At 40.9% G+C, this 144,179-nt stretch overlaps 2 protein-coding genes and 2 pseudogenes across 11 annotated transcripts; 1 reads left to right on the top strand and 3 right to left on the bottom strand.

The window, feature by feature from the left end:
• Positions 1-20,321: 20,321 nt before the first annotated feature.
• Positions 20,322-39,421, bottom strand: Idh1 (isocitrate dehydrogenase (NADP(+)) 1). 2 transcript variants are annotated; one of them, XM_051154200.1, is made up of 10 exons: positions 39,294-39,421; positions 38,087-38,165; positions 36,694-36,833; positions 33,327-33,618; positions 30,991-31,096; positions 28,948-29,125; positions 27,405-27,556; positions 23,820-23,960; positions 22,519-22,681; positions 20,322-20,486 (listed from the first exon to the last, which is right to left on the bottom strand). In XM_051154200.1, exons 3-10 carry the CDS (start codon positions 36,813-36,815, stop codon positions 20,396-20,398), a joined length of 1,245 nt encoding a protein of 414 aa, XP_051010157.1. In that variant the 5' UTR covers positions 36,816-36,833; positions 38,087-38,165; positions 39,294-39,421; the 3' UTR covers positions 20,322-20,395. The 2 variants fall into 2 exon arrangements, with proteins under 2 accessions (XP_051010157.1, XP_051010158.1); XM_051154201.1 differs by lacking the exon at positions 38,087-38,165 and having other exon boundaries at positions 39,294-39,363.
• Positions 39,422-54,658: 15,237 nt separating this feature from the next.
• On the top strand, positions 54,659-142,906 carry Pikfyve (phosphoinositide kinase, FYVE-type zinc finger containing). Of its 9 annotated transcripts, none has more exons than XM_051154191.1 (42): positions 54,659-54,830; positions 57,189-57,338; positions 57,580-57,612; positions 60,945-61,063; positions 61,825-61,996; positions 68,289-68,496; positions 71,195-71,284; positions 77,520-77,658; positions 83,224-83,381; positions 86,664-86,775; positions 87,701-87,848; positions 88,360-88,527; positions 97,015-97,074; positions 99,165-99,294; positions 99,649-99,829; positions 100,410-100,484; positions 104,498-104,605; positions 108,071-108,211; positions 109,210-109,336; positions 109,572-110,725; positions 113,638-113,738; positions 114,846-114,917; positions 115,675-115,846; positions 118,541-118,719; positions 120,451-120,564; positions 120,952-121,060; positions 121,164-121,318; positions 121,766-121,856; positions 124,894-124,954; positions 125,871-126,008; positions 127,090-127,210; positions 129,709-129,804; positions 131,400-131,483; positions 132,304-132,401; positions 134,915-135,079; positions 136,878-136,937; positions 137,554-137,730; positions 138,781-138,884; positions 139,457-139,585; positions 140,840-141,101; positions 141,635-141,709; positions 142,437-142,906. In XM_051154191.1, the coding sequence occupies exons 1-42, from the start codon at positions 54,659-54,661 to the stop codon at positions 142,550-142,552; spliced, it is 6,324 nt and encodes a 2,107-aa protein (XP_051010148.1). In that variant the 3' UTR covers positions 142,553-142,906. The 9 variants fall into 9 exon arrangements, with proteins under 9 accessions (XP_051010148.1, XP_051010149.1, XP_051010147.1 ...); XM_051154192.1 differs by having other exon boundaries at positions 57,577-57,612; positions 87,701-87,830; XM_051154190.1 differs by having other exon boundaries at positions 57,577-57,612.
• Positions 66,774-67,740, bottom strand: LOC127196469 (small ubiquitin-related modifier 2-like; annotated as a pseudogene).
• Positions 101,775-102,190, bottom strand: LOC127196468 (ubiquitin-conjugating enzyme E2 variant 2-like; annotated as a pseudogene).
• Positions 142,907-144,179: the final 1,273 nt, after the last annotated feature.

The raw sequence follows: 144,179 nt of genomic DNA, 5'->3' as shown, positions 1-144,179 counted from the left end.
GACTTAACACTCAATTGCCAGGAGATAACCAAGGGCAACAGCAGTCACTTAGGTTGTTTGGGGAGCCTTTTGGACAACCCTGACCAACAAATTGAAACCATGTTCGGTACTGGGGTTTCTGTTAGCTAGTCTTGTTGCAGGATATTTGATCCCATTGTGAACACTGAGATTGTGAGCTGTAAAAAACCTGTCTTTTGTTTTCTTCGGTTCAACCCTAACACACATCTTTAATGCAAGACCTTTCTCTTTATTGTAAACAGGTGATGGTGGTGTGGCTCAGTCCTAGCACACATCTTTAATCCAAGAGCTTTCTGTACATTGGATTTAATAAAGTTAACCCTGGGTCAGGAGGCAGAGCAAGAAACCAGCTGACAGGGATTAAAGAGTAGGAGGGACTTTGAGTTGAAGGGTATTTAAGACAGTGTGGATAAGAAGAGGATTTTGAGCTTTGAGGTAGCAAGCTCTTTGGCATTTAGGTTTTTGGCTTTTCTTCCTGGGCTAGTGAGCTTTTGGGGCTTTTCTGAGATGTGTGTGAGCTGAGTAGGAAGGTCAGCTGGGTGCTTTCTCTGCATCTCTGAGCTAGCAACTTTTCACCCCAACATCTGGCTCCTGAGTCTTTATTGGTAAAACTGAACATTTGGGATTTTCATTCTTTAAAACAACAACGTTGTAAAATAATAATAAAAAAATAATAATAATAACAACAACAACAGCAGCAATAATAATAATAATAATAATGATAATAATAATAATAATGTTGACTTAATCTGGTTACTAAGTTTTTAAGGTACTTCTTAAGTTCAATGGCTCTGGCAAATGCTTCCCCATTTGTGTCCTTCAATTCTTCAGGGCGCCCACCAGAACTGCGTGAGAGAGTCTGGGCACTGTCTGGCCTACTTGTGACAGAAAACAGAGGGATAAGCACATCCTCGGATGTGTTCTTGACTCTTGTCTTGATATTTCCAAACCATTGATATAAAGACCCAAATCCCAGTCTGGTCCAGAGAACAGAACCACCCTTTGTCCCGAGGATCCCATCATCACCCTTGCTGAAGAAGAATCAGGACTCAGGACAAGTATGACGACCACATCTGACACTACAAATCTAGACTTTGCCACCGGATTTCAAGAAATCACCCACACGCTATCTTACCATTCTCCACTGAAAAAGAAAAGGAAAATGTATGATAGCTAACTAAAAGATGACAAGATTTTTTTTTTTAATTAAAGCTTAAGAGAAACAGTGTGAAGTAAATATGGGTTAGAATCTCTGCTGAGGATTCTTCTGTGTCAAGTCCATTCTGGGGAAAAATGTACCTAACTGGTATATCTGTGTGTGTGTGTGTGTGTGTGTGTGTGTGTGTGTGTGTGTGTGTGTGTATTTGACACAGGGTTTCTCTGTGTAGCCCTGGCTGTCCTGGAGTCACTTTGTAGACCAGGCTGGCCTTGAACTCATAGAGTGTACCTGCCTCTTTCTATAGTTCATTACTAACTGGTGTATTCTTAGTGACAATTCTCTGAAAAAATTTTTTTAATATTTATTTATTTATTTATTGAATGAATGGATGTATGAGTCCTCCATCTGTATGTGCACCTGCAGGTCAGATGAAGGCACCAGATCACATTCTAGACGGTTGTGAGGCACCATGTGGTATGGGAATTGAACTGAGGACTTTTGGAAGAGCAGCCAATGCTCTCAACTGCTGAGCCATCTCTCTAGCCCCTGCGGGGAGAAATTAAGCACTTAGATCAACTCATGCTTTATTATGTATACAATTTTGTGTCTGCATGTCCACCTGCACGCCAGAAGAGGGCACTAGATCTCACCATGTGGTTGCTGGGAATTGAACTCAGGACCTCTGGAAGAGCAGCCAGTGCTCTTAACCGCTGAGCCGTCTCTCCAGCCCCCATCAACCACTCATGCTTCGGTTAAGGTCATTTTGTTCTTCGAAAGTAATTTTCTCAGAAAACACTGTGCTGAATCCTGCACTTAATTTTTTTCCCCCAGCAGTCTCCTTTTCAAACCTGTATGTGAGTGCTGGAAAACACACCTTCCTGTTATAACTGACAGGCACATTAAAATGTGCCTTCTCCTAGCTCCTCCATGGCAGGCTCAGTGCCCACCAGGGAGGCAGGCCTGTAGCACATAGCAATGTCGTGTTTTGATGGTTTGCTGGCTTCTACAAGAACACTGCACAGTAGCGTGATATATTTTGACTAAAATACATATTACAGTCAGCATTTAATGAGCACTGTTAGGGTGCTGGGTACTTACCTTTTTTTAATTTTTTTTGAGACAGGGTTTCTCTGTATAACAGCTCTTCCTGGAACTCGCTCCGTAGTCCAGGCTGGCCTCAAATGAACAGATATCCACCTGCCTCTGCCTCCCAAGTGCTGAGATTAAAGGCATGTGCCGCCACCACCACCCAGCCGCTGAGTGCTACTTTAAGTGGCATCCACAAATGAACCTGCTCACAGAGCAGCCCCATGAGGTTGGCCTCACTGAGGTTCATGTCATCTCTTCAATATCAGCTTTCTTGGTCATCAAATTTTTTTTTTTCTGCAGTGCGGGGTGGGCAGATTCTGTCTTTTGTCCCTCGATGATTCCAAATTTGGGCAGAAAGAAAGTAGATTTTATTTTTGAGTGCTTCACTCTAGACAAAAGAAAATAACCAGCCTTAACACACCATTTCAAAAAAAAAAAAAAGGCTTTCAATCGCCTTGAGAAATTAAATAAGTAAGATTGACCTTTGTTCTAGCATTTTAGCTCATCCCACACTCCAGTAAATTAAAACTTCTTCCTCAAGCTTTTATATTCTGCAAACAAGCAAGGAAGGCCTCACAGTGCTGCCTAACCTAAACCCTCCACACGACTAGCATGTGCTTTTACAATTTCACCCCTCCTTCTCGGCTGCCACCCTCTCCTTCCTTTTGCCTAAATTTAAAAACCACAAGCCTATTTACTAGCGTAGATCAGACCCTACAAAGAGAAGACACGTACCCTCCAGCGTCAGGAAACGTCAGCGAAACTAATCGGGAAAAGAGAAAGAATTTATGTTTTCTTCCTCCTGTTAGCTAGAGCACCACTGGCCTCCTTCCTTCCTGGTCAAGAGCTAGTTTAATCATTACCAGATCTGGCTGGTATCATTTTTTATTGTAACCTAGGTGTCACTGCCATAGGAGGCTGGCGCGGAGTTGATACGGATGTTTCAACAATGACAGCAGGCAATGACACACTGTGGTCCTTTTTTTGTTTATTTGAGACACTAATAAGATGACTCCCACCACAACAATTCTGCTTCTGCATTCTTTGGACCTGTGGCTTCATTCAAACACTGATGGTCCCTCTAGGTGTGATCTACAATGTTCATTACTCATGCTGGTGTCAGAACTGTTGTGTGTTACTTATTATCTGCATGTTTCTGTATAATGTTTTACAAATCTGAACATAAAATTTGTATCCTTTCCAAAATGTATAGACGTAGGGAGATGTACTGTCTCTGAAATCAAATGAGGGTGCTACCACTCCTGGCCCATACCTTTTGACCAAGACGTCTTGGTTTCCCCCACCCCCAGGCTCTGGTGTCCACTGTTCCCCCGTCTCTTTCTATGAATTAATCATCAGAAGGGTTAATGTTTATGGGAGATAATGTAGTATTTTCCTGTCTGTGTCCAACTTATTATTTATGTATTCATTATGGATTTATAGTTATCTATGTTGTGACAAATGACAGAATTCCTTTCTCTTTGAAGGCTGAATAAATTATATATGTGTGTGTGTGTGTATTATACATTTCATTTATGTACAGAATCACATTTTATCTATCTAGTCACTGATGCACATTTTGTTTGCTTCTGTACCTTGGCTATTGTGACTAGGGCAGAAGTGAACACTGGATACTTCTCCAATGTGCTGAGCCCGCCGGAAGTCAGAAAACTGTACGTGTGGGGGTCCTACTTACCCCTACCATTAATCCAGGAGGTAGTCAAAGATTGAACCAAGTTCTGCATTAAGTTGGTTTTCACTCTGAAAATGTAGAAGAGACACATCTGCAGGGTCCAAAGGAGGTCATCCAAGAATTTGCATCACTACATGTGTGGCAGTGAGCACAGTAAGGCTCACAGCCTCTTGAGCTGACTAGTCCACTGAACTGTGCTCCTCCAATATTGTGGCATTCATCATTATGTCAGTCGGCTTTGCACCATGATCAGCTGACATGAGGTACTTCAGAGAAAACGAGACTTATTCAATTCACAGTTTTGGAGGCTTTAAGTCTAAGATTGGACAAGGAGGGAGCATTGGTTTAGCCCCTGGTGTGTGTGGAAGGAAACAGCACAATAATGTGTGCCCTGTGTGTATGTGTGTGTGTGCGTGTGTGTGTGTGTCTGCACATGTGCCTGTGTAAAAGTTTATATCTCCAGAGAATCAGAATGAGAGAGAGAGAGAGAGAGAGAGAGAGAGAGAGAGAGAGAGAGAGAGCTTTCCATCTCATTAAGCCTTACCTCTATTCTTTTCTACTTGGGAATGTATATTTTAAATATAAATTCTGGTTGAAATATATGTTCCTTCTTAGGACAAGCGATAGAACCATTTTCTTTTTTCTTTTCTTGTTTTTTTTTTTGTTTGTTTGTTTGTTTTTGTATTTGTATTTGTTTTCCAAGACAGAGTTTCTCTGTGTAACAGCTCTAGCTGTCCTGGAACTCACTCTGTAGACCAGGATGGTCTTGAACTCACAAAGATCTGCCCGCCTCTGCCTCCCAAGTGCGGGAATTAAAGGCCCATGCCACCACTGCCCGGCCTTTTTCTTTGTTTGTTTGTTTTTGTTTTTTGAGACAGAGTTTCTCTGTGTAGCCTTGGCTTTCCTAGACTCAGTTTGTAGACCAGGCTGGCCTCGACCTCATAGCAATCCTCCTGCCTCTGCTTCCTTAAGTGCTAGGATTAAAAGCTGGCACCACAATGGCCGGACTCCTATTTTCTTCTTCATGCCTAAAATCCTTCACAGACAAAGGTATTTGTGGGTGGGCACTAACCAGCTTCTTGCTGTCAAATGCTAAATAAACATATTCTAAGATTCCCTATTTACTATTTCATTTATATGATGTGCATAATATGCACATTTAATGTATAATTACTTTATAATTCCTACCACATCTTTCCTCTTGAAAACATCATCAGCATTTGAAGTTCCTGTGGGTCAAGCCAGCTGATAACCTTTGCAAGAATAGCAGACAAATAGAACTGATTAGAATGTGCTCGGGCACTGGAGAATGCCCTCAGGGGTCTGAATGTCCCTTAAGGCCTGCTTAGGCCTTGCCATTTCACCCACAGATGCTGGCAGAAACCCTCTGGCATGGCAGGGACACTCTGTTGCAATAGAAACCCTCAGGCAGCATTTGGAATATTATCTAGAACTTCAGACTTTGGAAGATGCCAAATCAATGGCCCTCAGGGTCTGGCCCTTGACCCTGATCTGTTATCTTTTATGGGGTTACCTTGAAGTCTGGGTTGACCCTGCCTGACTCAGCCAAGTCAATCCTGTAGGTAATACTTAATCCATAGACAGGAAGAAACAAGAGAAAAATTGGTTTTGTGCGTGCGCGCGCGCGCGTGTGTGTGTGTGTGTACATGTTTGAGCATGTGTGTGTGTGTGTGTGTGTGTGTGTGTGCCCACATGCATGCAGGATTGGAGAAATGTTCTTGGGAAAGCAGTGTTCTCCACACACCGTAGAACATCAGTTTGAGGTGTTTATGGAAGTGAAGAGAGCAGCACTAAGTGGTAACTTGGGCTCACAGGTCTTTTCACTGCAGCTCTGATGTGGTGACTGACGGTTCCTGATGCGTTTGTGGTTATTGACCTTGTAATTAAGATTTTTGTGTGTGATGAGGCTTTTGATTCCAATGTACATTTTACCTGAGATCCTGGGAGAAATACTGTAGATTTGCTTGCAACCAGGCACATACTCCTGGCAGCTGCAGAATTGAGAACTCCCGACTTAGCGAGTGGTCCTGCTAAACAGCACCACACCAGCTCTAGCACCCTCCTGGCCCCACTCGTGGGGATCCTAACGAACACCCCACAGTGAACCCAGCTTAATCACTTAAGGTCCAGAGGTGGGAAAGGGAACTTGAAATTAACAGCTTGGAACACTGGACCTTAGAGGATGTCATCAAGAAACCCAAAATTGCTGAATCCACAGGTCAAATGGGTGAGAGAAATTACCAGCCTGCTTTAAATTGTGTGCATCGGAAGCAGTAATCAGGCCACTGTGGGCCATCTGATGTGGGTGCAAGGATCCAAACCCAGGTCCTCTGACAGAGCAGCAAATGCTCCAGATGCTCAGCCATCTCTCCAGGGCCAAGGATTTATTTTTAAAACAAATTTATTTAAAGTGTAAAAGATATTGGTCAGAGAATCAGGGAATAAAAAGTGAGTACAAAAGCTGGGCGGTGGTGGTGCACCCCTTTAGTCCCAGCACTTGGGAGACAAAGGCATGCAGAGCTCTGTGAGTTTGAGGCCAGCCTGGTCTACGGAAGGAGTTTCAGAACAGCTAGACCAGAGCTACACAGAGAAACCCTGTTTTGAAGAAGAAGAAGAAGAAGAAGAAGAAGAAGAAGAAGAAGAAGAAGAAGAAGAAGAAGAAAAAGAAGAAGAAGAAGAAGAAGAAGAAGAAGAAGAAGAAGAAGAAGAAGAAGAAGAAGAAGAAGAAGAAAAGAAAGGAAAGTGAGTACAAATGTCCAGCACACTAGTTCCTCTTATTCACATATTCATTTCAGTCACCTATGGACAATTTCTTTTACATACATTTGGTTTTTCAAGACAGGGTTTCTCTTTGTAGCCTTGGCTATCCTAGACTCACTTTGTGGATCAGGCTGACCTCAGACTTACAGAGATCTGCCTGCCTCTGCCTCCAAGAAAGCTGGGATTACAGGGGTGTGCCACCACCACACCTGGCAACCTGAGGTCAGTTTCAATCTGAAAATATTAAATGGAAAATTCCAGAAATGAATAACTTGGAAGGTTTTACTTTTTTAACTTAATTTTTTGCTTGCTTGTTTTTGTTTTTTGAGACAAGGGTTTCTCTGTGTTAGCCTTGACTGTCCTGGACTCGTTTTGTAGACCAACCTCGGCTCGAACTCACATCGGTCCACCTGCCTCTGCCTCCCGAGTGCTGGGATTAAAGGTATGTGCCACTACATCTGGCTTTTAACTTAACATTTTAAATGAAAATTTTTTATAGTGTGCTATTATGATTTTCCCATTTTGTTATTAGTTACTGTTAACATTTTTTAAAAGATTTATTTATTTATTATGTATACAATATTCTGCCTGTGTGTATGCCATACACCAGAAGAGGGCACCAGATCTCACTATAGATGGTGTCTGCCACTATGTAGTTGCTGGGAATTGAACTCAGGACCTTTGGAAGAGCAGCCAGTGCTCTTAACCTCTGACCCATCTCTCCAGCCCTATTCTTAACATCTTTATGCATCTAATATATATATTAGGAATAGGATAACTCATATGAGGCTTACTGCACATGTGCTTTTAAACATTTCAGACTATCTCGGATGAACTTTATGTAGTCCAGGTGAGGGAAAAACCTCTGCAAACTGTCTGGCTAATATTTTATAGCCACAACAAACTAGTACAGAGAAATCCTTGTGTTCTAGTTAGGGTTTTGTCTTGTCTTGTTTGTTTTTGTTTTTGTCAACTTGACGTAAGTTAGAGTTTTCTGGAAGAGGCTAAATTGAGAAAATGCCCCGGATTGCCCTGTGGGCAGGTTAGGCTGCAGTGTCTAGATTTATGATGACCTAAGAAACTGGTAAGCAACACTCCTCCACAGTTTCTTATCAGCTCCTACCTCCAGGCTCCTAACCTGTTTCAGTTCCTGACCTGACTTCCTTCAGCGATGGATTGAGATAAAGGCTGAGTAAACCCTTTCCTCCCCAAACTGCTTTTCTTTCTTTCTTTCTTTTTTCTTCTTTCCATTCTTTCTTTCTTTCTTCCTTTCTTTTCCAAGACAGGATTTCTCTGTCTGGCCTTAGTTGTCCTGGACTTGTTTTGTAGACCAGGCCGGCCTCACACTCACAGTGATCCTCCTGCCTCTGCCTCCCAGAGCACTGGGATTACAGGCATGTGCCACCATGCCCAGCGCCCCAGGTTGCTTTTGATCTTGGTGCTTTATCCAGCGAAAGAGACCCTAACTAAGACGCTTTGTGTGAAACATGCTGAAATTCCAAAGACCGATGGGCTTCTTTGGTGTTGCTGAAGATCCTTCTCTGGCATTAGAAACTTAGGCTGTAGCCCCCATTTCTGGCAGATTCCTCGATGTACAGCTTTTAACCAGATTTGAGAGGAATGCCCCTTGAGCCCAGGTAGATTTAGACAGAGTGTTCTGTTTCGTGTGTTGTATCACTTCTGGACGACCACTTGAGGATGCAGTGCCAGGGGGGCTGTTCTGCTTGTCCAACCTCTTGATGTGACATGGATGGTTTTGCTATGTTGTATGTCTCCAGCACTACACTAGGCCCTGATGCGTCTCTTCCAAGATGTTTACATTTTTGCTCACTGGCCATAAAGGCTGGTTCACTGTACTGGTGATGTGGGGTAGAATGTTTTCTTCTTTTTATTATAAACAAGAAAATATGATTGATGAGTAGACTATGTGACCAAAATCCAGCTTGATGGTGCTTATCTCGACATAGCTTTAGGACATTAAACAATGTGTTCTTTAAAAAAAAAAAAAAAAAAAAAAAAAATGAGGCCCAAGTAACTCCAAATAAATTTTGAAAAGCATTCCTGTCACAATAAGCTGTAAAAAAATAAAACAAAAGAAAAAACAAAACAAGCCAGGCGGTGGGGGCGCATGCCTTTAATCCCAGCACTCGGAAGGCAGAGGCAGGTGGATTGCTGTGAGTTCAAAGCCAGCATGGTCTACAAAGTGAGTCCAGGACAGCCAAGGATACACAGAGAAACTCTGTCTCGAAAAACAAAAAAACAAAACAAAAACCCTGGAACAAACAGAGTGACTCAAAACCCAGCTGTGCAAATGAAGCTGTTGGAATCTTCTGACCTAGAAGAATTCTTTCTAGAAGGTTGTGGGTTCTGAGTGACACTGCTTTTCCAAGAGTGTATCAGGGGTAAAGGTCACACTCAAATCTGCTGCGTGGGTTGGGTTCAAAGCAAGGGAAAGAAAGACTGCTCTCCTCCAAAGATGGAAAAACCAGGCTCACGGTTCTGGCTGAGAGCCAAGCTGTAAATCTTCATGGAATAGTACAGGGTGTAGTACAGGGTGTGGCAGCTTTTGCACAAATAAACAAGTGACCAGCATCCAGGTTCATCTCAAAACTTAAAGCTAAGAGCAAGATCTGAGCAGGTGGAAACTCACTGAGCAATTCCAGCGAAAACAGTAACTGCAAATAGAGACTCTGTGAGCCTTTAACTAGGCTCACACACAGAGTCAAAGTTAGGGTTCCATAGAGCTACTTAAAGATTTTGGAGTTTCAGGTAATTAAGTTTTATTCCTTCTCAAGTCTCTGATGGGATTGAAGACCAGATAGTTTAGTTTTACAATTGAGCTTAGTTGTTTAGGGATTAAGGTCTAGATAGATGTTTTAAGTTAATAGAGATGAGATATGATAAATATTGATTTACATTCAGAATTTTAGACCCATCAAGATAGGAAAGATGTTTTCTTCTAGTTTGCCAAATCACTATGAATGTAACATTTATATAATTCCTGATTGTTTCATGGTTCTTCCTGCTGTATGTAGTTTATTTTATTTACATGTAATAATATAAATATATATGTAAAAAAAGAAATATAATTTTAAAAGATTTGGAGTTTATCTGGAAAATTCATAGTTTCCTATTATTATTATTATTATTTATTTTATTTATTATTATTATTTTTTTTTTTTTTTTTTTTTGGTTTTTCGAGACAGTGTCTCTCTGTATAGCCTTGGCTGTCCTGGACTTGCTTTGTAGACCAGGCTGGCCTCGAACTCACAGCAATCCACCTGCCTCTGCCTCCCGAGTGCTGGGATTAAAGGCATGTACCACCACGCCCAGCTCCAATTATTATTCTTATTATTGGTTTTTTGAGACAGCATTTCTCTGTGTAGTGTTGGCTATCCTTGGCCCTCTTTGTAGACCAGGCTGGCCTCGAACTGATAGGTATTTGCCAGCCTCTGCCTCCCAAGTGCTGGGATTACAGGCATGTGCCACTGCACTCAGACTTTAAGCAATGGAAAAGTCTTGAAATAGGGAATACATGGGAGAAAAATTGGAATTGGCACAATTTTAGTGATCCTCAAAATAGGAAAATGTGATTCAGTTACAAATGTGTCTTGAAGCTTAAGTTCCTGAAGAACTAAACAATATACAAGACATTATTTTTCAGACAAAAGTTCTCAACAGAACTCAAACCAAAGCTTTAACCCCAAATATTACCAACAGGAAGGTATCATGGTTTCATCAAGGGAAGGGACTGCAACTCCAAAAAGCCAGCTAAGGACTCCAGTGTCTCTCATAGACACTTACTGTCCAGTCTTGCTGAAGTTACTGGGATATTTCAGATGAAGGCTGGGGCTTCTTCTTCTTCTTCTTCTTCTTCTTCTTCTTCTTCTTCTTCTTCTTCTTCTTCTTCTTCCTCCTCCTCCTCCTCCTCCTCCTCCTCCTCCTCCTCCTCCTCCTTCTGCTTTTGTTTTTCCAACAGGGTTTCTCTGTATAACAGCCCTGGCTGTCCTGGACTCACTCTGTAGACCAGGCTGGCCTCCAACTCATGTTGATCTGCCTGATCTGCCTGCCTCTAACTCCCAAGTGCTGGCTGGCCTTCAAGGCGTGTGCCACCATGCCCAGTCAAGGAGCCTTTTCTTAAAAGAAAGTTTCTAGCATATGTTTGAAAAGGTAAAAGATGCCATGACCAGAATTGTGTCATCCTATCAGGCAAAGGACAGGAAAGTAAAGCCTATGCTGCGGAGAAAGTTCTTGGCCCGGGAGAATGTGTGTCTGTACTGTCCACCCAGAGGGACAGGGGATGGGTTTCCCATTGTGCTGTTTTTTTTGTGGAGAGATGTGGGCAGTGGTCCATTCACTCTAGATAGGGCGCCGAGGGCAGACCAAAGAAAGGTGTCCATCCAAATGCAGCTTGGTGAGCCAATATGAATTTATTGGGCTTAGTTATAGAAGTATGGGGGAGGGGCTCTTACAGGAGTATGGATGACCCCAAAAGATATGCAACACTAAGGGATCTCACTGCAGCATGGATGATGACCTCCCAAAGGCTGCATAGATGGAATCTCCCTTCAGTCGACGGTCCACAAACTACCTACATATCATAGCGTCTTCCCGAGAGCACATGCAGCTTCCGGAGACAGGTAGGCAGTACGCGGGAGGCTGGAGCCTTAGGTGAGGGATCCTCCTAAGGTTACTCCTTCCATGAGGATGTATCGGTAGCCCTGATCCTGTGAAGGGGTCATGCAGGGTATCGTAGATGCTCTGATTTCAAACATGGCAATAGTCTTGCCGTGGGACATTTAGGAACTTTTTATTGTTAAAAAATAGACATGGTGGTGCATGCCTGTAATCCCAGCACTTGGGAGACAGAGGCTGGCAGACTGCTGTGAGTTCAAACCCAGCCTGGTCTACAAAGTGAGTCCAGGACAGCCAAAGCCATACAGAGAAACCCCGTCTCGTAAAAACCAAACAACAACAACAAAATAGATATAGCAAACCACACATAATAACTATTATTGTTGTTAATGAACTTAATAAAGCACTCCAGTCAGGACCCTTCCCAAGAGCCAAAGCGCTAAGCCCTCCACTGCCTGTCCCAATGATACTCACCCCCACTGATAACCTTTCTGAGAAGAGACCCCATTGACTATATAATTTAAAATTTAAAAATATCTGTATCTACTTGTCTCCAAAGGATCAGGAACTCTGTGATCCCCTTTTCTTCTAGACCATGTCTGTGTTTCTGTGGTGGCATTCAGGTTTTAAGTTACTCTGTGGATTTTAGAGGTCCTGTCTTGAAAAACACAGTCTTCAATGAATACTTTCTGTTGAGCTAGTGGGAGCAAGGGGATGGGGTGGAGTGAGGTCTAGAAGGTGGATAAAGATGAAATGTTTATTGGTAGAAAAGGTAGCCCACATCGAAAGGGATTCCTTTCCAGCTGATCTCAGAAGAAGCCTCACTTAGGTAAGAAGTGGTGTCAGGTGGCCTAATGTAACAAATAATTTTGTTCTACTTATTTATTTATTGGTTTTTCGAGACAGGATTTCTCTGTATAGCCTTGACTGTCCTGGACTCATTTTGTAGACCAGGCTGGCCTTGAACGCACAGCGATCCACCTACCTCTGCCTCCCAAGTGCTGGGATTAAAGGCGTGTGCCACCACCTCCCGGCTAATAATTTTGTTCTTTATCCAAATAACTGCTTATTTGCCTTGTTTCCTAATGTGGTAAGGCATAATTTGGTAAGACCCACAATGAGTAAGTCTGAGGCAATTTAAGCATCAACATACATAATAATTGTGGTGTATCATAACCTACAGAATAAAGCAAGAATCTCAGAGTCTATATTGGTGTAAATTAATCAGTAAGTAGACGGATGGAGGGAAGTGTTCATTACAGTAGGATATGAGCACATAAATATTCCTATGTATAATCATTTAGATGGTGTGATGGGCACAAAGGCACTAACGGATGCTAACACAATGGGTGAAGAACAATAGGCAGGCACAGCATCACTCTCCTTATCACCCAAGTTTACAAAGGGGAAAATGATGACAATGGTGGAGAAACAAGGCAGTTACTACATGACTCAGCTGAGTAACTCTAAGTTCACTAATACCAGAACAGAGCAATTTCATTCATACACACCCTCTCCCACCACACACACTGAGAGGAATACTATGTTGCTTCCTTTTTTTTTTTTTTTTTTTTTTAATGTACTTCCCTTGCCAAAAGTGCTTAATTTGAATCAGATTGCAAGGTAACATCAGGCAAACCCTAATTAGGGACTTCCTATAAAATAACTGCTTTCCTGCTGTGTTACTGTTTTACTGGTGAGGGCTCACAGGACAGACCAGGATGAAGTCTCTTTGGTCTCCTCTTGCTCCTCCCCCTCCCAGAGTAAAGAGAAAGACTAAAAAGTCCTTTATCGACCTGACCTGATCCTCTAAGAAAGGTCCACAATAAAATTACCTATAGTGTGCCCACACCCTGTTCCTAATCTTTGATCCCATTGTGCTCCCTGAGATTGTAAATTTAAAAACCTGTCTTTGACCTCATTGTGGTCTCTGAGGTTACTGTAAAAATCTGTCACTGATCCCTTTGTGATCCCTGAGTTTGAACTGTAAATGCTTATTTCTTGTGGTTGAGGCCTAACACACCTTTAATCCAAGAACTTTGTTTATTGTAAACAGGTGATTAAGATTCACCAGCCTTACACACACCTTTAATCCAAGAGCTTCCTGTACACAGGATTTACTAAAGTTAACCCTAGGTCAAGAGGCAGGGCAAGAAACCAGCTGACAGGGATTAAAGAGTAGGGGGCACTTTGAGTTGAGGGGTATTTAAGACACCATGTAGAAGTAGAAGGGGGTTTTGGATCTCTGGTCTTGTTTAGCTTGGCATTTTAGCTCTTTGGCTCTTAGCTCTCTAGCTCTTGAGCTCCTCAGCTCCTTGGCCTTTGGCTTTTCCAGCTTTGAGCTAGCAAGCCTTTGGCCTTGGGTTTTTTTTGTTTTGTTTTGTTTTGTTTTGTTTTGTTTGTTTGTTTGTTTTGCCTTTTCCCCCTGGGTTGCCAGCTGAGCTAGTGAGCCTTTTTGGGCCTTCTCCATTGAAACTTGAGCTGAATAGGAAGTTCAGCTGGGTGCTTTTTCTGCCTCTCTGAGTTAGAAGGTTTTTCACCACAGGATCTGGCTCCTGAGTCTTTGTTGGTAAAACAGAAGACCAGGGATTTTCAGTTAAAACAATATACCCCCAAAATTTCTGTAATTAGAGGAATCCAAACTCAGAATAAAAGTTGGTGGTCTGCCCCACACTACTGTCCTCTACATTGTCTATTGGGCTCTATGAACTTTGTCTGGGCCCTGTGTTTGTTTTGCAAACCCATGAAGGTCTCCTAAATCGTCCACTTTCCCTCCTGTGCTGCAGGAAAGGGACAATTGTTTCCGAATCACATTTTGCTATGATTTTTCCCTTTTACATATTAATAAATTTCCATGCTTTTTGTCTAATTAATCAATCTTTGTCAAGTTTATTCCTGTGACCGTTCAAAGAATATAGGAGAAATGATCCTTTGCACACTGGCAATTTGGGAATTTGAATGTTAGCCACTTCTATCCTTGGAATCCAGGGATGTGGAAAGTCCAGAGATTTAAGATGTATATCAAAGCTGGGAAGTGGTGGTGTATACCTTTAATACCAGCACTTGGGAGGCAGAGGCAGGTGGGTCTCTGTGAGTTTGTGGCCAGCCTGGTCTACAGAGTGAGTTCCAGGTCAGCCAAGGCTACACAGAGAAATCCTGTCTTGAAAAACAAACAAATAAAAACAAAAAGATGTACATCTTGCTTGAACGTTTTCCCTTTGTTTTCTGTCACTCATGCTGCACCAATAGTCAAAAGAAATTTCCTATGTAAGAATTTTAATAGCTTTTAATCCCAGTACTACAGAGGCAGAGCAGGCGGATCTCCGATTTTAAGGCCAGCTTGATCTATACAGTAAGTATACACAGGAAGACCCTGCCTCAAAAACAAAAACAACTTGCTGAGCGTGATGGAGCACACCTTTAATGCCAGCACTTGGGAGGCAGAAACAGGCAGATCTCTGTGAATTGGAGGCCATTCTGGTCTGCAAAGAGAGTTTCAAGACAGCCAGGGTTATTACACAAAGAAACCCAGTCTCAAAAAAACAAAAACAAACAAACAAACAAAAAAACCCAAAACCAAACAAAACAAAAAACAAACAAAGAAGATTTCTGACCATTTTTCAATAAAACATCATTGCTTGGCCATAGAAGCTCCCCCCCTTTTCTGTTTTCTTTGCACCCCTGAATTACAGCTTTGAAGATTAACAGATTAAAAACTTCATGCTCCCTGAAGTAAAATAAGAGACCATAGAAGAGATTGCTTATATTAATCAGTAAAAAGTAGACTACTTTTGTCAATGTTGACACAGTGCTGCAAGCCTTCATTGCTGATTTTTGTTATATTCGGTTTTGAGGTCATCTTCGGAATCAGCAGAAAGAGCAAGAGCTTCATTTGGGAGGGGAAATTTGTGTTACAAAAGTGTTTCTTAAATGGATTCTATATATTAAGAATACAGGGGCTGGAGAGATGGCTCAGCCGTTAAAGGCTAGGCTCTCAATCAAAAATATAAGAATACAGGACAGCCAGGGCTACACAGAGAAACCCTGTTTCAAAAAACAAAAACCAAAAACAGGAATAGAAAGAGCTATGCTTCTCATGGTCAAGACTAAAGCTTGAATAACTTCAGTTTAAAATTCTGCTAGGAAGGAGTATCTGTGAAATGTAAGGATGCCAAAGTTTGGAATTCTCCTCCTATGTCCCGAATCCTGCTGCTGTCGGTGTTTCACTGAAGACTCATTTTCGAGGTCAGTAGTGTTGACCCTCTAGCGGTTACAACATCAACCATTACCCTGTGAGCACATTAGTCAGCAGCTGCCCCCTGATAGTTGTTTTAGACATTAACTGGTTCTTGGCCAGATCCCAGGCCTGGGCTTCGCAGTGGTACTCATTTGAGCAACTCCCAGAATCCCTGAGATGGGAAGGGGATGAAGGATCACCCAGTCCGATACCACTGCTCTGTTCCACACTGTGCTTTCTAACTCCCTAACTCTTTTTTGTTTGTTTTTGTTTTTCAAGACAGAGTTTCTCTCTGTAATAGCCCTGGCTGTCCTAGAAAGCTCTTTGTAGACCAGGTGGCCTTGAACTCACTGAGATCCTCCTGCCTCTGCCTCCTGAGTGCGTCACCACTGATGGGCTCTCCTCCTAAACTCTTTTTTTTTTTTTTTTTTTAAGACTTATTTATTTATTTATGTATAAAATGCTCTGCCTGCATTAGGCCTGCATGCCAGAAGAGGGCACCAGATCTCATTACAGATGGCTGTGAGCCACCATGTGGTTGCTGGCAATTGAACTCGGAACCTCTGGGAAGAGCAGACAGTTCCCTTAACCACTGAGCCATCTTTCCAGCCTCCTCTCAAACTCTTAAGCCTGAAGCAAACAGAGTGTGACAAGGCCTTGAAGGGTCTATGAAATAAGGGATAGTGGAAACAGGATCTTTCCCACAGGTTTTGTTTGTTTTGTTTTGAACAAGTCTTCCTGTAGCACCTAGACCTAGCCTTGAACTTGCTCTGTTGCAAAGGATAACTTTACACTTCGGATGCTCCTGCTCTCCTGCCTTCACCTGCCGAGGGTTGGGAGTATGGGCCTGACTACTGTGTTTGCTTTTATGCAGTGCTGGCACTGAGCGGAGGGCTTAGTGCCTATCAGGCAAATACTCTACTGCGCGAGTTCCGCCCTAGACACCATGCTTCATAAATCAATTATGATCTTTTTATAATAATTATTGAAGTACTACCAGTCAAAAGTCTAACCAGAACTTAGTAAGTTTAGATAAAGCAAGGTGAGTACAAACACTTTGACAGACAATTGTATGTTAAGAGTCAGGCTTGTTAAAAAAAAAAAAAAAAAAAAAAAAGTCTGGCTTGTTACATTACCTAGGCTCGTCTTTAAACTATGGGTTTCAAGCCAACCTCCAATCTTCAGCCTGTCAAGTAGCTGAGACCATGGGCCCTCACTGTCACCCATGACGACACATATTTTGTAATTGCACATTTTAAGTCTAAAAGTGTTTTTGTTTTTTGTTTTTTAGTAAGAGTTTCTTTGTGTAGCCAGGTCTATCCTGAACTCACTATACAGACCAGGCTAGCCTTGAACTCAGAGATTCATCTTAATTCTAAAACACTTGGGATATGGTGATCCCTACCTGTAATCTCAGCTATATGGGAGATGGAGGCAGGAGGATAACAGGTTTGAGTCAGCCTCAAGCAGGTTTTGAGTTATATGATCTTTGGCAAAGGTATCTTAAATTTTCACATAGGAAATAAAAGTATTGCTTTTTTCTTCATGGTTTTCCTAATACTTATTGCTAGAAACAGTTTGGGGTTTTTTGTTGTTTTTGTTTTTCCTATTGCCCTAGGGACCAGACTGACGTCCAGGAAAACTGATAAACACTAGAACCTTCCCACCCTTCAGAAAAGTTCCTGTGCTTGTTTATAACTTGTTTTGTCCGGGATGAGATGCCCATGTCACACGGGCCTCCTCTACTTGGTGAGATTTTCCTGGTAAGAGAGATGATCAGTGACTACGGGTCTAGATTGGGGCTCACCATGAGGGTAGCACTGAGGAAGTGGGTCACATGTGCATGCTGCATCACTGCCTGCCTGGATTCTGGAAGGACTAATGTATAGACAAGTGTCTACAGCCTGAACTCAAGCTTGCCAGGAGGGCAGACTGGAAGGTAAGTGAGGGCCGCTCTACTCATGGACTTCCTTGGTTTTACGTTTTTAACCCTTTTGGGGGGGGTGGGTAGGTGGGGGCACGTGCATGTGTTAAGAGTCAGAGGATGGCTTTCCTGAGTTTGGTTTCTCCTTCTACCACGTGGGTACCAGAGAACCGTCTCAAGCTGTCAAGCTCGGTGGCAGGTACTTTAATTGGCTGAGCCATCTCACCAGCCCTCATGGAGGTAGGAGAGTCCAGACTCATGGAGGCTCTTGAACCAAAGATAGTGGGATGTAGACATCTTTCTCTTGGTATTAATAATGAAGCCAGAGAGGCTTCCTTGACTTCTCCGTCAAGCCTCAGAAACATACTCATCCAATTTCTTTGTGTTTATGTATACATGTGTATGTGTGCATACATGTGTTGTTATAAAGAAAGAAAATCCCAAATGTTCGATTTTACCAGTGAAGACCCAAGAGCCACATGCTGGGGTGAAAACCTGCTAGCTCAAAGAGGCAGAGAAAGCACCCAGCTGACCTTCCTACTCCACTGACCTCCCAGAAGGAAAAAAGCTATTTCTCCTTCTCTATACTGCTTTAATTATCCTCAACTCAACATCCTTCCTTTCTGTTTACTCCATGTCAGCTTGTTGCTTGCTCCGCCTCTCAACCTATGGTTGACTTCATTCAGCCCTTGCTTACAGAAAGCTCATAGGTATGTCCTAAGGCTGAGCCACACCACAACCAGAAACCGGTTTTTCCAGTGCACAGTCTTAGGGTTCACAGTGTGATCAAATATCCCGCAACATGCCTTTGTGAATGGGGAGGCTGGCATAACCTTGGGTGATTGTGGGGGGAGGCGGGGTTTGAGACAGGGTTTCTCTGTGTAGCCCTGGCTGTCCTGGAACTCTCTTTGTAGACCAGGCTGGCCTCAAACTCACAGAGATCCGCTTGCCTCTGCCTTCCAAGTGCTGGAATTTCAGGTGTGCACCACTACGAACGGCCACTTTATTATCTGAACCATGTCTCCAGCCCTGCCTATCCCCTTCAGCAGTCTCAGAATTCCATCCCATTTTCTCCTCAGTGCCACCTGCCAGTTGGGTCTTTAATGTTTTTTAATTAATGTATTACAGTTGCCTCTAAAGTGGTCTTCCTCCCTCAGTGGCATCTGCTATCTTACCCTCCATCAAGCATTCTTTACAAGAGGGGCTATTTTTAAGATTGAAAATATGATCATGCCTTTTCCTTCTTTGGAATCTTCACTGTCTCCATATTAACTTACAGGGTAATCTTCAGCTTATGCAGTGTCTGCCGTCTTCCACTGTAGACTCCCCTCTGTCTGGTAACTTACAGACCCCCACCCACCTCTACAATAAACTTTTTGTTTGTTTTTTTGAGACAAGGTTTCTCTGTGTAGCCCTGGCTATCTTGGAACTCTCTCTGTGGACCAGGCTGGCCTCGAACTCAGAGATCTGCCTCTGCCTCCCTAGTGCTGGGATTAAAGGCATGTGCCACTACTGCTCCACACACAGTAGATTTCTTGAGAAAAGAAATGAAATGAAACTCCTATGGCTGGGGTTATAATCTAGTGTTTGTGAAGGTTAGTGTTGACAGAGCCTACAACCACCTGGGACACGGCCTCTGCGCGTGCGTGGACAGGATAATCTTGATTTCTGTTAGATGCTAGGGGAAGGACCCATCTTAGTTGTGGACGGCTGCATTCCTGGGCAGGGGCCCTGGGCTATGTGACATAGAGGAAGCATGCTGAACACTAGCATACACTCACTGCTGTCTGCCTGGTACCCAGCGGCTTCAAGAACTTGCTCCCTTGACTTTCCTGCCGCAACGGGACTGACTGTACCTTCAACTGTAAGCCCAAACCAACCCTTTCTCCTTTATATTGATTTTGTCAAGGTATTTTATCACAGTAATAGGAAAAGGGATGGACTACAAATAATAAGAACATGTAATAAATAAACACTTTGAAGAAGATTATTAGTATTTAATTTTAATTAAAATGAACAGTTTAGAAGGACTGGACTGGAATAGTGTTTAAATTCAACTTCTGAAAACCCACATTTATATAAAGGAAATGCAACAGGCTAGCACGGATGCAACAGGCTAGCACAGATGCAAGAAAGGTGCAGCTTCCCTTGTTTCACATGGATGAAGTGTGTTATTCGGGGTAGGACAGTTCTTAGGGGAGGGCACAGGAGAAGAGAAATCAGAGAGGATAAACCTCCAGGATGTATGTAGTTTAGATGTGGAATTCTCCAGTGGCCTTAAAATACATTTAGCATATTGGACACGCAGATGCCCTTTACAAAATGGCTGCCACACACTGTAACCACACATTTTATTTGTTCCAGTCTTGTAAGTGCTCACCATGTAGCTCCCTGCTCGCATGGTGCAACATCTGCACACAAAAGGTCCTAGTGCTTACACTCACCCACAACAGTGAAAGCGAGTGAGCTTCTTTTTCACCCTTATATGGAAACCATACTGTAGCTACTGTTTACCCTTGGAGAACTTCTGATTTTGGTCGGTTATATTAGAGCAAGAGAAAAAGTGACAGTTGTGTGAACAGGTACTAATGTAATGTCTAGACTGTTATACACAATAAAATACGATTAGAAAACAAAAACAAAAACAAAAAAACTTCCCTGCCACATTCATTAAGGTGGCGATTGATAACGGTATGAAAAAGAAAAAGGCTGTAAACGTATAGAAAAGTTCAACTTTGTCTTCTAAACAAATTACAAAATAATTTTTGTTTTTAATCCTTGAGTGTTATTTTGAAAAAAAAAAATGTAAACCTATGGACCTAGTTACCACAAAGACTTGTCCTAAGCCCAGGTTTGACCTTAAAGTTTGGCCTGAGCCAGTTTGGTCTTCAAGTTTTCTCCAAGTTTGTCCATGAACTCGAATGTATTCAAGTAGTCAGAACGTTGTACACTGGTGGGGAAGGGAAAGAAGGGAAATTTAGTTTCTTCTCTGATATGGTAGGAGGTAATGAAAAACACATCCCAGCAATGCTACTCACACTCTTAGAATAAAATTCATGAATGTTAAGAATCTACAAATTGTTGGGCATGGTGGTGCATGCCTTTAATCCCAGCACTCAGGAGGCAGAGGCAGGCGGATCGCGTGAGTTCGAGGCCAGCCTGGTCTACAAAGTGAGTCCAGGACAGCCAAGGCTACACAGAGAGACCCTGTCTTGAACCTCTCCCCTCCCCCTATTGTGGGCAATGACTGAGGTTCCTGAGGCTGACTGCACTCAGGGCAGCCGGCAGTGGCTCTGTGCATACATTCACAGAAGGCTACAAGCTGTGTAACTTTGAACTAGTAGGAGCTTCAGCTCAGGCTAATGCTAATGTGACTGAAACCATCCACTTTTTATTTTTTATTCTTAGAAACAACAAAACCCATTCAGGGTACACCCATCCCATATTCCTGTACACTGTTCAGCATTCTTCTTTTTTTTTTTTTTTTTTTGGTGTTTCGAGACAGGGTTTCTCTGTGTAGCCTTTGCTGTCCTGGACTCGCTTTGTAGACCAGGCTGGCCTCGAAGTTACAGAGATCCGCCTGTTTCTATATATTTCTAATTGAAATATAATTATATCACTTTGCTCCCTTCCTTCAGTCCTCTCATCCCAGCTCTTCCATGCCCCTTCACTCTCTAATTGATGGCTTTATTTTATTCCCCAATTATGGTTGCTGCATGTATATGCATGCACAAATATACAAATACAACCTGATGAATTGGTGTGTATATGGTTTCAGGGATGACTTTTTTCCCCCCAAGACAGGGTTTTTCTGTGTAGCCTTGGTTGTCCTGGAACCCCCTCTGTAGCCCAGGCTGGCCTGTCTCTGCCTCACAAGTGCTGGAATTAAAAGCATGTGCCACCACGCCCAGCGCGGGGCTGACTTAAGAACTTCTTGGGATGAGATGTCTGATTGACAGCTCATCTAGAGAAGACACTGGCTCCCAGGTCCTCAGAGAAACCCCGTAACCACAGGGACAGTAGACTAGTGGTTGCAGTTACTTCAGGAAGGGACTGCCATGCGGCTTACTTATATTTATACTCAGGCTGTTTACTTCTTGGGAAGGTAAAGAAAACAAAGGGTAGAATGATCTGGTCTCCAAGTTCCCCTCGTTGTCTATTCTCTTCCTAAAGATTTATTTTTATTATTTTTAAGGTGTGTGTGTGTGTGTGTGTGTGTGTGTGTGTGTGTGGTGTGGTGTGGTGTATGTGTGTGCTCGTGCGCATACGTGCACATTAATGTAGGTCCTGTGTTGGAACCCCTGGAGCTGTACTTATAGGCACTTGTAAACAACCCAACTTGGGTGCTGGGAACCCCACTCTTGTTCTCTGCAGGAACAGTAGGTATGGTTTTTTTCTTTCTTTCTTTCTTTCTTTCTTTCTTTCTTTCTTTCTTTCTTATTATATATACAGTATTCTGTCTGCATGTACACCTGTAGGCCAGAAGAAGGCATCAGATCACATTATAGATGGCTGTGAGCCACCATGTGGTTGCTGGGAATTGAACTCAGGACCTTTGGAGGGGCAGTCAGTGCTCTTAACCTCTGAGCCATCTCTCCAGCAGTAGGTATTCTTAAGCACTGAGCCTTTTCATTTATTTTAGTCAATTGGGACCCTTTTATTTTAACAACTGTCTATTAGATCAGACACCAGCAAATTATAGCCCAACCTACAGAACCAAATCTACCAGAGTTTGACTGGCATGCCACCATACCCATGCATTTCTGTATGTACATTCTATGACCACCAGTCTCCTGCTACAGTGACTAATGTGAAAAAGCAAGTGGCTATGGAAAGACTATACATTGCAGAGCTGAGTAGGGGCTCTGCCTGCTACCAGACAACACATAGGTATTGTGTGCCAACCCTAGAGGTGAGGAACAGCTCACATAATTCCAGACCAGGGCGATGTGACTGCAGAGAGCAGGGCAGCTCACACTTACTTGGGTAAGCCTTTAATGCAGGCAGCTAAGTCTTTAGTCATAAAGCCAGCCTCAATGGTCTCAACGCAGACGTCTTCCAAAGCCTTTGCAAAGAAGCTGAGCTCAGTGTTGTTATCAAGCTTTGCCCTGTGGGCCAAGCCTCGGGACCAGGCAAAAATGGAAGCTAAGGAAAGGAAACACATGGTCACCATTTTTATCACTCCAGGTATGGGGGTTCCAAGCACTTCACTCTTTCTAGAGATAGGGGGAGGTCTTTGTTTAGGTGGTGGGCATCGTTCCATGCTGTGAATTAGGGATGAGTTTTAGGATGGTTGAAAATATTTTATCTGAAGCCCTGTTAAGAAAGATTTACCAATAGCAATTGAGTTGTGATCTGAATAAATTAATAAAATTAAAATTTAATTTAAAAAAAAAAAGAAAGATTTACCAGTCAGGTGTGGTGGCGTATGCCTCTAATCCCAGCACTCGGGAGGCAGAGGCAGGCAGATCTCAGTGAGTTAGAGGCCAGCCTGGTCTACAAAGTAAATCTAGTACAGCAAAGGCTATATAGAGAAACCCTGTCTCAGAGGGGGGAGGGGGAGGGAGAGAGGGAGAGAGAGAGAAAGAGAGAGAGAGAGAGAGAGAGAGAGAGAGAGAGAGAGAGATTGATTGATTGATTGATTTACCCATTTGGCATGACACTTCATTGTTCCAGGTGTAAAGAAAATGCTTTTGAAAACACTCCTCTCTATACCACTTATTCTCCAAAAAAAAAAAATTAGAAGTTTCATCTTGTACCAAGCGTGGTGACACATGCCTTTAATCCCAGCCCTTGGGAAGCAGAGGCAGGTGGATCTCTGTGAGTTTGAGACCAGCCTGATCTACAAAGTCCAAGACAGTCAAGGCTACACAGAGAAACCCTGTCTTGAAAAACCAAAAAGATACATCTTGTGCATTTTAAGGACATTAAAATAGCTCCTAAGAGCTGAGAATGGTGACACACACTCATGACCCCAGCACTTGGGAAGGAGAGACAGGTGAATTGATTGTTACAAGTTCAAGGGTAGCCTACACTACATATAAAAGTTCTAAGCTAGCCTGAGGTACATAGTGATACCTTGTGTCACTACCCACCTTCCAAATAAAACACAGTAAAACAAATGAAAAATGAACCACCACTCCTAGCACTAATGAGCCAGCAGCAACTTGGCGATGACTCTGCATGGGAGTCCGTGAGTAGCAAAGGCAGGTGTCTCAGTTCGTCTGAGATCGCCTTTGACTAGCTCCCGGGCTGGAAGTCAGTGAAGCAGATACCATCTTACCAATGGGGTTGGTGGACGTCTCCTGTCCTTTCTGGTACATGCGGTAGTGGCGTGTGACGGTGCCATGGGCAGCCTCTGCTTCTACCGTCTTTCCATCTGGACAAATGAGCACACTGGTCATCATGCCAAGGGAGCCATAACCTGTAAGTGGTAGAGCGTGAGTGTTGGGTCCAACTGCATGGACAGCACTGATCTAGAGATGATAGTAAGGGACGTGATGCAGACAGAGTAGGGTGGACTAGGTAAACACGAGTGCATACAGCTATCACTAACTCTTCTGCCCTTCAGAAAGCAGGATTCCCAGATTCCAGTCTGAGGCCAACTGCCTGGAAAGGCTACTTTGTTCTCTCAGAAGCCTCTGTTCCGTGATGGGGCTTATGTGACATCCTGTTTCCGCGGCTCCGTGGTTCCCATGACTCAGTTTTCCTGCCTATGAAATTGGATTAATAAAGCACCTACTTCACTGAGTTGCTGTGGGATTAGAGGGACACAAGTGATCATAGATGCATGGTTACATACTTACATCCCTACGAAAAGAACTTCCTAATTGTTCTCAGGCGCACAGCATGTTCTTTTCTTCTGGAGAACGGGAGTTGTCTACTGCCCTCACGTGGCTCATCCTCAGCAGGATGGCAAGAAAAGGCAGACTAAAAGCAGGCTGGCTGGAGGCAGGGGCAGCCCTCTGCTTTCCTTTGCTCTCAACACCCTGACCAAACACCTCTTTTCTGCAGTTCCCTATTGAGAGATCCTTACTCCAACTTTTAAGCCCATGCAACTGCCTTTTCTTTTCACGTATTTCCTACTGGATTACAAAGCACCTCCATTTCCTTTATTCTCCCATGACCACCTAACGAAGCTGATAATAGAAACTTAGAATAAAAGATTATAGAGTTGGGCGTGGTGGCGCAAGCCTTTAATCCCAGAACTCAGGAGGCAGAGGCAGGTGGATCTCTGTGAGTTCGAGGCTAGCCTAGTCTACAGAGCCAGCCTAGGATAGCCAGGGCTATTACACAGAAAAACCTTGTTTCAAAAAACCAAAACCAAAACCAAACAACAACAACAACAAAAAGGTTATAAGCAAGCTACATTTAAAAAAAAAATTTGGTCGGACTTCAAGAAGATTTTTTTATTTTACTTTTTGGTCCTATTCAACTTTTAAAAATTATTTATTTGGGTGTGTGTGTCTATGTGTGCGCATACACAAATATATACGTGTGGCTGCCAGAGGACAGCTTTTGAGAGTCACGTTTCTCCTTCCACTATGTGAATACTGGGAACTGAACTCTAATCACCAGGCTTGGTGGTAGATGCCATTTCCTGTTGAGCTATTTTACCAGCCTATGTTGTGTAGGTCATCCTTGGCTTGAGCGAAACCAATCTATCCCCTCTTTACGTTGTTATCTCATGTATTTGGTAGGTATTTAAAAGAAAACAAAACAAAAAAATTCACATCAAATTTGAAAATCCCTCAATTTCCCTACCGTCGTATCTCATGGTGAGAATGTAAAAAGAGAACCAAGGTTCCATTAAGGAATAAAGCGAAGGACCCCCAAACACCGAGGACATGATCCCAAGAGCAACAGGTACTGCGCATGCTCCTGAGGAATTGAGACGCCTCCTCCTCCTGCCTATCTGCATCAATCTAAATCTCTTCACACTGATCTAAGAGCAACTTCTATGTTGAAATTGGTAAGCAGAGGTAAAGAATTTAAAAAGGAAAGATGCCTCTATGTGGGAGCAGTGGGTCTCTCCGGTCCATTCGTAGCCCCAAGGCTTCAGATGCAGCGGCTGGTGAGATGCACCCATCTCACTGTGGGTGAGACCTGCGCTCCACCAACTCGGTGGCTTCAGGCTCTTCCCAACATCTCTACTAAGACACCAACTGATACCACTGTCGAGCTGAGTACATAAAGAAAAGGCTGAGAGCACACTGCAGCTTGTACCTCTTCAAGGAGTGGGAAGCCAGCTTCGGTGCACTGTAATCTGATTGGTTCTCTGGGATCACGTGACTTACGAGCGCTAGGCAAACAAGGGGCCCAGGGCAGTTCTGCCATCAGGGCTTATCGCGCTTCAGAAATTGAAATACTGCTCTAGATACTTTCTTCCGATGATGACAGGACAGTTAAAAACAATGCATGTGGAGATTTAGCTCCTACTACAGGACTTGCCAGCACATACAAGCTCGTAGGATGGCTTTGTGCATCTTTCACAAGAACTCTGATGACAAGAAAGGGTTTTCCTTATCTACAGTAAAGACACTGCAAAGGCCTATTCCTTCCTCTGTCCACTCCGCATAAGTGTTTGAGATTTTAGAGAGACAGGACAGGACAGAAAGTTGTGTAACCCGTATGTCTGATGCTAACATTATCTTCCGTTGGGCTGCTCTACTGATTTTCTTTCTTTTTTTTTATTTTTTATTAATTTATTCTTGTTACATCTCAATGGTTATCCCATCCCTTGTATCCTCCCATTCACTCTATTGATTTTCAAACGGATTGGAGATACTCAGCTTTCACAAGAGCATAAGCAGCACCTCCGGTGGTGGTGAGGGGGAGGGGAGGAAGTAAACATGACTGAAGCTAACACAAACATTCATGTGGGGGAGAGTCAGGCTCACAGAGTTGCCTTGTGCAAACTTGAAACCGACAAGCAGTCTAGTGCCTAGGACGTCAGGAATGGCTGTGGATTTATGCGACCCTAACACAGGGCACAGCCACCCTGCTTCCTGGAATCTCTGAACAGCATTGGGCTATGCTCACTTCCTTTGTGTTAGAAGCTAAACGTAGAAGAACATTTGTTTTATAGGGCACTAGGTCAGCCTTCCAGGCTGGTACAGCACCGTAGTTAGGACTCCTTGCCAGATGAATGGCCCTTGGATATGCCACCCTGGGTGCTAGAGTCCCTCGCTTTACTTCTTTTTCTAGATTTTCTCTCTACATTTTTGTTTGTTTGTTTGTTTGAGACAGAGCATCTCTACGTAGTCCCAGCTGTCCTTGAACTCATTATGTAGACCACTCTGACCTTGGAACTCTAAGAAATTCAGCTGCTCTGCCTCCTGGGATTAAGGATGTTTACCACACCTGGCTCCTTTTCACATTCTCATTATGAGATATGAGGATAGGGAAATTGAGTGTTTAGACATGGCTTTAGCTACCCACCGGAAGCTTTGAAACTTCAAGTGGGGGAGGCAGAGGCAGGCAGATCTCTGTGAGTTAGAGGCCAGGCTGGTCTACAAAGGGAGTCCAGGACAGCCAGGGCTACGCACATAGAAACCCTGTCTTGAAAAACAGAAAAGAAAAGAAAAGAAACTTCAAGTGGGGTAAAAGTCTGAGATGTGTTTCCATCCTAAGGCTGGAGCCAGGGCTGTCAGATCACTTAGAGACTTCCTGTGTGACCTCAAATAAAGCCACATTCCCAGGAGAAGCCTGTTTCACCTAAGTGTGCCTCAGGCTTCTTGTGCTGCTAACCTTTCATCATTCGACACTGAAGGATTAAGACATTCCCTTCTCACACCTGAGAACCCTGTGGAATGACCTCACTGCCAGCAGTCATGTGCCTCCTCTACATGGTCCTCCAACTGTTTACCTTGGGCAACGGAGTCTGACTGCACATCGCCATCATAGTTTTTACAGGCCCAGATGAAGCCTCCTTCTGACTTCATGGCCTGGGCCACCATGTCATCAATGAGCCTGTGCTCGTACCAGATCTTCTGCGCTTCAAACTGGGGTTTGTATTGCCTAAAACAAACAAACAAAACAAAACAAACAAACAAACAAAGAGAAAGCAAGAATTAAACAGAATTAGTTTTATTTAGGGATACCTTTTGCAACTCCCCAAAGGAACAGGAAACATTTTTTGTAGATACAGCACAAACTTGGGACCGACACACGTGTGCTTAAAATTCCTACCCAATCATATTCGGATGCTAAACCCTCAAACTGGCCATCCCTAAGAACAACATTCTCTCTTATGAAGGTCTAAGAATGAAGTGAGAAAAAGATTCTCCCGTGTACTTCTTTACTTCCTACCAATTTCAATATAATGATCAGATTCTGCACTTCAACTTATTTAAAGAATATAATAGTGCCCAGATGGGCTATATGAAGAGGAATCTCACTCCTTCAAAGATCTGTCATCTACTTTTTTTCTTTCTTTTTCTTTTGGTTTTTTTTTTTTAAACAAGGTTTCTCTGTGTAATAGCCCTAGCTGTCCTGAAACTCTCTTTGTAGACTAGGATGGTCTCGAACTCACAGAGATCCGCCTAGCTCTGCCTCCCCAGTGCTGGGATTAACGCCCGGCTCTGTCATCTAATTTCTAAGCCCCTGCCTGAACACTTGCCCTAACAGGGAGGTCACCTTACGAACTGACACACGAAGGCCTCATGTGTGGCTGAGATGAACACTGTTACACACTAAGGCAAATGGCAGGTTAAAGCAGACCTTTCAATCCTAGCAAAGGCCTTTAGAAAGAAATAAACTGGGCCTGCCTCAGAAACTCACACTTTTGAAACACCATTACACTATAACATAAACTGTTTACTTTATTCAAACACTAAACAATCCTGCCCCTACCAAAAAAAAAAAAATATGTGGCCCTTATTTAAAAACACATTTACCAGGCTGGGCATGGTGGCACACGCCTTTAATCCCAGCACTCAGGAGGCAGAGGTAGGTGGATCGCTGTGAGTTTGAGGCCAGCCTGGTCTACAAAGTGAGTTCAGAATGGCCAAGGCTACACAGAGAAATCCTGTCTCAAAAAAAACAAAAAACAAAAAACCACATTTACCAGGCTGGGCGTGGTGGTACATGCCTTTAATCCCAGCACATGGGGAGGCAAAGGCAGGAGGATCGCTATGAAGCCAGCCTAGTCTACAAAGCAGGAGAGCCAAGGCTATACAGAGAAACCCTGTCTCGAAAAACTAAAACAAAACAAAACAAAAAACCCGAAACACACATTTACCTTCTAAGTGCATTTAAAAGTACTCTCCTCTCACTCCTAATAAACCTCAGATCTGCCGTTAACCTAAAGTAAGGGTTGGCGATGTCACACACTCAGTTTGTCCCAGGGGTTATGCCCCAGATGCCAGCTTACTTGGAAACAGAAAAGGGAACAAAGGCGCTGTATTTACTTGTCATAGATCTCCTGAAAGATGTCTTTGAAGCGTCCATCATACTTCTTCAGGATAGTGTTCTTCGTGCTTAGGTACAAAGGCCAGCCCTTGGACAGAGCCATTTGGAAGGAACTGTGCGCAAAATCTTCAATTGACTTGTCCTGGTTGTACATGCCCATGGCGACACCACCGCCTTCTGTGCAGGGGAAGCCATCAAGGACGAAGACGAAAGAGGTAAGAATGCTGCTGTTTGTAGCAAAGGTAAAAACTATGTACAAGGAACTTCAAACCTAGCCAGGCATGGTGGCACAGGCCTTTAATCCCGGCACTCGGGAGGCAGAGGCACATGGATCTTTGTGAGGTCGAGGCCAGCCTGGTCTACAAAGTGAGTCCAGGGCAGGGAAGGCTACACAGAGAAACCCTGTATCTATACTCCTCAGTAAGGAGGAAAGGCTTGCATTTTAACTACTGGGTAAAATTTTTCTAATTTCCTGGGGGATACTAAGCACAACTATGGTAATTGGTGTATATAATTACAGTCCGTGTAATCACTGGTGTTTCACAACTCCTATTAACTGACCTTTGTTATTACTAAAAGTCAGAACCTGATTCCATGCCAAGGCCCCAGGGTAACTTGGCATAGAACGTGAATAACACCAGAACCCGAAGAACTAGATTTCTATTAAACCAATACTGCTTGGAGGAGGCAAGGAAACCAAAAGCTATAGAGGCCTGGGTTCCCTGTTTGTGTGAGTGCTTTGATTTTGGGGCAGAGTTTCCCCTAATGAACCTTTAAGGTAAATGTGTATATGTGTGCATGATGTGTACATATATGTGACCGTATGCACATGCACATTCATGTCATGGGGTGTGGAGGTCAGGACAACCTCAGGTGTTGGTTGGTTTTCCACCTTGTTGACAGCACGGTCTCCAGTTGCTAATGGCTGTGTGGGCCAGGGTAGACAGCTTGTAACTGCCAGGGGCTCTCTTGTTCTAGAGCACCAGAATTATAGCCCTACAACAGCGCTGAGCTTTTACCTAAGCTCTGGTGATGCAAACTCGGGACCTAAAATTTGTGTGGCAAGCACTTTACCCACAAAACCATTTCTATCCCTGAATGCAATTTTTTTTTTTTTTTCCCTTACTTTCACCTCACAATTCTGAAAGAGACTTGAAAATGTTTTTTGTTTTGTTTTGTTTTGTTTTTTGAGACAGGGTTTCTCTGTGTAGCCTTGGCTGTCCTGGATTCGCTCTGTATTCCAGGTTGGCCTCAAACTCACAGTGATCCACCTGCCTCTGCCTCCCAAGTCCCAAGTGCTGGGATTAAAGGTGTGCACCACCACACCTGGCTTGAAAATGTTTAGAAGGCTGTTTTTTGATGTTTTTGTTTTGTGATGAGACCCAAGACCCCACAAGTTAGGCAAGTGTTCTACCAATGAGCCATACCTCCAGCCCTACTAAGCCAGGGCAGGGTGTGTGTGTGTGTGTGTGTGTGTGTGTGTGTGGTGTGTGTGTGTGTGTGTGGTGTGTGTGTGTGTGTGTGTGTGTAAATGTTTTGCTCTCCCAGCAGATTCCCAAAAAGACAAAATGAAAATTTTAGCAAATAATGAAATGAATTCTAAATAGCCTAACAGAACAAGGACAGAGGACAGGAGATCTGCCTTCTGAACACTTCTATACAATTCACAAACAACAGATTGCTGACACCCGTCCCTAAGACAAATGTATGCTTACATCCTTGTCTTTGTCTCTATGCATTTTGCATTTTCACCTAAGCCGCTAGGTGACTCTATTGGTGCCATGGGAAAACATGGAACCAATCTCTTTCTTTCTTTTTTCTTTTTTCCAGACAAGGTTTCTCTGTGTAGCCTTGGCTTTCCTGGACTAGCATTGTAGACCAAGCTGGCCTAGAACTCACAGAGATCCGCCTGCTTCTGCCTCCCAGTGCTGGGATTAAAGGTGTGCGCCACACCTGGCCATAACTAGGTTTTTAAAAAATGGTAACAGGGGTGCCTAATGCATCTGCTAAAATGAAATGCAGCTGAGATGGACCGCACATACCTTCAAAGTTATGCACCATGTATGTCACCTTTTGACTTCCATCTTTTGGTGTGTAGGTTATCTCTACTTTTCCAGGCCCAGGAACAACAAAATCAGTTGCTCTGTACTGTGGAGAGGGGAAGGAAGACCCATTAGGAAACGTACTCCGAGCTGGGCATGGTGGCACACGCCTTTAATCCCCAGCACTTGGGAGGCAGAGGCAGGCGGATCACTTTGAGTTCCAGGCTAGCCTTGTCTATACAAAGCAAGTCCAGGACAGCCAAGACTGCACAGAGAGACCGTGTTTCGAAAAACCAAAAAAAAGAAAAGAAAAAAAAAAAAAGGAAACATACTCCGCCAGAAATTTTAAGGAAAAATATAAAAAAGATTATCAAGCCAAACATCAGTAGTGTAACTTGAGGCTCTTTGGTTTTAAAAGATGGGGTTGGGAGGGGCCCACTGCTAGGGAGCTCTCCGCGTTGGTAAGAGCACATGCTGAAGATGAGTACTTCCTCATCAGGAGCCCACCGTCTATGTAGCCATCTTGTGAGTATCAATTCAGAAATGATCGAGAGTAACATGAAGTTCTGCCTTTAGCTTTGTTGCTGCCACTGGGAAGCAGTTTAGTGGGGGAAAAGGTTCATTTCAGCTCAGTTCCAAGTGACAGTCACCACAGCGAGGAAATCACAGCTGAAGAAGCAGAGGACGCTGGCCACATCACAGCCATAGCCAGGAACGGAGAGCAGCGAATGCGTGCACGCTTCTGCTCAGCTTTCTGAGCAGCTTCTGCTCTGCTCTCTTTCATTCAACCCAAGGCCCAGCGTGGGAAATAGTGCCTCCTACCCCCCCACGTGCAGGAAGGACCTTCCCATGTAAACTAACTGGATTAAAAAGAAAAATCCCTCATGTGGCCTGAAACACTTTGTACAGATCTATGAACTGTAAACAGTGAGTCAACATGCTGCTTCCAAAAATAAATAAATAAATAAAGATTAAAAAAAGATAACCTATTCTTCAAATGACCGATACCACAAAAATTAAGCAACAAAAAGGACAAACAAACAAACAAACAAACAGAAAATACTGAACAGGCAGTATGCTGAGTAGGGCAGGGTTAATGAGTTGGGAATCTGTACTTCTGTCATTTAGATTCCCTTACTCAGGGATCTGGGAGACATCTCTGAGGGGCTGGCCAGGATGAAGAGCACTCCTGAGCCACAGTGTGAAACAAAAGCCACGTGACCATGTCTCAGGGACCCAGACATCTGCTGTGGCCACAGTTTTCAGGGTTGACTCCATAGAAGCCTTTAGGTGTTACAGGGCTCTGGCTCTGTTTAAGGTTTGTGTTGATACGTAAACTACTTTCAATTAAAACTTGAAACTTCAGTTTCAACAGACTTTGGAGTTTGTGTCATTGACAGCTTTTCTGCTCAATTTACCAATGAGATTATCCGTGCAAGTACAGAAGGGACATTTGTTTTCAAATCAACATAGAATGCATTCATCAGACTGATTTCAACTACTTCACAAAAATCAAGTCTCAATTGCTCTAGGATGGGATTCAAATATTAGAAGTGAAACAAAGAAACAAAAACAAAGAAGCAAAAACTTAAAACAAACCAAAGCAGCAATGCAATAAAACCATCACCATTACCGCTAACAGCAAATCTCATGAAAGGGTCCCTCTGTGAGCATTGAAAACTACTGATATAGCTGGGCATGATGGTGCACGCTTTTAACCCCAGCACTTGGGAGGCAGAGGCAGGTGGATCTCTGTGGGTTTGAGGGCAGCCTGGTTTACATAGTGAGTTCCAAGACAGCCAAGGCTACACAGAGGAACCTTGTCTCAAAAAACAAAAAACAACAACAAAAAAGAAAACTACTGATTTGAGTCTATAGTTTTACCAGTGCAAAAACTGGCAGCATCATATAGAATAACTTTTTTAAAAGATTTATTATGTATACAGTGTTCTGCCTGCATGTACACCTGCACACCAGAAAAGGGCATCAGATCACATTACAGATGATTTTGTGAGCCACCATGCGGTTGCTGGGAATTGAACACAGGACCTCTGGAAGAGCAGCCAGTGCTCTTAACCTCTGAGCCATCTCTTCAGCCCCCATATGGAATAACTTAACAAAAAGATAAGATATGTTTGGGGAAAATGTGTTACGCTGGGAGCTTATTTGAAAGTTTATCTGTATCTTTGCCCTTTGCTAAATACATGTAAATGTACAGTTTATGCATAATCTGTGTTGGACCTTTCTTAAGGGCATAAACACCTAAAGAACAAAACATAGAAAGTGGACTAAAGATCCATGAAAAATAAGCATGAAAATATGGTCAAGTGACTTACTTGGTCCCCATAAGCATGACGGCCAATGATAATGGGTTTTACCCAGCCTGTCACCAGCCTGGGGATATTTTTGCAGATAATAGCTTCTCTGAAGACAGTGCCACCCAGAATGTTTCGGATGGTGCCGTTTGGAGATTTCCACATTTGTTTCAACTTGAACTCCTCAACCCTCTTCTCATCGGGGGTGATGGTGGCACACTTGACGCCAACGTTGTATTTCTTTATAGCCTCTGCAGCATCCTTGGTGACCTGGTCGTTGGTGGCATCACGGTTCTCAATGCCTAAGTCATAGCTTGGAGAGGGAGGGAGAGATTGTCAGCGCAACAGTGTAGACAAACTGACAGGCTGCAACGTGTATGCAGAGCTCACAGGACCAAAGTGAAGACTCCAAACATATCTAAGTGTGTCAAGTTTTAGCATCAATATACCCCATAAAAAGATGGGTACCTGCCTATAAAAAAAAAAAAAAAAAAAGGAAGCGGAGACACAGTAGGCGGCTGTGTCTGAACTGCAGTGCGAAGTTATCTATCAGGAAACTGCTCCACTCTGACAAACTGCCTTCTGCAGAAGGCAGCAATAGCACACGGACAACCCTTTGGCCTGGTTTCCCTCCATATAACTAGCATATAAATTAAAGCCAAGTACAACTTTGTTTTCCCAGAGTAAGTTTTATACTTTATAAATAAAGAGGTGGAGAGGCAAAAGGATGAAAGGCCTGTTTTGTGTTTCTGGCACTCAAGTGGTGGGAAGGGCTAGTAGCTCTACATGACCAGTGCCAAAGGAGCTAAGGACGCCTTTGTGTAAGCCAGTTAGTCACACGGTGAACCTTCCCCTGCTTCTTGGGTAAGTCTCTTTGTCCTGGAAACAAGCCTGCAGTTTATTGGATAAGCAATGGGATCTACCAGCCATCTTGTACGCACTGTATTTAGCACCAGCTCCCACAGTGCAGACCATACACAGAGCAATGAATGCTGGCTGTCCACGGAGCATAGAAAATAACCATGATGCTTAAGTGTGTAGTGGTTTATTGAAAGTGATACAAGCTGGGGCGTGATGGCACAAGCCTTTAACTCAGCACTTGGGCGGTAGAGAGGCAGGGGAATCTCTAAGTTTGGGGCCAACCCGATCTACAGACCAAGTTCCAGAACAGCCAGGGATACACAGAAAAACTCCGTCCTGAAAAAGCCAAAACCAGGCAGAGGCAGGCAGACTGTTGTGAGTTTGAGGCCAGCCTGGTCTACAAGGTGAGTCCAGGACAGACAAGGCTACACAGAGAAACCCTGTCTCAAAAAAACAAAAACAAAACCAAACAGACAAACAAAAAAACCAAAGCCAAATCCAAAAGCAAAACAAAAAAACAAAACAAAACAAATCAACAACTTCTCCCCTCCCCTGCCCACCCCACAAAAAAAGAAACCATACAAATTAAGTGATTTGTGTTGTTTTTCATGGTCTTAGAGAAAAGTTTCAGCTCTGAAAACCAGTTTAAGTGGTTTCAGTGTTTGTATCTTCCTTTCCCGAGTTATTCTAACCACTGGTGCAAACAGATAGTCACTCTTTGTGTTTTGAAACAAAAATATTATCTCCTTTGGCTTTAGATGACTCACACACACTTAACACACCCATCCACTTTCTTATTGTAGATATCCAATCCTGACTCCTCAGGAAATATGGACAATATTTTCACATTGTAGCTCCCCTGACCTCACCCCGCCTTGTTTTAATGTTTCCAGGAGAAAGAAAGGAAAAAAAAAAAAAAAAATGGCTTAGACCACTGTGTAGCCTCTATTAAAAAGAAAAGAGAAAAAGAAAAACTGAGCCTGGTGGTAGTGGTGCACATCTTTAATCCCAGCACTTGGGAGGCAGAGGCAGGTAGATCCCAGTTAAGGCCATCCTGGTTTACAGAGTGAGCTCTCAGACAGCTAATGTTATACAGAGAAACCCTGTCTCAATAAACAAAACCACACAAAAATGAGAAAAAAAAAACCACACGAAACAAAACAAAAAACAAAACTTACTACCCCATATCCCTTCCCCACCATAATAACCAGGTGAGCATAATACCTGGGGAACTATTTAAAAATCTGCTTGAGTTTTAAATCGCCTACAGTCATGTATACCTTTTCTTCCTAGGCACAGGGCCTCACACTGTCCTCCAGGCTAGCTTGGAACTCACAGCAACCCCTTTGCCTCAACCTTTCAAGGGCTGGGATTACCAGCATGAGCCACAAGGATTCTTCTTCACCATGCCTTATGCCTGCCGGGGAGAGTTCAGTCACTAAAGTGCCTGTCCTGCAAGCACGAGGACCTGAGTTCAATCCCCAGAACCCACGTTCAAAGACAAAAAAAAAAAAAAAAAAAAGGACTGGTCATAAAAAAAAAAATCCAGGTATGATTATGCATTTGTAATCTCTGAGCAAGGAGGATCCCTGGGACTTGCTGGCCGGTCAGCTCAGTTTATTAGGTGGGTTCCAAGCCAGTGAGGGGGTGGGGGGAAAGATATCCAGGGTGGTTCTACAGCCTACATGTACAATCATGTAGACAGACAGACAGACAGACAGACAGACACACACACACACCCGCGCGCGCGGGGGTAAGGGGGACAGAGGGAGGAAGGGAGGGAGGTGAGGGAGGCCGAGACTCCAGACTAAGAGTCTCTGGTTATTCAGCTGGTGCTGAATCCTAAGTCCCAGGCTGACTAAGGCTACCAGGTGAGGCCTTGTCTCAAAAACCACAAAACAAAACAATAACCAAACCAAAACCCGAAAGAAGGCCTAGGGAAGTGGCTTAGCAGTTAGGAGCGCTCGCTCCTCTTGCAGAGGACCTGGGCTGGTTTGGTGCCAGCACCCATGTGCTGGCTCACAACCACCTGTAGCTGCACGTCAGGCAGTCTGATGCTGGCCCCAGGTACGCATGCTGCGCATATGCATACACCCATATAGCCAAAAACTCATACACATAACATAAAGAAAATCTGAAAACAAAACATGGACCCCCCTACCGCACGGGGTAGAAGGGGGGGGGGTAGACTCACTTAGGCTTACACAATCAAAAGGTAGCTAATGACATAACTTAACTAAATATCTGCATCCAACTAAGCAACAGGCTGTGCACAGAGTGGTTCTGGGTCAAAGCAAAGACAGACATTAACACTTTGCCTTAAACACAGTGCTCAACATTATACCATGCCGACCTTTGACCACTTTAACCCATTACCAAAACAAACAAAAACAAACAAACAAACAAAAGCCTTAAAGCTCTAATCACAAAAAGACAAGTATTATGTATGTTAAAAAAAAAAAAAGTCAGGTACATTTTGAAATAATTATGTGTCTGAGTTAGCTACATGGAAGAGCAATCCGTTTACCTATGCAGATCCAGTTCCACATAGGGAAGAATGAGTTTTTCTTTAATCAATTCCCAAATGATTCGTGTCATTTCATCGCCTTGCATCTCCACCACAGAACCGCCATGGATTTTTCTGGACATTTTTTTACTTCAAAAACCCTAAAGTAAATAAATAAATAAATAAATAAATAAATAAATAAATAAATTGCCTTGTCATGTTATAAAGTAGAAATGAAGTATCAATAATTTGGTGACTATTAAAAAAAGAGAGAGAGTTTATATTGTCACAGTTACATTTACCAGCAGAACTGAGAACTTCTCTGTGTAAGACACTTAGCAGAGAAGTTTCTGGAACTCAGTTAGAAGAAATCAACAAAGCAGAGTGGGTGAACCAATACTACCCATCAGATACAAGTTAAAGATTAACTTATAGCAGGACATAAAGCCCATAATTAATTCCAGTTCACCATGACCATGCTTTCAGGGCAAACAAGAAAAGAGACAGCAGCAAACTTATCTCAGTTCCGATACCACACTTTCATGGCCACGTTCCTACACGGTATTACACAACAGTTATGACTAGGCTATTTTTCTGCAGTGGCAAATGCAGCTAATAAAAGATCACAATGACTGGAATGTCTGTAATTTTTGTTTTGGTTTGTTATGTCCTTCTTGGTGAATATGAACTCTGCCATAATCTTCCTATAGCTCAGAAGGCACCAATGATATATGTCAGATTCCTCTACCTGTATCTATTGATTTTTAAAGCATCTGTTAACTAAAGAAGTAGAGCTGCGTGATGGCTACTATTCCCTTTCTCTTGGATTTGATTTCCGTGGGATGGGTGGGCTTGAGGCACCCCTAGATTTCCTGCATCCTTGGGTCTCACATTTTCCTTTTTTCTTTTTTCTTTTTGGTTTTTCCGAGACAGAGTTTCTGTCTGGAATAGCCCTGGCTGTCCTGGACTCACTTCGTAGACCAGGCTGGCCTCAAACTCACAGGGATCCAACTGCCTCTGTCCTCTGAGTGCGCTACTGTGCCCGGCGGGTGCATATTTTCTGACTTTCCCCAACTTCAACAGTTACCAGCTCCTTTACATAGCTAGATTCCAATCTGACAAATCTGTGCAAGTCCAGAAAACAAACAGAATAGACTAGTTTAAGCAATAGAGGCCCTTTGCTGAACTTCTTCCCGTAAGTCTCAAGCTTCTAGCTTGAGCCTTTTTTTTTTTCCCCTGGCTTAGTCCAAGCTGCAAAACATTCAGGGTCACTCAGGAAGCAGTTGCAGAATATGGTTGGAAAGTTCCTGCTTCCTTCTCTTGCAGTATCTACATCTGCACGCACACCCAATTAACTGTACAGTGTGAACACACTAATAAAATCAGGTTGGAGAGCAAAATTGCGAATTCTCACCTTGACGGTGAATGGACTTCCAGTTACAACAAAGCCTCTCAATTTTGCTGACTCAAACAACTGTAGTTTCAATTTACTCCTAAATTAAATAAAACTCTCCTAAATCAAAACAAAACCAGGAATAGAAAGTCTTAACATACAAATACCCTGGTCAGGAGGATTTACTTGGTTTTAATACTAGCCTGACAGCCCAGTTTATCTGGTTTAAAGTACAGTGGTGCGTGTATCTGGAGGGGCAAAGGGCAGTTTATTTATTTGCACAGGAACCTTCTAAATGAAAGTCAGAAGGGTAGGATGAGTGCCTGGCTCCTGTCTTTTTGCGGGTCTCTGGTTTGCTCGACCTCGGCTGACACTGTGAACCAGCAGATATCCCTGTGGGCGTTGTGCAAGGTCTGCAACTGAAACTGACTCGGTTCCTCCTTCCAGAGGCTCATGCCTGCCCCTTTTCTCAGTGGTGCCAGGCAGGACCTTTAATACCAGGTCCACCCAGCTGCCTGCAGAACTCCTCCTCCAGGACTCAGCTGGGAGCAGCAGGAGCTGGCAAAGAGGAAGGTGGAAGAAGGCCTTCCTCCCAAACCCCGGGGCGCCCCCAAGTGGCTAAACGAACACTCCAGATTGAAGCTGGAGGCCCGCCTACCTTCACCCCTTCCCTCACTTACACCCTCATAAGCACTTCAACGGCCTCAAGGCAGGACCCACCCCTGAACCCTGAAGGAGTGCTCGGTACACGCCTAAATTCCCGGCTTACACCCGTTCTACAACCAGTTCCCCGCGGTCGCATATTTCCTTTCTCTTACACACCCAACACTCAAAAGAGTTCTGTGCGTCCTCCCCACAGCTAAATTCTCCTCCGCGGGTGCAGATCTGCCACTTGTCATTGCTTGCAACGCCCTCACCGCCCAAATCTTACGATCCCACCCTCGGGAGCGCCCTTCTATCCCGAAAGGCAAAGGCAAGCTGCACTCCTCCGCTACCCCCAGTTCCCTTCCCTAAGCCCAAACTCTGGCTGCACCAGGGCCTTGCCACTCAATTCATCTCTGCACAGCCAAGACCGGAGTTTTCTTCCTTTTCTCTACACTCCAGCCTTCTTTGGAATTGTCTAACAGTGAGGGGCGGCGGCGGCCCGCTCCGAGCCCGGGGGCACCTGTAGGGGTGGGGAGGGAGTGGGGAGCGCCAGCTTGCAGCCCGAGGCGCCCCGGCTACTCACCGGTTCACACCCTTGAGCACACAAGCTGTCCCAACCCGGCCCCAGCTGGTTCAGCATCCACCACAACCTTTGCACAGACGCACAGAGGGAGGGTCAAGGCTTTTTAACTTCCCGGCTTTGTCTCCTCCCATGCCCCACCCCCTCAGCCCACCTCCTGTAGCCCCGCCCCCTCGGAGACGCCATTCGCCCGGCACGGACTCTCTGGGGTGGGCGGGGCCGTAGATGGAGATCAAATCTAGGCTGCAGCGTCCCTGGGTGTTCCTGGTGGGGGAGTGGGGGGTGGGGCTGCCACGCCGCCGGGATTCCTCGGGAACACCCTGCGGCCGAGGAGCGAGACTGCCATCTACTGGCAGGCTACCGGACGCGCTGAGGCCGAGGGTTCTGGGCTTCTTAGCCATCGAAGAATCCGGCCTGAGTGTCTTGGTTCTCAGCTAAGGCACAAGAGACTAGATTGGATCTTCGGCAGATTCCCTTCCTGGTGTTTCCAAGGATACTTCTAGGGCTGGAATGTGCCTTTTGAAGAGTGTGCATTTGTGGGTTTCAAAGGTGGGTGGTGGGTGGTGGCCATGGGGAATATAGACGCTGCTAGAATGCAAAGGCTGGCCGAGCCTCCATACCACCTCAATACTTCTCTCCCTAACCAAAGATTTGTGTTCCCAAGTGTTATTACGTTTAAATAAGCCCCGCTCAGCATGTGCCATGGAAGACAATGAAGTTTATTTTCTAGGTTCCGACGAAGCTGCAGGTGCACCAGAGATACGCGATACAGGATCTTAGAATGCTAAGTAAGAGTGGGTTAAAAATATTCCTCTCTTTCTAGAGATTTTTCTGCCTGCATTCCTTAGTCGTGAAACGAAGAATATTATGATTTGTAGGACAATAGATCCTTGGTTGTTAAAGGTTCAGTGCTCCAAAATTCGTTTTTTAAAGGATTCAGCCAGGCGCAATGGTGCCTGCCTCTGATCCCAGCACTTGGGAGGCAGAGGCAGGCGGATCTCTGTGAGTTCGAGGCCAGCCTGGTCTACAAAGCGAGTCCAGGACAGCCAAGGCTACACAGAGAGACCCTGTCTCTAAAAACCATAACAAAACAAGCCATCCAGCATTGTATTGTAAAGTTATGAATACAGAGCAGTTAGCAAGATGCATTTTGGACACTAGAAGGTGATAGTATTTTTTCCAGATGGAAAAGGAATAACATACATGGTGTCACCTGTTAGTGTGATTTTATAACTTCATCTCTAATTTCATACCCTAAATCACGTGAGATTGTAAATGTTACTTCCTACCACTTATTACCTCTTGTTTATTACTAAAAGTAACCATGCATAGCCATTCTTCTTCTAGAAAGTAGTCCAGAATGAATCCAAGAAACAGAATATAACACAATAAGAAGTATCGATTGTAGATGATGGAAAAGATTAAAAGGATGCATAGGACACCACACAGGACCAAAGTGAATGTAAGCATAAACTGACTTCTAAATACGTGCGAGGCATGGGCTGAACATCTGTCTCTAAGACACGGAGGAAATGTGGCACTTACCGGCATGTCACCATCTGAAACCACGTGCCTGAGGGCTGCAGTGCATGAATGGGCATGTCAGGGAAAGACCATATGTGTTGATGCTCCGAACTGAATTACATTAAAATATTACAAAATAAGCCGGGTGCAGCAGGGTGTATTTGTGTTCCCTACACTCAGAGGACAGAAGCATGAGAAGCGCCACAAGATCCAGGCTAGCTTCGTCTACACCATGAGCTCCAGGTCGGTCAGGCCTCATTTCAAAATCAAGAACAAATAACACCCTATACACAAATAAATATATGGGTAAATCCACACATACTCTCCTGCTGAAGTGCTTATAGAATCATAAAATAATGAACTTATAGACAAAATGACCAGAAAAAAAATTACAGAACATTTTAAAGATCATTATTTGTGTCTAATATGTGAGTGTGGGAGTGTGCGTGCCGCAGCAGGATGTGGAAGCCAGAGTTTTTAAGAGTTGTATGTTCTGGAGATCGAACAGGTCAGAAGGGTAACAAAGCAAGTGCTTCGATCCCACTGAGCCAGCCCTCCAGCCTCACAAACCAGTACATCACCATTATCAGTAACAGTTAGATTTGGCAACTGATGTTCTGCTGAAATCACATTACCACTAAAACTGTGAATATGAACGCCATTGCTCATGTTCGATCAGCTCGCTGCATTTCCACTCTTGTGACTTGCTATCATTTGCTCTCATTTACTCAATAAAATAATCTAAGTATTGGGCTGGAGAGATGGCTCAGAGGTGAAGAGCACTTGTTGCTCTTCTGGAGGTTGTTGAGTTCAATTCTCAGCAACCATGTGATGGTCCACAACCATCTATAGTGAGATCTGGTGCCCTCTTCTGGCCTGCAGGTGTAATGCAGGCAGAGCACTGTATACATAATAAACACATCTTAAAAAAAAAAAAGACTCTAAATATTTGAATAAGGTCTGGTGCCACACACTGCAGTAATCACCAATGGAAACCTGGGTCAGAAAATGCCTCTCAGCATCTGTTGGGCTATAGGACACTCATTTGGATGGTGGTATTTTCATAAGATTCAAACGCTACTTACTATATTTTCATTTTGGGGATCTGAAAAATAAAAACAGACAGACGAAAAGGCAAATGAGGTAGTGGGCTGGCAAGATGGTTCAGTAAGTCAATGGATTTTCCTCCAAAGTGGATATTCTGAGTTCAACCGCCAGTACCCACATGGCAGAAGGAGAGAACTGACTCCTGCGAGTTGTCCTCTGACCTCCGCACATGTGCTGTGGCATTCATATGTATATAGGTGCATGCATGCATGCATACACACACAGACAAAAGGAAGTACAAATAGTGCTCGGGAGGCAGAGGCAGGTGGATGGCTGTGAGTCTGAGGCCAGCCTGGTGTACAAAGCAAGCCCAGGACAGCCAAAGCAACACACACACACACACACACACACACACACACACACACACATACACACACACACATACACACACACACACACACACACAATAAGAAGAAGGTACAAATCAACAAAATGAAGGGAAACAAAAGGACTTGATCATTACTTATCCATGAAGGTTATGGGCAAGAGAACCACCAAGATACTTGCTGCACTTGGGGTCTAGGTGACAGACACCGTTTGACAAGGAAGAGTTATGGTTATGGGTTGGAGGACCAAGATAATTAATTGAGCTCCAGAATCATTTAATGTGAATGCTTGTGAGACAGGACAGTGGGGATGTCCAGGAGGCAGCTAGCCAGGTGCAGACTGGGCGGGGGATACAGACATGGTTTCTCTACTGTGTGTTGATAGACTTGAAGAGAGTATATGCACATATGCGGAAGTAGTCAGAATAGCCTACCAGCAAGAACCTTGGGGCACATTTAAATCTGTAAGATCAGGTGGGAGCTAAGAGCCTCCCCCCCCCACCCCCCAGATAGAATGAAGGCTAGGGTAGGAGGTTTTCAGAGTCTGATATGATAAGCCAACAGCCCAGAAAAGTTTCTTTTGTTGTTGCTTTTTGTTTTGTTTCTTCAAGACAGAGTTTCTCTGTGTAGCCTTGGCTGTCTTGGACTGACTTTGTAGACCAGGCTGGCCTCGAACTCAGAACTCACAGAGATCCACCTGTCTCTACCTCCTGAGTGCTGGGATTAAAGGCGTGCGCCACCATCACCTGGCCAGAAAAGTTTTTAAAAAGGAAGAGGTACTACAGAAAGAAAAAGAAAAAGCATGGAAATAAGAGCAAGAAGACCTCAGGGCTGCACTCTTAGTCGAATGCAAAATTGATTCTGCTAGGAGTCGTGCGCAAAACACTGAAGTGTCAGCGAGGGATATTGGAAGGGAGACAAGAAAGCTGTGAGGAAAACACCTTTTTAATAAAGATTGTCTCATGTAGTCCAGGCTAACCTTGAACTTGCTATGTAATGGAGGCTGGCCTAGAACTGCTGGTCTTCTTGCCATCACATCTCAATTGATGGGGTCAGAGACATAAACTGCTCTACCTAACTAGAAAACATAATCTTGATGACTCCACACTTTAGCCATCATTTGGCATACTTGCAGGCCATTTGTCCTGAGTAGAGTGGATCTGACTGTTACTTTGGAGTCATTTGTTGCTGTGGTTGTTGTTGTGATTGTTTTTCCTTATTGTGTCAATAACAATGTAAACCTTGTTAAAAATGCTTTTCATCAATTGTTTATGCCAGATTAATGGAACTAGTGGAACTAGAAGTCTTGGATCAAGGAATATAAACATTTTAAAGATGCTTGTTAGATCTACCAAATCATTTTGCTGAAATAATATACCCATTTATATGTTCACATGAAATGTGAAAGAGTGATAATTTCATTATTTTCTAATGAGGAGTCTTACAAAAAAAGAAATAGTCTTTTGTTGTTGTGTTTTTTGGTTTTGGTTTTGGTTTTTTGAGCAGAGTTTCTCTGCGTTACAGCCCTGGCTGTCCTGGAACTCTCTTTGTAGACCAGGCTGGCCTCAAACTCACAGAGATCTGCCTGCTTCTGCCTCCAGAGTGCTGGTATTAAATGCATGTGCCACCACTGCGAGACCAAAACAGTCTTTTGCATTATATACCAAAGGAAACCAGAACTTTATAGACAATCAATTGATTATATGAACCAGACAGGTCACGTTGGAAATGAGTTCACTGGGCCAGAAAATAAATATGTTCCTTCAATATGTTAGGTCAAGAAGGAATGTACCCTATAGGTCAGTTGCTAACATCACAATTAATTATGAAAATAGAAAGCCTCTTGTGTATGATCAGGCAAAGAAGCCCACTCTTGCTGTTATACCCAGATCACAAGATTCCCCAAAGACCACTCAGGAGCCACTTCCGATGCAAACACACAAGAGTCTTTATTACAAACTCTGAGCTAGGGCCCACACATGATGCAGCAGACCTTCTATGTGGTTTTTATAGATTGCAGCAAGCAAGTAAGGAGGTTTTCAGCCTGGCAAGCATCTCATTGGTTGACATCTGTGGGGAAATATTGTCCTTTAAACTGATTGGTTAGAGTCTGGTGCAAAACCACAAACGACTAACTTTTTAGAAGATCCGAGGAATCATCTGGACTTTTGGTCTTTTCCTGTTTTCCAGCTGTTTGGTTACTCTACGTTTGTGCCAAGTGTACATTCTGTGGGTTTTTTTTTTTTTTTTTTCTGGATCCGGAGAGCAGGACTAGATCACCCTAGTACAGAATGTGTTAGGATTCTGCTTCAGCCTGTCTTCCTGTGATGTCACTGCCTACCTGCCACAGGGGGCGTGGCCCTGCCCAGGGCTATATAAAGGACAATCCTACCTCGCCCCTCCTTCTTCTCTTTTCTTACTCTTCTTCTTCTTACCCCCTTTCTCTCTGTCTCTGTCTCTGTCTCTGTCCCTCTACCCCACCCCCGTGGTGAACCCCTCCCTCTTTTCTTCTCTCTCCATGCTCACTTGATCAACCTCATATACTCTAATATCTGGTGTAGTCTTATCATTCTCTTATTATTAACCATGAAACTTTGGACTGCCATTAGCACTTCTCAACACACTACAACACGACAATCAGGCAAGACAGAGACATAATAAGGCATTCAGATTAGAGAAGGAGTTAAAATGCCCTGTCCATGGGTGCTACGGTCTTAGATCTGGAAAACCCCAAAGATGTGACCCCAAACCTGTTAGAAGCAGTGAAATTAGTAGCATTTGTATTCACTAGCAACAGACTCCTCAAAAGAGATCAAGAAAACTATCCTCCTTGTAATACTACAAGATTAAAATGCCTGGAAAGAAGTTTAACTTTACAAAGGTGGCAAAGCAATGACCGGCCCAACTTGAGACCCAGCCCACGGGGGAGAGCCAGCTCCTGACACTATTAATAATACTCTGCTATGCTTGCAGAGAGGAGCTTACCGTAACTATCCTCTAAGAGGCTTCATGCAGAGATCCACAGCCAAATAGGTGGAGCTCAGAGTTAGGGAAACCTCAGGGCCTTAGGGAAAGAATGGGAGGAAGGATTGAAGGAGCTGGAGGGGTCAGGGAGAGCATAAGATGACCTACAGAGAGAGCAGGCCTGGGCCCATGGTGCCTCACAGAGACTGAACCACCAGCCCAAGAGCGTGCATGGGCTGGACATAGGCCCCTACACATGTGTAGCAGATGAGAAGCTTTGTCATCATGTAGGTCCCCTAAAAAGGGGAGTAGGGCCTGTCTCTGACTCTGTTGCTGGCCTCTGTACCCCTATCCCCTAGCTGGGCTGCTTTGTCTGGCCTCAGTGGGAGAGGATGTGCGTAGCCCTTCTGCAGCTTGGTGTGCTAGGGTGGGTTGGTACCCATGAGAGTTTCCCCTTCTCTGATAAGAGGGGGGAGGGCGAAAGCAGGGGCAGGGTGGGAGGGTGGAACTGGGAGGAGATGAGGGAGGGGCTTCAATTAGGCTGTAAAGTGATTAAACAAACAAACAAATAAATGGGGAGGGGGGGAAGCCAGGCAGGGAAGCATATTGCTAGAATTCCAGTGTTGGGAGGCAGAAACACAGAGATCTTACAAGTTTCCTAAGCAGTCTGGCAAGCTTTGCTAGCTTAGCTGACTCAGTGAAAGACCCTGCCTTAGAATATAAACTTGAAGAATATTATAGGTGTTTCTCAACTTGACACCAACCTGGACACACTTGGGAAGAGGAAGGTGGAGTGGGAGAATTGCTCTCACTGCTTTAACCTGTGGCCATGGCTGTGGGTAGTTTTCTTGATTGCTAATTGATGTGGGAGTGCCCAATCCACTTCGAGTGCTACCATAGTCCCCAGGCAGGTGCTCCTGGGTTGCATCCTAAAGCTAGCTGAGCCATTCATGAAGAGCGAGCCAGCACACAGCATTCCCCGTGGCTTCTGCTTCCATTCTTGCCTTGAGTGTTCATGATGGTAGACTGTTCCCTGTGAGCCAAACAAATCCTTTCCTCCCCAAGATGCTTTGGGTCAGCGTTATTTTATTATTATTAATTTTTTGCTTGCTTGCTTGTTTGTTTTCTGAGAAAGGGTTTCCTCTGTGTAGCCCTGGCTGTCCTGGACTCTCTTTGTGGACCAGGCTGGCCTTGAACTCACATCAATCTGCCTGCCTCTGACTCCCAAATGCGGGGATTAAAGGAGTGCACCACCATGCCCTGTCCTATTATTAATTATTATTGTTATTATTTTTTGACAGGGCCTCACTGTGTTTGGCTTCATCTAGAAGGGTAATTCCATGTATGAGCATTGGAAGTTTTCCTTTAAATGTGTATTATGCAAAACAACCAACAGATCCAAAGCTATCTCTTGGGAAAATTCTCGCCATATGGTGGTGGTGAGGCCAGCCTGGTCTACAAAGCTAGTTCCAGGATAGCCAACGCTACACAAAGTAATCCTGTCTTGAGAAACCAAAAAATGAGCTGAGTACGGTGTTTCAGTCCTACAAACCCAGCACTCAAGAGATGAGGCAGGGGAATCTCGAAGGTCACCTTTGGCTACATAGACACTGTCTCAACTTACCCAACCCCCTATTGCTTCTCACTTAAAAAAAAAAAAAAGGTTTTTGAGACAAGGTTTCTCTGTTCAGGCTGTCCTAGACTTGATTTGTAGACCAGGATGGCCTTGAACTCACAGAGATCCACCTGCCTCTGCCTCCCGACTGTCTCACTTTTAAAAATCAGAAATCTTAAAAAAAAAAAAAAAAATCTACTGAAAAAGTAGGCCTAAAAACAAAAGATCCCAAATAGTACAAAGCTATGGTAATCAAAACAGCATGATTTTGGCATAAAAACAGACTTATAGACCTACAAAAGGTATATGGACCAAAACGAAAGCAGAAATAAATCCACTTATGATAAACTTATTATTCAGAAAAACCCCAGAGGAAAGAATAGTCTGTTCCATGAATGTTACAGGAAAACTGAATAACCACTTATACAAGAATAAAATTAGATCCATGTCTCACACTGTATTAAAATCAACTGAAAATGGATTAAATATCGTGTGTGTGTGTGTGTGTGTGTGTGTGTGTCTGTGTGTGTGTGTGTGTCTGTCTGTTTTGACACAGGGTTCCTCTGTGTAATCTTGGCTCTACTGGACTCGCTTTGTAGACCAGGCTGGCCTCGAACTCACAGAGATCCGCCTGCCTCTGCCTCCCTAGTCCTGGGATTACAGGTGTGCGCCACCACACCCTGCTTAGATGAAATATGTAAATGTAAGACCTGAAAATACAAATTATTGGAAGGAAACAATAGCAAAAAAATGCCATGACATTGGCTGGGCCGTGCTTTTTATTTTTATTTTGCGTAAGTCTAAAGCTTAGGTGAGAAAAGCAAAACAGGCAAATCGGATTGCATCAAAATATAATGCTCTGGAAAGCTAGAAAAACTACACTGCAGAGACAATTTACGGAATGGTAGAGAATATTTTCAAACCATACATCTGATAAGGTGCCATTATCCAATGAATATGAGGAACTCAGTAGTGCAAAACAATAGCCAAGTTGTAAAGTGTAAAAACAAACACACACACACACACTATTAGAAAAATGTTATTATAAACGAGTGTTGATAAGGGAATAGAGAAAAGGACCTAATGCACACTGTCAGTGGGAGAATACATTGCTGAATCCATTATGGAGAACAATATTCAAGGAGAGAGAGAGAGAGAGAGAGAGAGAGAGAGAGAGAGAGAGAGAGAGAGAGAGAGAGAGAGGGGAAAGGAAGAAAAGAAAAGAAAAGAAAAAATTCCACGTTTCACTGATTCTGCTTTTAGTGCATATATACAAAAGAAATGAGTGTGTTGAAAAGATAGATACATTCACTGTAGAATGACCCAGGGCAGTCAAGATGCACAATTAACCCGAGTACCCATGCCTGAAGGGATGGGCAAAGAAAAATGTGGTCTATCTGCATAGCAGAATACTATTCATCTTCAAAAAGAAAATAACAGGTTGGAGTGACCATCCAGCCCCTCCCCCCTGGTTTTTTGAGACAGGGTTTCTCTGTATAACTTTGGCTATCCTGGACTCTCTTTGTAGACTAGGCTGGCCCCCAAATCACAGAGATCTGCCTGCCTCAGCCTCCCTGAGTGCTGGGATTAATGGTGTGTACCACCACATGAGGCCATTTCTGAAACTCTCTAGGCAGCTAGTATAGTCTATCTGGTGAGCTCCAGGCCAATGGGAGACCATGTCTCAAAAACAAGGCCTATGGCAAATTGAGGAACAACATGGAAGGCTGACCTGTGGCGTTCATGAGTACTAGGACACATATGTGCGTCCTCCACACATGACTTTGAAATACAATAAATACAAATTAAAAAGAAGAAGGAGCCAGGCGGTGGTGGCGTATGCCTTTAATCCCAGCACTCAGGAGGCAGAAGCAGGTGGATCTCATGAGTTTGAGGCCAACCTGGTTTCCAGGACAGCCAGGACCACAGAGAAACCCTGTCTCAAAAAATGAGAGGGGGGCGGGGAATGTTGTTTGAGGCAATGTGCTGAACCTATTAAGAACACTATATTGAAACATGCTGGAAAGAAATCCTGCAAGATCTCATGTGTTGAGTTTTTAAAAGGTTAATCTTAGAAAGAAAAAGAAAAAGAGAGTAGAACAGTGGTTGTTAGGGCGTAGGGAGCAGAGGTAAGAGGAAAACAAACAAAACAAAACAAAACAAAACAAAATGGAAACTGAATACTCAAAATTTCATGGAGGACTGGCAAACACACCCAGGAGTTTTGATGAGGGGCTCCCATTGGTCAAATCAGGGGCAATTTCATTAAACTGAAGTGTTCATTAGGGCACTGCTGTGAGAAAAAAAGAAAGGTAGATATTGATATTAACCAATATAAAGAGAGGGGAAGGCTATGGATTTTTAGTAAAATGTTCTTCCAAGTACAGAAGCGTGTGGGTATAGTGCCATGAGACAGTCCAGTGCAACAAGAGCCATATTAAGTGCTTGGATGGAAGTTCTGGGAGAGACTAGTCACAGACATGTACAAAATGCCTCTATAGGTAACACCCACCTGGCATTATTATTTATTTTCAGACACAGGGTTTCTCTGTTTCTCTGTGTAACAAAGCCTTTGTAGATCAGCTTGGCCTCTCCACGACACCCGACATGGAATTGATTTTTGATGTCTAACATGAGGTAAGAACCCAAACTGTTTAGGCATGGTGGCATACGCCTGGGAGGCAGCACTCAGGAGTCAGAGGCAGGTGGATCTCTGTGAGTTCGAGGGCAGCCTGGTCTGCAAAGGGAGTCCCGGACAGCCAGGACTATTATACAGAGAAACCCTGTCTTGAAAAACAAAACAACAAACAAAACCCAAACTGCTTTCTTTCCCAAAAGAGAAATCAAAATTTCCACACAAATTCAACTGCATGCTAATGTAGATATGGGAGTGCAAACTTCTGGGGAACACGGACTGTGGTTGCAGCTTTATCCTTCGCAGCGTACCTACTCAACACATGAATTGATTTAACTGTTGTGTTCTCTTGGATTATTTTATAATTTATTGTATATTTATGGAATATTGGCATCTGTTAGACTAATTTAAGAAAGTTTATTTTATTTTATTTTTTTGTTTTTATGGTTTTTCGAGACAGGGTTTCTTTGTGTAGCCTTGGCTGTCCTGGACTCACTTTGTAGACGAGGCTGGCCTCGAATTTACAGCAATACGCCTGCCTCTGCCTCCCGAGTGCTGGGATTAAAGGCGTGCTCCACCACGCCCAGGTTTTTTTTTTTTTTTAATTTTTAATTTTAAAAGGAAGATGCTTGTGCATGTTTATGGGCCGAGGAAGAAGTTATCGGGAAAGGTTTGGTTTAAGAGACATGCAAGCCCTCAGCGGTATGAGTGAACGAAGCCGGCCCATGTGGTTGCAGGTAGATGTGTGGTAGAGGTGGTTAGATTAAGGATTGCACCCACAGTGTCCCGGCTGCTTTTTGACAATCAAGGTAGTGGGAGTGGAGAGAGGCCAAAGGAACTGAGGGTGAGGCCCAACGGTCATTTAAGGATGGTGACTAGGAGTTGCAGCGTCCCCTCGCTTCAGGTTTGGGTGGTGCTTTCCAGGGTTGAAAGACCAAAGCTGGGTTGGAAAATGCCAAAATCCATAGAATTGATGTCAAGTAACACCACCTTTCAGATTCCATTCGGTGCTTCCCTGCAAAGCCCTACGGCTTCAGCGAGCAGGTTTTAGCTTGTTTTCCACTTTCAATTGCACAGACCTTTTAGCGACAAAAATAACGGGCCGTGTTAATACCAAGCTGAGCAAGTCGGGGCTTGATAAGTTTTATCTGTAACATAAAACTCGTTACATGGCCCGTTTTGGCGGAGTCCTGAAAATATCCTGAAAGCTATCCACCTATTCGCTCTGGGTTACACAGGTGAATGAATAAGGGTCCAAGAGAACTCCGAGAACAGTCCCATATTGTGAGTGCTCACACTGTTGAACACATACGGTAACGGCAGTCCAGATGGTGTCCGGTGCCCAGCTCATCACCCAGTGACCCGGCCGCGTGATGCTCACGCGCACCGTGGTTCCTCCACTACCTCCGCCCCCCTCACCCTCCGCCCCCCTCACCCTCCGCCCCCCTCACCCTCCGCCCCCCTCACCCTCCGCCCCCCTCACCCTCCGCCCCCCTCACCCTCCGCCCCCCTCACCCTCCGCCCCTTTCCTTCGGGAAGGCAGAGGCTGTCTTAGGACGATACTCTCTGGGTTGGATTCTTTTTGCCTGAACATCTGATCGGAAGGGCGGGAGGGCGGGGAGTAGTGGGCGGAGCCGTACCTAGGCTCCGCTTGATGATTGGTTGGTAGGGGGATTGGGCGGAGCCTTGGCGTGGTGGGCGGAAGTGAGAAGCCGCAGCTACCGCGTTAGCTTCTCGGCGCAACCGCGGGCAGCCTGAGCTGGCCGGCGCTGCTGCGTTCGGCGTCGGCCTCTGGGCCGAGTCGGGTGAAGCGGAGGCCTGGGTGGCGGGAGGCGAAGGTAATGGAGGCGGCGTGGTGTGGGCCGGCGGGGCGCGCAGTGGGAGAAAGGCTGGCGTGGGTCGCGGAGCGCGGCGGGAGGGATGCCGAGGGCCTGAGGCTTTGCGGCCGAGGCTTGACCGAGGGAGCGGGGAAGACCTGCAGGAGAACCGGCTGGCTCTTGAGTTCCCCACGGTCCTGTGTGGCGAGACGAGACGGGAGCCGGCTGGGCCACCCCCTGCAGAGGCTTCCTCGACGCCCTGGAAGTTCTGTCGCCCCTCTGTTTTCCTAATGCCTAACTTGTTTCGGAAGTGGACCATGCCCCTCTCTGAGGGGGTGGGCTCAGCCTCAGGTGCAGCCCTCGGTTGGAAAAGAAAGTTCCGACCCACAGAAACCATTCCAAGCTTGCGTGTGTCCATCCGCTTAAACGCTTGTTAGTCTTTTTTTTTTTTTTTTTTTTTTTTTTTTTAAATCCTTTGGAGGAGGAGGAGGAGGAGACTTGATTTCCCCTTACCCCAGAAGTTCCCAAGAAAGGATGGAAACAAAACGGGTGGATGCATTTAGGAATTTATGGTCTTCCCCATTTAGGCTCTTAAAGCATTCAGGGAGGGTGCAGATTCCCTATAAAGCAGGTTATGGCTGTGTATATACCGTACGTGTGTGATGTGTTAAATGGTCAAGGCGAATCTTGTATTGGGAATGGTGTTGGCAGCTCTGAAGAGGTACGCACCCAGCAGGTTGCACCATCTTGTTTCCCATATATTTGGATCTCTGTCTCTCCAGGACTCTTAACTCTGAGAGATATTGTTAGTTTCTTTTTCTTAGGTTCAGGCATGGGACAAAGGTCAGCCTTCTCTGAGAAGCAAGACTATAATCCTGAGTCCACTGCTGCGCCCCCTCCCCCCTCTTTCAGGAAAAGTTACAGGGATAATCGCACAGTTCTCCTTTAGTGTTTCTGTTGTGCATGGGTTAAAAAACAAAACAAAGCAAAACAAAAAACCCAAAAACCCTTTCTTGATGGAAGCTAACATTACTTGAATTCAGGTGCCCTGCATTAATAGATAAAAGTTCGAAAGTTGTATTTAAGAAAAAAACTGACCCTAGAAAATGACTAGGCTTACATTTGGATTTTCATCTGAAGTTTTCATATGAGCTGATAAATCAAGTTATTTTCTACATTTTAATATCGGATTCGTTTTCTGATTTGCTTCGCCAAGATACTTATTGCAAGTCTGCATATACCATGCCAGGCAGCCTTTGGATAAAAAGAGACAAACAGTTGGTGACACTGTAGAAGTCTTTGCATAAGCAAGTGATTATTTCTAGTTATGTATGCAGAAAGAACCATGCTTTACAGCATAAAGTTATTATGCTGCTAAAAATCAGAGTTGTAATTTTTTTGCATGCCGATGGCATGTAATTATTAAGTTTAATTCTGTATAGTTATAGTTTGTTTTGGAGATTGCACTTGCTGTATGTTTTCATGGCAATTTTTTTTTTTTTTTTTTTTTTTACCTTCACATGTCCAAAGCTTAATGAATGTTCTGGATATAGAAGACCTTTAGAAGTAATTCTAAGATTCCTTAGGCAGCTTGGTTGCTGTGCCTTTGTTGTCACTTGATGAGTCACTGTCTTAATCCTTTATGCTGGGGCATCAGTTAGGATAGTTGCATGCCAGCTTGACACAAGGTAGAGTCTTGAGAGAGGAGAGAGGCTCAACTGAGAAAATGCCTTCATAAGATGGGCTATAAGCGAGCCTGGAGGGCATTTTCTTAATTAGTGATTGATGGGGAAGGTGCATCCCATTGAAGGCGGTGACATTCCTAGGCTGGTGGTCCTGGGTTCTATAAGAAAGCAGGCTGAGCAAGCCATGAGGAACAAGCCAGTGAGCAGCACCCCTCCATGGCCTCTGCATCAGCGCCTGCCTCCAGGCTCCTGCCCAGTTTAAGTTCTTGTCCTGGCCATCTTCGATGATAAACAATGATTTGTAAGTGTAAGCCAAATAAACCCTTTTTGTTCCTGAAGTTACTTTGGTTGTGGCATTTCCTCCCAGCAGTAGTGACCCTAAGACAGTACTTCACGTGGTACTGGAGGCCCTCCTTCCCTGTCTTAATCTTTTCCCCTACTCCACTGCCTTTCTCTTCTCCTTCCTCATCCCTTCCAGTAAGCACTTGTTGCCAAAGTCCCATCCAAGTCAGTAGTTTCATTTCTGTTTTAATGTACTCTTCAGTGATGTCACTATTCTGAGAAAACCCTGAGCATTAAGAGAATACAGTTGGCTGGAGTTGAAAGTCTGTTAAGAGCTACCTTTTCTTTCTTTCTTTCTTTCTTCTTTTCCATAGAAGACTGTCAGAGAATTTTGGGGCAAGACTTGGAGAATACTCACAAAGTCTATTACTGTCTCTGTGATCCACCCAAAGGAAATTGTTTTAGGTTCAGTGTACCTTAGTTGACTAACCCCTAAACATAGTAATAAGGCTTACTTATGTGACTTCCAGGAGTATTGGGAAAGTAAAATGAATGGATAGGTGTGATTTTGAAGGAGAAAACCTTTATAGAAGATGTAATTCTCTTCTTTGTCAAGTATATATAGATACAAACCATAGCAACAGAATGACTGACTCAGCTAAGGACACATCTCTTTAAGCTTTCAATATAAGGGGGAAGAGCCTCAGTGCCTTTCTGTAGCTTTGATTGGGTGACTAGACTTATTGCTTTGACCAGTTATGCTTTCTTGGTTACTTGTAAACAAAAATACCTTTTAAGAAGGTCATTACCTTAATGTCTTATGAGTTTAGGCTTAAAGGGCGGTTGTGGAAATCCCAAATTCATATGCGTAAGAGGAAACAGTGGACAGTTTATTGATTTGAATACTTGCCGCAGCATTACCAAAGCTACTTGCTCAGATTACATAGACATGCCATAAAATGTGACTAATTTTCTTTTCTTGAGATACATAAGTAAAATAAGGGTGAATAGTTTGTATTATATAAAGCCAGTTTCCTCTATAGCTTTAAAATGTTACAATTTTGTTTCTAAAGGGACCGTGGACACACATATAAATAATGGGAAAGTTTTTTGTCTGTTCACGTTTATGCCTTACATGCAAGTTTTTAATTAACTATAATTGTAAAGGTAATAAAAACTGTAATGTTTAAAATTAGCTTGGCCATGTAACCATGGTTTTAAGTGTTGAGGCTCTTTTCATCTAGACAGCAGTGTTTTTTTAAAGCCTGAATTAGATTATTTGAAGGTAGGTTTCCTTACTCTTTATTGATAAGAATTGTCACACAGTTTGGCTGTCAGGATATTTGTCTGTTTTTCAGATGTTTCCAAGGACCCTCTCTTATCCCTGTCCCCCTTTTCTTGCAGACTCATGAGATGGCCACAGATGATAAGAGCTCCCCGACGCTGCACTCCACTGACGGTCCGCCGCGCTCGCCTACGAGCCCTTCTCATCTCACTCACTTTAAGCCGCTGACTCCTGACCAGGATGAGCCCCCCTTCAAGTCAGCATATAGTTCTTTTGTAAACCTTTTTCGTTTTAACAAAGGTAAGATTGAGTTTTAAAAATCAGAAAGTGCAGTTTTGATTCTCTGTTCCTTTCTGTGGTGTCATGCTGTGTGATTGCAAGGAAGTGAAACATTAACAAGGTGCTAGCTTTAATCTTAGGTCACCAAGTCTTTCTGTCTAAGATGGAAAAGATAAGGTAGCATTTCACTATATTCTGATTAATTATTTGTGTGAATTGAATTTAAAGTAGTTAAGGAGGTCCTTTTAAAAGAGAACGCATACACTGAGTGTGGTGGCGCACACCTTTAATTCCAGCACTCAGGAGGCAGAGAGAGGCAGGCAGATCTCTGTGAGTTCGAGGTCAGCCTGGTCTACATAGTTGAGTCCAGGACAGCCAAGGTTACACAGAGAAACCCTGACTCAAAAAACCAAAGAGAGGGGGAGGGGGAAGGCATTTTTTCCCTCACATATTTTCTGTTAATGTGCTTCAAGTTAGTCAAGCTTACAGAATGAATTCATTTTGAGGAGGGTGTTAGTAACAAGAAGATTTTAATTAAAGCAATAAAGTAAACAGAACAATGCCTGGTTTATATATTTAAAAACGTAGAAGGTTTCAGCAGGCATGTTGAGGCTTACAATCATTAGATTGAGTTGTAAATGATATCAAATGAATGATCAGATAATTTAAAAATAAGTTACTGAATACTATGTTGTTTGTTTTTTTTTTTAAACCTGATTTTAAAAAGCCAGGATCCCTTAATTTGCTGCCCCCTCTGCCTTCCCCCCCCTGCCCCCCCACCCCCGCTTTTCTTTTGAGACATGGCTCAAAAATACGGCTTATTTTTTAGCCTAGGCTGACTTGCAAAATACTGTGGTAGCCTTGGACATGAGGCCATCTTTATGCATTAGTCTCCTGAGAGCTAGGATTGCAGGCATGAGTTACCATGCCTCAATCATTCGTCTTTATTGTTTGAAATGTGTTAGAAGATATTTCTCGTTTTTAGGACCTTGATGGGATTTGGCAGTTTCACTCAGTAGATCGATCTATCTTTCTTTCTTTCTTTCTTTCTTTTGAGACAGGGTTTCTCTGTGTAGCCTTGACTGTCCTAGACTCACTTTGTAGACCAGGCTAGCCTCGAACTCACAGGGATCCGCCTGCCTCTGCCTCCCAAGTGCTGGGATTAAAGATGTGCCTGGCTTTCTTTCTTTCTTTCTTTCTTTCTTTCTTTCTTTCTTTCTTTCTTTCTCTTTTTTCTTTTCTTTTCTTATCTTTTTTTGGAAATAGGGTCTTAATTTATAGCTCTGGAACTTCCTATGTAAACTTCCTATGTAAGCTGGCTTCAAACTCAAAGAGACCTGCCTTCCTCTACCTTTTAGTCCTGGGATTAATGGTATATGCCACCACATGTGGCCTTAAGTAGAAATTTTAATAGAACTAGCTCAATTTTACTAACAGTTTTGTTATCCAAGATAATATTTTACATTTAGTGTCATAACACAGTAAATAATCTTTATATACTTAGGAAGGCTTTTAGCACCTGCTGTGCTGGGCACTGTTTGAATAACAAAGAGAGAACTCTCCCATTAAACTGATTAAAAAGGTCAAGATTTTGTGTAAGGTTGACATTGTGTTTCCTTTAGCGTGCTTAAAAAATTTCAAATGAAAAGCAAACCACAGGGCTGAAGAGATGGCTCAGTGGTTAAGAGCACTCACTGCTCTTCCAAAGGTCCTGGGTTCAATTCTCAGCACCCACATGGCAGCTAGCACCTGTCTGATACTGTCTTCTTGTGTGCATATGTACATGCAGACAAAATACCTATATGCATAAAAAAATGTATAAATAAATAAATATTAAAATAACTTAAAAAAAAAGAAAAGAAAACCAAACAGTATATGTATATCATTGGAATATAATTTCATCTTGGTTTTTTACTTTTTCTTTTTTTCCTTTTTTTTTTTCCGAGACATGGTTTTACTGTGTAGCCTGGGCTGTCCTGGACTCACTTTATAGATCAGGCTGGCCTCGAACTCACAGCGATCCACCTGCCTCTGCCTCCCGAGTGCTGGGATTAAAGGCATGTACCACTACGCCTGGCTACTTTTTCTTTAAAATATTTTAAAATTAAAAAAGGTTTCTTTTCATTTTCAGTTATGTGTATGCATATGTTTTATGTGTGAGCACCTGAGCCGGTGAGAAGAGGATTAGAGCTACAGGTGGTTAGGAGCTGCCTGGCTGGGTGAACTAGGGTCCTTTGCAGGAGCAGTACACACTCAGTCATGAATATAATACATGAACATAGTGTCTGAAGTATCTTATCTGTCACCTTCTCCTCATGGAACTCCAAGCCTTAGGTTTTCAAGTAATACCAAGTTTCCTTTGTGACACCTTTGTGACAGAGAGAGGAGAAGGAAGCCAAGGAGAGCAGCAGTCTCCAAGTGCTGGTTGGTCCAGCCCGCAGCTCCCTTCAAGGACACAGTCTGTGAGGTCTCCTGTACCTTATAAAAAGCAGCTCAATGAGGAACTCCAGCGGCGCTCTTCAGTGTTAGGTAAAACACCACTTACTCCTCTTTGTGTGTGAATTTTCATCATTATGTGTTCTAGGTTATATACTGACTGTTCCTGTTACTTGGAGCAGTCAAGTACTCTTTAGAATAAATAAAACTTACTTAGGTGATAAAAGTATTTTTCAACACCTGGAACATTCTTCATCATGTCATTAAACTTCTATTATGTAAGCACTGATGCTTTGACTGAATTTTGATTAATTGCTTGCTTGGGTTTCAGCAGAGAACACTTTGCCACATCCCCAGGAGAGCACAGGTTAGTCCCAGCTTTACAGATGGGATTTTGCACCTATTCTTGGAATGCTAATGAAGGGTGATGTGCATGCCGCTGGCTGCAGGACACTGTCAGACTCCATTGCTCATTGCTCTTGGCTTCTGTCTTTGTTGGGGTGCACACTGTCAGTGTGGCTGGGTACCCTGTTCCAGCTTGTTTTTCATCTTGTTCTTCTACATAGTCACCTCATTCATTTTCATGCTCTTCTGATGGCTGTAGCCTGGGAATCTGAGGGACTAGAGGCGGTTTATGTTTTACTTCTGTTAGATTGTTAAGCTCAGGGAAGTGGTTTGCTCAACTCGAGGTGATGGAAGGGCCGTGGTAGTGATTCCATGGGGAAGAGAGATTGTAGCGTTGGGACTCAAGTGTCCCTAAAGCCCATATCTGTCCTGTCTGTTAACTCACTTCCATGAGATACTTGAGTGGCCAGTAGTTGTGGTGGTTGGCAGAAGGAAATTCTGTTGGTTGTTGAGGCATTTCTTACTAGAAGGAGGTGGAAGAAGAATAAAAGAGGAGGTTTTGCTGAAGGCCCAGAACAGCTGGCTGTGTCACCCCCACATCTTAGCCACCTTAGCAGCCGCCTCAGCCCAGGTCGTATCATTTTGAAAGGAAGAGCTGGGAGATGGGGGAGAGCTTTCTTCATCCCAGATTATCCAAGTTCATCCTTAATCGTATTAAGCTTCCCTTAGTTCTTAAACCTGACCCCTGGCTTAGGAGGATGAGGCAGGAGGATTGCAGGCTTAGTCAGCCAGGAAACATTAGCAGGTTCCAGACCAGTGCAGGCTACACAGTGAGACCCTATCTTAGAGGAAGTAGCAAAAACACATTAGAGCAGTGAAACCTGCCCCCATGGCAACACTGTTAATGTTTGAGGGTGATAATCTGACTAAATCCTATGCTGAATTAAAACGTTATTACCTGGAAGCTTTTATTTATTTCCTTTTCCTTGTTGAACTCAGCATTTAGTTTTTCACCTAATACTAAGCTATCCTTTGCTGCAGAGGGTGGAGAAATGGGTCAAAGAGCAGCCTGATTTCTTCACTTGTAAAATTGAGGACTTGGACTGGACTGCAGTCTGCTAGGGGTTGCAGAGATGTAACTAGCCAAAGTTTGCTTTTGTTGTTAGGATAACTTTGAACTACTTCTCCGCTGGCAGAGCTTGGATTTTCTCCATTCACTGTGGTTCCTGCTTTCCTTTCTGTCCACCAGGCCCACTCCTTGGGTTTTACCTGGGAGGCCTTTGAACCTCAGAAATTTGGGACTGTTTAGTCAGATACCTATCTTAGGGAGGTTGTTTGATTTCTAGCATCCGTTTTGCATAAGCAGTAGCTAGTGTTATGTGTGTAGGGGCAGTGATCTCTCACCGAGGTCAAGCAGGTCTCACTGCTCTGACTTTCCCAATGGAGGAGGATTTGATACTCTTCTTTTCCAAGCAGCTGCGTACAAAAGACTTCACAGGTGTTTCGAGACAGGGTCTCTCTGTGTAGTCCTGGCTGTCCTGGACTCACTTTGTAAACCAGGCTGGCCTCAAACTCACAGAGATCCACCTGCCTCTGCCTCCCGAGTGCTGAGATTACCAGGCATGGACCACTCCCTGCTGTGGAGTCTATTTTTTAATAATTTTTGAGACTCCCCCACAAAATTTAGTTGTTGTAATATATGTTAGTAACAGTATATCTGAGGTATTTGCTGCAATTAAGATAGTTGCAGTTTAGATGAGGTGTTATTTTAGGGGTTAAACTGCCTTAAGAACGTTTGATGCAGCTGGATGTGGTGGCGCACGCCTTTAATCCCAGCACTCGGGAGGCAGAGGCAGGTGGATCTCTTGTGAGTTTGAGGTCAGCCTGGTCTACAAAGCAAGGCCAGGACTACAAGAGAAATCCTACTTTGAAAAACCAAAAAAGAAAAAAAGAAAAAAAAAAAAAAAAAAAGAAAGAAAGAAGTTTTGATGCATTTATCAATTGCTCATTCTTTGCAAGCCCTATTGTCTCCCCACTCAACCAAAACAAAGTACTTATTAGAAAAACCAGCAAATAGTGAGAGAGATGCAAAGTGGGATATTTTCCATTTTATAGTAATTTACCTCCTCTATAGGACATATCTTCTAGATCTCCAAGTAGATGACTAATGCGCTAGGCAGTTTCAAAGTGTACATTGAAACCTATGATGAAGTTTACTTTATAAATTATACCAAGAGATTAATAACAGCAATGCTAAACTAGCCCAGTTGCAACAGTATAATTAAGTCATGTGAATGTAATCTGCTTCCCTTGAGCTAAGACAGATGTTAATATTTTCACACTAAGTGACTGAGGATAACTGAAACCTTGGAATGTAAAAATGAGATGGGGAGGAATTATATAAATTAAGGGGACCTCATAGGTTGTTAGAATAAATGGTTAATGTGCTTAAACTAATAAGGATGCTCGTCTTTTTTTGTCAAGCCACCTTCATTTTCCCCAGAGATTTTTGAAGCTGCTGTATCCAAGAATAACTAGAAACTTCACTTGTGATTTTGGTCTTAAATAAGAAAAGAATAGGTGGTAACTATGGTAGTCCTGCTCCATTCTGACTACAAAGCTAGAATTTGGGCTTGTTTTATTATTAGTAGATTTGGCTTATATTGTTATTTCAAATGTAAGTGATCTCTTCCAGTGTGCAATTGCAGGCTTGAGGAGGTGGTGAGTGTGGGTGTGGGTGCAGGGGAGAGTTAGAACTTTGATAGTTTAATCTGCTTGGATATTGGTCATTTTTTGCCATCCTGGATCTCCTGCAAAGCTTGCTGGCATCTTTGGAGGGCTGGTCTATCCAGTTTCTTTCTGTGGAAATGAACAGTTTGGTCCTATTGCTTACCTATTTGACTTTTGAATCCATCTTAAACTAACTCTGGGATTGTTTTTCTTCTGTTCAGTGTCTGTCAGGTGTCTGTTATTTATTTGGCTGGAATAAAGTGTGCAAGAAATCATTAATGAATTCTGGGCATGCAAGTGATGCTTCCATTTCAACCCTCAAAACCACCAGCTATTTCAGAGAGTTTTTATGTAGCACTTAAGTGCATGTAAAATAGTGGTTCATATGTAATAAGATGTATTTTCAACTTCTTACTCTTGATAAAGACCAGTTTTAATTCTCAATCAGAATTAATGGCTTGGAGAACATATGCATGCTGACAATAGGGATGATTTGTATTCTATATAGCGCGCGTACACATGCACGCACGCATATACACACACATACACACCACACAGAATGCTTGATTTGATATGGTTACTAGAAACTATTAACGTTCAGTTCTTTTTTAAAATCTGACTCAGACTCCAGAAGGAAAGCAGAACCAGCCTTTGGAGGTCATGACCCACGAACAGCTGTTCAGCTTCGGAGCCTCAGCACAGTATTGAAACGGCTCAAGGAAATCATGGAAGGGAAAAGCCAGGTACTATTGAGGGCCTGTGGGAGATGTTTTATTAAGCACTCAAGGAAGTCACGCCATCCCCACTGACAATGGCATGTGTCACTTAAATGGAAGTTTACTACTTCCTCTGATTCTGGACAGATTTCACACACAAATTCTTAATTGTTTTTTGTCCTTTTTATTCAGTATTGGTTTCCTAGGCCACGGTTAGTACATACTCTCATCTGCCGTTGCTTCACCAAGTTTTATTGTTCTTGTTCATAAATAGAGCTCAGGTTTTGTTTTTTGTTTTTGTTTTCAAGACAGGGTTTCTCTGTGTAACCTTGACTGTCCTGAACTTGCTTTGTAGATCAGGCTGGCCTCGAACTCACAAAGATCCACCTGCCTCTGCCTCCCCGAATGTTTGGATTGCAGGCGTGCGCCACTACGCCCAGCCTCAGGTTTCCTTTTGTCCCCATAGATGTCAGTGGCTGTATTATAACTCATCATAAGGCCATGTAGTTTTGTGAGCACGCCACTCTTTCTTATACTATAGCTCCGTGTTGTGTGTCCTTGTACTGATACCCTGTCTGGAGTTATTATGGGTTAGCATAGTGCTGTTATCAAGGGATTGCAAGGCCAGTTTTTCTCTTCAGTATTATCTTGGTCATTTTAACCTTTTGCATTCCATCTGAGTTTTAGAACTAGCTTATCATCTGCAAAAGACAGCATCTAGGATTTCATTTGTCATTGCAACTGACTACTCATTTTTAAGACCCCATCACTTATTTTTGTTGTTGTAGGACAGTGACCTGAAGCAATATTGGATGCCAGATAGCCAATGTAAGGAGTGCTATGACTGCAGTGAAAAATTTACAACCTTTAGGCGCAGACACCACTGCAGGCTGTGTGGGCAGATTTTCTGCAGTCGTTGTTGTAATCAAGAAATCCCTGGAAAATTTATGGGTTATACAGGTAAATGCATTTCCTTGATAGTTATCATATTTAAAAGTCAAATTATGAAATAGTTAAATAGAAGGCCAACATTATGCCATTTTTAAAAATTAGGCTTTATTTCTAAGGTAGTGGGGTATAATAGCAAGAAAGAGTGGGACACAGCTTTGATTTTAAGAACTTCTGTTTGAATAGTAAAAGAGGTGAGAATATTCATAAATAACTAGAGTTAAAAATATAGATTTAAAAGTCTATAGCAACATAGTTTTAAATTTATGCTTCTATAGGGCTTTTATTCACAAAGTAAAGGTTGCCCTGAGAGTTGCCATGAGAGTTGGCAAATTGTATTTTATTCATATTCTTTCAATGGGAATGTAGTGAAATTGTATTAATGGGGAAGTTCAAGGATGTTGAACAATGGTGAGTGGATTTATGCAGTGATTTGGGAGTGGAAGGTAGGGACTGTTTTTGTTTTTGTTTAACTAGTCTTGACCTTACACTCTTCCTGGCTTAGTTGTACAAGTGCTGGTGTCCAGAGATGCATCACCACCCTGGCAGCTTAAAATTTTATTTATGTATTTGTTTGTTTGTTTATGGTACTGGGTGTCAAACCCAGAACCTTTTGCATTTAGGCACTGTTACATCCTCAGCTCAAGAGAAGGTGCTTAACATGTTTCTCATGTTATTTTAATTACTGTAGGATGATCTTTATTTTTTTCTCTCCTGTGGTAGCCTTGGCTGTCCTGGACTCCCTTTGTAGACCAGGCTGGCCTTCAACTCACAGCGATCCACCTGCCTCTGCCTCCTGAGTGCTGGGGTTAAAGGTGTGCTATCATGCCTGGCTGTATTCTATTTTATGTGTTTCACTTGCAAGTATGTCTGTGCACCAGCTATGTGTTTAGTGTTCACAGAAGTCAGAAGAGGGGATTGGATCCCCTGGGACTGGAGTCATGGATGGTTCTGGGAATAGAACCTATGACCTGTTCAAGAGCAACAAGTGCTCTTAACCACTGAGACATCTCTCTAGTCCTTTCATTAATGTGTTTAAATGGAATCTAATTAGAGAACCAGTTTCAGAGCCAATTCAGGAAACTTATCCCTAAGATATTGTGTCTATAAAAGTGTTCTTGCACTGGATCTGTATCTGTTCAGGGTCTCTGGAGGAATGGAACCAGTGGGTGGGGCGACAGGTTTACCTGTAGTCAAGGAACCGACTCAAATGCTTGTGCAGCCGGGAAGTCTGAAGTTAGCAGGGCTGGTCAGCAGGGCAGAAACTAGGGTTTCCATCTGGCAGTGCTGGGACAGAAGTTTTTTGCTTTTGGAAACTAATCTTTGTGCTTGACTCCTCAGCTGATTGGCTGAGAGTCACACTATGGATGGTAGTCTGCTGTACTTAAAGTTAGCCATAAGTGCTAGTAACACTGGAAAAACAGGGAAGCCAAATGAGCTTCAACCCTAGTGTTGGACCAAAATTTTGTTTAGTCAAAGGAACCTTAAGAGTAGTCCTTGCAAGTGGAAAATGTGTGTTCGACACAGTTACACGCTTAGACGCTGAATACATATAAAATACCTGAATTTTGGTACATAGGTGTGGTGGCACACTCCTTTAAGCCCAGACTCAAGAGGCAGAGGTAGGTAGATCTCTCTGAATTTGAGGCCAGCCTGGTCTATGTAGTGAGATGTTGTCTCAAAAACTAGAACAAAAAATCAATGAATTTTATGTAGAAAATTAAGCTGCTATTATTGGTGGTAATTGCAGTAATATCTGCATTTATCATATAGTTTTTACTTACATACGTGTCAGTTACCTCCAGTGAACTATAAATTCTGTAATGGTGAGAACACGTCTCATCAATTTCTGCCATTACACAATTCTAGCATGTGTTCATCAGTCTTTTGCTGATGAATGAACATTCTTCACGTACTGAAAGCTTCTGTGGTGAGGCTTGCCTCTGTTTTAGTTTTAACGGTTGACTGATTAAAGGAGTTTATCCTTTATAGTCTAACTTAGACTTTGCTGTGGTAAAAATTGAAGGTCTTTCTGCAGATAGAAGTTTCACTTCCTTAATGTAGTTCATTTTGGTCAGTGGTAGTGATTATCATGGCACTTTTATTTAACCTAAACTGAAGTTCACTTTGTTTGTTACTGTTTCCTGAGTCCTGATTGAAATGGATGTATTTTTCTTTCTTCTTTTTTTCTTTTTGGTTTTTCGAGACAGTGTTTCTCTGTGTAGCCTTGGCTATCCTGGACTCCTTTTGTAGACCAGGCTGGCCTCGAACTCACAGTGATCCACCTGCTTCTGCTTCCCGAAATCTGGGATTAAAGGCGTGCGTCACCACTGACTGGCTGGATGTATTTTTCTTTATTGGGTTTTAATAGATTTCATCTGCTAAGTTGTAATGTTAGAAATTAGTGATGTTTTACACATATATATATATATTTGTATATACATATATATCTTGATAAGACAGACTTATATAATAATAATAGCAATAGTTACTATTTTTGGTTTTTTTGAGACAGTGTTTCTCTGTGTATCCTTGGCCGTCCTGGACTCACGTTGTAGACCAGGCTGGCCTCGAACTCACAGAGATCTGTTTGCTTCTGCCTCCCTAAACACTGCAATTATAAAAGGAGACAATAAAAGATAGTTTAGTATACTTGTTAGTAATTTATGGTAAAATATAGTACATTGAACTTTTAGAAATATTTTGTATCACTTCAGATTTTTAATATTAATGAGAAAGTATAAGGGAGGAAGAATTAGTAAATAATAAGCTATTTAGGGGACAGTTAAAGTCATATATAATCTTGATGCTTGGTTGGCTAAGTTCTGAGAACTGCATCCCTAGGAACTTTTGTCCTTGTGTGAATCATAGCGTATCCTTGGGAGTAACTAGGTAGTAAGTTGCCACCAGTGAACTATAAATTCTGTAATGGCAAGAAATGGTCTCCTCTTTAGTAAAACTGAGATTATCAAGTCATGAAACAGCTGGTCTGACCACAAAGCTTTCATTCATTGAAGAACGTCTATCAGACACACCTTTTCCTCCTGGTGCTTGAGCCCCAGTGTCATGCCTCCCAGCCGATTCCTGAAGGCCTCATCCTCTTGCCCCCACCTACCAGAAGGCCTTATTTTCCACCTCCATGTACCAGGTGTATGCCATGTGCAATTTGTCTCTTGTTTAAGATGGTGTTACTTACTCTGTTGCCCAGGCTGTGCTTGAGTAGTCTTCCAAGTACCAACATGGGCCCTCAAAACAGTAAGCTTTTTTTTTAGTAAGTAGAAAAAATTGATTAAAAATATAACATAGTAAAGATAGAAATTAGTGACATAGTTATTCATCATCACGTGCTATTTATATTCATGAATCAGTTTTTATGATTATGTGCCTATGGTTTTGTGACCTACAAATCAGTAAATTTATCTAAATGAGCCTCAGCAAAAATGGGAATAATATGCTACCTATAACATTATGATGGCTATTGCACCAGGCAATAAGAAATTTTTAGGCCCACTATAATCTTATAAAATCACTGGTGTATGGTGTGGCCTGTTGTTAACTAAAATGTCAGGTGGTACATGGTGTATTTTGCCTTTTAGCACATGAAATTATTATGGAGTCACACAAAACTGTTTTATAAAAATAAGGTAGAAATGGAACTTATTTTGGGACAGGACTGTGTCCTAAGAAATAGGTTTAGAAGTATTAAGGAACCCTGTTTGTTCTCCAAGGAACTATTTCTGTGGTGTTATGGGTTGAAGTCAGGGCTTCATGCACTCTAGGCAAGCACTCTGTCACTCAGCCACACTCTTTGTTAGAACATTTCATGTTCATTTCACTATGAATGTTTGTTTCTTTTAGTTTTATTCCTATATGGCATATTGTATGTAAGTCCATTAGTTTTAAACTGTGCACTAAATGGAGTAAATCTTTTATTTGTTTTTGTTTTTGTTTTGTTTTTCTTTTCGAAACAGGGTCTCTCTGTGTTATCTTGGCTGTCCTAGACTCACTTTGGAGACCAGGCTGGCCTCGAACTCAGAGCGATCTGCCTGCCTCTGCCTCCCGAATCTTATATATAGTCCCTATGCCTAGATGAAGAGCTACATGGTGGCTGAGAGAGGGGGAATTAGTCTTCCTCAGGACAGGCCCCCTCATAGGTTATCTAATTGGTCAGTCCTAAACACATGCAAACAACACTGAATACATCAGGCTGTGTTTGTGTGTGTGTGTGTATTTGTGTGTGTAACAGTAATTAAAGAAGAGTCGCGGTTTTGAGAGGGAGTTGAGGGACATGGGATGACCTGAAGTGGGGAGAGGGAGGAGCGGAAAGGATGTAAGTATAGTACTCCTCTATGAGATTCTCAAGGGTTTTTTAAATTTAAAAAATGTACACTATTCTGAGCTGGGCAGGACAGTGCACGCCTCTAATCCCAGCACTCGGGAGGCAGAGGCAGGCAGATTTCTGTGAGTTCGAGGCCAGCCTGGTCTACAAAGTGGTCCAGGACAGCCAAGGCTACACAGAGAAACTCTGTCTTGAAAACCAAACCAAACCAAACCAAACCAAACCAACCAAACAACAACAACAACAGCAACAACAACAAAACCCAAAACAAAAAACAGTGCGCTGTTCTGGAGACCATTCTTCACGAGGGAAGACCTTAATGTCTTTTCCTCCCTACTTGTTGCCTCTGGGAAACAGGTTGTTTTGTTGTGTTGGTTATTTACTATATTGAAATCTTTTTTTCACTGAAAGAAGGGATAAATGTTATAGAAACATAAGGTCTACTTTTTTTTTTTTTTTTTTTTTTAAACAAGAAGTTTATTTAAACAACAAGACGCTTGACTTGAAGGGAAAACTATCTAGGGTCATTTTGTTCAAGAGTATTTACCCCTACTTAAAGACAGATTGCCCTACATGTAACAGCTACGTACAAAAAAGTTATAAAACTGTCCTTGGTTTTACAAGGATAAATGAAAAACATTAAAATTCTCCAATCGAACAAGGTATGCAGGGATTTATGTTGTTGGGTTCTTTTGTTAAAACAATGAGAGAAAAATGACTTACTGGAATATAAAGATAAGAGCTGAATGAGCATGCCACTAGTGGGGAAAGGGGGGGTGTTTTCACAGAACCAGTACTTTCCCCAGACCGTCTCCATCTGATGTCAACCAAAGCAGAACATTGGCCATTTAGTTCAAAAAAGAAAAAGAAGAGCAATATTTTGTGCACATACACCAGTTACTTTATGTACAATAAAGAAATGGGGACAGGGAAATGAAAGAATAGAGAAAACTATACTGTAGTAGTCAGGATGGTGGAACCAAATTGCGGCTTTCTAATTGAGAATGTATTCCTGGTCTATAACAAAATTCTGGGGTAAAGTAGCAGGTTCCCTTTTTAGTAGACACCTCCTGTCTGCTGCTGGAACACATCAATCGTATCTTCGTCCTCCATTTCCAACTGTGCAGGTGTGTCTGATTGATTGGTTGCCCATCAAACCAGAATCTGATCTGCCTCATCAACAAACCATGTCGTTCACAATAGGCTTTCATTAGTTTACTAAGTGGTGTGTGCCTCTTATTCTTAAACTGCACCACAGAACCCATCCTGCCCCGTTACCTTCAAATTAATATGATAGTTGTTCTCAGTCTTGACTCCTTCCTTGGGTTTCTCGTCGGCCATGGTGAGCGCCGCCGGAGTCTCCTCAGCTGCCGCTTCACAAAAGAGGCACCAGGTCCGCACTGAAGGAACACACAAGCAGCTCCAGGAGTGGCAGAAGGAGGCAGCAGCGGTGGACCTCTACCTTATTTTTTATCTGCCTCTGTTAGATCCCTCTTTGCATGAATACATTTTTGAAAAAAATGATTTTTTTTGTTTGTTTTTCGAGACAAGATTCTCTCTGTGTAGCCTGGGCTATCCAGGACTCGCTTTGTAGACCAGACTGGCCTTGAACTCACAGAGATCCACCTGCTAATGCCTCTTGAGTGCTAGGATTAAAGGCGTGCGCCGCCATGCCCGTTGGGGGGAAAATATTCTTACAGCCATGATTTTCTGTTACTATTACTGGGTCAAAATTTCCTACCTGTTACAGATATTTGAAGTAATTGGGATGCTTGGATGAATTATTGTAATAATAAATCTACCATGACAGCAGAGCCAGCCATTATCTCATTTATTTAAAAAGTCTTTTTTTAGATCTTTACTTGAAGGCCCTTCTTTTTTATTAAAATGTGCATTAACACAAAGATTTAAAATATTTTATTAAGTGATATTACTGATACCTTTCCTTATTACTTCTCCTTTTAGGAGACCTCCGAGCATGCACGTACTGTAGAAAAATAGCCTTAAGTTACGCTCATTCCACAGACAGTAATTCCATTGGCGAGGACCTGAATGCTCTTTCTGACTCAGCGTGCTCTGTGTCTATCCTTGATCCAAGTGAACCTCGGACACCTGTTGGGAGTAGAAAAGCCAGTCGTAACATATTCTTAGAGGAGGATTTAGCCTGGCAAAGGTACTGTCACTTGAACCTAATTTGATTTAAACTTGAGAAATGCTTAGTCCTGTGGCCTGTTTTTCATTTTCATTTCTTTTTAAAAAAGATTTATTTACTTTATGTATAAGTGCCCAATCTGCATGTACACCTGCATGTCAGAAGAGGTCATCAGATCCCAGTATAGATGGTAGTGAGCCACCATCTCATTGCTGGGAATTGAACTCAGGACCTTTAGAAGAGTAGGCAGTGCTCTTAACTGCTGAGCCATCTCTCCAGCCCCCATTTATTTCTTTTTGTTACCTGCAAATTTACTATCTTTTCCAGTTAATGTACAGAAGGATAATAGATGTTTATGGATAGTGATTACATTAACATTCAAATATAAGTACATGAGGGGAGAGTTTTTATATCTTTCTTAAATTTGCTATTCTACTGGAACCAAGAACAAATGTATGGCACGTGCATGATCCTTGCAGTTGGTTGAATAGGCAACAGAAGCCATTGATGTTAGTAATTCCTAAGATCTGTATTTGTTTCCAAATACAGTTGGATTTTTTTTCCCCTTCTAAAGGAGTATTTGATGTGTTTATGTCTGCATATGCTTTGCTGGCAGATTGTAGATATATACACTTCTTTGGAAGTTACCTAGAATTCTTTACATTGGAATCCTAGGTTCATCAGTTTCTGATATTTTCTTTAGTGGAATAATCTTTTTACACATAACCCCTATTTTTCCCATGTCAATGAACTTAGAGTTTTAACTAACTTTTCCTTTGTTGTTGTTGTGTTTGTTTGCTTGTTTTGAGGCTGAGGCAGGGTGTCTGTGTGTAGCTATGGCTGTCCTGGAACTCACTATGTAGACCAACCTGGCCTCTAACTCACCGAGATCCACCTGCTTCTGCCTGCCAAATGCTGGAATTAAAGACTTGTGCCACCACCACACTCAGTTTAACTAACATTTTTCTGGTGAGTAATTTTTAGTTACTTCTTAACAAAGAGAAGAATTAGTATATTGTGTATTTAAAAAGAAAGAAATGAATGCAACTACATTCAGCATATGTTAACCCAGGCATATAGTAAAAAAGAAAGTCACAAACCATATATGCACTAAGATTCTGTTTATACAATGTTCAGAAATATATAAATGATGGCAAATACCCAGGGATCTAAATGCTGTGGTTACTAGTTATTTGTCTTGTTGCTCTAACAAAATGCCCAACAGAAGCAACTTACAGAAGAGAGGGCTTGTTTCAGTTTACAGTTGAGGGATACAGTCCCTTGTGACAGGGAAGGTATGGCAGCAAGAAGAGATGCTAGTCCACAGGCAAGAAACAAGAGAGCGGTGAGTTCTTGTGCTCAGCTCCATTACCCCCTTAATTGAGTATGGGGCCCAGTGTATGAGGTGATACTGCCCACATGGTCTTTCCACCTCAGTTAATCTAATATAGATAATCCTGCACAGACGTGCCTGGAGATTGTTCCAGTGCTGATTGACAGCCAAGATTAATCATAACAGTGATTAGCTGGGTGCATTGGTCCATGCCTGTGATCCTAGTTCTCAGGGAGGCAGAGGCAGGAGGATCTCTGTGAGTTCAAGGCCAGCCTGGTCTACAAAGTGAGTCCAGGATACCCAAGGCTACACAGAGAAACGCTGTTTCAAAAAACAAATAAAACAAAAAAAGGTGATAAACATAAAATTTATAATACTGGTTACCTTTGGTTTAGCGAAATGCATGGTACTGAGTAGGAGAACACAGGCACTTCAAAGTAGTCGTAGTTGAGTTTTTTCTTAAGTTGCTTGATGGGTCTTTTGATGATTGTAGCATCATAATTATATTATGCTTTATATTTTATGAACGTAATTGATTCTATGTTTGCCAAAATATTATGAAGATTAGATTTTCACCTTTTTAATTATTTTAATTAGCAATGCCTTGTATTTGTGTATTGTCCAGCTCTGAATTGACAAGTGTGACTTAATAAAACAAATGAGAGACATAGGATGGACCTCAGAGATAGAGTACTAGTTCAGTTTTAGGCTCTATGTTAACAGTTTCATATTCCATTAAGTCATCACATCCTTTTGGTAGGAAATACTTTTTCTTTTTTGACAGATGTAAGTGCCTAAGTTCAGAAAGCTTAAGTAATGAACCCAGTAGTAAGGGATGTAGAGCTGTGCTTGGACCTCTGCTGTCTGATTATTTGGTGCTCTTCTTGCAGGTTGTGCGACTGAGAATTTTGGAGCTCAGTTTTTGTTTTTTTTTTTTTAATCCAAATCACTTCCATTTTGTATATGTGAAATGGAAATGAGTTTTTCAAACCACCTATTCAACCAAATTTGGTGTTTTATTGACATTTAGTACACTTAAAACATTATCATTTTTTGATATTTATACTAGAGATGAAACTGTACCTTTTTTTTTTTTTTTTGAGACAAGGTTTCTCTGTGTGGCCTTAGTTGTCCTGGACTCACTTTGTAGACCAGACTGGCCTTGTTCTCACAGAGATCCACCTGCCTCTGCCTTCCAAGTGCTAGGATTTAAGGTGTGCTCCACCACTGCCCAGTGAAACTGCACTTTTTGCCTCAAATAAAGTAAGGAATAAAATGAATTGTATATAATCTTATTGTTGTAGGGAAAGATACTTAATTTGATTTTAAATGTTAAAGCATTTATTGTAGCCCCAAATGATCCCAGTATTTTAATTTCCTTTATAGTTTGATTCATCCAGACTCCTCAAATAGTGCTCTTTCAACAAGACTTGTGTCTGTTCAAGAGGATGCTGGGAAGTCTCCTGCTCGAAACAGGTAAACTGCCATTAAAAAACAAAACAAAACTACTCTGTCTGACTTTTAATTATGTCCATAGTAATGAGAACAGGCAGACAAATAGTGAGATTGCTTCAAAGCTCTGTTAGGCTATTTTTTCTTTTTTTTGGTAGTTCTTTCATTCTTCGGTAGCTCTTTCAGATATTCTCTGATGATGTCAGATGTTGGAACCTAACTTCTGTCTTCTAGTTTAGTATAATGGCCTGAAGGATGTGAGAAAGTAAGTCATGTAGGCAGTCTGTGAAAATGTGTACCAAGAAACAGAACAGCAGGTTCTTGGAGCACACCTGGCTAGGAATATAAGAAGTCCTATGTGCTGCAGTAGAGTGTCTCAGAATGAGTGAGTGGTCGTGATTTTGTTTTGTTTTTTGAGACAGGGTTTCTCTGTGTAGCCTTGGCTGTCCTGGACTCACTTTAGATTAGGCTGGCCTCCAACTCACAGTGATCTGCCTGCCTCTGCCTCCCAAGTGCTGCGATTAAAGGCGTGCACCATCATACCTGGCATGGTTAGGATGTTTTAATCTAGTCTAAGATGAGGAGCTATTGTAATAAAGTGTTTTAATTGATTTATAAAACTTGAAAATTGTAAAAACCAAAATTTTAAAAATAGGGAAATAAATGCCAATATATTCTCTATTAAGACATACTTACTTACATTTTGCCTTTTTATTTCGACACATTTTATATAATAACATACTTAAAAAACTATCCAAAAGTAATGCTATCATTTTCTTACTTTTTTCGGTTAATAGATGAAACTTACTCTGTAGTCCAGGCTAGCTTCTAATTCATATTCCTCCTGTCTCCACTTCGCAAGTGCTGGGGTTGTAGGCATGAGCTACTATACCTGGCTGAGGATTCCTGTTTGTTATTATTTTTTTAATAGCAGTTTTGGCTTCAGAGTATAATTGAGCAGAAACTTGTAATTATATAACTTGTATGTAGAAACAGTCGATTTCTTTCAGTTAGTAATATGTGCTTAAGTTTTCATAGTATCTGTTCATGGCTTACTACTTATATCTCTTTATTGCTCGGCCATATTCCATTTTCTAGATGTGCCATAGTTTATATGACTTCACTTCCTGAAAGACATCTTGGTTGATTTCCATGTTTTGGCAATTACATAGAATGCTGCGAACATCTGTGTGCAATTTTTTGTTTCTATTTTTCTGAGGGGACAGAGTCTCACTGTGTTGCTCTGTCTGTCCCGGAGCTCATAGAGATCTACCTGTTCCAGCCTCCTGAGTGCTGAGATTAGGTTCAGGTCCCTGTATTCAGCTCTGTGTAATTTTGCTGTGTATGGATGTAGTTTTAAGTTCACTTGGGTAAGGACCAAGAAGCATGACTGCAGGATCATCTTTAAAGAGCGCGTTTAATTTTGTAAGGGATTACCAAATGTCTTCCAAACTGGCAATGGCATTTTACGTTTCCACAGGCTGTGGAGTTCCTTTGTTTTCCCATCATTGCCAGCATTGGTGCTACCAGGGTTTTGTCACAGGCGAGTAGTGGTGTTTCCTCATTGTTCAATGTTGTCATTTCCTGATATGAACTGAACTTTTTGTTTGCTTACTTACCATATATCTTCTTTGCAAAAGAGTATTCTAAAGTCCACTTTGCCCATTGTGTGATCATGTTGTTCATTTTCTTTCATTGTTGAGTTGTTTTGTTTGTTTTGTTTTTTTGTCTTTGTTTTTCGAGACTGGTGTTTCTCTATGTAGCCCTGGCTGTCCTGGACTCGCTTTGTAGACCAGGCTGGCCTGGAACTCAGTAATCTTCCTGCCCCTGCCTCTTCCCAGTGCTGGGGTTAAAGGCCTGCTGACTAGAGCCTTTTTCTCCCCTTTAATGTATTTTGAATAAGAATTCTTTATCAAATGTATCATTTGCAAATATTCTTTTGTGGTGGCTTGTCTTTTCATTTTTTTTACATTGTTGTTTGCAGAACTTAAGTCCTTAATTTTACTTGGATTGTGCCTTTGGTGTTCTATCTAAAGAGGTCTCACTATATCCAAGGCTGGCTAGGTTTTCTCCTGTGTTAATCTTCTTGGTGTTTTTCAGTCTTGTGTTTTACATTTTGTTTTTTGGTTCATTTTAGGTTTTTTTTGGTGAAGGGCATGAGGTTTTTATTTATATTCTTTTTGTATGTGTCCATCCATTTGTTCTAGTATTATTTATTGAATGAATCATCCTTGCTCATCTTTGCCCTTGTTCCTTTGTCAGTGATCATGTGTCTGTATTTTAAGGTCTGTTCTTGAGCTCTGTTGTGGTTTATTGGCATGTCTGTCTGTTCTTTTATCAGTGCTTTATGATCTTGATGAATGCAGTTTGATAGTAAGTCTTGATCTTAGGTAGTGCCAATTCCTTAACTTTTGTTTTTCTTCTTTAATAGAACAGTGTGTTCACTGTTGTTTTTTTTTCTATCCTAATAATCTTTAGAATCAACATCTGTAATATAACCTGTTTTGATTTTGATCAAGATTGTACTGAAAATGTTTTACAGATGGAGATGTTTTAAACAACTCTTTAAAGAGATTTATTTTTTATTTTATGTGTATAATATTTTCCCTTAAATGTCCATGGAGACCAGAAGAGGGGTGTCAGATCCTCTGGAACTGGAGTTACAAATGGTTGTTAGCTATCATATAAGTGTGGGGTTGGCTGCCAGAAACATCTTGGATTCATTATATGTTTGATTTTAAATTAAATTTTGGTTGTTATACGTTCATAAATCTTTCATTCTTGCCAGATTTTTCAGGATCTCAGCATTAAGTTACGTGATCCTGTGTGAGATCATGACATAACTAAAGAAGACGGGAGCTAGTTTAGGTTCATTCATTACAGTTAATTGTCATGCCTTTTTGTCTGCTTTGCTATGAAATAATTCCTTTCTTTTCCTGATAGTAGATTTGTAAAGAGATAGTCAATTATTTAGTAGAATGTCCATTGGCCTGTGCTTGTCAAATGCTTCAGGGTATAACTTTCCTTCCTCCCTTCCTTCCTCCCTCCCTCCCTCCCTTTCTTCCTTCCTTCCTACCTTCCTTCCTTCCTTCCTTCCTTCCTTCCTTCCTTCCCTCCTTCCTGGTAGGAATACTATAACGTTTTGTGTACTTTTTATTCTTCCCTACTAGAATAGGTATGATTTCATTTATCTCGTTGGTCGCAACTTATCTTTTTGCTAACATTATGTCTAGTTTTTTTAAACTATGAAGTTAAGTCACCAGTTCCCCCTTTGACATTGTAAGAGGTATGTGACAATTACTTAGAGATTGCATTGCTTCAGTCAGCTTAAGCTTTTTCTGACTATTCTGGGGTTTTAAAATGGTCGTGTGTTTTCCTAATTCAGACAGTCCTTATATAACTGCTAGGTGACATTCTAGTCTATAAATTAAGTAGGAGAATTTGGAGGGTGAAATGCTCTGTTTATTACTTTTAAAAAGGAGTCTGACCTCTCTGTAAATCCTATCTGAGAAGCATTTGACAAGCACAGGCCAGAGGACACTCTACTAAATAATTGACCATCTCTTTACAAATTGAAGGACATAAGAGTAGGAGCTGGTACAGCAGTCAGCAGTCCATGCTGGAGAACAGACCTACATTAGCATTGAAGTAGGATGAGGGGACGTGAACACATGAAAAAAGGGATGGAGAGCCGAGACAGGTTTAAAAGGTGAGGTGCATCACAGTAGTCTCATCAGCATGCACACAGTTATATCTCATCAGCATGTGTAGTTACAGCTTTGCTAGTTTGTGTGTCTCCCTGTGATTTGAGTTGGTATGAGGGTTGATGAAGGTCTTCAGGACATAGAATTGAGTCAGAAAATGCTATCTTAGTAAAGTTTAGTCAGCATCCTTGCCATAGCATATTTATTAGAGCTGTTGACAGCAAAGTTAACTAATTTTCTTTTATTCTTGAATACCACTTTATTAGAGTGTATTCAGGAATTATTGTAATGTTGGAGAATCAGGCGGCATGGAGGAATGCACTTACTGTGGAGTAGACTTAAATTAGCTGAATAAGATACAGTGACAGGCTTTGACTGAAAGAAAAATGTCTAATAGTGAGTAACTGAATACTAAACCTTTGAATGATTTTTTAAATTTTAAAATGCTTTTTCTTTGTATTGCATAAAGGTTGAGCTTTCATTTGAGACCTACGGATTTGAATGGTACTCCTCCTGCTATTAGTGGACTGATTTTAGATACGTTTTCTTTTTCTTTTGAGACAGTTTCTGTGCGCAGCCCTGGCTATCCTGGACTCTTGTAGACCAGGCTAGCCTCCAACTCACAGAGAGATCCACCTGCCTCTGCCTCCAGAGTGCTTGGATTAAAGGTGTGTGCCACCATCACACCCAGTTTAGATATATTTCTTCATCCCTTTCTGTTTTGTTTAGCCTGAGCTTTCTAAAACTAGCTCTGTAGCCAGGCTGGACTTGAACTCATAGAGTTCACTTGTCTCCGATGCCCCTCTCCCCCCGCCCACCCCCCCTACCGCCCCCAACACCCAGTGATGGGCTTAAAATTTGTGTGCCACCGTGTCCACCTTTATCCCTGATTCTTCTTTACTTTTTTTTTTTTCTCGAGACAGGGTTTCCTCTGTTACACAGAGCCCTCGTTGCCCTGGACTGTCTTAGTAGACCAGGCTGGCCTTGAACTCACAGAGATCCACCTGCCTCTGCTTCCCAAGTGCTGGGAATAAAGACATGCGCTACCATGCCTGGCTTCCTGATTCTTGACTTAAAAATGGTTTTACATCTAGTTGGGTGGTGGTAGCACACACCTGTATTCCCAGCACCCAGGAAGCAGAGGCTGGCAGATCTTTGAGTTTGAAGCCAGCCTGGTCTACAAAGTGAGTCCATGACAGCCAAGGCTACACAGAGAAACCCTGTCTTAAAAAAAAAAAGGAAACAAAGGCACCCATCTTTGACCTCTGGCTTCCACATGCACAAATACCCATACATACACATGAGTGTGTGTGTGTGTGTGTGTTCACACACCACATGCACATACAAACCAAAGCAAAACCAAAAAACCTAAAACAAAACAAAAAGCAGAAGTTTTACATTTATATATTTACCTTTATATTTTATTTATGTGTATATATACACGTGCCATAGCATGCATGGAGATGAGGGGATATCTCTCATTCTGTCACGTAGCTTCCAAGGTTTGATTTTGGGTCACCAGGTTTGATGGTAAATACCCCTATCCACTGAGCCTCCCTGCTGGGTTTTCCCCAGGATTAAGGGAAGAAATGTATAAATTATTCCAGAAATGACTTCTATAGTGTTCTGTGACATTTCTTTTCATTCTTTCTATTGAAGCTGAATTTTGATTTCATTTTTGTTTTTGTTGTAGATGCTAACTAAATTTCCAATTAACTTAAGAATAAATAAATCATGTTACTGATATTCTACTTATAAGTCATTTGATACCTTTGCACGGAGGCATAGTTAAGGATACATGTGAATACTTACATGATGAGAGGAAATATATTCCCTATAACTTTTTTTACTGATGAAATAATATTTAAACATAATATATTCAATACAGGTCTGCTAATGAGAAGGCAAAAGATTCTTTTTTGAGGCATACCATTTTGCTTAGTTGGGGTTCGCAGCTGGTGTTCCTATTATCAGAATACTTGCAGGATGTTCCTGGACAGGCTAGATTACCAGTCACGACACACTTCTTTTAGCCCAGATATGCAAGGTTATCTTTGCTATTAGTTGTCATTCCTTATTTTTCTCACCTAGAAAAATGAATATTCAATATATATATATATTTTTTTTGAGACAGAGTTTCTCTGTGTAGCCTTGGCTGTCCTGGACTCCCTTTGTAGATCAGGCTGGCCTCGAACTCACAGCGAGCCGCCTGCCTCTGCCTCCTGAGTGCTGGGATTAAAGGCGTGAGCCACCACGGCCGGATCAATATCCAATATTTTTTACAAGCAGAGTTTCTGTGTGTTTCCTTTGCAGTACTACTAATATCTAAACTGTATAATTGTTTTTCTGTATTATTTAGAACTGCTCAAATATTTTTTAGTCAAACAGTAGTTTCTGCTGTCCTTCCCTATGTTTCTCCAGTGATAGTCTGTATAACCACCGTAACTGCTTTTATAGTTTCCTTAGCAATGGCACCTAAACATGTATGCATGAATCTTCACTTCGTTTGCAGATGAACTTAAAATTGTGATTTGATATTTTGTTTGTATTTCTAGATCAGCCAGCGTTACTAATCTATCACTGGATCGGTCTGGTTCTCCCATGGTTCCTTCGTATGAGACATCTGTCAGTCCCCAGGCCAACCGAACCTATGTTAGGACGGAGACCACTGAGGATGAACGCAAAATTCTTCTGGTACCAGTCTAGCATCTAACCTGTTGTTAGTTTTGAGCATAAAGAATGCTGACTCTTTAGTCCCTTAAAGAAACACATATATAAGAGAGTGTGTGTGTATGTATGTATGTGTGTATGTATGTGTGTGTGTGTGTGTATGTATGTGTGTGTATGTATGTGTGTGTATGTATGTGTGTGTATGTATGTGTGTATGTATGTATGTGTGTGTATGTATGTGTGTGTATGTATGTGTGTATGTGTGTGTATGTATGTATGTATGTGTGTGCATGTATGTATGTGCGTGTGTGTATGTGTGCGTGTATGTATGTGCGTGTGTGTATGTATGTGTATGTACGTGTGTGTATGTATGTGTGTGTATGTATGTATGTGTGTATGTGTGTATGTATGTATGTGTATGTATGTATGTATGTGTATGTATGTATGTGTATGTATGTATGTGTGTGTGTGTATGTATGTGTGTATGTATGTATGTATGTGTGTGTATGTATGTATGTAGGTATAGAACAGGGAAACAGCTTAACGTTTTATTTGCTAGCATCGCTTGAGAAATTAGGTAACTATTCTTCACATACTCACTTTATTACTATTTTCTTTTGCTCTTTCATTTGGCAAATCAGAATTTATCTAACACAAGAATTGAATTTGAAGTTAGATTGTAGTTTGCTTAAATTTCAAAGCATGATTTTTGTTTTTGTTTTTTTCAGACATGGTTTCTCTGTGTAGCCTTGGCTGTCTTGGATTCCCTTTGTAGACCAGGCTGGTTTCGAACTCACAGAGATCCATCCCCCTGTCTCTACCTCCTGAGTGCTGGGATTACAGGCTTGTGCCACAACACCCGGCATCAAAACATGATTCTTACATACATGGAAAACTCTCAGAAACTAATTCCAACTTTGTTATGTGACATAATAATTGGCTTTTTCCTCAGTGTATGTATATGGAAAACACTTGCCTAATCCTAAGAGCAAGGAAATGAAAAAATAGTCTTTTGTTCTAAAGGTTATAACTGGAAAGGCAGAAATGATATCAATGGGAAATCCTTACTAGTGAAAGAATTAATATTTTATTTTATAATTTTATTTTATTGTTTTTGAGACATGGCCTCTCTACCTAGCCCTGGCTCTCTCTATGTAGATCAGGCTGGCCTTGAACTCACAGAGATCCACTTGCCTCTGCCTCCCAAGTATTGGGATTAAAAGGCATGTACTACTATGCCTGGCTTGGAAATATTTTTAGTAATAAAAATGTGTCAAATGTATACCATAGCTATTGTTACAGAGAAATAAAGTAGGAAGATTGATAACAATGAGGGAGTCAGGAAATTCCAAAGTGCTTGAATTGGATTTCAATTGCTGAGATTGGGTTGGTTTAGGCAGAATGTGACTCTTATTTAACGATATGACAAAGGTACAGATTTAGGATCAAAGCGCTTTCTATAGTCAGATGTAGAATTTATTAGTTGGGACAGTTTAAATTGCAATCTATGGTCAGAATGGAAAGTTATTTGGGTCTCCCCCTTGGGAGGCAGTACATTCAGAGGTGGCGGGACCTGACAGAGTGCAGCCAATAAGTGACCATGTTCTGACATCTCCCCGTTTTTATTTTTCAGTGGTAGGGTATCCAGAGTGGTTTTGATTTGAGATGTCGTAGATACATCTAGTTGTCATTAACCATTGTGTGTAATACTCTGCCACCAAGAACAGGGATCCAAACTGTTCATTACTATTGCTTACATTATTATATTGATAAGAAAAATCCAGAGAGTAGCTTGAAAAGAGACCCATATTATTTGTAATTTTGGTCTCTTGTAGAGCATAAGTCCATATTATTTGCCCTTCACTAGGAACACAAATGTTATGATGTCCTAAGCAAATAGGAAGTGATTTCAATTCCAAGGAAAAATTAAATGCAGTCCCAGTTTCAGATGAAGAAGGAGTCTCTTACAGTTCCAAGGTCCAAGCATAAACACAGCAAAGATAGCAAGAAGCAGCTGGGCTTGGTGTCATAGGCCTTTAATCCCAGTACTTGGAGGACCGAGGCAGGCAGATTGCTGTGAGTTCGAAGCTAGCCTGGTCTACAAAGCAAGTCCAGGACAGCCAGGGCTACACAGAAACCCTGTCTTGAAAAAACCAGAAAAGAAAAGATAAGGAGCTGGATCCATCCAATCTATTAGTTGAAGCCAAGGAGGTTGAGAAACATATTTTGAGGCACTCGCTGCAGATGCACAGGTCAAAGCAGATAGCATCGCCAAAAAGAGACTCTCAGATGACACAGGACTGGCTCTGTTTAGAAAAACTTCCTTGGATCACAGGGTCTTTACTGCTTGTAGGTGGGCAGACTTGACTTATGATGATACAGCCAATACCTCCTTTTGCCCTTTAGCTGGAAGTTTGCTTTCTGGTGACTTTCATTGCCCCTCTGCCTTCTAGCCTGGGGCCAGGAGGAATTGTAGAGAAATCCATAATGCTTCAATGGATCCATCTGCAATGACAGATGCATACTCCTTGCTAATATTCTTCTGGAGAAGTAAAAACAGGGCAGGCTAATGCATCAGCTTGCTTATCTCCTTCTGTAATAAGACCAGGGAGGCTAGAGCCTGCATGCATGTGAGTAATAAGCAAAGGGTGCGTATATGGATTTTAAGCTGGTGTTGTAGTTCTTGCAGTGAAGACAAAATTAAAGCAGTTTTTATTGCTGGAAAGCATCCTACAACATAAGCAGACTCTGAAACAGTATAAATTAACTGAAATAGATGAACCAAAGCAGTCAGCTCTACCTGTTGGGCTGAAGAAAAAGAAGTAGTAATAGACTGATGAGTATCTAGACCACGAATCTCTCCTATACCCTTAGATGAGCCATCAATAAAGAATCTGCTCGTGGAATGGGAGAAGGTTGGGCAGTTTTTATAACTACAAATTCAGTCTGTATGAGAAAACTCTCATAGTTTACCAGTTGGATAATGATTTCCTACCCTTCCATAGTAATCTGCAAATGAAATTTGAAAATCCATAGAGCTCTGTAACACTCTTAAAAACTGATTGTTAGTTAAGGGTAATATAATACAACAGAGGTTCAAGTCCATATAACTGTTGACATTGGGCCCTCCCTTGATTTACTAATTGATCAAGAAGAGTAAGGTTAAAAGTTAGTCTTTTAGGGGCTGGAGAGATGGCTCAGAGGTTAAGAGCACTGGCTGCTCTTCCAAAGGTACTGAGTTCAATTCCCAGCAACCACATGGTGGCTCACAACCATCTATAATGAGATCTGGTACTCTTTTGTGGTGTGCAGGCATACATGTGGGCAGAACGCTGCATACCCAATAAATAAATAAACATATATTTACGCCCCCCCCCAAAAAAAAGGAAAGAAAAAAGTTAATGTTTTATGGCTCATATGGTATAAATAAACCTATTCCAAATGTTTATCCTCTTGTGCTGTAAAACCTATAGGACACAATTTAGTGGGGAACATAAGTTTAAAGGCTGTGAAGGATTCACATGATACACAAATGCCTCTTTTAGTCGGGATTCAAACAGCTATAGTTCCTTCTTTGGCTCTCGAGATAAAACGCAAGGACTGTCCAATGCCATCTTTCCTTCTAGAGTTTTAAATATATTGGTAAGTGCATATAAACCTTTTGATTTTGTTGAAATTACAGTGGAAATACCAAATGCAGTCCATGAGGCTGGGAAGAATTGGGAAGCTGATTTCTTTTCACTGACATGCCTAGCTTGCTTAAGTTGTAAAGTTAGCATTTTCTTAGGCTTTCCTAAATCTTTACCATGAAATGAGGGAAATATAAGATGGATTATCAAATTTCTCACCTCATGGAGGATATGTATCTAAAGGAGGCTTGTCATCAGCATAGTGACACGTGGTGCTGTTTTTACTTTCAGTTTTGCTTGAACTGGGGTTGGGGGTGAGGTGTCTCCTTTTTTGCCTGTTTTACCAATTTTAAGGTTTGAATCCTCCCATTTATATTCATTCAAGGAGTTAGCCATCTGTTTTTCATGATTAATATTTCTCCTTATCTTCACCATTTTCACAACAGTCTTAATTATCTTTCCCCCTGTTTGTATGCTGTCAATGTTCTTTTGGACTCTGTCCCATATTTTTTCATCTAAAGTTACTTCTGGAAACTAGGGATTCTAGTCATAATTTGTTAGCAGTCTAGTAGTTGGGATTTTAGGCGGTAGTGGTGCACATCTTTAATTCCAGTACTCGGGAGGCCAGCCTGGTCTACAGAGAGAGTCCAGGACAGCCAAGGCTACACAGAGAAACACTGTCTCGAAAAACAAAACATGAAAGACAGAGCTTTTCCTGGTTTCTGCCTATTCTCACTCACTCCCTTCTGTGAGGGTCCCTACTCTCTTACTTGGTAGCTGACTTCAGGTCCCTGTAGTAGGTGCCATGTCTGTACCACTCCAGCTGGCAGTGGGACCTGGGGTAATGGAGCTGGTAAATGAGGTGGACTCAAGTCTCATGCAATAGCTAACTGTATTCAGAGCATCAGACAGTTTATGTTCTGAGGGTTAAGAGGAGTCACATGAATAAAATGTACAGTCACAAAGGCAAACCACACATTGACGACAAGCCATGTGTGGCAAAATCATGTTTTTCTATAGAGAAATAGAAACAAATAACAATAGCCAGTTGTAATGAGTAATCAGAAGTAAGCTTACTCCTCTCCGCTACACCTGGGAGGACACAAAAACATTTTCCAAGAACAATTCCATGTTTTGAGGAAGCTGCTGTCACAAGACTTGTGTCTTGTTTTCTTGGAGTTTTCTCACAAGTACTCAGAATTCTTACGAGTCCTTTTTTGTACTGTATTCCAACCTTTATACTTACAGTTTATTTTATTTATTATTATTATTATTATTATTATTATTATTATTATTATTATTATTATTATTATTATTTTGTTTGTTTTTGTTTTTCGAGACAGGGTTTCTCTGTGCATCCTTGACTCTCTTTGTAGACCAGGCTGGCCTTGAACTCACAGAGATCCACCTGCTCTGCCTCCTGAGTGCTGGGATTAAAGGCGTGCACCACCATGTCCGACCTACAAGTTTAGTTTAAGTTCATAACTGAGGAACAATGCTGAGAGTTTTCTGGAGTAGGACGTTACTCAACAAAGACTTTTCTTTAGAAACAATTGCTAGGCAGTTGAGAATAGGAGAGGCTGCCTAGAATCTGTGGTACATAGGCTACTATAATTATCTTAGGTTAGGTAACATAATTGATTATTATCTTTGTCTGCCTTGACTTGTCTCCAAAGAAGATAGCACTTAACTAAGAGACAAATAATATGTGCCATTGGCAAAAACAAACAAAGAAAGGAGCACTTGGGATATTTGCTTTTGAAGAGAAAAAACTATGCTTGGAATTAATGAGTAAAATTCAAGCTGTTCCATGTATGTGCCATTTATATTTAATTTATCACAGTTAGCTACTGTGAAGAGATCCAAACTGAGATTCTTTTAAGATCTCAGAACCATAGGAAATCATCTAAACAGTACACAGCGTCCCTCTGGGGATAACTAGTTGTTTTTGTGATTGCAGGATAGTGTTCAGTTAAAGGATCTGTGGAAGAAAATATGCCATCATACCAGTGGGATGGAATTTCAGGATCACCGGTACTGGTTGAGAACACATCCCAACTGCATTGTAGGAAAAGAATTAGTCAACTGGCTAATCAGAAATGGACACATTGCTACAAGGTATTTTGGTTTTAAAATGTTTGGAATTATTCATTAGTTTATATTTATTGATGATTAGGATGTATATTTAAAGATGTAAGGATAGCATCTTTTTGTGAGTTGGGTGCCAGGAACCACACAGCTCTAAGGTGGGACAGTGTCCCAATGGAAGGGTATCCTGGGACTTGGAAGCACAGCTCTGAGAGGGGCTCTCCTTCTTCAGCAGGGGTATAGTAGCTTCCAAGGGAGGGCATCCCAGCTGAGCTCAGAGGCTCAGGAGCCTCAGCCTCACTCCACTTTCTTGCTTCTTTTCCTCTTCATTGCTTCTTGACTTCTTCTGATGAGAGAGTCACACCAGGCAGCAAATTTTGTAAAAAAGACTTATTGGAGGAACGAATCCAGGAGTGGCTGCCTCTGCTCCCAGGAGAAGATAGCAGGGAACTGAGCAGACTTATCCTTTAAATACAATTTCATAGGGGCCAGAGATTTTCAGAGTGAGGATTGGTGGGATTTCAAGTCTTGAGTTTGGGGAGCTCAGGGATTGGTGGGTTTTCTTGTTTAGGCTGGATTTATTCCTCCTCTTCGTGGATTCTTCCCTCTAATAAATTTTTTTAAAGAGATTTGCTGCCTGGTGTAACTCTCATCGGAAGAAGCCAAGGAACAATGAAGAGAAGAAGCAGAAAGGTGGACTGAGGCTGAGGCTCCTGAGCTCCTGAGCTCAGCTGGGATACGGCAGCTCCCAGGTGCAGCGCCTCTGCTGAGGAAGTTACTTCTCAGAGCTGTGTGGTTCCTGGGCTCCTGTGTCTTAGGATGCCCTTTATTTGGGATGCCTTGTTCTCTGAGCTGCGTGGTTCCTGGGATTCTGACTCCCTGGCTACCCTTCCATCTGAGCAGGAAGGATAACACCGTGGATAGCTCCCGCTGAACTGGTGTTACCACTCTGACAAGAGCTGCCATTTTGACTGCTCCTGTGGTGCAGCCTGGGGTCAGGGAAAAGGGGGCTCTGACAGCTCTGGGTGTGCCTCTTAAGCTTTTGCTCAGGGTCTAGAACCTCTGTATTCCATCTACTCCTTCTGCGATGTGAGCACCCATGTGCACACAAACACAATAACCAAACATGCTGAAACATGCAGTAATTCCTGAAATGGATTCCTAGAGAAGCCGGATGGGAGAATGTAGCTAGAGTCTAAGGTCAAAAAGATTTTCTTGCCACTATTCTGTATCTAGACATTGCAACCTGTACTGAGAATTGAGCCCATAACCTGTGTCTGGATGGACCTAGTCCATCTCACAGATCACATATGTATAAAACAAATCAGAGACCAAATCTTTTGATTATTGTGCTAGTGACTTTTCTGTTGCTGTGATAATGATACCATGTCCAAGGCAACTTATAGGAGAAAGAATTCGTTTTGGCATAAGGTTACAGAGGGCTAGAGTACATGTGATCGATATCTTATTTAGGGTTTCTATTGCTATGATAAAACATATATATTACAACAATTAATTAGAAAAAAAAGAGGCCATGAATTTGAAAGAGAACAAGGAAGGATAGTTATATGGGAGGGCTTAGAGGAGGAAAGAGAAGGGAGAAATGATGTAAGTATATTATAACCTCAGAAAATGAGCCGGGTGTAGTGACGCACGCTTTAAATCCCAGCACTCGGGAGGCAGAGGCAGGTGGATCACTGTGAGTTCGAGGACAGCCTGGTGTACAAAGCGAGTTCAGGACAGCCAAGGCTAACACAGAGAAACCCTGTCTTGAACCCCCACCCAAATAAATAAATAAATAAATAAACAAACAAACATACCATGACCAAAATCAACTAGGGGAAGAAAGGGTTTCTTGGCTTACAACTCTCAGGTCACACTCCATCTGAGGAAAAGTCTGTTTAGGAACTCAAGCGAGAATGTGGAGGCAGCCAGGCATGGTGGTTTACACCTTTAATCCCAGCCCTTGGGAGGCAGAGGCAGGGACAGCCAGGGCTACACAGAGAAACCTTGTCTTGAGAAACGAAGCAAAACAGAAAGGTGAGGAATGCTACTTACTAGCTTGTCCCCTAAGACTTTCTCAGCCAGCTTTATTGCACACCTACTACCACTGGGGTAGGGGTAGGACCACCTGCAGTGTTCTGGGCCTTCCCTTCCTCAACCAGTAATCAAGAAAGTGCTCTAGAGGCTTGCCTACAGGCTACTCCAGTGGGAGCCTTTTCTCAATTACGGTTCTCTCTTCTCAACTGTCTGGCCTGTGTCATGTTGACAAAACAACAGACTAAATGGGGCTACAGTAATAGCATACCAACAGGTAGCAGGCGTGGTGACAGGAACTGGATTCTCAGAAGCACATCTTTTCTTCTTTTTCTGTATGTATCCTCGGCTGTCCTGGACTCAGTTTATAGACCAGGCTGGCCTCAAACTCACATTGATCTGCCTCCCTGAGTGCTCCTGAGTGCTAGGATTAAGTGTGCCACCACGCCTGGCTATAAAATTTTTATTATTTATTTTATAAATATATAAAATTTATTTTATAAATAAATAAAATAAGTATCTGTAAACAGGGAACCTCTGGGTCCTAATTTGGCTGTATCTCTTTTTAGTTTTGTTTCTTTGAGACTTGAACTCTTTATTTCCAATGTAGGGGAACAATTTAGTATTGTACAATTAAAACAGTTTAGCTGTGGATATTGAACAAAGTAATGTTGGCTAAGTGCTTTATTAATTTGTGAAATGTCAAATACTCATGTCTTTCATTTATATATTTTTTATCCCTCTTATATTTGTGTTGTCTTTTTTTGGTTCTTGAGACAGGGTTTCTCTGTGTATCCTTGGCTGTCCTGGACTCACTTTGTAGACCAGGCTGGCCTTGAACTCACAGCAATCTGCCTGCCGCTGCCTCCTGAGTGCTGGGATTACAGGTGTTTGTTACCACACGCGGCTCTGTGTTGTCTTTTTATTGATAATTTAATCTGTTTGAGTATAGGACCCATGTCTCTATACTTTGTTAAGAACGGTGTGAATGCATTGTGTATTCAGTGCATGCTTACTGAAATTACAACTAGCTTGTTTAAACACAAAAGCTACCTAAAGGGCTGCCTTACCAGTAGGTTCTCCTTTGCTCGGGTACTTAGAAGAATTTAATTTGTTTCAAGGATTTTTTTTTTCTTTTTATCCCTTACCTAAAGACCATTTGACAGTTCCTCTGATTAGAAATGGAAAAAAAAATTGAAGAGGTGTTTTGTCATGTGCCCACACAATTACTCTGCATGATCTTTTGAAATTTAAAATTTCCTGGTCTTGATTTAGGGCACAAGCCATAGCAATTGGACAAGCAATGGTTGATGGACGTTGGCTGGATTGTGTCAGTCATCATGACCAGCTTTTCAGGGATGAGTATGCGCTGTACAGACCACTGCAGGTAATCTTGGAGTGATGCTGCTGCTGAGAACTGTAGTAGCTAATTTTGAAGTTGGGTGGGAATGAAAAGTAGCTGACTTATCTGAAGATGCTGTTTCTAAATACTCCAGATTCAGCGCCAGGGACGCCCCTGCCACCGCCTTGCCAGGGTTAGGGTCCAATAATGTTGTTAGATGTGGCTTTTCTTAGACTTAGCTTTCTGATACTATTTGTCATTTAATTTTAATGTTTTTCAGTTTTACTCTCTGTATTTTTAGAACTAAGAGGGAATGAATTATAATGATTGGAAAATTTGACATTAGTTATTGAGATAAATTTTGACTCTTGATATACACACTGTATACTAATGACCAAATGCTTAAATTTCTTTTTTCTTCATTTTATGAGAATGAAAGTTATTTATAGGTAAATTTAAAAAATATATAATTCCTTAATTTTTTGTTTTTATAAAAAATACATATATATACACATATGAACACACACACACACAAATGTCTATATGATGACACTCTAAGAAGCTTGTGGATTAAGATTTGTACACAGAAACTAGAAGCTCCATAGTTAGAGATGAGAAATAACCCCATAGAGTGGTATGGTGTAATTTGTTAAAGTTGGGTTATTTTTTAGGTGGTTCTGGAGTTGCCAGGGTTAGACTGTTTTATGCTCTCTTCACTCAGAACTAAAAGACAAAGTGAAGTCTTACAAACACAGAGAAATACTCACTGGTAAAATGCCACATAAGCTTTGTAGTTAGTGAAAAGTGGTTATCAGTATGGTACTGCTCTGCACTTCTGTTTTGTTATTTGGTTGTTTCACTGTACATTTATTGAGTTGTTAAAGTTACAGAAACATAGACCACAACCTCTTTATTGTGTGCTAGTGATGTCACCGAGAGCCAGTTGCATATTTTGTTTGGGTCCTTTCAGAGTACGGAATTTTCTGAGACACCTTCTCCAGACAGCGACTCGGTCAACTCTGTGGAAGGGCACTCTGAGCCGTCTTGGTTTAAGGACATAAAATTTGATGACAGTGACACAGAACAGATTGCTGAAGAAGGTGACGATAATTTGGCTAGTAAGTTTGGCTGTCTACTGTTTTTGTTTTATGGCATATTGCTGTGTTGGTGTGATAAAATGCTTGTCTTGTTTAGGATTTATGCCCCCACCTGATGTAAACATCTGATAGTAGTGATCCTTGTCTTAGATACAGTATTTTCTTAAGAAGCCGGCTTGTTAGTCAGCTGACATGTCTAGGTGTAGCATTAGTCTCTAGTTTTCAGCAGCTTAAAAATGACTCGAGCTAATATCTTGGCAGGCAGCTTTCTTATCTCTTCACTGTGGTATCAGACTTTCTCTGTGCAGAACCTCCAATATATTTCTTCATTTAAAATTTCATTTTAAATTTAACCTGCTTAAATTTTATTAAGTCTACCCAAAAAGAAGTACATGAAAATACTGTATCCATTTTGGTATTGCACATTGGGCTTGTGTATTAAAAAAATTTTTTTCCTTTCCTCCAATGCCCTGATAAAACCCATTTTTACTCCCCTCTCCCTATATTTCTTTCCCCTTCCCAACACTAAAAGATTCTGCCAGTCCTAGCAAGCGCACCTCAGTCAGCAGTTTCCAGTCCACAGTGGACAGTGACTCAGCCGCTTCTATCAGCCTGAACGTGGAGCTGGACAACGTGAACTTCCATATCAAGAAGCCCTCCAAGTACCCACATGTGCCCCCTCACCCTGCTGACCAAAAAGGTAGGAGGTAGTCACCACCTGGACTTCAAACAGGCTCAAGAGCTGGGCCCTAGTGTCCCGTTAAAGCCTGGCTTCTGGCTTCCTCTGTCCCATAAGGCTGAGGGATTTTGAGTAGGTTTTTTTCCACCTTTTCTCAACCTGCCCCCAGTCTCCTCTCCACACCTTTTTTGGTTGATTCTTTTTATTTCTTATTTTCTCCCTTCGCACTGCCATGCCCAGTTTAAAGTAGATAGTCTTTAAAAGGAACTTTATCTGACTGCTCTTCCCGTAATGTGCAACTTCCAAGGTGGCAATTCTTCGCATGTGTAACATGGACGTTCTGCTCTACTCTTCTGTCATTTTCATTTCACATCACACAGCCTCTGTGCCTGGGCTACTCTGCAGCAACACTTTCTTAAGGCTGTCCAGACGCTGTAACTTAGATTGGGGAAATTTCATTCATGTCCATTACTTTTTTAAAAAATTTCTTTTCTAGTGAAAAATGAATTCCTTTGTAATTTTAGTTGCTTTATTTAATGCCTTGAGTTAGTTTGCTAACTCGAAAGTACTAATGGCCACATTAAAAAAACTTCCCAAAAAATAATGTAAAAGGAAAGATAGAGCAAACCATTTCTAATAAGTAACATGGCAGCATGCATGTATTGCTCCTTTTTACAAGTGGGGGATGAAGCTGGGCATGGTGGAACATTCCTTAATCCCAGCACTCAGGGAGGCAGAGGCAGGCGGATCTCTGTGAGTTCAAGGCCAACCTGGCCTACAAAGCAAGTCCAGGACAGCCAAGGCTACACAGAGAAACCTCATCTTGAAAAACAAAAAGTAAAGTAAAATAAAGGAGGATGAGCTGTATAACTAGGTGCAATTAGAAACTAATTTAAAGTGCAACCCAAAGTACCATTCTTCTAAGGAAAATAAATAAGTAACTAGTTATAGGAGTTCACTATAATAATAACTGAAACATTTATTATAGATAAAGTTCTTAATTTTATATTTTACCTAGAGTTTGGTTTTAATACTCTAAAACTGAATGGCTTCTGAAGTGCTTGCCTAATTCTTCGCTACTCTTTACTTTAAACCTAAAAATAATATAAAGGATATTTAGAGTTTAAAGGTTTATTTTATAACTTGAAACATTTATGTTCCCTCAATAAATTTCTCATAATTGTCAATAGAAATTATTATCAAGATATGATAAAATGTCAATCAAGGTAGTCATGATAATAAAAAGTGCGTCTTATTTAAAAAAATAAGGCATTGAGAGAAAGTGAGAGAAAGGAGATTTGACCATAATGAATATAAAATCCACATGGTGATGGGGATCCTAAGCGTAGAAGTTTGAAACATGATGGAGACCATCTGGGCGAGTGTGGAGGGCAGCGGGGCAGATGTGGGAGACTCTGCTGTAACTGCAGTTACATGAGGAGATTAGGCTCTTAATAGAGATGCTGTCAGCAGTAGCATGTGTCATGACAGGACTGCTGTCCTCCCAGTATGAATGGCAGCAGTTCCATTGTGCTGAACACAGAGTATGAAGTACACTTGCTCTTAGCTGATGAGTTTGCATCTTGGGATGGTAAGGATGTTGTAAAAATTTTGAAAAAAGTAACATCTCATCGTAGACTTCATACTCCTAAAGGAGGGACTGCTGAGCTGGCCACATTTAGTGTAGGAAACCTAACTCAGAATTGAAGAAAAGAACTGAAGTTTTCAAATGTGACATTTTTTACAGCCAACCTGAGTGTAACTCCCTGGAAAATAAAAGGAGAAGCACTTGCAGTTGAAAAGCCCATCATTTGTCATGGAAACTCTTGTTTGTTTGTTTATTTAAGATTTATTTACTTACTTTTTATGTATATGAGTACTCTATTTGCAGGTACACCTGCAGGCCAGAAGAGGGCATCAGATCACATTATAGATGGTTGTGAGCCACCATGTGGATGCTGGGAATTGAACTCAGGACCCCTGGAAGAGCAGACAGTGCTCTTAACCGCTGAGCCATCTCTCCAGGCCAACTCTCTCATTCTAAATCTTTAAAAAAAGCTGTAAAAGTTGTGAGCATCAACTGTCATGGGGTGTGCCTTTCAGAAGAAGGGCTCATGCTTGACAGGACCACAACCATCTACATGGTGCTGAAGGTTGGAGGAGAGGTCAGGGATATCTGAAACTAGAGTCCAGTTGTCATAGAAAGAAAAAAATCAGCCAAGTTATTAGAGAAGCAGATGTATTTCTCTGTCAAAATTAATCCTACCAGGAAAGATACATAGATAAGGAGAGATAAAGTCTAGAAGAATAAAGAAACAGAGTTCATGGTTAATCTAAATAACTGGGCAAATGTAGACAGACTGTATGTCAGCTTGTTAAAGGAAGTATCTGTGATCATGAAGCTAGAATCTACTGTCTTTAAAAAGTCCTGCAGTCTAAATTACTGTATTGCTAGATGGTATAACATTATTTCTTTTCTTTATTTATTATATGCATTGCTGTTCTGCCTGAATGTCTGTTTATGTGTGTAGGGGTGTCAGAACCCCTGGAACTCGAGCTATATAGACAGCTATGAGCTACCATATGGATGTTGGGCAATGAATATGGGTCCTTTGGAAGAGCAGCCTGAGTTCTTAACCCTTGAGCTGTGTCTCCAGCCCCCACCCCCTATCCCCCCCCCCACCCCCACACATACTTTTTTGAATCAGGGTTTCTCAGTTTACCCTTGGCTATTCTGGAACTCATTCTCGAGAGCAGGCTGGCCTTGAACTCACAGAGATCCGACAGCCTTTGCCTCCAGAGTGCTGAGATTAATGGCATTAAACCACCACCCTGAGACATTTTTTAAAAAATGGCTTCTTGATAGGCTTTGGAAGGTAACAAAATTGTAAGAAATTTGGTGAGTAAAGTATACTATGGAATTTAGCAAATTTGTGGTGGCTGGGTACCTGTGCTGGTTAGTTAAAGTAAGTGATTTTGAAATGAACCTATCTCCACCTCAATGGTGAGAAGAAGTTGGTAGGTTAGTTTTACATGTTGTCTTTGTTGTTGATAAAGTATTTGATTGTCCTCAGTAACTTTGTTCGTAGAAATAACAATGAAATGTGTACAAGATGTAGTTGAAGTCAGTGGTTATACGTATTTATTAAAAACATAGGCTGTGCTGTGCTGGGCTGGGACATGGCTCAGCAAGGTAAAGGTGCTTGTTACCAAGCCTGAGGACCTGAGTTCTATCCCTGGGTCCCACATAGTGGAAAACAGGAACCAACTCATGAAAGTGGCCTTCTGACTTCCACATGTTTGCTATGGCTTAGGTATGCCCCTCCCCACATAAGTAAGTAAGTAAGCAAGTAAATAAATAAATGTAGAAAAACTTAAGATAGCTCAGGCTATGGAGTCTAGATTAGCTTTATTCTTTTAGTAATTTTGAAATATTTGCTAGACTTTATTAGTTGCAGTTGGTCATCATGCTGTAAAGTACATCTCAGTTCCCCTTCCTGACTGAAACTTCCTAACCTAGACCAATAAATAGTTCCCTATTCTCTCAACTCCCCATGGCCTCAGACACGCACTGTTCTACTCGTTGTGAGCACTCATGGAGTAGGAGTTCAGCAGTGCTGTTATGAATGTGGACATACAGTTGTGTATTTGCTTGAATGACTGTGTACAATAGTGACATGATACTGGCTGGAAGAGGATGCTTTTAGGTTATGTTACAGGGCTTGTTATGTCTGTTGTCAATTTATTCAGCACTTTGTAGGGTTGTGGGACATATGCTATATGGGTCGTGTGTGTGTGTGTGTGTGTGTGTGTGTGTGTGTGTGTGTATAGATGCATGGACACATGCACTTACGGAGGTGGACAAAAGTCAACGCTGGATGTTTTCCTATTGTTCATCACTTATTTTTAAGTGAACCTTTAGCTTACTTATTTGCTTAGACCTGTGTGCTGTGGTAATAGGCATGTGCTGCTGAATTCAGCCTTTTCACATGGATATTAGCTTTGATGTTTTTAAAACCTACTTTATTTTGGTTCCTTATATACCTTTCTCTCTTCTCCACCCCAATTCCTTCCAACACCCCAACACCAGGTAGAGAACGAAGGTTAGTGGGGAGAAGGGGCATGGTTCTCTTTGGCTATTTCCTGCTGTCTAGGGTCCTTGGGTTCTTTGGGGCAATACCTATCTCCGTCATCAGGTCATCCAGCCAGCAACCGCACACCAGCAGCAGCCTTCTCTTCCTCCGCCTCCCGTTTCCCCTAAGTGTTCTTCTCATAGCCCTCCTTCCTCTCTCTGGGCTTTCATATTTATTTCAACTGGCAGAGACCATGCCCCTGTGTGAGACAGTTCCCAGCTGTCAAAGGTCATGTGCCCTCTCACGAGGCAGTTATCAGCTGTGGACAAACTGGACCAGCCTCCATGTTCACATAACATAACTGAGTTTTCAAAGCAACCAAAACTTCCAAAACACAAATGTGCTTGGCATCTGGACTCAGGTTCTCAGGCTTGTGTGGCAAGGACTTGCGGGCTAAGTTTTCTCGAACAGAACAAACGTCTGCTCAGTACTCTATAAACATTGTTTATGTATGTTGATGTTTTGCCAGCATGTATTTATGTGCACCATGTGTTTGCCTGGTGCCTGAGGAGGCCAGAAGAGGCCACTAGGTCCCCTGGAACGAGAATTAGAGGTGGCTGTGAGCCACCTTATGGGTGCTGAGGATTTAAAGCCAGGTTCTTTGAAAGAGCAGCCAGTGCTCTTAACTGCTGAGCCAACTCTTCAGCCCCTGTCCAGTACATTTTATAAGTGTGCAGTCTATAGCTGTAGTATAACAGTCTACAATAATGAGTTTCATTGTGATATTTTCGTATATGCATATAACACACTTTGATTGTATTTCTAAGAAAGTATTGGTCATGGACCAGTGAGCTATCTCAATGCTGCCAAGCCTGAGGACCCAAGTTCAATTCCTGGGCCCCACATAGTGGAAGGGCATAATCAGTTTCCTCAAACTGTCCTCTGATATCTAGATATGCACTGTGGCAAGTGTACACACACACACACACACACACAATGTAACTTTTATTCTCCTGGTTCAATTGTTGTCTAGGAGGCTTAGTGCCTCATTCTGCTAACCAAGGCTTAGTCCTGGATGCTTCTAGCCTCTGTACAATCTAACCTAGGACTAGAATGTTTTCAGCCTCTAAGACTTACTGCTTAACAAGCTCACCCTTACTTGTTCTTTCTGAGCTCTGGGCTGGCTGGTTCAACTCAGCTATTGTGGCTCAAACTCTTCTCCCAGCTGATTTATTCTGCTTCTCTCTAGGCCTGAAATTGGTCTGCTTAGTCTCAAACTAACTCAGCAATCTTCTCTCATCTTCTGGCTTCTTATTTTCTGGCTCATTCAGTCTTTACCTGAGTTCTCTCTCTGCAACTCGTCTCCCTGAACTGTCCTGGTAAAATTGCCTCTTAAGTAGTTTCCCTTTCTTTTGGTGAGAGTTGGGTATATCCATCCTATTCGGTCAGATCTTCTCAATTTGTCACCTTTTTTGCCACTCCATTATGTGTACAAGGTATAGTTGAAGTCAGTGGTTATATGTATTTATTAAAAGCAGAGGCTGTGCTGTGCTGGCCTGGGACATGGCTCAGCAAGGTAAAGGTGCTTGTTACCAAGCCTGAGGACCTGAGTTCTGTCCCTGGGTCCCACATGGTGGAAAACAGGAGCCAACTCAAGAAAGTGACCTTCTGACTTCCACATGTTTGCTATGGCTTAGGCATGCCCCTCCCCACATAGTAAGTAAGTAAATAAATAAATGTAGAAAAACTTAAGACAGCTCAGGCTATAGAGTCTAGACTAGCTTTACTCTTAGTAATTTTGAAATATTTGCTAGACTTTATTAATTGCAGTTGGTCATCGTGCTGTAAAGTACAACCTTGGTAGCCTTAGTTTGTAGAATAAGTACTAGATGAGCCTGATTGGTTGGTTGCAACCTTGGGAGTCTTAGTTTGTAGCTTGAGGACTGAAGAGCCTCCAGTACCTGTACTTCTCGTCACAGGTCCCTCTTCATAGCCTTTAGCACTGATGAGAAGTAGTTTGTCTTATGAAGTTAGAATATGATGAAACATTTTGCTGACTGCTAATAAGTAAAGATTGTCAGAATAACTCAGTTATGTGAAAGAGTACAGTTCTGCCTATGTAAACAGGAATGTCTGGCTTTATTTTTCCATTGAGATGAAGGCCAGTCCTTATTAGTTTTTTTATTGTGCCCTTTCTTAGAGCTGAAGAAATCTGGATTCTGCACTCCTCCTACCCCCCACCCTCTGCACCCTGAGACAGGGTTTCTCTGCATAGCCTTGGCTGTTCTGCACTTGATTTGTAGACCAGGCTGGCCTTGACCCACCTGCCTCTGCCTCCCTGAATGCTGAGATTAGAGGCGTGTGCTAACACACATACCTCAGAAATTTGGATTTTAAAAACTATTGAAATATCTGTATTTAAGAAAAATTGTTATTGCTTTTTATATTATGCAACGAAGTTTCAAAGCTTATAAAACTTCACTATGCTTTCTGGTTTAGTAATTTTTCACTTTATTGAAGGTTTGTATTATTGAAATTTATTTTGCGTTGTGAGCAGGATTCTGAACCATTTATAGAAAGTTAGTTACTAGACTTGGACATAGGTTAAAGGCATGCTCTGTAAGCCCTTTGATTGGATCTCCCATTCTTAGAAAACGTGGGATTGAGGAGCAAGTTAAATATCCCACGAAGAAACACTGGATCAGTCCTGGGATGAGGGACATTGCATAGGACATTATTTCAAAATTCATTATCATGAAAAGAAAGTAGGAGATCTGTTCTAGGTGAAAAGAGATTGAGGAGGCATGGCAAGGAAATTCCATGTATGACTTGGTGGGATTCAATTTTCAGGAATATGTCTATGAAAGATAGTGTGCAGATAAATAAATTTGAATATAAATCAGTTCTGTGATTGTTATAGTTTGTCTGTTTTCATAATTCTGTAAATGATAGGACACTATAGAGAAGAGTGCCCCGTTTTAAAGTGATGCCTACTGATGTGCTACTTGCAAAGTGTTGTATGTAATTTGAAATAATTGGGATAGCTTACATTTAAATCTTATTTATTTACATGTATGTGTTTATGTTTGTGAGTATAGGCATCTAATTACAGACAGTTGTAAGCCATCATGTGAGTGTTGGGAATTGAACCCAGGTCCTGTGGGAGAGCAGTAGATGGTCTTAACCCCTGAGCCACTGCTTTGGCCCCAGGGTAACTTTAAAAGCATGTGCAGATATATAGAGAAAACTGATATGACAAGTTTTCAACATTGCTGAATCTATATGGACAGTGTTCAGGACCTTTTGTGGATTTGAATTTTTCCATAATGTGAAAGGGAAATTTTCATTTCTGGAATTTGATGTTTAAGTTTTACTATGAGAATTAGGACTTCTAAAGAACAGTGCATTAGTTGAATTAACAGGATTTGACATTGCTTATTTCTGTCAGAATTAAAGTATAGAAACAAATTGCATCTCTCTTGCCTACACACCTGGGTGTATTGTTTTTTTTAAATAAAATATTTTTTCTGCTTCCTGGCTAGAAAGGAAAATGTACTGACTTGGAAGTAAACTTGGAAGAAGTCTTGTGAGAATATTCACACTAAAGTAGTTAATGCACTGTGGTCTAGTTTGCATAGTAGAAAGAACCCCTCTGATCTCTGTGTAGAGGAAAATTTCACTTGCGGAGTTTCAGTTTTAGAAAAGTATTTAGATTTTAAATGTCTTGAAAGTATCCAGAGTGTATTCATTAGTTATCTTACTGCAAAGATTTGGTAATACGCTAGAAGCTTTAAAAAACCAAAAACTTGTTAAAATTCCTTGAATTATACCTTGAAACTCTGCCATACGAATTTATTTTATTGCATATATTCTGAAGCTTAAAATTTTGTACTGTTTTCTTAGGTGGTTTCTATAAAGTACTCTGTTGTATTTTATACTATATATAGTTATTATTTGTTAAATAATATAGGAATACAGGAGGAAAGTGGTATAATACTTTAAGGCTTATGCTAATCACTAAAGACTTTTGTTTTGTTTTGTTTTTGTTTTTTGTTTCTGAATAAGAGAGAGTTTAAGATGTAGGTTCTCCCAGTTTCTGTGTTTCAACGTGTAAGCAGTTTCATAAATTAGTTCTGGTTTTGGTAACTAAATGTCATTTGGAAAAATATCTGTTAAAATGTCTGACATTTGAACCAAGGCAAAATTGTTCAATGGTTCTGTTGTCATTTAAGTCTTCTGAAAATAGTTTAGTATGAAATTTACAGAACATGTGTAAAGAGGCATTTTAGTGAAAATGTTTCTTAAGTTTGCTTGACAGTGTGATATATTTTGTAGGGGTAACACACCCTTGTGTGTGGGTGTTTGCTGCATAATTACACTGGCTCATTGAAGTCACATATCTTCCTTCCTCTTCTTTTCTCTTCCTGGTTTGCAGAGTATTTGGTTTCTGACACTGGCGGACAGCAGCTCTCAATAAGTGATGCCTTCATCAAAGGTAATCTTAAAACAACCATACTTAAAGCGATGTCTCCCTCTTGCTGGTGTGCTTGAGTCTTTAACAGGTAGTGCTGACTGTATTTGGCTATTTTGGTATCATAGGAACATGATTTTGAATGTGTAGAATGACTTTGGAGTATGTTGGAAGTCAAGAATATAAATTTGGTCTTGGTTTGAGAGTAGACTTAATGTAAGAGTGATTGTTTAATTTTTTTCAATGGGCTTTATATTTTATTCTTTTGAAGGCATTATGTAATAGTTAATATTGATATCTATCTTGTCAAGGATTGCCTCTTTGTCAGAGAGCGTCAGAGTGAGCTAGCTCATCACTTGAACTTGCTGTTTGCCCTGTAGAGTTGGGAAACGAAGTAGGCAAAAGAGAATAAAGCACTAACTCCTCTGATTAGTTCTTTTGGGACTAAAGAAGAGTAGATGAACAAAAACCTGTCATCTCTTTAGCTTAAACTACTGTGGAGAATAGACAAAGGGAGAAAAGGAGCCTTTTCTGGTCTTCTTACTCCCTGGGGTTTCAGAAGAAGAGAGGAGGCAGGTTGGAACAAGGGAGGCCAATGGCTGCTGGTCTGGCTCAGCAGGCTACCTTAAGTTCACCTCCTGACAACTGGTTCGGCTAGAAGTTTATAGACTGGCTGCTCATGCAATTGGAAAGTACCAGTCTGTGCCTCATGCTTTAAAAGAGAAAGCATTAGAATTTCCCATCTCTTTCTTTCCATTTTGTTCAGTCATATTATTCAATGAACACATGTTTTGTAAAACATTGTTATTTAGCTTTTTGTAATTCATTTTACTCCTTTAAAAATTACTATTTGTAATTTTTAAGTCACGTACAGGTGTGTGTGTGTGTGTGTGTGTGTGTGTGTGTGTGTGTGTGTGTGTGTGTGTGTTTGTGTGCTGTGAGTGAAGACACCTGCAGAGACCAAAGGTGTTGGAACCCTTGGGTCTGGAGTTACAGATGGTTGTAAGCTGCCTGATATGGGGCCTGGGAACTGGACTCCAGTCTTCTGGAAGAACAGCAAATGCTCTTGACTTAGGAACTCCCAACCCCCAAAGTAATGTAGATCAGGCAGACCTCAGATTCATAGAGATACACTGCTGCCTTTGCCTTCTGAGTTCTGGGATTGACCACACTCAATCATTTTACCCTTTTTAAAAATTTAAAGACTTGAAAAAATTTTATGTAAATTGTTTATATGATGCTTTATTTAGTATAATTTCTTTATGACTTATTTTTTAGTCTATTTTATTAACATTTTATTTTAAAGCCTATATTTTAAAATACAATGGAGGATTGTATGAGACCTTATTTTGTCACCTGGGGCTGGAATTGTCTCTGAGAGTTTCTCTCCTTAGAGTTTAGGGTCCATGTGACTATATTACTGTCACCATTCAGATTTCAGTTGAATGTGGTTTTTAGTTTAGGATTTTATGTGGAAAATCTGCATTCTTAGTAACTCTAAAACAGTGGCTCTTAACTTGTGGGTCACAACCCCTTTAGGAGTCAAATGATCCTTTCATAGGGGTCACCTAAGACCATTGGAAACACAGACATTTACATTACTATTCACAGTAGTAACAAAATTACAGTTATGAAGTAGTAACAATAATTTTATGATTGGAGGTCACCACAACATGAGCTGTCACAGTATTAGGAAAATTGAGAACCACTGCTCTAAAACAAACAGGATGCGGAATTACCATTCTGTTTGTGTTTCAGGATTCACATTGATACTCTTGGCCCAAGAGTCTTTGTTACTTAAGTTAAGTTGCTTTTCTCAGTTGTGCTCAGATTTTGCGTGATGCCAGCTGTTTCTGGGCTTCCCACCATGCTAGGTCTTGCACACGCTAGAGAAGTGCTGTACTGCAAGCCCTGCCTCTGCATTTTAGTGTGTTGATGTGTGTATACATGCATGATTTCATATTGTATATCTTAATTGTATGTTGATTACAGATCTTTGCCATTTTTATAGCAATAATTTATATTGGCCAGCTGCAGACATTTTTATTTGCTAAGTGTATGAGCTGATGATGTAAAGCATGAGACGCAGCACTGACTTCTGATTTTATGTTTAGAGTCCTTATTTAATCGACGAGTAGAGGAAAAATCCAAAGAGCTGCCCTTCACTCCTTTGGGCTGGCATCATAACAACCTGGAGCTCCTGCGGGAGGAGAACGAGGAGAAGCAAGCCATGGAAAGGCTGCTGTAAGGCACTAGATCTTTATTTTTCACGTATAGATTTTGAAATTTTCAGTGACTTGGCATATGCATAATTCCTCTTCCATATAAAATGAAAAATTTAAAGTATATTCTGATTTCTGATGAAATATCTTAAAAAACAGTCCCAAGCTAATTGTCTCTACTTTAATTTATGTGTTAAAATTTTATTTAGCAGTTTGAAAGTTATTTATTCATTTGAAGCTAATCACAGATTTCACAAAGAATAAAGTTGACATGGAAGATCGTATCTGTGAGCCATAATTGGAATGGTTATTTCTTGTAGAGTGCCCCTTGTGTTTTCAGTACTGACTGTACACTTGTTTTTGTAACATTTTGTAGTTCAGCTAATCATAACCACATGATGGCACTACTCCAGCAGTTGCTTCAGAATGAGTCATTGTCATCGTCTTGGAGGGACATCATTGTATCACTCGTCTGCCAGGTTGTTCAGACAGTCCGACCCGATGTCAAGCACCAGGATGATGACATGGATATCCGTCAGTTTGTCCACATCAAGAAGGTGAGCTTTGCTACTGTTTGCTGATGCTAGGAGCTGATGGGGCAGGCCTAACAGTCATTACCACAGTGCTGTCTGCTCATCAGCGATACAAACAGAGCTCTTGGTAACTCTCACAGGAAGTGAGAGGTTCATGGGAAGAATGAGTTGGGTGTGTGGTGAGGACCAAAATAAATACAGTTTCTTCCTTTCTTAACGCTTCTTTCTTGGCATGTCATTTATGAGGAAGTCTATTCTCATAGTTTTTGTCACTGTCATGAGGAAAAGCAGTGGGAAGTTGCTTTAATTAGATAATACTAACTTTTTTGAATGTATATGTTACCTGTAATAATGTTAAAAATAGTGCCATAGACACCAGCTTATTTAGTCAATGAGTATTTAGAGAAGCATATATGACCTTGGAGAGTAGAGGGTAGTAAAACAATCATGATGAAATAATCATGAGATGAAATGAACTATATTCTGGACCTTTCTGCCCTTTCTTAATTATGTTATAGTTCAAAGATGTAAAAACATAACTAATAGCCATCTGATGAAGTCTGGGAGAACATCACTGGTTTTTATTGTTTTCTTGTTTTATTAGATCCCAGGTGGAAAGAAATTTGATTCCATGGTTGTCAATGGCTTTGTTTGTACCAAGAACATTGCACATAAAAAGGTAATGAGTTTCAGTTCCGCAGTGAAATCCAGTAGACCATGGCTGTGTCTTAGGCTCACAAATTGGGGCTTCATAATTATGAAAGAAAAGGAGATGTTGAACGATACTTAGCCATGTGTTTCACAGAAGTTTGGGGGTTACAGGAAGATCTCCCAGGGCTGATGATGGACAGGAATATGCATAATGGGAGTTCCTAAGACAGAAGAAGGAAGGTGGAAGTTGTTTCTAGAGGACAAGAATATAGGTATCCTGTCTCCCGAGACTTTGCCTCCAGGCAGCGTTTTTCTGAAAGACTGTGTTCCTTCAAATGTTTAGGCTTCCTGCAGAATTGTCATCATCTCTCCCTCCCTTCCTCCCTTCCTTTAAGACAGGGTTTCTCTGTGTAGGCCTGGCTGTCCTGGAACTAGCTCTGTAGACCAGCCTGGCCTTCCGAACTCACAAAGATCTTCCTGCTTCTGCCTCCCAAAATGCTAGTATTACAGGTGTGTGCCACCACTCCCGGCTCATTATTATTTTCTTTCTTTCTTTCTTTTTTTTTTTCCTGAAAACACATTTCATATTTTATTTACATTTTAAGACTAACTTTAATCTCAAAATCACATATCTATATACCTATTTCCTTTTTGTTGACTTCACTTAAACCTTGTAAGCATGTCTTATTAAAAAAAGACTGTAAACAAATTACCATGTCTGTTACATGTAACAAACGGGAACAGCTTTTAACAGAAATTTATCAATACCCCCCAAACATCTTTTTATTATAAATACAGGATTGTTTAATCCATAACCTATTTTTGATACTGATAGTAGTCAGCACCTACACTGCTTCAAGAATTAACACAATTTGTGACAGTTCATTATATCTGCTACTCTAAACAGTTCAACTGCAGCTCTGAGTACGATAGGTAAAGCGCGTCATTTCTGTTCTTCCTTCTTGAGACCTCACTTTTCAGAAGGACAAAGGTTTCCGTGGCCGTCTGACACTCCTTTGCCATGCTTCTGTCTTGAAAACTTGAATTCAGTTTTGAATACTTCAGGTTCATATTTAAATGACAGTGCTTTAGGTAGAGAAAGAAAAAAATATGCTGCACTTCTCTTATTATCTGAAAACGTAATAGGGGTACATATATTAAATATATTCTTACAACTGTCTGGGTCATGTTTACCAGCTGGAATTCTTTTACTTAATATGTGGGTATTGTTCATGGTGGTATTTAATTAAGACATTAACATGAGTAGAAGGTTGTTGACTTAAGACACATTTGATATCTACTGTTAGTTATTCTGTGGCTATCCTTCTGGTGGCTGTAGGGGCTTCATATTTTCTTTGGACTTCATCAGGCGTCTTAAGCTCTTGAAGTACAACTTTACGACCGTAGGAATTTTGCCGTTTTGCTAATACTGGTATACTCTGTGCATCCACCATTCCACTGGAATTACTGATTTCATTAATATGTTACAAATATGACTGATGGAGCAGTTTCTGGGTATTTAGATCCACATTCTACTTTCAGGCTATATATTCTGTTTTCATAGTTTGTCCTTAGTGGCCCAATAGTCATGCCTGTTCGCCTCATAAGTGTCACGTCTTCATCACCTTCAGGGCCCCAGCTAACTGTACCATCACCTACTCCTTTCTGTCCTTCTTCAAGTTTTTCCAATAAGCAAAAATTACAAGGAACTTTAACTCCTGTAGAGACCGCCATCTTCTCCTGCTACCTTACCCTCATTATTATTTTCTTATGCTTCTCACCCATTCTGCTTCTCACCCATTCTGCCTTTACCCTCAGCTCTAGGACCTCTTTTGAGATGAGCACAAAGACAGGAAGTTAGGTTAGATATTGAATGTTAGGGAATCTTAGATATGAAGGTGTAAAATGTTGGAATGTCAGATGACACTGAAGGAAGTAGGCATGGTCTCTGTGTCCCATGGAGGGTTTGAACTTCTGAGGGCTTTTGATTCACAAAGTATAGTTTATACCAGCATTTTCCAGGTGCCTTCTTAAGTATGTGGATCCCTAAATGTCTTAGACCATCTCATTCAGTAGGTTTAAGGGAGTAGGAAAAATGAGTGAGGGAAGGATCATATTGCATTTAAAGTGGACACTATGGCTATTCCAATGTTATCTGTTGGTAATCACATTAAAACAAATTTTTATTGATTTATTTTCTGTAGGTGTTTTACCGCATGTATGTCTGTGTACCATGTGTGTGCCAGATGCCATGAAGGTCAGAAGAGGGCATTAGATCCCCTGAAACTAAAGTTACAGATGGTTGTGAGCTGCCGTGGGTGCTGGGAGTTGTACCCCAAGTGCTCTTAATTGCTGAGCCATCTTTTCAGTGCCCTGATCTTCACATTTTGAGAAACTATAACAGCATTCTCAGATCTTGCTCTACTTCACAATCATCAAGAAAATGTCATAAAACTAGGGATACCTTGGTCTCATCACAGGAGACATTAGTTTTCTTGCTGGGAAAGCTGAGACAATCACTTTAGTCTGATAAAGTAGATGCTTGAATAGTAGTTTTGTTTCTACTATTTTTCTTTCTTTTAAAAAAGATTTATTGGGCTGGAGAGATGGCTCAGAGGTTAAGAGCACTGACTGTTCCTCCAAAGGTCCTGAGTTCAATTCCCAGCAACCACATGGTGGTTCACAGCCATCTACAAGGTCATCTGACTCCCTCTTCTGGCCTGCAGGTGTACATGCAGGCAGAGCACTGTATACATAATAATAAATAAATAAATCTTTTAAAAAAAAAAAAATAAAATAAAAAAAAAAAAAAATAAAAAAAAAAAATAAAAAAGATTTATTTATTTATTTATTTATACAGTACTCTGCCTGCGTGACAGAAGAAGGCATTAGATCACATTATAAATGGTTGTGAGCCTCTATGTGATTGCTGAGACTTGAACTCAGGACCTCTGGAAGAGCAGTTAGTGCTCTTATCCTGTGAGCCATCTCTCCAGCCCTGTTTTTACTATTTTCTAAATATAGACTTTTAGTTGGTTCTGAGTTATTGTGGGTTATTGTTCCAGGGTCTCAAGGGAATGCTGAGATCAGGCAAGCTCAAGCTCAAGTGTTTGTCTGTAATCTGTTGAATACTTTCCTGTGTAGACTTTAAGCCATCTCTAGATGACTGGTTACTATAATGTAAATGTATAAATAGTTTTTATGCTGTATTGTTTAGGCCATAATGAATTATACAAAAATAATTTGTTCATGATTAGGACACACAGTCAGCTTCTTCCCCCATTTTGCAGATATTTTCTATCTGTATTAGATCAAATTCAGGATGTGGAAATCATAGGTATGGAGGACTGACTAGACATTTAGCCTTAGAAATTGTTAATGATCACTTATAAATAATATGCTGTTACTCAATACTATTTCTTAGACATGGTCCAAAATCACTGGGTGTTTACATATACAATCTTGTAAATCAGGATATTGCCTTTTTGAGGTACAATGTCAAACCAAAAAAAGTGATGTTTATTGAATTAAGAGTAAGTATGTTAGCCAGGTGGTGGTGGCACACACCTTTAATCCCAGCACACAGGCAGAGGCAGGTGGATCTCCGAGAGTTCAAGGCCACAGTGAATTCCACGAAAGCTAAGGTTACACAAAGAAACTCTATTTAAAAAAAAAAAAAAAAAAAAAGCAGGGTGGTAGTGGTGGTGGTGGCAACTAAATATGTTATGTCTTTTCAGGAGTTGAAGAAAATCATGTGTAGGAGAGGTAGAAATATTGGTTTGCTTTGCTGGTCATATTTAGACATAGTCTTTAATTTTATTTTGTTTTTTCCAGACAGGGTTTCTCTGTGTAGCCTTGGCTGTCCTGGACTCGCTAGAGTGTGAATAGCCGGAATATAATACTCACTGCTACCTAGAGTGTGTCTTTTGCCCTTACAGCATGAGAAATTAAAAAACAAAACTGTAATGAGTAGTATAGGAGAGTAGAAAAGAAAAAGTTGTTTTTAAGGAACTTGCTTTAACAAACTTTTTTTTTTTTTAGATGAATTCTTGTATTAAAAACCCCAAAATCCTTCTGTTGAAGTGTTCCATTGAGTATCTCTATAGAGAAGAAACTAAGTTTACTTGCATTGATCCTATTGTGCTTCAGGTAAGAATTTGCGGAGGAAATCATTTGATGGGATGCATGAATGCTTACCTTCTGTCTGCTTGCCACCTCTTAATTTAAAAAAACAACAAAACAAAACTTGTTACATTTCAAAAATTAATTATACGCAGTACGTTTGTGTTACATTTTATAGTTCTTTTTGTATGTTTTAAATTTAAATAGAATTAAATAGATCACATTCCCCTTTCCCTTTCCTTCCTGCAGCCCCTCTCAGCTACCCTCCTTGAACCCTTCCCATGCCCCACATACTCTCCTGTTGATAGTCTTTTTTTGATTCTTATTATTGTGTATGTACAGTGTTACACACACACACACACACACACACACACACACACACACACACACAACTTGTTGAGTCTGTTCTTTTTGTTGGTGTATCTATGATTTCAAGGCTGACCACTCTGCACTGGACAACAAATAGTGGGACTCATCTGGAAAATATGAATTCTCCTTCTCCTAGTAGTCATTAGTTGCCTGTAGTTCTTTGTCTGCCTTTACGTTAGCGTGCCCATTGATCCTGCCGTTGTTCTGGTCCTGTGCAGTTTCAGGAGAAACCATTCATACTTCCTGCTACTCTGGTTCTTGAACTGTTTCTGCTCACTCTGCTGCAGTGTTCCCCGAGTCACAGATAGAAGAGCTGTGATGTAGATGTTGGGGCAGGCTCACCATGATCTGTTGATTTCCTCATTGTGTCCAGTTGTAGTTTTCTGTGCTGGTCTCCTTTTACTGGAAAGAGAGGTTTCTCTGATGAGGGGTGGTAGTCACACATATCTATGGGTATAAGGATACAATTTAAAATTTTCTCTAAGGTAGTCTTCAGCCATGCTGTACGATTTTCCTGGGGTGTCTAAGTTCTCTGTTAAGGTATCAATTATCATTTTTATTTTCCCTTTAATGAAAATAGATTCTTTTATCATATACTATATCCTGCTTATAGTTTTCCCTTTCTCTCTTCTTCTCATTTCCTTTCCATCTTCCCTCCTCTCCAGATTTATTCCTTTCTGTCTCTCATTAAGAAAAACAAAGCTATCACATTGAAGTTGGACATGGCAACCCAACAGAAGGGGGAAAAAAGAAAACCAAAAAACAAGAGCAGGCACAAGAATCAGAGACCTGCTAATTTTCATATAATATATACATACACAGAGGACCTGGTGCAGACCTGCGTAGGCCCTGTGCTTCAGTCTCTTTGAGCCCATATGTGCCTTCCTTAGTTGATGCAGAGAGCCTTGTTCTGGCGTTCTCCATCCTTTTTGCCTCTTACAGTCTTTCTGCCTATTCTTCCATGGGATTTCCTGAGCTCTGAGGCGAGGGATTTGATAGAGACCTCCAATTTAGACTCTATCTCTGCATACACTCTGGCTGTGGGTCTCTGCATTTATTGCCATCAGCTGGTGGAGGAAGCCTTCCTGATGTAGATTTCCTGATGTAATTTTTTAAACTGCTGATTAATACTCTGTTGTGTAAATGGATCACATTTCCTTTATCCATTCTTTGGTTTAAGGAAAGTAGGTTGTTTCCGGTTTCTGGTTATTATGAATAAAGCTGCTGTGAATATAGTTGAGCAAGTGTCCTTGTGGTATGATGGAGAATCTTTCAGGTATATGCCCAGGAGTGGTATAGCTGGGTCTTGAGGTAGATTGATTTCCAATTTTCTGAAGAACCTCCATGTTGATTTCAGTATTGGTTGTACAAGTTTGCACTCCTACCAGCAATGGCGTGTTCCCCTTGCTCCACATCCTTGCCAGCGTGAGCCGCCACTTGTGCTGTTGATCTTAACCATTCTGACAGGTATATGATGGACTCTCAAAGTCATTATGATTTACATTTCCTTAATGGTTAAGGATGTTGAACATTTAAGTGTTTCTCAGCCGTTTGAGATTCCTTTATTGAGAAGTCTCTGTAAGATATGTTACCACCACTACCACCTAGCCTTTTTTTAAAGACAGGGTTTCTTTGTGTAGCCCTGGATGTTCTAGAACTCAGTTTGTAGACCAGGGTGGCCTGGAACTCAGATCTGCCTGCCTCTGCCTTCCCAGTGCTGAGATTAAAGGCGTGTGCCACCATGCCCGAACTATATTCTTCTTCTTTTTTCTTTTTTAGTTTTTTGAGACAGGGTTTTTTGTGTTATCTTGGCTGTCCTAGACTTGCTTTGTAGATCAGGCTGGCCTTGAACTCACAGGAGTCTATCTGCCTCTGACTGCCAAGTACTGGGATTAAAGGCGTGTGTCACAATGCCTGGTTTCTGGCTTATATTCTTAATTAAAAAGTTATACTTAACTTACTTCACAATTATTGCATTCTTTGAATCTGATTAACAAACTTGTTTTTTTCACTTGAATTATGTTTTGGGCACAGCTGTAGCTAACAGAATTTAATCCTGATAATATGAGGCATCTTGTTCAGCAGCGTTTCAAACATTTTTTTAAAAAAACCTTTAATGTCATTTCTATTAAACTATTAGTTTGGAAAGAAAATATCAGCTAATTTGATATATTTTTTTCCCTCTCCTTTTCCTGTTTGTCTCTTCTGTCCTTCCTACCACCCCCAAGTGTAAAAATAATGAGGGAAGACACCAATGTAGTAAAAAAAAAAAAAAAAAAAGGATGAGAAGCAAGGGGCGGGATATAATTAGGCTGTGATGTCATTTACACTCTCTGTACTAGATTTGTTGGTCTGTAGTCTTCCAAGCAGTGCTTGGGGCACACCTCCTGAAAGCCTTTCTAGGATAAGCAAGGACCAGACCTGCATTTTAGCTTGGAGCTTTATGTACAGCTTTATTAGTGAAATAGGGTTGTATCTTAGAGGAAATTTATTTGCCAATGTTGTACTGGAGGCAGACCATGTGTAGATGCGTGCGTGCGTGCGTGCGTGCGTGCGTGGTGTTAGGCCCAGGTTAGTTGATTCTGTCGGTCCTCTTTGGGCCCCTTTATCCTTCCCCCAACTCTTCCACAAGATTCCAAGATCTCCATCTAATGTTTGGCTGTGGGTCTCAGCATCTGTTTTGATATGCCATGGCGTGGAGCTTCTCAGAGGCCAGTTCTGCAAGCATAGCAGACTATCATTAATAGTGACGGGTTGCCTTTCTCCCATGGGGTGGGTCTCAAGTTAGGCCATTTCCTCAAACTCAGCTACTTAATTGGGTTCTTAATGCTTGTTAGTCACACATGTGTACATACATGGTTCTTTTTGTTTTTTCACATGTTGCTAGGGTTGAACCATAGGACCCTGAGTGTGGTTGGCATGTACTGTCTCACTGAGCTACATCTTAAATTATAGATTATTAGGACTAAAATTCTTTGTTGTATTTGAATTTGTTACAGACTTATTTGTGAATGAAAAATTACAGGCTGAAAATTGATATTAACAGTCAGGCTGTCATGATATTTTAGTGTGTTTGAATCTTGAATTGTACCATGTTTTGCATTTCTGATTTATCTTACTTAGGAAAGGGAATTCTTGAAGAATTATGTTCAACGAATAGTTGATGTCCGACCTACATTGGTTCTAGTTGAGAAAACAGTGTCTCGGATCGCTCAGGACATGTTACTGGAACATGGCATTACTCTGGTTATTAATGTAAAGTCAGTGAGTGTTTTTATTTTTCTATATTTATTCACTTAAAAAATCATGGCTTTTAAATTAATATGGATATATGGTAGGTATGCAGCAATGTTTTTATTTGATGCACCACTTTTTTTTTGAAAGTTGGACCCAGGTGTAGGAGCTACTTGGATTATTAAGATTATAGATTCGGACAGAAAGGCATTGTGACTATGTAACTATTCTTTTGGGTGTTTATGAGACAAAGGTGGAGTGGACATTAGCCCACCAGCAGGTACTTATTGGTGATTCACTAGTCCCTCTGCAAAGTAGAGGCCACTTTTGATTTTTTATTATCATTTAAAAAATTTTTTTATAGGTTTTATTTATTTTATGTATGAGCACTCTATCTGCATGTACACCTGCAGGCCAGAAGAGGGCACCAGATCTCATTATAGATGGTTGTGAGCCAGGTCTTTTCTGGGAATTGAACTCAGGACCCCTGGAGGAGCAGACAGTGCTCTTATCTCTACAACCAGGAATCTGATTTGTTGTTGTTGTTGTTTGTTTGTTTTCTCACAGTATCTTGTGCTGAGACTTGCTATGCAAATGCTCTTAAAAAGAAGATAATAACAAAGTAAAGTAAGAATAAAAAAAGACAAGGTCTCACATTATACCTCAGGCAGGTCTGGGACTCATTAATCAGACCAGACCGACCTTAAACTTGCACTGATCCTCATGCTTCTGCCTCTCAGGTGCTGGGATTATATAAATAAACCACCATAGCACACCCATCTTTTGATAATATTACCATGAGTGTGTTTTGTGGTTTTTTTCTTTTCTTTTTTGAGGCCACATATTGATTATTTAGCAAGTAAATTTGGCCAAATGTAGAATAAAAAAATGTCATGTAATTATTAAAATTAAGGAAATTGATTGTGAACATTATTTTGTTTTAAGACTTCATGTACTTTTCCAGGTTAAATTTATTAAGATTTTTACTCGTAGCTAATTCTGTAATATAATGTTTTTCTGTGTTGTAGCAAGTTTTAGAACGAATCAGTCGAATGACCCAAGGTGATTTAGTGGTGTCCATGGACCAGCTGCTTACTAAACCACACCTGGGCACCTGCCACAAATTTTATATGCAGATATTTCAGTTGCCTAATGGTGAGTCATCTTAAGCATACATTCACTTAGTTGGGAATCTCAAGGAATGAAACAACTCCTAGTTAAATACAGCATTGTTTACTCAGGAAGTGTTAGTATCTGTTAGACCTGGTTAAGAGACAGTAGTCCAGTGTAGTTTTATTCCTGTAAAGGTTTCTTTTTTGTGGGTAGTGAATTCTGTTTGGTCCTCTGGATTGTCATCTGAGTCTTTTAATTTTGTTTTGTTTATTTGTAGAACAAAGCAAAACACTGATGTTCTTTGAAGGCTGTCCACAGCATCTAGGCTGCACACTCAAGCTTAGAGGAGGTTCTGAGTATGAGCTGGCTCGAGTGAAGGAGATCCTCATATTTATGATCTGTGTAGCTTATCATTCTCAGCTAGAAATTTCTTTTCTCATGGACGAGTTTGCTATGCCTCCGACATTAATGCAAAGCCCTTCATTCCACTCTCTGACTGAGGGGCGAGGGGAAGAGGGAGCTCCTCAGGAGCAGGTCAGCGGCAGCTCCCTTCCTCAGGATCCAGAGTGCCCTCCTGATTCTCTGTCTTCTGATGATAGCACTTTGTTGGAATCAAGGATTGCGCTTGAGAAGGGTGAGCAGGACAATAAAAGTGCTCCCCAGCCTGTTTCCCTGAAGCATCAAGACTATACTGCACCCACTTGCCCAGCAGGCATCCCCTGTGCGCTCTTTGCGTTGGTACCCGAGTCGTTGTTGCCTCTCCATATGGATCAACAGGATGCTATGGAAAATGAACAGCTAGAGGCATCGCAGCAAACAGATGATCAACAGGGTCCCAAAAGCCAGGTGAGAGCCTTCAGGGACCCTCTACAGGACGACACTGGAATGTACGTTACTGAGGAGGTCACCTCCTCGGAAGATAAACGGAAGACTTACTCCTTGACATTTAAACAGGAACTAAAAGATGTGATCCTCTGCATCTCTCCAGTTATTACATTCCGGGAACCTTTCCTTCTAACTGAGAAGGGCATGAGGTGCTCAACTCGGGATTATTTTCCAGAGCAGATTTACTGGTCTCCTCTTCTCAACAAGGAGGTGAAGGAAATGGAGAGCAGGAGGAAGAAACAGCTGCTCAGGGATCTCTCTGGACTTCAGGGCATGAATGGTAGTGTTCAGGCCAAGTCTATCCAAGTCCTACCCTCACATGAGCTGGTGAGCACCAGGATTGCTGAGCATCTGGGTGATAGCCGGAGCTTGGGTAGAATGCTGGCTGATTACCGAGCTAGAGGAGGAAGAATTCAGTCAAAACATGCGGACCCTTTCGTCTATTCAAAAGATGCATCATGTACTTCAAGTGTCAAATCGGGAAACAGGACTGAGAGTGATGAAGAGAGGGGGCTGATTCCAAGTGATGTCTTATGGTCAACAAAGGTAAGACATCGCTCGTGAGTGTTGTGTAAGCTTAGAATGTTCGATATGCTGAAGAGTGCTGAGGCAAGATTAGAAACTGCAATATGACAGATTGCATGCAAGTGTATTAAATATTTACTCTTCTGTTTTTTTTTTTTTTCTCTTCTTGAGACTGGTGCCTTATATGCATGAAGTAGAAAAGTAGATTCATAAGATAACAAAATTGGGATTTTCAATTTTAATATGTACTACGTAGGAAGGGCCTGAATTAAGGGAAAGTGTTCAGTTGCTTCAAGTTTCTGTCTCTGTTGCTTATAGTATTTTTCAGATCATAAGACACACTTTTTCTCCCCAAAAGTGGGGGGTGGGGGGAGAATTAGGGTATGCCTAATGGTCTGATTGCTGTTTTTTCTGTTTTTCTTGTTTTACTGCTCTAAAAACTGGGTGTGTCTTATAGTCAAGTACATCTTATAGTCCAAAAAATACAGTATGTGATATGATGTCTCTTTTGACTTTTCCAGTGTTTAAGATAGGTCTTGTTTTAGTTTTATTTTGTTGTTGTTGCGATCAAATACCCTGACAAAAAGGCAACTTATAGAAGATTTTATTTAGCTTGTAATTCTAGGTTACAGCCCATCAATAAGGGAAAGTAAAGGCAGCAGGAACTTAAAGTTATTTATGATACCACAACCGCAGTTAAGAGCAAAAAGGAAAAAATGCATATATGCTGTTTGCTTGCTTGTGCTCAGTTCTATTTCTTCATTCTTATTCAGGGCCTTTTGTTAGGGAATGGTGCCACCCACAGTAGACTGGGTCTTCCCACATTTTAACTTATGGTTCATTGACATTCTTTTCCCAGTTGATGTCTAAGTTGTGTACCACCACAGCTTGCTTTATTGTTTTGACAGTAGTCATTGTAAGAGATGGAAATTTAATATTGGAAATGGACCTGTTATAAAAAAGTATGTAAAGCAGGTGTAGTAGCACACACCTTTAGTTACAGCACTTGGGAGGCAGAGGTAGGCAGATCTCTGAGTTTGAGGTCATCCTGGTCTACAGAGTGAGTTCCAGAACAGCCGAAGCTACACAGAGAAACCCTGTCTCAAAAAAATAAAAGTGTGTGTGTGTATGTACACATACATATTCATATGTGTGTGTGTGTGTGTGTGTATATGTATGCGTATATACACACACACACATTTATCTGTATTTAACAGTACAATTTTTTATATTGTCATTTAACTACTTCTGTTTAGATAGAAATTAAAGATATTTAAAGAAGATTTACTTGTGGATGGATACATTTCTAATAATGAAACTAATGAAATCTTTTTCTAGTGAGAGTTAAGAAATTTTGAATGCCTTTTGTATAAATTTATAGAAAGTGATGAAGTTTCCTATTTTACATGCACATTTATACACCTTTGACTCAGGCTTTCAAAATTTCTATTCCTGTGGAATGAATTAAATATGTCTGTATATTGTCCTACAAAGTGAGTCCAGGACGGCCAAGGCCATGCAGACAAACCCTGTCTCAAACAACATATGTGTGTAAACATGTATGTATGAGTGTGCTTGCTTATTGTAAGTGTACAGTGGTGTTGGTTGAAGCATTGCAATTTTTTTGTAGTTATATTATGTTTTACAGATGCGATGAATACCTGACATTAAACAATTTAAGGGAGAGTATTTTAGCTCGTGATTCATAGGTTTCAGTCCACACTCCTTGACTCATGGCAGAGTTATTCACTTCACAGCAGACAGGAAGCAGAGAGAAGTGGAAGGGCCTGGGATAAGGTACAGCTTTCAGGAAGACACCTCCAGTGACCTACTTCTTCCATGTAGACTCCACCTTCTAGTTTCTAGAATGTCTATTGTAGTGCCCTATCTGGGAACAAACCTGAAGTCCAGGGTTCTTGGGCATGAGCATGATTCATATTCAACCCATATCAAAGGATAGGGTGGTCCCATATATGATCTATAGAAAACCCATCATAACTTCTTAACTACTAGAAAGCATGTCATAGAATTAATTCCATGATTGAGCACTTTAAAGAAATACAACTTTAAAGTTTCGCTATATTAGAATAAAACACTATGGATGTATTTTAATATGTCTTTAAAGAAAGAAAGTCATGTTAGTATATTTTTGTAGCATATCTTATTTTAATGAAAACAAAATCACTTTTGTGTATGTACGTGTGTATGTACAGTGTGATTGTGCATGTAGGTATATATGAACAATGAATAAACAGAAAGAGTAGTTTTTCTTTCGTGTTTGAAATAGGGTTTTGCGTAGCCTAGGCTGGCATCAAACTCAGTATCTAGTTGAGGAAGACATTAAATTCATCCTCTAGACTCTACCTCCCAAGCGCTAGGGTTACATGCACGTGCCGCCGTGCTGGCCGCAGTGGCTAGTTAGCTGTATAAACTAGCTAGCTTGATAGGCAGCATGGAACCTGACTTATGTTCCTCTGCTACTTGAACTTTAACAGAGCAGGTAGGGGCTCAAAAACAGGAAAAAGCATGGGTGAAAAATACGTTAGTATTTAGATTTCTAGGCAGCATAGATTGATACCATATCCATCTGTCAGGTCATACTGTTTCGTAGGAATATATTTTACTTAGTTTTTTCTCCCAAAATTTAATACAAATTTGAAAGAATGGAATGTTTATGTTAACAATCTTCTTAGTCCTCTTCCCCATTCAAACCTGGGTGTGTGGTATGACCAAGGCCTCACTTATGCTACAGGCTAGCCTAGTTACTTTATACTTAGTTTTACCTTAGAGGTCTGAAAATCTAGCTGCTCTCAGTTAGCCTTTCGTAAGTGTTCACAAGCACCCGCAGTGATGACAGGAGGCTGTATTAGGAATGGAATGTGCTCTAGGTTCTGTGTTCTGACACAGGTGCTCTTCTGTCCCTTGTCCTGCAGGTGGACTGCCTGAACCCTGCTAACCACCAGAGGCTCTGTGTGCTCTTCAGCAGCTCATCTGCCCAGTCCAGCAACGCTCCCAGTGCCTGTGTCAGTCCTTGGTAGGATGCTTCTCCCGCACTACTGTACCTAAGGACCGGAATTCCAACAACAAAAACTACTGCCTGCTTTTAGTTGCGACACATAGATAGTCACATATGAACTGATAGGCTATTTAAACTTATGAAGTAACTGAAATTTTTTGTTCATGGATAAATAATAGTACCTTAAGTAAGAGTGAAACAACTGAGAAGAGAAATTTTTACTTTATAGAAGTTACAAAGTTGACCCACAAAAGCTGCTTTACAAAAACCAAAAGTTACATTTTGATTATAGCATGTGCAATTTAGGCAGGTTTTCCTCTTGCATAATTTTCATAAAAGCAGTCAGTGTTTTATCTTACTGTTTGTGGATCTGTCATTGAATTATACTACCCGACAAGCCTTTTGTCTCATTAGTATGTTCTTCTTGAAAACATCTAAGTAAATTTATAGAGACAGATTTTGTAATGTGCTGTTTCTAGTGATAGTCACAAAAACTTACATACCTGTTCTAGTTTATTTCCAACAGAAAGATTTTTCTAGAAACTTGTGTAGTTCCAGAACAACTTGAAGCCTATAAGTCTATTGGGTTTTTTTGTTTGTTTGCTTGTTTGTTTTTTCTTTTTCTTCAGAATGTAATGGCCTCCTTAGGTAATCCTTGACTAGGATAGAGGTTTCAATACACAAACATGCACACGTGCAAAGTCTCTAATTATGGACAGTTGTGAGTTAGGTAAAGTTTGCAGTTGGCTCCTTATTAAGAGTGAGAGCTGTTCTCCATACTCAGTGAAGACAGGGACTAGAGGGCAGAAGGTACAGTCTTTTATCAAACCCCAGTGGTGATGGGGATTGAAACAGAGATGGTTTTACCTCTTTCTAATGTAAATCAGTTTTATTCAATTTATGAATTCTCATTAAGTGATTTTTTTAAAGATACTAATGGATTGAAAGTGGAAAAGATGCTATAGTGTAGCCAGTCTTCACTTGTTTGACAGGATGAAGTAAAACCTGTTTCATAGCAACAACAGATATGTTTTTATTATTTCATTATAAGCATATTTAATAATTAGAATAAAGTCTTGGTAGTAAAGTTAACATATTTCTAAGCAATGGTCTCTTTTTTTTTAGGATTGTAACAATGGAATTTTATGGAAAAAATGATCTTACATTGGGAATATTTTTAGAAAGATACTGTTTCAGGTAAAAACTGATTTCTTCTTACTATTTATTACGCTTTTTTTTTTTTTTTTTTGATTTTTGATTTTTGAGACAATGTCTCTCTCTTTAGCCCTGGCTGGCCTGGGACTAATCCTATAATATCAGGCTGCCCTGAAACTCACAGAGATCTGCTTCCTGAGTACTGGAATTAATTATTATGCAGTTTTGAAGTCCAGAATTTCAAGCTAAACATGTCTGAGTTGAACATCAAGTATTGTTTATGGTTCTCATTTTTATACCATTTGTCAGAATCTATCTTACAACGACATAATCTGTTTCATACTTATTCCTTGTATCTTTGCCTGTCCAGACATTTTGCCATAACAATACTATTTTAGTATATCTATTTTATAGGGATTCAAGGGAGAAACAGGGAAGTCTTGGGATTAGCTGGACATCAGTTTAAATTTCATTGCTATTACCAGTTAGGTTGCACAGCATGACACAAGTGATTTAATGTCACTAGCCTCTTTCATGGAGACTGTAGTTCTTAGAAAAGTCTGTGTTTTATTGTTGTTTGAAATTGGACACTAGAAGGCATTTGACAAATGGGAACTGTCACCATGCTTCAGTTAAAGACAGCTGAGAGCAGTGTGTGTCCTGTTCAGATTGTCCGCTGCTTGTCATTATTCTAGAGATAGTGCTACACATCCTTAGTCAGGGCTGTGATTATTCAGAATTGCTGTGGTGGTCCTCTGTTTCATGCTTAATGTGAAAAAGATTCTCATGTTTATCTCAGGTCTTCTTACCAATGTCCCAGCATGTTCTGTGATACTCCCATGGTGCATCACATTCGACGCTTTGTTCATGGCCAAGGCTGTGTGCAGATAATCTTGAAGGAATTGGATTCTCCAGTGCCTGGATATCAGCATACAATTCTCACGTATTCCTGGTGCAGAATCTGCAAACAAGTATGTGCTACTACTGAAATAGTTCACGTGGCATTCCTTTCTATTTGTATAGTTCTTTGGGGGATATATAGTCAATAGTATTTTAAATGTGATCTTATTTACATACGTTTTTGTGCTATGTTTTTAACTTCATTTTGTCTTTAAAAAAATGTGTTTATTCCCTATAGATCCTGGTCATAGCCCCCTCCCTCCTCTCCTTCCAGTCCCACTCTCCCTCCCTCCACTCCCTCCCTGCTCCCCTATTCCTCATAAAAAGGGAGCCCTCCTCCCACCAGCTCATCAACTTTCATCAGGACAGAGCGAGTCCTCTTCCCCTATGGCCTTAAGAAATTTGAGGCTATATCAATAATTCTTCAGAAAAAATGTAGATGAGGCTTTGTTAAATGGTCTGTATTGTATTTTATATCTCGAGAAATGACATGGACATGTATTTAATTCCTTTGGACTATCTCTTCTAACTCTGAGAGAATTATTCGATGTCTGTGTTGTTAATTATTTATTTGCTTGTTTTTCATTAAATGGGTTCAGTCCATCTTTGGAGATGTGGCACAGGTTCAGGTTTATGATTATTTATTTAATTTTATGTATATATGTGTGTGGGTAACTGTATGCATGTGTACTATGTGTGCAAGTATCTGAGGAGGCTAAGTGAGGGCTTCAGACCCCCTGAAACTGAAGTGACAGGTGATTGTTAGCCACCTGATGTTGGAATTGAACCTGGCTTCCTCTGCAAGTTTCTTAACTGCTAAGCTGTTTGTTCAGCCCCAGTATGTTTTTTTCCCCTTTGTGTGTATGTGTTTAAATTTACTTTTATTTTTATATACATGCATGTTTGCCTACATGCATGTTTGGTGCCATATATATGCTTTGTGCCCAAGAAAGTCACAAAAGAGTGTTGAATCCTCTAACACTGTAGGTACAAATGATTGTGAGTCACCATGTGGGTGCTGGGATCAAAGTCTGGGCATCTGTAATAACAGCCACTATTCTAATTGTTGAGCCATCTCTTCAGTCCCTATAACATTTTAAGTTTATACTATTTGTTTAGGCTGAAGCAAATATGTATCAAAAATTGCTTCATTATTATCTTGATGTGTTTTGGAATGTGCTTGGAAAGCACTTATGAGAATTGTGGGTCAGATAGCAGCGTGTTTGTTAGTACAGCACTTGAGAACGGCGACATGAGTTTTCTTTATGAGCTGGGGACACAGTGGCCTGCAGTGGTCTTGTTAGTGACCAAGCCTTCCATGCTTTCTTGTGTGTGCCAGTGAAGAGCAGGCTACACATGCTAGGCAAGTGCTTTATCATTATGCTGAGTCTCAGCCTTATTTTCATATCTGTGGGCCTTTTCGTCCTGATCCACTTAGACAGCTGGTGGCATTTTGTGGTAAACTCTGTAGAGCAGTGGTTCTCAACCTTCCTAATGCTTATGGCTCTTTAATACAGTTCCACAGTCCTCAACCATACAATTATTGCTACTTCATTCATAACAGCAACAGTTTGCTACTGTTTATAAATTGTAATGTAAATATCTGTGTTCTCATGGTCGTAGGCAACCTTCATGAAAGGGTTGTGACCCACAGATTGAGAACCACTGCTATAAATTTACTGTTGAATTAAGTGAGTAGCTAAATTTTGGTTTGTTTTCCATGCTTTGGCCTATGCATTTAAGATTTTAAAAATAATTATGGGGTTAAGCTAGAAAGGAAAAGAGTTTTGTTAACACACAGAAAAGCTTCTAGTGTAGGAGGAAATGTAGTGTTGAATTTTATAAGCCACGGTAGTAGAAAAAGTGGGCAAAGAGCATAGCAAAGCAGCTTAATATAAGTGGCCAATAAATATACAAATAATTTATTAACATAGTTGAAGCATGAACGAGGTCAAATATAAATAAATAAATAAAATGCAAATAACAATTCAGAATCAAGGAATAACTTGTAAGCTTGGTAGGAAAGTGAGAGAGTTGGTATGTTCAGCTTGTGTTGTTGGAAGTGTGTGAATGGATGTGCCTGACGTGGAAGGAAGTATGGCACACAGACCATTGCCCTCTCTCTGCCACTGCCATCTGGACTGACTGACTCTAAGGGAATAGTTATGTCTTTCTCTGAGTGTGTTTATAAGGATATTCACCAGAACATCAGGAAATAAGGACAACTTATCTATCTCAAATGCTCATCAGTGGGAACCAGGCAACTGTAAGACCATTCCCCGTGGCCATTTAACAAGGTGTAGAGAAAGAGAGTAACCTGTACAGGCAAATGGATGGTGCTTGGGGGATTATTACAGGCCAGATCCGTTTTGATTAATTTAATCAATTGAATATTTATTTGCTTCCTTCCTTCTTTTTTCTTATTTTGTTCCTTTCCCTTTCTTTCTACCCCCTGCCCCGCCCCCCCCCAATTCCTCTTTCACTTTTTGAAACAGAGTTTCTCTCTGTGACAGCCCTGGCTGTTCTGAACTCACTTTGTAGACCACGCTAGTCTCGAACTCACAGAGATCCGCCTGCCTCTGCCTCCTGAGTGCTGGGATTATAGGCATGTGTTACCACTGTACCTGCTCCCAGTTTCTTTTTCCTTCAATCAGAATATATTCCTTGGAAAATAGAAAATACATTCTTCAAAGGTGAGAATCTCAGTATGTAATTTATTTTATTTTTTATTATTTATTTATTTATTTATTTATTTCTGAACTCAGGTAACACCAGTTGTTGCTCTTTCAAATGAATCCTGGTCTATGTCATTTGCAAAGTACCTTGAACTTCGATTTTATGGGCACCAGTACACACGCAGAGCCAACGCTGAGCCATGCGGTCACTCTATCCACCATGACTACCACCAGTACTTCTCTTATAACCAGATGGTGGCATCTTTCAGGTAAGAAAGTGCAGGGATCGTGCATCGCTACCTCCTTACAGAGGGAGCACTTCTGCTATTGGATTGAATTGGGCATGTGTCCACCCTTTCCTCTAACCTTGCAGGTGCAAAGGACTATACTCTAAGAGCTTTTACTGTGGGTCCCCCTTTATCCACACAACTAGGTGGTAGTGTAGTGTTGTTAGTGCTGTTAGCAAGCCACATGAGGGCGATCATGTTTAAATACTGGTTGGTTTTCTGCTTCCTGACTCACTCTTGACCATTGTTTTGACATTTGAAAGTCTGAGAATTTTGCTGAAATTTTATTTACCATGAAGCTCCGAAGATACTTCTGACAAAGCTAAAATTCCAAGTTCAAGGAATAAACAGCCATAGTTTCAGTATCAAACGTGAGAATGCCTTTAAGCTCTGCCCTCAGAAGCTACTAATATCAAAAGGTCACTGCCCTAAACACTGCCACGGTGGCTAAGCCTCTTATTTTAGCAGCAGGTTATTGCAGTAGCTCCAGGCGACTCCCTTAGCCTTGCTCCTGTAGCCTGCTGTAGCAGTCAGAGTGACCCTGGTAAAGGGAAATCAGCTCTTCTCTACTCTGCTCCAGACATCCCATAAAGTATCTGGTTTGCCAAGTAGAAGCCAGAAGCCATGTGTTGGCTGTAAGCCCTTACATACTCTGCTTGCCCAGGGCCTGTGTTTCCACCTCACACTGCTCACAGTCACTCTGCTGAGCTCTCCTTGGCTCTGGCCTGCCTTCTGCTGAGCCAGGTCGGTGCCTGCCTGGGAGCTTTGTACTTGTCCATCCTCTCAGCTGTTGTTCCCAGACACCTGCCTGTTGTTTGCTTACGTACTATAGCTCTCTATGGAGATTTTACCTGCCAGGTACTCCCTGCTTCATTCTTGGTTTATTTAGATTTTACCTGCCAGGTACTCCCTGCTTCATTCTTGGTTTATTTTTCTTCCTAGTGCTCTGATAAAAACACCTTAAATGTTTACGTTTTGCTTATTACCCACATCTCATGAGGGCAGATGTTTTGGTGCTATATTCTTGGCACTTAAAACAGTATCTCACATACAATATGTTCATGGAATATTTATTAATTAGAATTTTTGGATTTTTGAGATAGGGTTTCTCTGTGTATCTTTGGCTGTCCTGGATTGACTTTGTAGACCAGTCTGGCTTCAAACTCACAGAGATCTGTTTGCCACTGCTTCCTGAGTACTGGGATTAAAGACGTGAACCACAACTTGTGGCTAATTTATTTTCCTTTTAAAGCAAGAGGTTTTAGCAATAAATGTAGGATGTGGGGTTGAGTGTAGTATTTACTAGTCAATACCTTGGGTAGAAAAGAAGTAAAGATGCACGAAGAACCCCCAAGAGGTGGAAGGGAATAAATCCCTTTATTTAAGTCTCTATAGATCCATAGAAAGTTTGCATTAAATTCATTGGTGTTTTTGTAGCAGACGGCTCTCAGGAGGATAAACAGTGGCATCACAGTGCAAGGGTAAAACAAAATCTTGTCAGTATTGGGAACAATATTTATAGTGGTTGAAAGGTTTTGTTTTTGTTTTTTTGAAGTTTTTTGTCTTTATAAAACTTAATTTTATAGAAGATTTTATTTTCTCTGTTCATTAGAAGTTAATCGATCATTTGTACATCTATGTATATGCTCTAAGTAAATTATTAAAATAGGTTTCTTTTTCTTCTGTCACTGTGTTTTTTTTTTTTTTCCTTAGTTATTCTCCTATTCGGCTTCTTGAAGTGTGTGTTCCACTACCAAAAATATTCATTAAACGTCAGGCCCCACTGAAGGTGTCTCTTCTTCAGGATCTCAAGGACTTTTTTCAGAAGTAGGTTTTAGTTTCTTTGGTCATCCATTTTTGCTTGCTTGTGTTTGTAGTCCATGGTGGTTCATAAAAGGTTTACTCATTTTAACTCTTCTTTCAAAATATGAGTAACTTTGCCTTTCTAGTTATAATTAGTGTGTGTTCAGTGTGAAAAAGTAAGCTCAAATAACATAGGAAAATACCCGTAAGTTATAACCGACAACTTAACATTTTGAAGTAAACTTTGAGGCCATGTTTTTTGTTTTTTTGGTTTTGAGGCCATGTTTTGTTTTGCAAAATTCCATGTAATTTTTGATGAGATAACTTATTTTAGCTATAGTTTTATATAAAATGCCTTCCCCCCTAATTTATAGGAGGTAGTTTGATTTCAGCTCTTCTCACCACTTTTAGAGTTTCACAGGTATACCTAGCTGTTGATGAAAGACTTGCATCCTTGAAAACGGATACATTTAGCAAAACAAGAGAGGAAAAAATGGAAGATATCTTTGCACAAAAAGAGGTAGTTTGTTTCTTTCATAGAAAATTCCGAAATTTCTGACTCATAGAAAGCCTTCTTTCTGTGTGGTATCTCAGCTTACCGAGTTGCATCTGTTGCCTTCCAGATGGAAGAGGGCGAGTTCAAAAACTGGACCGAGAAGATGCAAGCAAGGCTCATGTCATCCTCTGTGGATACCCCTCAGCAGCTACAGTCCATCTTTGAGTCACTCATCGCCAAGAAGCAAAGCCTCTGTGAGGTGCTGCAAGCATGGAACAGCAGGTACACTTTGTTGGGTTTTTGTTGATACTATTGTTAAATTTGTTTTCTGTTCTGGGGACTAAACCCAAGGCCTGCATTTGCTAGGCAGTACTCTACTACTTAGCTAAATCCCCAGCCCCAGTATTTTAAATTTAAAGATCTTTATTAATTATAGATGTTCCATTTTCTTAGTTATAAAGTTTTTTTATTTTTATTTTTGACCTTTGTTCTCTTCATCCTTTAAAACATTGCAGCCTTTACACGGTTTGCTAAGATAATAGGAAGTAGCCTTTCTTTGTTGTTTAAAATGTATGTGCTGCTGAGTGAGACTGAAATGAATCATCATTGGCTATCAGTAAGAATTCAGTAGTGGCTACACACAACTTTAAAGCCTATTACAAGAAAAAATTTATAAGTATAATTTAAGGTACTGGAAATAAAATCATGTCCTTTTGCCTGTGGCTATAGGTTGCAGGACCTTTTCCAGCAGGAAAAAGGTAGAAAGAGGCCTTCGGTTCCTCCCAGTCCTGGGAGACTGAGACAAGGTGAAGAAAGCAAGGTAATAAAGTGTAGCATTGTCTTTGCTGTCTCATTGATAGAAGTATGGTTAGTTCCATTTCTAACAGAGGAGTGGTAGTCTAATACGTAAGTTTTCTGTCATGGTGTGAGTTTTCAGGAGATATGATCTGGACTACTTTAATATTCTAACCTCAATTAAGATAATGTGTTATAATTCATTTATTTGAAATATTTATCAAAAGGGTATTCTACTTGAGACACTTGAGGATATTACAGAGGAAAAGTTGTGGGTTCTCAGTGTATAATAGAGCTCTCAGTTTCATGTTTCTTAAAAAAATATATTTGTTTGTTTGTTTATCTATCTGTCTGTCTATTGGTTTTTGGAGACGGGGTTTCTCTGTGTAGCCTTGGCTCTATCTTAGACTTGCTTTGTAGACCAGGCTGGCTTCAAACTTATAGAAGTCTGCCTGCCTCTGCCTCCCGAGTGCTGGCCTTACAGATGGGCACCATTGTACCTGGCTTACTTACTTATTTATGAGCATGGTGTTTTGCCTACACTTACGTATGTGTACCTTGTGTGTACCTAGAGCCCACAGAGCAAGAGGAGCACATCAGATGGTTGTGAGCTGCCCCGTGGGCACTGGAACCAAACCTAGATCTTGTTGAAGAGCAGCAGGTGCCCTTAACTTCAGACCCTTCCCTCAAGCCCTCATTTTTCTTACTGTGCAGTTTTGGGTGTTTTATCTCTGTGCTTTATTGAGAAGCTTTTCTTAAGGTGTCTGCACTGGATAGCTCCTTTTCTAACTGGATTGCTTTCTTTTGCTGGTAGCAAGGTACCACAAAGTTAGGGCTCAAAAATGTGGATTTATTATTTTATAGTGTCATATATGACTGAGTTACTTACTCAGAATTCCACAGAGCTAAAATCAAGGCTTGGCCAGGGTTTCTCAGGATCAGCATTTCCTTCCAGGCTCATTCAGGTTGTTGTCAAGGCTCGGTTCCTATAGTGACAGGTCTTCTGCTGGTGGCTGTTGATGCTTGCCTTCCCTGCCCTGCAGTCCGCTCCGCGTCAAGGCTCTCAGCGCTGCTCAGTCCTTCTTGTGCTTCAGATCATCTCCTTTATCTCTGACTCACATAGATTTAAGAGTTATGTATTAATGTCCTTATATCTGGATTTCTCTACATTTTGTGGTCAGCTGACTTGACACCGTTCTAGTCCTCAAATCCCTTCACAGCAATACTTAGATTTATGCTTGGTGAAATAATTGGAATAAGGCGTATATACTAGCAGCTGCATATTTTTGAACCCTTAAGGATTCTGTCTCTCAGGTCATCCAAATTTCGCACAAATTGATGCTAGTATAATGACCTTAATATTCCTATATCACAAGGGCCGTGAGTATTTTCTTTTTATATCATGTAGAATATTTCAGAGGACTGTTTCAATGGAATGAATAGATCCAGGTGCTTTAAGTAACTTTAGGAAACATGAGTAATTCCTTTTTGTCTGTTAAATATCTATTTAGGAATTGTATTTCCTATGTTTTCTCTTAATGTTTAGATAAAAATAAGGTTATTGAAGATGATTTGCATGTTAGTATTTACCCCCTAGCCCTTCTCTGATGCAGATGCTTCTGCTTCTCTGCTGCAGATGTTGCAAACTTGTGAGTGCACAGCCTTTTGAGTACCGATATGTCTGTGGACATGAACTTGAAATAGACCATCACCCAGTAGGTGATGTGCTGTTGGAAAGTTGAAAATTGACGTGAAATTCTGTTGTACTGCCTTTTCATAGGTTGTTTTGAGTTTGGTTTAGGCATTTTTCTAGCTTACATGGCATGCAATTGTGAACAAAGGCCATAGTTACTGTCTCATGAGACATTTGCTAAGAAGAGACTGATTGAAACACATGGACTCATAAGGATTTAGTGACTATATAAGGATTGTAGAAAACTCTAAAGAAAATAGAATTTATGTGATAGAGTGGGTAACAGTGGTGGGTTGTTTAATATAATGTACACAGAAAGCTCTCTCTAATATGATAATCTTTACTGACATAAGAAATGACTCCCAACTAAATTCTCTGGGAGCTTGTAGTCCTCCTAATATATGTTTGCCATGGGTAGGAGAACATAAGACAGTGCAGTGGATCGATGCTCAGAGATGAGTGAGCTTACTAGACAACCCAAGTGTCCTGGCCAGGGTGTGAGTAGTACTCACAGCAGTGCTCTCAAAGTGTGCTTCCCTGTCTGCAGGGTTCTGTCAACCACACCCTGACTGTGTAAACCAGGACTGGTGCTGTAACAGTACATCTCAGGAGAGTAAATACAGAACCCAGCTGTCTTCTAGTTAGCCAGACAGCTAAGATAGTTCTGATGTAAAACAGTGATACTCTTTACAAGTGGGTTTATTTTTATTTATTTTTTTTAATTTTAGAAAATAGCTTTACTCTTTAGGTAGTTTTTATATTTATATAATAGGATTATTTTTAAGTGAACCAGTAAGTGCCATTTAAGAATGAACTCAGGGGCTGGAGAGATGCCTCAGGGGATAAAAGCACTGGCTGTTTTTCCAAAGGTCCTGAGTTCAATTCCCAGCAACCACAAGATGGCTCATAGCCATCTATTATAAGATCTGATGCCCTTATCTGGCCTGCAGGTATACATGCAGGCAGAACACTGTATATATAATAAATAAATCTTTAAATAAAAAAAAAAAAATAAAGAATGTACTCAGGTTTAGCTGGGCACGGCACACACCTTTAATCCTTGCACTTGGGAGGCAGAGGCACGTCGAACTCTGTCAGTTCAAGGCCAGCCTAGCCTACAAAGCAAATTAATTCCAGGACAGCCAAGGCTGTTACACAGAGAATCCCTGTCTCAAAAAACATTTAAAAATAATAATGTAATCAGGTTTAGTTAATTAAAGTGACAAGAACTACTTTAAATTATCAAGAGGTAATATTCTAATGGAAACAGGTTCTGAGTTCAAAATTTCCAAGATTCACTGGGTTAGGCTACTTTTCAAATATTATTTTTCAATGCATCCTTAAGAATAGCATATTGATTTCTTTATAGATAAGTGCAATGGACACATCTCCAAGGAATATTTCTCCAGGACTTCACAATGGAGAAAAAGGTTGGTCTTAAGTCTGGTAAAGAGATTTTTGCTCTGTAAGTTGTTTTTAACTGCTAATGTGAGCACTGTTTTCTAATACATTTGTCCATAATCATTTCCCTCCTTATAGAGCATTTATAATTCTTACTGGTCTGAGACTGTCATACAGTGTGTTATAAGAACATAAAATAGGATGTAAATGCATACAGTGATTGAAGTTTGCCAGTAGGAAAAGAACAAAATAGGGCATTGAGTTTCTCTTTTGCTTATGATGGCCAGCCTCCCTATTCTATTACAAGGATTTATCTTAGCATGGCCAATTTATACTTTACTTCATTAACTTGTTCTCTAGAGTTAAGATTTCTTTCTTCAGTAACTTGTTATCATCTTGGAAACTGGGAAATTTATATAGACTGTTGCATAGAACTTACTATTTTTTAATATTTTTTTATAATAATTATAACTTATTTTCTCTCTCTCAGAGTGAGCGTGTTAAGTTTTCCCACAGCATTCTAATTCATTCTCTGTTAAGCCGAGTAATATTTAGGTAGACGTTGTAGCATTGTTGGGTAGAGGTCAGAATTGGTTGATAGAGTTTTGTCACCAAGATTTGATTGTAGTTAAATCCTATAATCTTTCTGGATTTTTGTGTCAGTTTCTATGACAGGAGTTATGTGATCTAGATACATTTTGAAAAGGTGAAATTCTTCTTTAAGAAGTAGAAATATAGTCTTACTTAGGCCAGCCTGGTCTACAAAGCGAATCCAGGACAGCCAAGCTAAACAGACAAACCCTGTTTCGAAAAACCAAAGGGGAAAATAAAAGAAGTAGAAGTAGAAATATGATTTGGTATTTAAAAAGTATTATTAGGTGAGTATTAGGTGAAATGGACTTTGTTTTAAATGACTCATTTAAGATCGATGGTCTGTTTCTCTAGAGGATCGCTTCTTGACAACCTTGTCCAGTCAGAGCTCCACGAGCTCTACCCATCTCCAGTTGCCCACTCCTCCTGAGGCCCTGGCCGAGCAGACAGTGGGAGGGCCCTCTGACCTAGATACAGCCAGTGGCTCTGAAGGTGAGCTTTGGGCCACGTTGTACCTGACTTCATTTTACCTAAGACTGCGATGATTCCTTGCCTTATATTTATGTTCCTTGCTTTATATGTGTCTCTGATAAGGAAAAACATGGCTAATTCTTTGACACAATGCTTTCTTATCCTTTAGAATTGTTTATTTTATGTTTGTTTAAAAGATTTTTTTAAGGGGCTGAAGAGATAGCACAGTGGTTCAGAGCATCTGCTGCTCTTCAGAGGACTGGGTTTGATTTGCAGCACCCACATGGCAGCTCACAACTGTCTGTAATTCCAGTTCCAGGGAATTTTACTCTCTCCTCCAATAACTCTCTTTGGATACCAGTCAAACATGTGGTGCACATATACACATGCAGGCAAAACACTCATGTATATAAAGAATAAATTATTTTAGAAAGTACTTTTTAAAATAAAGCCTTTCCTTTTGTCCCCGCTTCCGTTAGCCGCACACTTGGCGTGCATCGCTCTGCATATGTAAACGTCACAATAAAGCAGCCTTACTCAGGGCTATCTACGTTTTTGGGGGCATCTTTCTTAAGGTGTGTAAAGTGTATTATTATTGCTTTGTAAGGTGAAAGAAATTTGTGCTGTGGTTTTTCCACAAAGATTTACATTATAATAAAACCCATGCCTTGCTTCTCTTTTTCCTTTTTTTGCTAAGCAGTAACTATGTAATTCTAAACTTCGGCTTGCTTTACCATTGTTACTAAACTCAGGCATAATAGCTAGAGTGTACATTCCTGAGTTGGAGTGACAACATTGTGACAGCTCATGCATGCCAAACAGCAATCCCCTGATGGATCCTGTGGTGGTAAGAGACCACGGATGCAGGATGGTCTGTTTCGAATGTGAGGAGTTAGGCATGTCTCTAATGCTGAGTACATTTCACTGTTGACATTTCATTTCCTAAGAGCCTCTGTCTTAGACCAGAAAATGTAAACCATAGTTTATATCTGTGATGCTCAGTATGTCTGTCTATATTCTCAAGAGAGGAAGAAATAAAACAGACACTTCTACTCTGTTTTTCCTGAATGCTAATGTATAAGTAGAATGTTTTTCATCCTAGATGTATTTGATGGTCATTTGCTGGGATCCACAGACAGCCAAGTGAAGGAAAAGTCAACCATGAAAGCCATCTTTGCTAATTTGCTTCCAGGAAACAGCTATAATCCCATTCCATTTCCTTTGTAAGTATTTCAAAACCAAGTGGCTCTCTTGCTACTTACTCCCTATGTATTTAGATTAGTTTATCTGCAAATGTTTCTTAGTTCTAAATTTATATAATTCTAGTAAATGAGATGGCTTTTGGCGTATATATATATATTTTTTTTTTCTTGAGACTTATATTTCTCTGTGTATTCTTGGCTGCCCTGGACTTGCTTTGTAAACCCGGCTGGCCTTGAACTCACAGTGATTCACCTGCCTCTGCTTCCTGAGTGCTGGGATTAAAGGCTTGGCCACCATGCCCACTTGGCATGTAATTTTTAGAATGTTTTATCATTATATAGTAGAGAAGGGATGATGAAATGCACTTAAATGTTGTTAAGTGCGTAAAGACACTAGTTATGAAAAAAATACACAACATATATTCATCTATGTAAAGATAACTGCTATATCCATTGATCTTTTAAAAAACACTTTAAGATTTTGCATGTGTGCGTGTGTGTATGTAAGTAAGTACTCATGACAGAGGCCAGCAAAAGACATTAGGTGGCCTATCATATCACTGTCCACCGTATTTCTTTGAGACAAGGTCTTTTACTGAGCCCAGAGCTAGGATGATGGCCAGCAAACCCTGGTGATCCTCTTGTCTCTGTCTCCTTTAGTATTGGGCTCACAGGCATGTGTGGTCATGTCTGGCTTTGGAAATGGGTGCTAGCAATTTGAGTCATCTCCTCAGCTCAGATTAATTTATCTTTAAAGACATAATGCTGGTTGTATATGAGTGCAGTGATTGTAACAGAATACTGAAAGGAGCAAAATGGCCCATTCATATTTTCATGTTTTTTATGCTGTACTCCATCAGACTGGGAAGGAATGCATGATGGCCACCAAATGCTGCCTTTGTTATGGTGATACAAGTATATCCAAAACATGAACATTGATTAGAAGGACTTCTGTTTTTATTCTGTAATGATTAAAGTTTTATTTAGTGCTTGTTCTCTTGCTGCCCGATGGAGAGCATTGCTCTTAGGAGGTGATGGCCTCCAGGGAGGAGACAAGTAGAGACTCACAGTTAGTTTAGGATACCTTACATGGTATTCATGTCAAAAGCTCATTTTCTCAACTTCAGTTCCGAATGTTGTTTTTTTCTGTGTCATTTGTATTTTAGGGCCTTTGTGTTTTCACCATCTTTCTCAATTTGGAAGTCGTTTTCTTTTCTGAGGCAAACTTTACTAGATGGTCCTTCTATGTCCCAGTACTAACCAAATTAGGCCTCTATGCGTTGTCAGGATTCTTGGCTTAGTTTAGGCTGCTATAATGACTTTTCCTATCTTGGTTTATTATAAACAATAAAGACATATTTGTCACAGTTCTGGAGGGGGAGGATCAAGCTCGTGTCAGCAGAGTAGATTCCGAGGGTCCTTGTCCGGGCTGTCCTCACAGTGTAGAAAGACAGCTCACTTGTCCCTCTTGCCTGGGACATTAATCCTGAGAATGATGTCTTCACCCTCATGATCTCACTCCCTCCTAACGCCGTTGCACTGGGGCTAGGATTTCAACTTGGGGTTTGGGGAACAGGAGCTAAATACTCATCCATAACAGTTCTCTTACTGCATTTATCACAGAGAGCAAATGTATTCATTTGTGTAATTGCTTCTTTACCCCACAACTACAAAGCTGCATGCTAGTTCTGTTCTCACCAGTGTACTGTTAACCGTGTACACACATGGGAAATACATAGGAGATTTTTTCAGTATTGTTTTCCTACCACATAGTCAGTACGTGGCATCTCATAAAGCCAGTGACTCTACCTAATGGTTCCCAGTGGAGTTGGAGCAGAAGTCAGGGGAACAAACTTCGGTGGAAGTAGAGTCAACACTTGGTTTCCCTGTGATGACAGCAGAGTGGCTTTCTTTATGTTATTTGTTGTGGAGGTAGAAGCACGGGAGGCATTTCTGAGGGCTAGACTAGAACAATGGATGTTAGATTATTTATTGCATCTTCTTTTCTTTTTTTTTTTTTTAAGACTAGTATGGCCAAGGTTTTGGTAGTATGTAAAGCTTTGGAATAAGTAGTCTGGAACCTTCTGACATGAAACCTATGTTTTAATTTTTATTTTATCTATTTGGGTGTTTTGACTGCATGTATGTCTGTGTACTAGGTATGTGGAGAGACCAGAAGCAGGCATGGGATTCCCCCTGGACAGGATTAACAGACAGTTACAAGCTGCCACATGGGTGCTAGAAATCAGGCTCTGGTCCTAGTGCTCTTAACTTTGAGCCATCACTTCAACCCCCAAACTTATTTCTGACAATTTTCCAGTTACTTTATAAACTTTTCTTTGTGTTTTTATTGTTTATTTCATTTAATTTCTCAGCATTTGCATGCATTTTGGCTTTGTTAATTATGGTCATATTGCTCAGTATTTAGTTATTGTAAATTGTCCTGATATTTGATTGTACTGTGCTAATCAGCTTTGTATTTCATTTACTTCTAAGTCTGTTCTTACTTTATTGAGCAGTGATCCAGATAAACACTATTTAATGTATGAACACGAGCGGGTGCCCATTGCCGTCTGTGAGAAAGAACCCAGCTCCATTATCGCTTTTGCACTCAGGTATTGTGAGCCTTTCCTGTAGTTCCATCTGTGTGCTGTAAGTCTGTCTGTTAGTTACCCTGTTTGGGGGCTCTTTAGATAGAAGCGGAAAAAAAAAAATGTGTGTTTGTTAGACATGACAGTCTTTTTGTTTTTGAAAAACCTTTACTCAGATAATGGGATATGGCATGGCTTTTAAGCAAGCACTTAGTAACTACTGTGACCTGGCATGGTATCTACTAACCCTTGAATATGCTGACCACTCTGTCCAATTTATACCTCATAACTCTTGCTGTGGTTTACTTCTTCAGGTAACAGTGAAACATACCCATTTTGCAATATTTTTATATCACTTTCTTCCTATATTGCACACACTGGCTAAAATTTCCTACCTAGAGAATGCTGTTCCTGCCTCTTGTTCCAAAGACAAGTTAGGATGTTTGACTTAGGTAGTTACCATGATCTCAAAGAAGCGTTATACCTTTAAGATATTTATATCTGGGCTGGAGAGATGGCTCAGAGGTTAAGAGCACTGGCTGTTCTTCCAAAGGTCCTGACTTCAATTCCCAGCAACCCCATGGTGGCTCACAACCACCTATAATGAGATCTGGTGCCGTCTTCTGACATGTAGGCACAATACTGTATACATAATAAATAAATAAATCTTTAAAAAAATAAAATAAACTGCTTTGTATAAGTCCTGTGGAGCCATATTTTTTAAAAAAAGATATTTATATCTAATGTCTAAAATCCTCTGCATCTCATTTATAAAACTATCTTGGCAGTGGGTGAATTTAGTTTAAATTAGCATCTGAAGTATTTATCTAAAATTTTCCATTGTAAAATATAAAAATAAAAAATTCTTTTTATGTATTGATTGCAAAGTATCCCATTTATTGAAAAATATTTGATTATAAACAAACTGTGGTGTGTAGATATTGCACGTAGCAGAGTATACAGTATAGTTATATATGCCTCTAACTTCATGGAGTTTAGAGTGTTCTTTAGATAGGATGAGACTATATAGTGATTCTTTTCTTTTTGCCTTAGGATACCGAAAATAATACTTGCTTCTTCCCTTACTGATTAGTCACATGCCTTCAATAGATGCTAAAGGCACAAAACTGTAACCATTCTCTATAGTGTTAGGAAGCAAGTGCTACCCAAGTGCATCTCTCAATGTTTTAGAAAAGTAATGTGTAAGAGTAGTTTAGGCTGCTAATCCAAGAGTCACATTTTTAAACTTTTGGAATACTGTTTTAAAAAATAAAGTTTAGCCCCTTTAAATAGAAAGTCACTTTCAAATTCCTTTCTTATGGGGAGTTGTGTAGGGTGGCTGGTGGCCATTACCCAGGGCCTCTAGAGCTCAGCAGGCGCTGTCCTGCTGAGCTACATCACACAGTGTTCTTGGATCATTGTTAAGATTATTGGATATTGTTGATGAATTGGTGGGTTTTAATTCTTTGTTCATAAAGCTTGATCACTTTTGTCAATTCCCAATGTATTTGTTTAATTATAGACACATAATGATTATGCTTCTCTAATGCAAAATTTAAGATTTATTGTTAAAGGAGAGCCTAATGTTTAACATTTTTTCAACCTATTTTTGCCCTAAGTTGTAAAGAATACCGAAATGCCTTAGAGGAATTGTCCAAAGCAACTCTGTGGAACAGTGCTGAAGAAGGGCCTCCAACTAATAGGTGATTCACAACTGAATAAAACCTTCTTACTTTAAGCTGTGTCATTGTTTTCTATAGCCTTGTGTTTTAGTTCTATGATTGCATACATTAGCACAGAATCTCCTAGGACTCATGTAATTCATTTCGGCTAACTGTTGGAGCAACAAAATTCCTCACACAGCCCTTTGGATATAGTTTCTGACATTACTGTGATGCGCCACTGTGCACCACAGATTCAAACTTGCATTTTTTTTTAATGATAAAAAGAAGCAGCTGTTTTGTTTAAAAATTAGTAACCTGTAAAGTTAGTTGTGCTACTGCTTGGCTTTATAATTTTAAGTGTTTGTAAATTTTCCATAGTACTAAAGATCCTAATACTTGGAAGTGCTCAATTAGTCTACTTAGCATGCTCTGTGTTTTAGACAGAAATGGCATAGGCTTATCTTTACTAAAATAAATTCTTCTGTTTTACTGACCTGATAAGATTTAGTCTGAATTAGCTATGTGACTAAAGTAAAAAAAATGAAATTGCTGTATTTCTGTAATTGACCTATAGTTCTGAGACAGTTTGAGAAAATTTTATTAAAGTCTTTTTTTTTTCTTACATTTTTATATGCTTTTCTAGCTCTAGTATAAAATACTGACTTTGGTATTTTATTTTCTTAAACTTAGTAGCTATTTCAAGATTTTTTTTGTAATTTGTGTTTTTCAAAATTATGAATCAGATTTCTGGTATTGAGGGTGGTATTAGGTAAGGAATACATTGGTCTAGTAATTAGGATACTTCCTTCCTTTTATCTGAATATCTTCTTTTTTTTTCTTTCTTTGTTTTTCATGGTAGTGCTTTAGATAACAGGCCAAAGAGTAGCAGCCCTATTAGATTACCTGAAATCAGTGGAGGACAGACAACCCGTACAGCAGAAGCAGAACCGCAGCCAAGTAAGACTTACAGCTTTTACTGCGTTCATTCATTCATTGTGTGTGTGTGTATGAGAGAGAAAGAGAGACAGAGAGAGACAGAGAGAGAATGTGGAAGCCAGAGGACAACTTTTAGGAGTTCTCTCCTTCTACCGTGTGAGTTTCAGTGATGTTACTCAGGTCCTCAGGGCTGAAGGCAAGTTCCCAATGCTGCTGAGTCATCTCACTGGCCCCCACACGCAAACATTTCTATATCTGTTGTATTTATGGTTTGCTGAAGAAAACAGAATCAATAAAAAGTGCCAATCAGTAAGAATTGGTCTTTGAAAATTAAACATTTTTTTATAAAGTATTTCTTTTATTTTATTTTCATTCATGTTTTGCCTGCTTTTGGAGCTGGAGTTACAGACAGATGTGAGCTGCCATGTGGGTGCTGGGAATTGAACTCAGGACCTCTGGAAGAGCAGCTAGTACTCTTAATCGCTGAGCCATCTCTCCAGCCCTGAAAAATAAACATTTTTAATACCTTCTTTTATAGATATTTTGCTTCTTCTTTCAGTCTTACTTGAATGTAGATTCAATTTACAGAATCTCAAACTTGTAGAAGCTCTTTGTGAAGAAAGGGGATCTGTCTTTCTTAAGCTTTCAGCTTAAAATGTACAACCTAAGAAACAGCAGCAGTGTACAGTTTTTACATTTTATGTTCTTTTTTGTTTTGGTTTGGTTTTTTGTCTTTTGATTTTTCAAGACAGGGTTTCTCTGTATGTCCCTGGCTGTTCTGGACTTCCTTTATAGACCAGACTGGCTTTGAACTCACAATGATCAGCCTGCCTCTGGCTCTCTGAGTACTGGGATTAAAGGCTAAACTTTATGTTTTTATTGGCATAATGAAAACTGTTTTGGTAATGTCGTCTTTAGGCGTTACCATACCCATAGAACAATTATCTGGTGTATCCGTGTTTTTAGGAAGGAAGCTGAGGTTTAGACTAATTTACCTGCTGAAGGCTAGACAGAGGTAGATCTGGGACTTGAAGGTGACTCTTATTAACTGTCTGGTGATACTTTGGGTAGTCCCAGAAGTTCAACTGACTGTAAACCTTAACAAATGACAGTTTATTTTTCTAAGGTAACATTTGTAGAAGCAGGCACTTCCTGGTATTGAGCTGCTCAAGATTATTTTTTTCCTTTGATTCTTCTCATTTTCTTTAAAGACCTGACATTCCAGCTTCATGTTGAAGCAGAGAAGAGTGGTGTAAGGTGGATCTGCTCTCTTTGGTTACAAGTCTTTCTTTGCCCTTCAGGGTTTATATGAATCACCATCCATTTTTTTTGGTCTCCACATGGCTATTCCCACAAAACTTGCTGTTCTATTAGCAAAGACTTGTACACCAGTGTATATTAAGCACTTTTATGATTGATACTCTATGGATTTTGTAAATGATAAATTATTAGAACAATACATATTAATATGATGAATGAAACTCAAAACTATAAAGAGCAAGAGTGTAAATTCTTTCCATCCTAGGATACTTTCAAAGATTTTACATTTTTTAAAAGATTTAAATTTTAGTTTTATTCATGTATATGTCTATGTATCTGTATGCCGTGTGTGTTTCCTTGGAGAACAGAAGAGGCTGTCAGATCCCTTGGAGCTGGAGTCACACCTAGCCTGACACGTGTCTACTGGGAGAGCAGTATGTCCTTTGAAGTGCTGAGTTATATCTAGTGCTTATTTATTTTTAATGATGCATGTGTGTCTGGGTAGGGGCATGTGCATTTGAGTCCAGGTGCCCATAGAGTCAGAAGAAGACGTTAGGTCTCTTACAGCTTGAGTTCCAGGCAGTTTTGAGCTGTGTGATGTGGGTGCTGGAGACAGCACTCAGTCCTCTGCAAGAGCAGTGCAGTGCTCTTAGCAGCTGTGCTATCTTTCCAGGCCTCTGTGATACAGGGTACAGGGACTGGAGGGCTGGCTCAGGGCTAAGAGTGATGGGTACTCTTCTTCCAGAGAACCTGGATTTGATTTCCAATAACCACATGATGGTTAACATCTTCTGTAACTCCAGTTCCAGGGGATTCTGGCTTCTGCAGGACTTCATGCACATGGTGTACTTATATGTAGGCCAAATAACAGATTCAAAAGACAAAAAGATGTTCCCTTTAACTCTGAATTCTTTTTGCTTATGAAATTGTTTCATGTTAGTATTTTAACTCTACTGTTAGATTATAAGAACTCAGTAGTTTATTCTACTGCTTAAAACATGACTGCTTTTAAAAGAGTTTTGAATGGCTTTCTGGAGGATTTCTTACATTTAGGCCTTCAACTAGCAGAAAATTTGTCTTGTTTCTGATGAGGGCACTTACTGACCTACAGCAGCAGCAGCAGCAGCAGGAGGAATTGTGGTCTGTAACCGAGAATATCTGCATACTGCGTACTCAGTAGCATCATGTAGTGCTTACTGCCAGCAAAGGGCCGAAAACGGTATTTTCCAAGTTAGAGACCTGTACCTAAATGAATGTCACCTCTTATTTTTAAGCCAAAAAAGCTTCAGGAATGTTGTCCTTCTTCAGAGGAACAGCAGGGAAGAGCCCTGATCTCTCTTCTCAGAAGAGAGAGACTCTACGTGGGGCAGACAGTGCTTACTACCAGGTTGGGCAGACTGGCAAGGAGGGGACCGAGAGTCAAGGCCCTGAGCCTCAGGGTATGTTAAGTCGGCCATATGTGCTTGTTGTCAGCTTTAACTTATCGTCTTTAGCGTTGTGTATTTTCTTACAGGTTTAAGTAAGTCATTCTTTGCTGAAGCAAGGGCATCCCTCCATTATAACTCTTTGTAATAGACCAGAATCAGCATGGTGCTTAGAGTCTCTCTGGCTTCAGATATCTGCAGTGTTATTTCTTATGTGTCCTTATCTATGAAGAAGCAAAATTAATGTCTTCTAAGTGCTAAACAGTATTATACATGTAAACATAAATCACAAAATGTACTTAACTTTTCAGTATCCTATTACCCCTCCAGATTTCTTTCTTTCTTTCTTTCTTTTCTTTTCTTTTCTTTCCCAGTCCCTCTTAGATTGTGGCTATTTATATGCACCTTTATTATGATATTTAAAAACTTTGTTTATCTAGGTATGTTTGGATTTGGCAGAGTTGACCAACTCTGCTACCTTTTTAAAAATAAAGTTTCATCAGAATAGGGGCACGTGCACTCATTTCCTGTTGTCCCATTGCTTCACATTGAATTGGCCAGTTGAATGGTTGTTGCTTAGTGTGAAGTATTACTCTTTGGCTCTTTAGAGAAATTGGTGACTTGTAAGTTAGGTCATGGGATATTAGTTTAAAGAATAGCAACTACACTTCTTTCTTCATGCAGGGGTTTTGTCTGATTTGAAAAGCCCTAGTGCTAAGCAAGAAGTGCTTAGCAATTGATTCCTGCTGGGAAGGGAAAGTCGGTGTCTAGTTGAGATGCCACTGGGTTTACCACCCAGTCCCAGGGCAGGCCTCGGGCCCAGCAGCCATTGGCCGACACAAAACACATTCTGGTTTTAAATTTTTTTGTGCTTTTTTTTTTTTTTTTTTTTTGTATGTGTGTGTATTCTGTTTTAGTATTTTTTGTCTTACTGGATTATTGTTTTGTCTTTTATCTTTTGTTTGTGTGTGTGTGGTTTTTGTTTTGTGTTTTGTTTGTTTTTTAAAAAGAGGGACATATGGCCATGAAGTTGGGTGGGCAGGGAGGTGGAGAGGATCTTGCAGAAATTGAAGGAGGGAAAAGAATATGAACAGCGTGTAGTATATTAAAGGGGGGGGCCCTGCAGGTTGGCTTGGGGTTCACAGGCTAGTTCTCAGGAGGCTGCAGCAGGAGGGTTCTGAGTTCATGACTAGTTTAGGTCATATGGCAACAATCTGCTTGAAAACAGAACAAAACACACATGCACACACACATACACACACACACACACAAACAAAAAAAACCCTAGCAACTGAAAATTTTGTACTAGTAATTAAAATATCTGTTTAATATTCTCTGTTACCCTTGGACTGCAGGTTCTATAATGTGTCCCTTGGAGGAATATGAAGGAATATGTAGCCTAACATGATTTTGAAGTGTGAAACTTAGGGGATGGCTTGTTCCTCTAGATATTGGGATGTCTACTAAAACTTCACTATATCAAAGAAGCGTTTTTTACATATGTGCCTGAAAAAGAGAATCATAAATATGGGGAGAGAAGCCATGGGAATTCTTGTGTAAATGCTGGGTTTGCGTATCGCTGTCACAGAAGTCACTTATATGTAAGAAGAATGATCCAGCCTGAAGTATTGCAATCACAGGAAAGGGCACACATTTTTATTTTAGAAATTTGCACAGTCTGCGTAATGTATGCTTTATAGTGATTTGATTAGGATATTTTTATTACTGATTTGCTAACTTTTGTTGCTAGATTGGGGGAAAAATGAACTTTTAACTAATGCTGTGTTTTTACTAATGATATTAAACCCTTTAGATGAGGTAGACGGAGGAGATACACAGAAGAAACAACTCACAAATCCTCATGTTGAACTTCGTAAGTATGCAATAACATTTTCTCTAAGGACAAGGACGATAACTAAGATATGAAAGGTCATTCTTGATAAATCTGATTTTTTTTTAAAAGAATGTTAGGTGTTGCTTTAGTTTTATTCTATAATTCAATTTATAAAAATCTGTATTTTCACAATTTAAATTATAATTTATTTTACCAAGTATAATATTTGATATTTTAACTATGTAATTAAGATACACACAACTTGACAAGCAGCGTTAAAGTGTTTATTTAGGGCTGGGATGATGTGTTTGTCCAGCATGTTTTGGCCCTGGACTCAGTCTTTGGTGCTGTATGCTCATAAAGACAGTGCTTAAGAATTGCTTTAAAAGTGCAGTGAAGAAAAATAGTAGCCAGTATAGGAGTAGAGTGAGTCTTCTACTGAGTTCTTTGAAGATGAGTAAGAGCGGTCAGGTGACATCCCTGACACTTGTAAGACTCACATAGCACAGGTACCATAGACCAGGGCTTTCACTTCATTATCAAAGACGTTCTCACAGAAAAACCGAATGGCTGCATTTGGTGCTTGGAGAGAGAAGAAGAAATTTTCTGCTTTATGTACCTTTTTTGTTTGCCTGCTTTTGTTGTATCTTTGTAGAATTTTCTGATGCTAATGCCAAGTTTTACTGCCGGCTGTACTATGCGGGAGAGTTCCATAAGATGCGAGAAGTGATTCTGGGTAGCAGTGAGGAAGATTTCATTCGCTCCCTTTCTCACTCATCACCCTGGCAGGCCAGGGGAGGCAAGTCAGGAGCTGCTTTCTATGCCACGGAAGGTAATTCTTACTCGCTCGCTGCTGCAGAGCTTGCCACCTTTGCCTTGAGACATTTCATGAAGCTCTCGAAGTGGGCATTATTTATCAGCTGTTGGTAAACAGATTTCTCTAATTTCTTTCTGTTCTTGAGCAGAGTAATAAAACCTTAAAAGACTATATAGGCTCAGACATTGGTTGGATACTTTAAGTCTTCTTAGTTACGAGTTTTCCTAGTGCGTGTAGAAACTCTCTTAGTTACTTTCGCATCTGTGATCAGAATCTCTGGCAGAAGCAACTTAGGCAAGGCTAGGTCTATTTTGGCTCATGTTCTGACCCTGAGAGGTTGGTTGGGGGCACATGTGGTGGCAGGTAGCCACTGGCATCATGACAGACAGGAAGCACAGAGTGTGGCTGGGGGGTGGGCAGGTAATCCTTCTTTGCTCAACAACTGTCACCTACTTCCTAAGTGTTTCATGCCTTCCCACGGATGGCATCTCCAGGCTGAGCAAGCTTGAAAAAAGGAGCCCCTGGGGGACATTTCAGATTAAAACCATGGCAGACAGCTTGTAGGAGACTGAGCTGGACAGCACAGAACTGAGCAACGGCAACAGTAGAAAGTTGGCCGGAATAATGAAGACTACGTTCTTCCATATACGGCTCACCTAAGAACACAGTGTTTTGCTTTGCTCACCCACTGGATAGGAAATCACTGCAGAAAGTGCACACTTTCCACTTTATAGCAACTTCAGTACTCTCAAGAGTTAGTAACGCAACAGTGGACTGGTAGCATTTTCTTTGAGAGTTTTGAAAACTGAATGAGTCTGTGATAGGAATTTAGATTTCAGGGTAGACTTGAGAAGTAGGTGATCTTGTCCATGTAATCCTCAGGGCTCCTAGCATTTTAATCACTTGAGAATTGCTTTCTGATCAAATTTTCACTATGTGATTAAAAAGAATGCCTTCAAACAGAAAATGAAGAGACGGCTTGGGTTCTCTGGAATGCCTTCACTTTGATTTTAGCAGCAGACAGTGTGTATTGTGATGAGTAAATGTGGAATTTCTCCCTCGTAGATGACAGGTTCATTCTGAAGCAGATGCCTCGTCTAGAAGTGCAGTCTTTCCTTGACTTTGCACCACATTACTTCAGTTATATCACGAATGCTGCTCAGCAGAAGGTAGGAGTCCTAGATCCTGGCTTCTGATCACAGCGCACTGGGCTTTGCAGACGCTTTCCTGCCTCTGCCGTGAGGAACCATCACCTCGAGCAATTAGCTTTTGATTGGTGTATACATACATATATAGAAGTTAATGTAAAATATTGAGACCAGATGAAATTAAGTGCCTATTTAATAACATTTTTATTGAGACAAAAACATGAAGCACATGTTTAGAAATGAGGAAATGCTTCCTGAGCTGGAAAGGAAACCAACAAGGGGCTCATGTGTGCCCACTTGTCATTGAACAGTGACTTTGCCCCACGAATATAGTTTTTTAAGTTGTTATCAAGTATTAATTTATTGCAGATTCTTTGGGGAAATAATGTCCATGTGATGATAAGATTTTTTAATTTGAACAGCTATGAAGGACTATTGTGTTGTAAAATGTAAGGATCTACCATTGTTACAGGCCTATTCCTGGTGTATCAGTAGAAAATCATTCTAGATGGTTACATGGATAAACCAGGTAGTATATTACATAGAGATAATCGTCTTTTGGTAATAGTTTACTTTGATCTTTTCTTGATTAGAGGCCCACCGCTTTGGCTAAAATTCTTGGCGTTTACAGAATTGGTTATAAGAACTCTCAGAACAACACTGAGAAGAAGTTAGATCTCCTTGTCATGGAAAATCTTTTCTATGGGAGAAAGATGGCACAGGTGAGGACACTGAACTGTGTGAGGCACTCAGCATGAGGACCTTTTGAACTTCGGTTCTTGAATGTAGCACATCTGAGTAACATGTTAGTGGTGCACGCTTAACTTCTTTTTGGAAGAAAGAAAAATTGGTATGTAACTCATTCTAAAATGTGTTATATCCAATATTCTAGAATCGGGTAGTTGGTAGACTAAGAAGGCAGGTGCTCTTCTATCATCTTAACTACATTTTATTAGATGTATATTTTATTTATTATAATTTATTCACATTACATCCTGATTGTTTCCCCCTCCCTCTTATCTTCCTGTTCCCACCCTCCCTCTTCTGCCTACTCCCCTCTCATAGACCTCTGATGGGGGGGGGTCCCTCCTACCTCAGCTGTCTGGCGACAGCCTATTAAGTCTCATCAGGATAGCCTGCATCCCCTTCCTCTGCCATCTTAACTTTAAAAATTGAATAGTCTGAGACCTAGAGAGATTAAGCTTCTGTCAACCACTTGCTTGTGTTTAGACTCCATGTTGGTCTAGATGTTGTGAGAATGGTGTTGCTACCTGCTGCAGCTGACAAGGCACCTAGTACAGACTTTCAACAGTGCTTTTGATGTGCTGCCCCTTAAACTGTTTATGGTGTGAAGACTTGAGCCTTGTGTTTACATCTAACTCAGCGTAGTAGCTTGTCACTGAGAGTCCCCGGCTGTGCTACACTGTGTGCTCAGTGCCTTTGCATTCTGCTGTGACATTGAGCAGGACTAGCTGCCCAGCACAGTCTGTAGAACGGAATGGTCCTAATCATCACATTTTTGGCGTTTCCTACATTCTAGGTAGTCTGAAATGTATGCTCTCATTTGTATCTTGCCATAAGTGATTGTATAGGGCTTTAATATTTTATATTTCCTAAGACTTCTTGTGCCTTCCCTCATACTGTCGGGCAATCTGATGGTAAACATGCTAATGTGTATTAAATTGGTTACATTTATAGATTATTCTAAAATGTTTTAATAACTGAGTATCTGTATTATTTCATATGAAGCTGTTGTATCACTATGAATTTAATGTATCATATACTTATTACTTTATGTATTATATAGTTATATCACTGTATATTTATGATTTAAATTAGAAAAGTTAAATTTTGAGATAAAAATTTAAAACTGTATATTATGGTAGCAGCTACAGGGACTCCTTTTGCCCTTTAATTGCATCAGTTAAACATTGTGGCAAGTTTGCACAAACAGTAAAGTATTTTTGTTTTGCTAGGTTTTTGACTTGAAGGGTTCACTTAGAAATCGAAATGTAAAAACTGACACTGGGAAAGAGAGTTGTGATGTGGTTCTGCTGGATGAAAACCTCCTAAAGATGGTTCGAGACAACCCTCTGTATATTCGCTCCCATTCCAAATCTGTGCTGAGGACCTCCATCCATAGTGACGCCCACTTCCTTTCCAGTCACCTCATTATAGACTATTCTTTGCTGGTTGGTCGAGATGACACTAGCAATGAGCTTGTGGTTGGAATCATAGGTAAGTCAATACCTGTGCTTGTGTTTAGCTCATGATTAAAGCTAGAGTAGAATTTCAAAAATTTTCTTGAGTTGGTTTAATATCATGATGGCAGCTTTCATTTATAATTTCAAGTTAACAAGTTTTCATTCTAGCCTGTTCTATTCATTTTCTTCATTTCCAAAAATATGTAGGTTAAAAGGTAATGATAATCACTTTAAAAGGAGGTACTGAGCCAGGTGTAGAGGCACGTGCCTTTAATCCCAGCACTCAGGAGGGAGAGGCAGGTGGATCTCTGAGTTTAAGTTCAGCCTGGTCTGCATAGTGAGTTCCAGAACACTCAGGGCTACGCAGAGAGACCTTGTCTCGCAAAACTGGGGGGCAGGGGGGTGGATGGAGGTACCATGTCAAAGTTGTGAACATTCATCAGAGCAATGTGGGGACAGCCCTTGGAGCAGTACTAGTAAATGTGCCACAGACTAATAGGCATGCTACTGTCCTAGCTTACGCTTACAGCAGCCTTTCTGTTCTTGTTGCCCTCTTTCCATCCCTAGATTATATTCGAACATTTACATGGGACAAAAAGCTTGAGATGGTTGTGAAGTCAACAGGAATTTTAGGAGGACAAGGTGAGAAAATGTTGGTCTATTTACTTTTTTTGTTTTTTGAGACAGGGTTTCTCTGTGTAGTCTTGGCTGTCCTGGACTTGACTTGTAGACCAGATTGGCCTTGAACTCAGAGATCCACCTGCCTCTGCTTCCCAGAGTGCTGGGGTTTGTTTACTTTTAAAACTGTTCTCATATATTCCTTGAATATTTAAGATTCTAAAGTGTAGTAGCCAGGCATGGTGTTGTATTGTAAATCCAGTGCTTAGGAGTCTGAGGTAGGAGTATCATGAGTTCAAGGCTAGCATTGGGTACATAAGACCCCCTTTCTACACACATAGAACAGAACAAAACAAAACCCAATGTAGGTGTCTCTGATTTTGCCATTTCTAAAATGACTTTAATGTGAAGAAGTATATAAGTGGTGAAATACTGGATTTAAATGCCAGAGTTTGTTCAGGTGAGAAGTTTTTTTTTTTTTAAAGCTACAAAATTCTGAATAAGATTGTCTTTAATTAACACTTCATGTCTTCTCGATTTAATTTCTGAGTTTAGATATCCCTTACCTCAAGAGAAGAACTCATCTTCAGAAAGACTGCCCATGGCAGATATCAAAGCAGATTCTTTGCCTCCTCTCTTAGAGTGCTTTGGGGAATGGCGGTGGATGGTTGGTTAAGTCAGTTGCCCAATTGATTTTTTTATATGCATGTGTACTTACTTTATTCCTCCCTTTTGCCTTTCATTGTCTTAGGTAAAATGCCAACTGTGGTCTCTCCAGAGTTGTATAGGACTAGATTTTGTGAAGCAATGGACAAGTATTTCCTGATGGTGCCAGACCACTGGACAGGGTTGGATTTGAATTGCTGAGCTCATGCAGATGATTGAAATAGACTGAAAAGGAAACTGGATTTGAGGAAGAGATTCAAACTATATGACATGTTCTATTTCTTTGTCACATACACCACTGAACACAAAGACCTTTCAGTTCTGTGACTGTCTGTAAACTACCCTTAGACTGGCCATAACTGCAGGGTAAAAGCTTTGTGGATTGAACTTTGCTTCTGATACTTGGAATTATCTGCCTGAAAAATGGGGAATTGTACAAAGTTAAATACAGGTTCTTTTTCAAAGGGTTGTGATTAGAGATAAGTATGTAGGTAGGATAAGAAATTGAGTTGTCCTATTTACTAACTCAGTTGCTTGAAGAAGAAAGAACTGTCTGATGGACACTGATTGTCTGATGAGACAATGACTGACAGATACTGACTGTCTAGCAGACTGTGACTGTCGGATAGAAAATGACTGACTGGCATTACATTTGATACTTTTTCCCTCAGAAGACACTCGCAGACCTTCTTGGTTGTATGTTTCCTATGTAATAGCTTTATGTTTGTTCTTATAATTTCTGAAACATTTAGGAAAATTCTGATTTATTCCATTAATGGCCAGTTAAACAGATTGGTGCTTGCTTTATTAGGAATTTGACATAAATTGGGAATCTGGTCATACTCTGTATTCTCCAGCTCACCTTGTTTTTAACTCTTTGATGCTTTTATATTCTAGCTTCTCTGCAGGTGACAAGAGCCTACGATCCTTAACTTTCAAGCCTGTCTTAGAGCATTCTAAGGAGCTGTTTAAAACTTTGTGTTCTGTGCCAAACAGCACTTAGCCTGCATGTGTGTTCATAGTCTAGATTTTCTCTCATGTTGGGGAAACAAATTGAGCAGTAAATGAATCTGTAGTCACTAAATCCCTAATGTGCAGAATTAATAATGCAGTTTTATCAGTAAAAGATAGACCCAATCCAAGAAACTGAGCAAGAAGTAAACAATCGTGGCTTTGCTTGTTTGTTTTATTTTTGCATATATAGTAGTAAAGTATTTCCCAAGACCACTAGCAGCTTAGTGGGATTTGCACAATTAAAAAGGTGTCCAGTGTGGACATTGTCACGCTTTAAGTTCCACCACACTGAGCACTGCTGCACGGTAGAGCTGCTGCTACTGAAGGGCCATGTGTGCTCAGCAGCAGTCTCATCTAGAGAGAGACTGGACGTCCAGGGTATGAGCAAATACTTCTGCCACACAGTGTGCGAGCAGTTCTCTTGGCTTTTCTGTGACAAGGGCATTGGACATTTATAAGGTTGTAAGGATTCCATCTTTTTCAGACTGCTCTAATAGCACATTAATATTCACAAAGGGCTGGGTGTGTTCTGCTGCAGAGGATGATCTGAACCGGAACCAGGCACAGTCTGGCAGGTTTGCTGTAGAGAATGAAGCGGGAGCTAGCTATTTCTTGCTTGTTGAGAGCGTGGCTAATTTTGAACTCATAGCAAGTTGAACAACACCTTATGTCTGCCTGATGCTAAGCCTTAGCCTCTTCAGTAATGCATCTGTGCCTTGGGAAGGCGGACCAAACACTGAAGAGTCCACTTGTAATGTTAGAGGAGTAAAGACTTGACAATTGTATGGAACACTTACTTTCTATGCATCCAGGA

Source organism: Acomys russatus, chromosome 12, assembly GCF_903995435.1.
Source record: "Acomys russatus chromosome 12, mAcoRus1.1, whole genome shotgun sequence".
Lineage (NCBI taxonomy): Eukaryota > Metazoa > Chordata > Mammalia > Rodentia > Muridae > Acomys > Acomys russatus.
This window is presented reverse-complemented; position numbering and strand designations above follow the sequence as displayed.

Bases quoted from the DNA above. Each gene is read 5' to 3' on its own strand.
- Idh1 (XM_051154200.1), bottom strand. From the start codon at position 36,815: ATGTCCAGAAAAATCCATGGCGGTTCTGTGGTGGAGATGCAAGGCGAT. The intron at 22,682-23,819 runs GTAAGATGGTAT...TCCTTTCCTTAG, and splicing joins GACGTCCACCAACCCCATTG to CTTCCATTTTTGCCTGGTCC. The intron at 20,487-22,518 runs GTAAGTGTGAGC...CTTCCCCACCAG, and splicing joins TGCATTAAAGGCTTACCCAA to TGTACAACGTTCTGACTACT.
- Pikfyve (XM_051154190.1), top strand. From the start codon at position 54,659: ATGGCCACAGATGATAAGAGCTCCCCGACGCTGCACTCCACTGACGGT. The intron at 54,831-57,188 runs GTAAGATTGAGT...CCTTTGTGACAG, and splicing joins CCTTTTTCGTTTTAACAAAG to AGAGAGGAGAAGGAAGCCAA. The intron at 132,402-134,914 runs GTAAGACTTACA...CTTATTTTTAAG, and splicing joins AGAAGCAGAACCGCAGCCAA to CCAAAAAAGCTTCAGGAATG.